The 138,944-nt window shown below is 42.3% G+C and overlaps 1 protein-coding gene and 1 pseudogene across 3 annotated transcripts; one reads left to right on the plus strand and one right to left on the minus strand.

The window, feature by feature from the left end:
• Positions 1-17,935: 17,935 nt before the first annotated feature.
• On the minus strand, positions 17,936-84,950 carry ELOVL5 (ELOVL fatty acid elongase 5). Of its 3 annotated transcripts, none has more exons than XM_070732996.1 (9): positions 84,625-84,950; positions 43,499-43,669; positions 43,061-43,127; positions 38,935-39,122; positions 31,862-31,939; positions 27,808-27,979; positions 25,135-25,259; positions 22,603-22,737; positions 17,936-20,619 (listed from the first exon to the last, which is right to left on the minus strand). In XM_070732996.1, exons 3-9 carry the CDS (start codon positions 43,116-43,118, stop codon positions 20,488-20,490), a joined length of 888 nt encoding a protein of 295 aa, XP_070589097.1. In that variant the 5' UTR covers positions 43,119-43,127; positions 43,499-43,669; positions 84,625-84,950; the 3' UTR covers positions 17,936-20,487. The 3 variants fall into 3 exon arrangements, with proteins under 3 accessions (XP_070589097.1, XP_070589095.1, XP_070589096.1); XM_070732994.1 differs by having other exon boundaries at positions 43,603-43,669; positions 84,625-84,933; XM_070732995.1 differs by lacking the exon at positions 43,499-43,669.
• A 49,983-nt stretch (positions 84,951-134,933) lies between these two features.
• LOC139156868 (retinoid-binding protein 7 pseudogene) lies at positions 134,934-135,614 on the plus strand (annotated as a pseudogene).
• The last annotated feature ends 3,330 nt before the right edge of the window (positions 135,615-138,944 follow it).

Consider the following 138,944-nt stretch of genomic DNA (forward strand, 5'->3'; position numbering starts at 1 on the left):
TCTTCCTTCCTTCCTTCCTTCCTTCTTCCTTCCTTCCTTCCTCCTTCCTTCCTTCTTCCTTCCTTCCTTCTTTCCTTCTTCCTTCCTTCCTCCGTCCCTCCCTCCCTCCCTCTCTTTATGTGTGTGTAAAATTTACAGGGTTTTAGAAAAGTATGAAGTCTTCAATTGTCTTTTGGAATGTAAAAGGCCTTAGAGCAAACATGCTTATAAATGTAAGCATTTTTCGAACTTGCCAAATTTTGCAACCAACAATTGCAATGCCCCACCCGGAGTAACCCATCAGGACTGATGGATTTGGGGGGAGGGGCATCTCCTGAGAAGGAGCTTCTCAGCTGTGCTTCGGATGAAGAATAAAGGTTGGAATTAAGACGAGGGCAAGGGGGAGGGCTTCTTCCGACACAAAGATGTTGGGGGGGAAATCGCCAAAAAATTGCATCATCCTACCGGGCTGCACCAGTAGGAACCCATCACTGGACTTGTCTATCCCGAGCATGTGAAGACAGATTCCGGCTGACTGGGTGAATGAAATCTACTAGAATAGGACAACAGTTATGAAGGTGGTCTCTTCAAGAGATGTGCTGTGCTAGGAGCACAGCAAGACACAAAAGATGTCCTGGTTCACCATCACTAGGACAGTGATGGCGAACCTTTTTTTCCTCAGGTGCCGAAACAGTGTGGGCGGGTGCTATCGCGCATGCGTGAGTGCCCACACCCATAATTCAATCTCTGAGGGGGCCCTCTGGAGACCAGAAATGGCCTGTTTCCCAACTTCTTGGGGGCCCAGTAGGCTCTTGTTTTGCCCTCCCCAGGCTCCAAAGGCTTCCCTGGAACCCAGAGATGGTAAAAACGCCCTCCCTCATCCTAAGAGGCTCTCGGGAAGCCAAAAACACCTTGCCAGAGCCTCTGTGCAAGTCAAAAATTAGCTGGCCGGCGCACACATACACATTGGAGCTGAGTTGGGCAATGTCTTGTGTACCAGGAGATATGGTTCGTCGTCACTGCACTAGGAGAAAGGAAACTGACTGCAAACCTCCACTGCCTTGTGGCTATATCCATCAATGGAAAAGGCTTCAGGAATAAATCTTGAGGCAAAATCCGGAGCCGGAGTCCCGGAAGCAGTTCGTGACTGTGAGGGTGGATCTGCTGCCTTGGGGAACTATCCTCCATACCAGCGGTCCCCAAACTACGGCCCGCGGGCCAAATGCGGCCCACTGAGGTCTTTTAACTGGCCCACGGCAGCACACGAGATTTTACCAATCGATATAATAAGCTCCTGAATCTCCTGTCCATTCACTGCAGTCGTCTGTTGAGCGAGGAGGTGGAGAGGCAAGAGTCGGGGAGGAAAGCGGGCATCAGCGACTGCCACGGGGCCACTGTTGTTGTCGCGGCGGCTGCCCTGTGCCGGCCAGCAAAGCTGGCTGCCCGGGAAAGGGAGGGAGGGAAGGAAGGAAGGAAGGAGAAATGGAGGGAGTTTGTTGATTTAAGTTTAAATTTACTTGTTAATAAAGAAGTATAAATTACTTTATTACTTAATTATTAATTACTTAATTACTTATTACTTCTTCTTTATTTTAAATATTGTATTTGTTCCATTTTGTTTTTTAGTTTAAATAAGGTATGTGCAGTGTGCATAGGGATTTGTTCATAGGTTTTTTTTATAGTCCGGCCCTCCAACAGTGTGAGGGACAGTGAACTGGCCCCCTGTGTAAAAAGTTTGGGGACCCCTGCTCCATACTATCCTACCCAGGCCTCATGCTCTGAAGAATCCAGAGCATGATACCACAGTCTTTCAAGACTGAAGGATGCCAATGCATTCATTTTTCATATTTCTTAATCGTCCATTTCTCTGATGTTCTCCTTGCTCTTGAGCTGACTCTATTGATTTAATGGATCACCAGTTAATAACTTTAAACACTGAGCTGATTGGTTAAAATATGTATCATAGTTCATTTTGCTTGAGTCATGTGCCTTCCACCACCCCCCCCCCCCCGTATATTAGAGTAATACTACTATACTACTATAATAAAACACTACTTTATGTTCTTTTTAGCTGCATCAGGACTCCTTACACAAAATAAGGAGGAGGGGTAGAGGTAGGGCTTTTGTAGGAGAATTTAGAAGTTACTTAGAAATTATTTTCCCTCTCTGAAATAGAAATAGAATTTACACCAGAAAGTATGTTACTAGGAATATAGAGAAAAAAATACTCTAAAACAATTAACTATCTAATGACGCATATAATGACAGCTGCTAGAATATCTTATGCCTAACTTTGGAAAAATAAATGGATACCATCAGAAAATAATATAATTGATGTTTGTTGGTTTATGTTTATTTAGATTTGTATGCCGCCCCTCTCCGTAGACTCGGGGCGGCTCACAACAAAGTGAAAAAACAATTTACAACAAATCTAAATTTCTACTAAAAACATTTTAAAAACCCCATTTTCTAAACACACATACATACACACATACCATTCATAAATTGTATATGCCCGGGGGAGATGTCTCAGTTCCCCCATGCCTGACGACACAGGTGGGTCTTAAGGAGCTTACGAAAGGCAAGGAGAGTAGGGGCAGTTCTAATCTCCGGGGGGATTTGGTTCCAGAGGGCCAGGGCCACCACAGAGAAGGCTCTTCCCCTGGGGCCCGCCAACCGACATTGTTTAGTTGACGGGACTCGGAGAAGGCCCACTCTGTGGGACCTAATCGGTCGCTAGGATTCGTGCGGCAGCAGGCGGTCTCGGAGATATTCTGGTCCAGTGCCATGAAGGGCTTTAATAAAATTTATAAATTGATAAAATTTATAGATGCGCTGAAATGGACAAAATGACTATGGAAATTAAGGGAATAAATGATTTGGAATATTATAATACTTGGAATCTATGGTACAATTGGTTGGAGAATAGAAATATGGAAAAGTGATACAATGTGTAAAGGCATACAAAAACAGATAAATATATACAATGTAACGAACAATTTTCAAAGGTAAATACAAACTATTGATATAGTAATTCAATTCAATTCAATTCAATTTATTAGATTTGTATGCCGCCCCTCTCCGAAGACTCGGGGCGGCTCACAACAATGATAAAAACAGCATAACAATGGAATAAATCTAATAATAAAATTACATTAAAAATGAATAATGTAAATATACTGCATAAATTTTAATATATAAAATGTAAAAATATAAGGAAATGATGAAATGGGTAAAACTTGTTAAAAAAAAGAAAGATATTGTGGAGTATACACCTTTTATTTATATTTTGTAAAACTTAATAAAAAAACAAAAAGAAAGAAATTATTTTCCTTCTCTGATTACTTCTGTGTTAGTATTCATTCCTGAAATGAAATATCTATCAGGAAGTCCTTGTGAATAAACTGAAAAATACATAGCTCCTTCATAGCCCACCCACTGGCGATGGGAGTGCCCAGAGCACCAAGATTCCCCGGATTTCTTTGTGATTACAACATCTCATTGTAAGTTATTCCTGGCGCTAAAAATATAGCTTTGGGGTTTTTGTGCATGGCCTCAGCATATTTTTTACAGCAATAGATGGCAGCAAATACCTTTATTTTTCCCTCTCATTCTCAAAGCATTTCCATATTACTACCTCAGGTAGCATAAAGCAAACTCTTTCTGATTGTGTTTCAAATTAGGTTTTGTGCGGTTTGAATGTTTTCCCAGCACAAATACTCATGTGGGGAAATTGATAGCCTTCAATTCAGCAAAGCTTCAGTTCAAACGGAACGCACTCAAATCCCGTCAAAGCAAATTTGCAAATCAAAATGGAGCGTAAATGGAAAAGGGCTGTGTACACCCAAAGTCTTTTCTGATGCTTTGGGGATTGTGAGGGACAACGTACAATTTTGCAACTTTATGTCCATATTTCATTTCATTTTATTGAATTTGTATGCCGCCCCTCTCGTAGACTCGGGGCGGCTAACAACAGTGGTAAAAACAACATGCGACAATCCAATACTAAAGTAGCTAAAAACCTTTATTTTAAAACCAATCATACATACATACAAACGTACCATACATAAATTGTAGAAACCTAGGGGGAAAGAATATCTTAATTCCCCCATGCCTGACGACAAAGGTGGGCAAGAAGGGTGGGGGCTATTCTAATCTCTGGGGGGAGTTGGTTCCAGAGGGTTGGGGCCGCCACAGAGAAGGCTCTTCCCCTGGGTCCCACCAAATGGCATTGTTTAGTTGACAGGACCCGGAGAAGGCCCACTCTATGGGACCTAATTGGTCGCTGGGATTCGTGTGGCAGAAGGCGGTCCCGGAGATAATCTGGCCTGGTGCCATGAAGGGCTTTATAGGTCATAACCATCACTTTGAATTGTCACTGGAAACTGATCGGCAACCAATGCAGCCTGTTGAGTGTTGGTGTGACATGGGCATATTTAGGGAAGCCCATGATTGCTCTCGCAGCTGCATTCTGCATGATCTGAAGTTTCCGAACATATGTGGAAAATGTGGAGGGTTTGATTGAAATGAAGGATGCTCTGAGGGCTTGTCCCCATATCTCTCTATCTACAGGTAGTCCTTGACTTATAATCCCCATTTGGATCGGAATTTATGTCATTAAGCAAGGCATTTGTTAAATTAGCCAGATTCTTTCCAGGTTTTGCAACTTAGTCAAGGTTAGTAAATGAAATCCTGCAATTGTTAAATGAATCCAGTGGTCATTAAGCGAATCCAATTTTGATTTAAATTAGGAAAGACCACTAAGTTCAGTGATATTTTCCACCAATGATTGCATTATCATTGGGTTATAAGTTTTCCTCAGCTATCTTTAGGAAATTTGTGGCCACAAGTTTTTATTATTTTGTTTTGGAAGGAGTGATAGCAACATTTTTGCCTACTCCACAGGTGGCATGTCTACTTGTAATCGGCACTTTTGTTCTTTAATTGCAACTAGTCAAGAAGGGGCTTTACAATGATTGATCCCTATCACCTACTTCATCCAATGTCCTTCCTCAGAGCTGGTGATCTGTTTTGGAGATGCTTCAGCATTCTTTATAAGAATGTTAGTCTTGTGCTGGATCTGTTTTCTCAAATATATATGCTCAAAAAGAATAAAGGGAACACTCAAATAACACATCCTAGATCTGAATGAATGAAATATTCTCATTGAATACTTGGAGTTATATTCTGTTGTTTAAGTATTTCCCTTTATTTTTTTGAGCAGTATATATATGAAATGAAATGAAAGAAAAAGGTGTGGAGTACCTCTGCATCCAGGACCTGTTGCTTGGGCTACTTGAAAGATGGTTCAACCCACAACTTGAGGCCTCCATCACACATTAAGGAGAGTAACTGGTGGTAGTTTTTCTCAATGCCCAATGAAGTTCAATATCATGGGATGGAAGGAAGGTAGCTAAGAGAATCCACCAATCACTTTTATCTACTTTTAAACTAATAACAGAACTGCATACATCAGGGGTGTCCAACCTTGGCAACCTTGGCAACTTTAAAGACCTGTGGACCTCAACTCATGTTGGCTGGGGAATTCTGGGAGTTGAAGTCCACAAGTCTGGAAATTGCTAAGATTGGGGAAAACCCCCAGCTTACATAATTATCATGGCCGAGGCACAATAAAGTTGAGAAAGCAGCACAATTTATGCCAATTTTTCTGGCACTTCAAAGTTAACGCAGACATCTGGCTGTGCCCTGAGACAGATATTCATACCTTTATTATTTATTTATTCAATTTTTTTTAATGCCGCCCTTCTCCTTAGACACAGGGTGGCTTACAACATGTTAGCAATAGCACTTTTTAAACAGAGCCAGCATATTGCTCCCACAATCCGGGTCCTCATTTTACCCACCTCGGAAGGATGGAAGGCTAAGTCAACCTTGAGCTGGTGATGAGATTTGAACCGCTGAACCGCAGTTCTAGCAGTCAGTTTTGGTGGCCTGCAGTACTCCACTCTACCCACTGTGCCACCTCGGCTCATTATGGAGAGGGGCAGCATACAAATCTAAATAATAATAATAATAATAATAATAATAATAATAATAATAATAACAACAACAACAACAACAACAACAACAATTGATCACATACTCAGCTGCTGCAAAAAGATCACACAGACTGACTACAAGCATAGACATGATGCTGTGGCACAGATGATCCACTGGAACTTGTGCCGGAACTACCATTTACCAGTGGCAAAGAACTGGTGGGATCATAAGCCCAAAAAAGTGGTCGAAAATGAGCAAGCAAAACTACTGTGGGACTTCCGACTTCAGACTGACCGAGTTCTGAAGCATAACACACCAGACATTGTGATCGTGGAGAAAAAGAAAGTATGGATCATCGACATCGCAATCCCAGGAGACAGCAGAATTGAGGAGAAGCAGCTAGAGAAATTAGATCTAAAAATCGAGCTGCAACGACTCTGGCATCAGCCAGTGAATGTGGTCCCAGTGCCAAAGGATCTCAGCAGACATTTGAAAACCATCGGAATTGACAAAATCTCCATCTGTCAATTGCAAAAGGCCGCTTTACTGGGATGGGCAAACATAATTCGTCGCTACATCACGCAGTCCTAGGTGCTTGGGAAGCGCCCGACTGGTGATGAAATACGAAATCCAGCATAGTGATCTCGTTTGCTGTGTTGTACTGACATAATAATAATAATAATAATAATAATAATGATGATGATGATGATGATGATGATGATGATGATGTGTTAATGGCTCCCATGAGTATGCGCCGGAAATTGGAAGAGCAGTTGCCCAGTGGGCATGCATGTGCCAAGAAGCTGGGCATCCAGTTTCTGGCATGCACATGTGTATCCAGTAACCTGGTCTTCTGGTTTCTAGTGCACATGTGTACACAAAGATCAGCTGGCCAGCAAGAATATATGCCAGAAACCAGAAGCTCAGCTTCCCAGCATGGGCACGCATGCCAGAAAGCTGTTGTTCTGGTTTCTGGTGCTCCTGCGCATATGTGCAGACCAGAACCTAGAAGAGCAACGGGTGATGGCCAGCGTACCTGGAGAGATGGCTCTGCGTGCCACTTTCAGCACATGTGCCATAGGTTTGCCATCATGGCCCTAAGTTGTGCACTAGTCTTAGAAAATCAGAGTTTCCAAGTTCCCATGTATATCATGGTTGATAAACCACAGCAGCTGCATTTACCCACAGTTGTTTGCAAACTGTCTGCTGTGCAGTGAAGGGCTACCAACATTTTTACTACCACACTGTGGCTTATGCATTTTCTTTCAACGTCTTTCAGTGCAAATCGGTTTTCTGGGGTGGAGCTCCATTTTTGCTACCCCACTGCATTCCTCCCCCCCCCATCCGGGCAATAGCCCACCCTTGCTGCTGTGGGACCCCAACATCACAGCGTAACATGAAATGGATCCAGTCATTTTTATCTCGGGCTGTAGTATGAATCCAGTGGTTGCAAAGCATTTAATAAGGACAATAAAACTGCCCTTGGCTTAAAGCAGGGTTCTCCAAAGTTGGCATAACTTTGTTTCAAGGGAAAACAAAGTCCAATTTCCTTTTGAAAAAGCCCCTTTGGGGGGTTTAAGACTTGTGGGCTCCCAGAATTCCTTAGCCAGCTCCTAGAGACGCCTGGCTTAGAGCAACACATAAACCTGGAATCTGTTAAGGCAGTGAAGGCGAACCTATGGCACAGGTGCCACAGGTGGCACACAGAGCCATATCTGCTGACACACAAGCTGTTGCCCTAGCTCAGTTGCAATGTATGCCAGCCAGCTGATTTTTGGCTCACAGAGAGGCTCTGGAAGGGTGGTTTTGGCTTTCAGACAGCCTCCAGGGGGGATGGAGAGGGCGTTTTTACCCTCCTCCAGCTCCAGGGGAGTCTTTGGAGCCTGGGGAGGGCAAAACACGAGCCTATTGAACTCACCAAAAGTTGGGAAACAGGCTGTTGCTGACCTCCAAAGGGCCTCCAGGGGGCAAGAGAAGCTGTTTTTGCACTCAGCAGGCATTGAATTATGGGTGTGGGCACGATAGTGCATGCCCACGCTCTTTCAGTACCCAAGGAAAAAAAGGTTCGCCATCACTGTCTTAAGGCAAGGCTGTAAGTTCGTGGCCTGCAGGCTGGATGTGTCATGTGCTGGCCACACCCACACCTGGTTTAGCGAAGGCAGGGGAGTCACAATACATCACATGATGAACCAGTCTTAAGGGATTATTTGTTTGTTTGTTTGTTTGTTTGTTTGTTTATTTATTTATTTATTCCAATACACAATGAGGGTTTTAGTGGGTATATATCTATATACACATGGTAAAATACCTGATGAAGGTTATAGAGGAGATACTCATAGTAAAATATAGAAACATAGAAACATAGAAACATAGAAGTCTGACGGCAGAAAAAGACCTCATGGTCCATCTAGTCTACCCTTATACTATTTTCTGTATTTTATCTTAGGATGGATATATGTTTATCCCAGGCATGTTTAAATTCAGTTACTGTGGATTTATCTACCACGTCTGCTGGAAGTTTGTTCCAAGGATCTACTACTCTTTCAGTAAAATAATATTTTCTCATGTTGCTTTTGATCTTTCCCCCAACTAACTTCAGATTGTGTCCTCTAAGAAATAATAGAAAAGAAGATATAGGAATAGAATATATCAATGAAAGAATAGAAGAAGAGATATAGGAATAGAAGAAAGGTATAGGAGATATAGGAGAGCAATAGGTCAGGGGATGGAAGGCACTCTAGTGCACTTGTACTCGCCCCTTACTGACCTCTTAGGAATCTGGATAGGTCAACCGTAGATAATCTAAGGGTAAAGTGTTGGGGGTTTGGGGATGACACTATGGAGTCCGGTAATGAGTTCCACGCTTCGATAACTCCGTTATTGAAGTCATATTTTTTACAGTCAAGTTTGGAGCAGTTAATATTAAGTTTAAATGTGTTGTGTGTTCTTGTGTTGTTGTGGTTGAAGCTGAAGTAGTCGCCAACAGGCAGGACGTTGCAGCATATGATCTTGTGGGCAATACTTAGATCTTGTTTAAGGCGACTTAGTTCTAGGCTTTCTAGGCCAGGATTGAAAGTCTAGTCTTGTAGGGTATTCTATTTTGAGTGGAGGAGTGAAGAGCTCTTCTGGTGAATCTTAGAACTAGCTCTTCGGTCTCAATTGCTCTAAGAGGGCCAATGCTTTCTTTTCTCGGTGGGGAATGCTTCTCAAAGGTTCTTGACAGTTTGGGAATTCAGAACATTTCTGCTTTGGCATCCAAAGGCCGCTTGTGATCATAAGATCATGCTATTAAATAGCAGCCGATGGGGAACTTCAGGAGGAGACCACAGCAGCCTTCATCTCCTGCTGGTGGATTTCTCACAGCCATCGGCTGGTCTCTGTGGGAAACTGATGCTGAACCAGATGAGCCTTTGGTCTGATCCGGTGGGAGGTTTCCTTTCCTAGATTTCTTCATCATGCTGCTGTTGTTGTTGCAAGGTTTCTAGAGCACAGATGGACTGAGGCTCACATTTTCTTTCTCTTTGAGCTAAATAAAGAATTGGCAAAAAAAAAGTGAGAAATCTCAGTGTATTTCTGGATCAAGTGAGGTCTAACATTTTCTTTTCCTCCTGATTTTTACATTTTGGGTATGGTAAATTAATTCAATTCAATTCATTATTTAATTATTTATTTATTTATTTATTTAGTCCAATACGCAATGAGGGTTTTAGTGGGTATATATATATATATATCTATATACACATAGTAAAATACATGATGAAGGTTATAGAGGAGATACTCATAGTAAAATATATCTAAGAAATAATAGAAAAGAAGGTCCCACAGAGTGGGCCTTCTCCGGGTCCCGTCAACTAAACAATGTCGGTTGGCGGGCCCCAGGGGAAGAGCCTTCTCTGTGGCGGCCCCGACTCTCTGGAACCAGCTCCCCCCAGAGATTAGAACTGCCCCTACCCTCCTTGCCTTTCGCAAACTCCTTAAATCCCACCTTTGTCGTCAGGCATGGGGGAACTGAGATATCTCCCCTGGGCCTATATAATTTATGTATGGTATGTTTGTAGATATGTCTGCTTAAAAATGGGGTTTTTTAACTGTTTTAAATTTTAAATTTTAAATTATTAGATTTGTCAGGAACCGTTTTTTATTGTGTTGTGAGCCACCCCGAGTCTACGGAGAGGGGGGGCATACAAATCTAATAAATAAATAAATAAATAAATAAATAAATAAATAAATAAATAAATAAATAAATAAATAAATAAATAAATAAATAAATAAATAAATGAATGAATGAACGAACGAATGAATAAATAAATAAATAAATAAATAGTAATAGAACATATCAATGAAAGAATAGAAGAAGAGATATAGGAATAGAAGAAAGGTATAGGAGATATAGGAGAGCAATAGGACAGGGGACGGAAGGCACTCTAGTGCACTTGTACTCGCCCCTTACTGACCTCTTAGGAATCTGGATAGGTCAACCGTAGATAATCTAAGGGTAAAGTGTTGGGGGTTTGGGAATGACACTATGGAGTCCGGTAATGAGTTCCACGCTTTGACAACTCGGTTACTGAAGTCATATTTTTTTAGTCAAGTTAGATTTGTACAAATTACAAATTAGATTTGTATGCCACCCTTCTCCAAAAACCCGGGGGCGGCATAAAAATCTAATAAATTGAATTGAATAATGAACCGAGTAGGCATAGGTATCATTTTTTTCATGTTTGCACAAATCTTTGTAGCCATTAGATGGCACTGGGCCTCTTCCCAGTCCTGACTTGTTACAGGAACTATAGGAACTTAAAAATCGAGACCTGATAGTCCCAGAGTTACAAAACTCATTACTTTTGAGGTTCCTTAAAAAGATGGCACTACAAAGATAGAAACAACAGAGAGCTATACCAGTGGATTACAGAAGCATGGAGAATGCATAAAAGCGATGCTTTTGTCAGTAAAGCCTGACACTTGGAATAAACTCTGTAAGCATGTGGATTTTTTTTCCTGCAAGAGCAAAGGCCACTCCAGTAGATTAAAAGCAACATAAAATTGGCAGAGGTTGTCGTTTTTTTAAGCCTGATACCTGTGAAGTTTCCGAAAGACATTCTAATTCAGGAGCCATGAGACAAAGTTCAAACGAAATACGAAGTTTTATTCAAAGCGACATCTCGGCAAGACTCCAATGCAGCCAGAACTGAATTTAACTGGGCTACGTATCATCTTGACCCTGTTCCCCCCCCTCCTTCTCATTGGCCATGCCATAAATCACATTGTCCAATTAATCATGTTGGTGGGTTGTGAGCCACACACACCTCCTTCTGATTCCCCTAGCCTAGGACACAATCAGTAAAAGAAACATTTGTGGAATGCATTTTCAGTTGGGGAAACAGCCTTCCTCATCCCCCATCCCCCAACTCCTTTTCATGGCAAGTTTGCAAGTTGTGGAGCGATTAGGCCAAGGTCCCCTGGCTTTGAAAATAGCCTTTTAATGACCATTTCCTGCTACGTTGATTGCTTTGGAAGAACATCAGTCCTTCTGAGCTGAGAAAGATGAATTTTGTTCCAGGCGCGAAACGAAAGAACATGTCCCTTCTCAACTGAGGTGAATACTTCATTAGTTTTGCACTCAACCAACTGTGATGAGCAATCACACCAGGATATCTCAAGCAATTTAAAATAAAGCATGTAGTTTATGGAGCTGAAGGACATACAAGACTCTGCTGTCTTGGTCTCCTGTGCTAATCAGAAAAGAAGAAAGCAACAGCAGGAATTAGAAACTCCTGTAAAGAACTGTTTTGAGACATGGGTCTTGCCCCAATGGGGCATTTCATCAGATTGGATTCCCAGGAGGGACGGGGCCTTCCAGAGGAGCAAGAAACAAGTCAGTCCAGATAATTTGTGTGACAGAAAGTGGGTGAAGACTGCCCCTCCACAATAGTTCCCAGAGTACAGTGATACCTCGTCTTACGAACTTAATTGGTTCTAGGACAAGATTCGTAAGGTGAAAAGTTTGTAAGACGAAACAATGTTTCCCATAAGAATCAATGGAAAAACAAACAATGCGTGCAAATCCTTCAGGAAAATCCCAAACTTTAGAAAGGAGGCGAACAAAGGACAGGGAGGAGCAGCTAAAGGGGGTGGGTGGAAGAAGCAAGGCTAGGCTAAAGGGTGAGTGGGAGAAGAAAGGCAAGGGGGGCGCCCCTCCCATTTCTTTCTTCAAAAGACACCCTTACAGTGCCTCTGCAAGCATGCTGTTCTCTACAAACTCTTTCCCCCTCCAAGCCGCCCCTCCCTTTTCTTTCTTCAAAAGACACCCTTTCAGTGCCTCTGCAAGCACGCTGTTCTCCTACTTTTGTTAATGCAAACTCTTTCCCCCTCCAAGCTGCCCCTCCCTTTTCTTTCTTCAAAAAAGGGGGGGGAAAGAAACCCCTTCATCCCAGGAGCAGCGGCTTGGGTTCGTAAGGTGAAAGTAGTTCGGAAGAAGAGCAAAAAAATCTTAAACACCGGGTTCGTATCTCGAAAAGTTTGTTAGAAGAGGCGTTCGTAAGATGAGGTACCACTGTATATGCTTCACTAGACAGTAGGTTGTTTGGCAAGATTCTCTCTATAGGTCAATGGTTCTCAACCTTTCTAATGCCGCGACCCCTTAATACAATTCATCATGTTGTGGTGACCCCCAACCAATCAGCTTAAAGCTCCCAACAGAGCTTTAAGCTGATTGGCAGGATGGTCAGAGGGATGCCCCTCCCACTATAAATGCCTGTTTGGTTGGATTATATAAACATGTTCCCAGGTGCCAGAATAGAAGCTTTAGTTCCTAACACCATGGGAAAATTGTCTTTTCCCGTGGTTTTAGGCGACCCCTGTGAAATGGTCGTTTGACCCCCAAAGGGGTCCCGACCCCCAGGTTGAGAACCACTGCTATTGGTAGTGGACAATAAAGATACTTGCTTGGAAGCATCAGTCTCTTTCTTGGTTTTTGAAGCCTGACTAGAAAGCCCTTCCCTAGGTTTGTCCAAGGACCATAGAATCACAGCCCTTATTAGGCAGGTTATGGTGTTAATGTTTTAAAAAATTCTTTTAAAAATTTTTACAAATAACTCAAGGCAGCAAATATACTTAATATTTCTTCCTCTCCCTACTTTGCCCACAACAACCCTGTGAGGTGAGTTGGGCTAAGAGAAAGCGATTAGCCCAAGGTCCCCTGGCTGGCTTTCATGGCTAAAGAGGAACCAGAACTCAGTGTCCACTGCTTTCTGTCCAGAAGCATTTCTAATGGGCACCATCCACCAAGATTGCTCATGAATCCATTTGATGGAACACAAGTGTTGAATAGTAATGGACCTCCTCCACCCCACTGGAAGTCTCTTAAAAGCTTTTAGCAATAGACTAATGCATTATCAATAAACAACAGCTGTGCCCAGCAGAAAAATAGCCATGGATTTAAAGCTATCAATTATGGTTCCCCATCCAGTATACTCGTCTTAAAGAGCATTATCTTTGTGGGCCTATGTTCCCAACTTCATTTCCTCCTCAGAAATGAATCCTTTCCATAAGGTGAAATTAGAGTGACCTTCCAATAGCAGAAACTATTGTCATTGCTACATGATCAGCTCAAATTCATTCAACCTTCCAGATGTTTTTAATGCCAGTATAATGTAGGAGCCAAGAAAACCCAGCTATCTATTGGAAACATGAAAATTTGACCCCTGGTGTGCCTATTTTATGATGGACAGCCCTGTTAGAAGGCGTGCTCTTTGAAAGGATGCCACATCTTTAAACCCCCATGGAAATTTGATTTAAGACCTTCAGCTAGAACAGGGACTTTGACTTTGTCCTTCAACGTATAGAATGCGGCCGTGAGAGCTATCGTGCAGTTACCTAGGTTTGCCCATGTCTCTCCAACACTCCATGGCTTGCATTGGCTGCCGATGAGTTTCCGGTCGCAATTTAGTGTTGGTAATGACCTTTAAAGCCCTACATGGCATCGGACCAGAATACCTCCGGGACCGTCTTCTGCCACACGAATCCCAGCGGCCGATTAGGTCCCACAAAGTTGGCCTTCTCCAGGTCTCGTCAACTAAGCAATGTCGTCTGGCGGGCCCCAGGGGAAGAGCCTTCTCTGTGGTGGCCCCGGCCCTCTGGAATCAACTCCCCCCAGAGATCAGAACTGCCCCCACCCTCATGTTTCGCAAACTACTTAAGACCCACCTATATCGCCAGGCATGGGAGAATTGAGACATTTCCCCTAGGCTTTTTATAGTTTTATGTATGGAATGCGTGTGTTGCATGGTTTTTAAATGAGGGGTTTTTAGATGATTTTTTAACATTAGATTTGTTTACATTGTCACACTGTTTTATTATTGTGAGCCACCCCGAGTCTTTGGAGAGGGGCGGCATACAATTCTAATAAATTATTATTATTATTATTATTATTATTATTATTATTATTATTATTATTATTGATCGATCACATAACATATTGGAGAAAACTGGCATGAGATGGCTAATGAGCACAAACATCAAATGTAACATAGGTGCAAATCTAACATAAACTGTTTTCCTTTGTGAAAATGTATTTAATCTCCGAAAGATATGCAAAGCATCTATCCTTTGTGTAATCACAAATTCATCCACAAGCACGTAAAGGGAAGAAGGGAAAAGGAAGAGATTCAGCCACATTCCATATCTCCAAATGACAGCGAAGCAGCTTAAAAGCCTCTCTTAAAATCTTTGCTGCCATCTAATCCTGGAGTTTTGAAGTCAGGGTGGATCATACCAGCGTTACTAATTTGTCATCCATTGCCTAAACAGGAAAGTTTAAAATTTTATTTAACATTTTTTAGCAAAACATTAGTTGATCAGGTGGCAATTATCTGTTATCGTGGTGACTTTGTTAGGAGGAGTCCTGCCACCTTTCCAATATTGTGTGATGCTTCATCATAAATTAATCTACCCCTTGCGGTATTGCGCGGGAACAATAACTGGTACATACCTTATCCATGATATGAGCAATGACCCAGCAGGTTTTCAAAAATAGACTTTAAATGATATAAATGCTGTTTCACTCTACAGATACAATTGCCACAGAATAAACTGAAAGAAATTGGCACTGATGGATTTGCAATCTGGCAAAGAGGTGAATGGGAACACTGATATTTTTCTCTCAATTGACCAGGCAAAGCAAATGAATATCTGGAAGGGGAAAAGAACACTCTAAGGGGGAGAAGCTAAAACCAAGGGGGAAAAGTTTCCGTCCTCAAGGGAAGATATCATCTGGGGGATGAGGTCAGACTTTTGATTTCTTTTAAGACTATAACGGGAGAGCCTCTCCACATCTCTAAATGGAATTTCTGAGCAGTTTAGGAAAAATGAGGTCCTTGGTATTCTCTGAGCTTGGTGGTTTTCTCGCAGACGTTTCATTACCAAACTAGATAACACCATCAGTATCAGCGAGTGTGGGCTTACTGCCTGTTTATATACAGTAGATTTAGATTTATTGGATTTATATGCCGCCCCTCTCCGCAGACTCGGGGCGGCTCACGATGGTAAAAAACAGTACATAGTAGAAATCTAAATTACAGTTTTAGATTAAAAAGTCCAAAAAAGAAACCCCAATATATAAAAAACAAACACACAATCGAATCATACACAAAAACTACCTGGGCAAGGGGGAGATGTTTCAATTCCCCCATGCCTGATGGCAGAGGTGGGTTTTAAGGAGTTCACGAAAAGCAAGGAGGGTGGGGGCAGTTCTAATCTCTGGGGGGGAGCTGGTTCCAGAGGGTCGGAGCCACCACAGAGAAGGCTCTTTCCCTGGGTCCCGCCAGACGACATTGTTTAGTCAACGGGATCCGGAGAAGGGCAACTCTGTGGGACCTAACCTAAGTAGCTTGCCCTGCCATTACTAGTACTGATGATGTTACTTTATTTTGTAATGAAATATCTACAAAGAAAACAACCAAGGTCAGTGATCGCAAGAGGATCGATTTTTGAGCTACAAAGATCCCCTTCTATTAGTTCAGAAACAAATTCAATGGAAGAAAACAGTAATTATTTTAAAATAGGCATCTCCATTGAACAAGGTCCACCCTCTGCCCAGGAACACAGCCTCTCGGTGCCTACTCAGATGTAAACCTGAACAAGTGGGAACAAGTGGATATGGAACTGCAGCTTAAAGGGTACAAAACAACATGAGGGTGGGATTTGTTTTTTTTTTTTACATTTTTATTAAAATAATTTTAAAAAACATTTTAATTAAAATAATTTAGTAAAATATCAGTTAAATGTAGTGGAGGCAATTATCCGTCACTGTACTGAGTTAAAAAGTGTTCAGTGAGGCTTTTGGTATTATAAAATAGCTTGTCTTTCCAATAGGAATCGGGAGGGAGAGAGAAATATCAACAGGCCTAATTAAGACTCTTCTAACTAACTTTTGCTTCCAGTCTCAATATCAATAAAGATCCCTCTGTGAGCGGCAATTTACAAATTTCTTTGGCTTTTTACTTGACCCAGTTCCTGATTCAGAGGACATGCCTTATTGATACTGAACAAAGTCCCAGTGCAGAATCACTGCTTCAAACCAAGACAAAAAAGGCACAAGGCCTTTTCAATGCTTTTCCTCTGCCGGCATTTGTCATAATTGGAATGTTTTTAGGAATGCGAGTGGGAACTCTGTGCAAACAACAGGGGAGAGTATGGGAAAGACACATGTGAAAAATTAAAACTGAGACATTTTAAAAATCATTTTGCTGAATGCTGTTTAACTTTTTCTTTCTTTCAAAAGTTAAGTTGTGGCTTATTTACTCCTGGAATTATCAAAAAAAAAAAGGGGGGGGAGAATGTCCATTGGTAATTGGTCATCTGTAATGGATGATCTCTGGCGGGCCCGGGACAGGGGTTTATCCTGTCCTGGCGCTTCTTGACCTCTCAGCGGCTTTCAATACCATCGACCATGGTATCCTTCTGCGCCGGCTGGAGGGGTTGGGAGTGGGAGGTACTGTTCTGCAGTGGTTCTCTCCAGTCGCTCAGTCGGTGTTCATGGGGGGTCAGAGGTCGACCTCTAGGTCTCTCCCTTGTGGGGTGCCTCAGGGGTCGGTCCTCTCCCCCATGCTATTCAATATCTACATGAAACCGCTGGGTGATATCATCCAAGGGCATGGGGTGAGGTATCATCAGTACGCTGGTGATACCCAGTTATACATCTCCACCCCATGTCCACTTAGCGAAGCAGTGGAAGTGATGTGCCGGTGCCTGAACAACTCTATTTACAAACTTTTCTAGATAAGAACTGGGTGTTCAAGATTTTTTTGCCTCTTCTCAAGAACCATTTTCTATTTATAAACCCGAACCTCCGAAACTGTAACCGGAAAAGGCAAGGAGACGCCTCCATGGGGTCTCTCTAGGAATCTACTGGGAGGAAACAGGGCCATAAAAGGCAGGGAGAAGCCTCCATGGGGCCTCTCTAGGAATCTCCTGGGAGGAAACAGGGCCATAAAAGGCAGGGAGAAGCCTCTATGGGGCCTCTCTAGGAATCTCCTGGGAGGAAACAGGACCAGAAAAGGCGGAGAGAAGCCTCTGTGTGACCTCTCTAGGAATCTCCTGGGAGGAAACAGGGCCGGAAAAGGCAGGGAGAAGCCTCTGTGGGGCCTCTCTAGGAATCTCCTGGCAGGAAATAGGGCTAGAAAAGGTGGGGAGAAGCCTCCGTGGGGCCTCTCTAGGAATCTCCTGGGAGGAAACAGGGCCTCCACCCTCCCTGTGGTTTCCTCAATCGCGCCCATTATTTGCTTTTACATTGATTCCTATGGAAAAAATTGTTTCTTCTTACAAACTTTTCTACTTAAGAACCTGATCACAGAACGAATAATTCGTAAGTAGTGGTACCACTGTACGAAATAACAGATGAGTTATAACGCTGCGCTGGGTCTACGCAAGTGTCAATGTATTAAAGCACAAACACGGGTATCAAGAATGATTTAATGATTAAAACACAAAACAACAGTGCAGGTATATCTGACAAGCTAAGTTTTCTTTTAATTTTTAGCACAGACATATTTAGACAGCGTATTTTATTTGGATGGTAAAGCTGCTGTATGAAATATGTGAAAACTTTGCAAATCAATACCTAGAAATCAAGACATGTACATATAAGTTTTGAGAACATTAAACACGCACACACACACACGCACACTTAGAGGCATACACACAAAGTAAATCAGTGCTGTTTCCTTCAGAAACAGGAGGGGCTAGGGAGGGATTGACGGAAGAAGAAACCAATCAAATCTCCAAAAGCTAATAAAGAGAACTAACAATTAGTCTCAAACATTAGCTGAGTGAGAACGTGGTAAACTCATATCTGTATAAATATAAAATCATAAAACTCTTAATATATAAACTTGGGACAGACAAGGACAGAGGGAATGGCTTGATACAAAGTACATATTAGCATGTTAACAGATTAAAATGCCACCATTCTACACAGTATATTTCTTTTACAGATACCTGCTTATCAACCAACACTGTATATAATATCTCTGTGTGGTTTGTGTGGGAGGGAACAGTTACAACAGAGATTTCAACAAGCATTTCCCAAATAAATGTCCGACAACACACGGGACCAGAGGAAAAAAATGGATGAAAGGAAACAAACCTAATTTTATTCCAAGAATTTGTCATATAACTATCGCCTGACATGAGCTAATGCAACACCCTGAAAAGGCAAAAACTGGAAAACATTTACTAGAGGCACATTTCTAAAGTCAATGAGTTGGATCCAGGAGTTGCTTGGATGAATGGAAGGATTCCTATTTGCACTGGGGCAGATCCCTTATTTTGCAGAAAAGTTTCCCTTAACAGATGCAGCCTTCTCTGCTCTACACTACTCATTCTCAATTAAACTCTGGCTTCAATACTGCAGAGGGAGGTGGGGGGAGAAGCCAGGTTCATTCCAAGGTTTCTTAAAAATTGCAATTACAATCAATTGGCAAAAAACTAGGAAGAACAGGGCAAACGCTAGGTTTGCCCAGAAACAGCTTTGGAAGTGTGGTTGGAACAATGCTGTGTGCGAATGCATTGAGAATCTATTGCTCAACGTTTGCCATTTTCAGAGATTGGCGCCACAATTTAGTCACGATCCCTTTGCTTGGCTCGCCATGGTCCAACCTGAAGACTCACTCTACGGTTTTTCAAGGGAGGGAAAGACACGGCGAAGAAACGGGAAAAAGCCCCAGCTTTGCCTTCCTCAAGGGGAGCGAGACAGCTGGTTTCATCTAAGAGGTCAGCCAGTCGTTTTGAAAGGAAAGAGCAACAATTTTCAGGGTGCAACACCGGAAACATTTTGGTGGGAGAAAGGTAGCAGGCTAGCCTCCCTAAGCACCCTGCAATGCTTAGAGGGACTCAGCATCCCATTCTAGACACTATTAAGCAAACACGCAGTTTCCATGACTTATTAAAAGTTAATGGCGAGAGGAAAAAATTACCTTTAAAAGGTGAAGTGCTGCAGACTTGTTAGAAGGAAAAAAAACAAGTCCTGATCAAACTAAATGGCCATTTTTTTTAAAGCACTGGTATCATTTCGAACACAGCGCATATAGAAGCATGAGTGCCTTTCTGCGTGCCCGCTATTGCACGTCATAGATAGCCCACTGCAGCTCTTTTGATTTGTGAAAGGAATTAAAAAACGTTTCACCTGGACTGAAGGAGACGCACAAAATACTGCGTCAGTGACCTTGCCTTCCCTTTCTGGGTTTCTGGGCATGGTAGATAGATATTTTAATATTCTAGACCTGAAGATAGCCGTTTGTAAAAAGGAATCAATTAAGGAGATCATATCATCGATTTGGAAATATAATCCCTCCACAGGAAATGAGGCTGTTCGCTTGATAATGTGGGGAGACCACATATATGTATGTGAACTTTTCATCAATGACCCTGTGCTTCTCCAACGTTTGGTATCTGTACCAGGGCATAGAATGCCATTTGAGAAGCTGCCCTCTTAGAATGAAACAGTTCCATACATGTTCAAACTGGTTAATTAGATTTTAGGCCCTGCTTTTATTTCGATTTAAGGCATGTGTGTTTTAAACTACTGAAAGAAAGAAAACGAAAAAAGGAACTGAATTTTGTCGTACAAATTACAGCAACATGCACTATCTACAGTTAAAAATATGAGTCTGAATTACAGTTTTGGAATTGTGAATCCTAATTCAGCACCTATTATTATCAACTAGTAAGGCAACAGCAGTGTCTGTCATACTACAATAATACTTCCTTCCACATTTTATGCTTCAGTCTATGATCATCCAGGATTATCAACGTCATCAACTTTAGCTTATGGATAGTTTCTAGGATGTTTTGCACTGGTTAAATCCTACACAAATCGACACTATTCTAGGCAGGAATAGTTACAGTAGCTGTCAAGAGTTATCAGTGCACAACACAAATTGTGCTTACAATCAGATTTTGTTGTCATTATTGTTGCCTGGGATATCAGAATAGTTTTTTTCAGTTTGGTCTTCAATCATTCCTTTGTTTTATTTGCTTCACATTGTTCCCAAAAGAAGAAAAGCTATTTGTGTGCCCGTTCATAGCAGCTGCAGACCCGTTCTGGTATTCTTTCCTTCTGGAGGCTGCTTTTTTGTTGTAAGTCTTTAAAAAAAACAACAACCACAAACACACAGAGAGACAGGTCAGTAATAGCTTTTGCCACAGTACCAAAGAGAAAAGGGGAGGGGGGGGGGAGATCAGGATTTTTTTTAAAAAAGAAAATTTCATAAGTACCTCCCTCTACCCAGACTGCCTTAAGGAGCGGAGTCCGATTTGTGATCAGAATTAAAGTTTGCTCAAACTACAATCTTCCTTGAAGAGAGAGACAAACCATGCAACACTTACTTTAAAAATTTCATTTAATTAGATCGCTGTATAATCTTTTAGTGCATTCTATAGCAGGGATCCCAAACTCTCGGGCTGTGAGCTTCATTTAATGAGATCGCTGTATAATCTTTTAGTGCATTCTATAGCAGGGATCCCAAACTCTCGGGCTGTGAGCTTCATTTAATGAGATCGCTGTATAATCTTTTAGTGCATTCTATAGCAGGGATCCCAAACTCTCGGGCTGTGAGCTTCATTTAATGAGATCGCTGTATAATCTTTTAGTACATTCTATAGCAGGGATCCCAAACTCTCGGGCTGTGAGCTTCATTTAATGAGATCGCTGTATAATCTTTTAGTGCATTCTATAGCAGGGATCCCAAACTCTCGGGCTGTGAGCTTCATTTAATTAGATCGCTGTATAATCTTTTAGTGCATTCTATAGCAGGGATCCCAAACTCTCGGGCTGTGAGCTGTTTTGAACCGGGCTATGGGAAGGAGCAGATGAGTGCACACACGCACATTCCTACTTGTGTGATTGACTGAGCGCACGTATGCTCCATTTCTGTGGTGCCCATCCCTTGTGCAAATAGAGCTACGCTCACAAGCGCTCGCTCGTGCGAAACCATCTCTTCATATGCACAACCCCTGCCGGCCCACAAAGCTGGAAAGGTTGAAGAACTCTGTTCTATACTACCTTTCCAGATGCCTACTAGCACCGCAATGCTTCAGTCTTTTGATCCTACGTGGACGCAAAAGCCTATACAGTGATCCCTCAATTTTCGCGGGTTCAAACTTCGCGAAACGGCTATACCACAGTTTTTCGAAAAATATTAATTAAAAAATACTCCGCGGTTTTTTTTCTATACCACGGTTTTTCCCACCCGATGACGTCATACGTCATCACCAAGAGTCACTTCTCTCTCTTTCTCTTTCTTTCCTGTCATTCTCTGCTTCAATCATTTTCTCATTTCTCTTTTTTTCTCCCCTTTTTTCTATCATTTCTCTCTCTCTACCTTACACTCTCCCCCCTCTTGCTCTCTCTCTTTCTCCCTCTCTCTCTCCCTCTCTGTGAGAACACCTGCCCCGCCTCTCCTGCAGCCCCCTCACTGATAGCTGGGACGAAAGCACTCTCAGCTAAGGGACTGTGAGAGGGGCGGGGCGGGCATTCTCAAAGTGCTCAGAGCTGCTAGCGGCTGAATGAGGAGGATGAGAAACCGTAGCCGCCAGCGCTGCTGCAGGAGGACCTGTGTCCCAAGAAAGCCGGTGAGAGGGGCAAATTGGGCAGGCGGGGGGTAGCGGCGAGGGGGCCGGAGGCACTGGGGGGACGGGGACGGCCAACATTCAAAACAATCTTTGCCAGCCTCTGCACTTTCGTCGCTCCCCGCCCCCAACTTCAAGCCTGGCTCCTTGCGCGGCCTTGGAAAAGGGTGCGTGGGAATAGTTTTTGGCTGCCCATTGCCAAAAATAGTGTTTTTACTTCCGCGTCTCTACTTCATGGAAACTCGACTTTCACGGGCAGTCTGGGAACGCAACCCCTGCGAAAATCGAGGGATCACTGTAAAAGCAACTGTGTCTTTTCCCAGAATGATCCTGAACCTGGGAGAAGATGTATTTGGCTTAAAGACCTATAGATAGATGCAGTATTGATAGAATGAACGACTCTCCTATATTAGAATCCAACTGTCCACAAATTGCAGAAACAGATTGGAGATGACCATCCCACTCCCATTCTTCTGGAAAATACCTGTTTTAACTTACCTGGACGTAGAAATTTGTGAAAAGGATAATCAAGGAGATCATATAACCAATTTGGAAGTATAACCATCCCATAGGAAACCGACAAGGCCAAAAAACCCCACAGCTTGTTTGGACGATTGTCAGAACAAATTGAACCTGTTAGGTAAGAGGAAAAAGCAGTTATTTAAGGAAACAAACAATGTTGTGGTAGCCAAGCAGAGCAGGAATCAATCACAATCAACCAGTTCCTATGCTCTGGTTAAAATCTGCAACTTAACTTCCAGTCATTCCATAAGGAAAATGGGGTTCCAAAAAGGTCAGGGAGACAGATACATCTCACATTCGATCAAACTGAAGAGGTAGTATGTTTGGCTACTGAAAAGATAAATGTAACTGTTGTGCAAATGTCCACGATTGACCTCTCCAGGTTCCTTAGAGGTCAGTAAGGGGCGTGCATAAGTGCACCAGTGTGCCTTCCGTCCCCTGTCCAATTGTCTCTCCTTATCTCATTTATCTTTTCTTCTTTTCAAATATGTTCACCTATACTTTTATATCTTTTCTTCTATTCTTTTCTTTACTTATATTATTACATATCTTTCTCTTCAGTGTGTATTATGTATTGGACAAAATAAATAAATAAAATAAATAAGTGCTTAAAGATGTCACGAGCCTCAAGGTATCGTTTCAAAATCGTTACAGGAACTGGAAAGAAGCTGAGCGACTTGCCGTCAAGAGTGAGATTATCACGGCAACAAGTCGGCTGGTCATCATTCCTCCCAAAAGGCCAGAAATAACAAACATGTTGAAAGTGGCCCACTTGACTATCATCAAGACCCCTGTGTTTATTTTGCAGGACAGGTAGTCCTTGATTTGCCACCATTCATTTAGTGACTGTTTGAATGGCACTGGGAAAAGGGGATTTATGTCCATTTTTACAATTACAACCTTTCCAGCATCCCCAATGGTCACGTGATCAAAATCAAAACACTAGTCAGCTGACATGTGTTTTATGATGATTGCAGTGTCGCCTGATCACCTTTTGACCAGCAAAGTCAATGGGGGAGCCAGATTCACATCACAATTGTGTTACTAACTTAAGACGAATCCCAGCGACTGATTAGATCCCACAGAGTTGGCCTTCTCCAGGTCCCGTCGACTAAACAATGTGGTGGCCCCGACCCTCTGGAACCAGCTCCCCCCCTGAGATTAGAACAGCCCCCACCCTCCTGGCCTTTCGTAAGCTCCTTAAAACCCACCTCTGCCGTCAGGCATGGGGGAACTGAGATAACTTCCCTAGGCCTATACTGTTATGTATGGTATGTTGTGTGTATGCTTTCTTAAATTATGGGTTTTTAGTTTTAATTATTAGATTTGTATTGTACATTGTTTTTTCTATTACTGTTGTGAGCCGCCCCAAGTCTACGGAGAGGGGCGGCATACAAATTTAATAAATAATAATAATAATAATAATAATAATAATAATAATAATAATAATTCATTTAACAACAGAGACACAAAAAGTTGTAAAAGGGGCAAAGTTCACTTAAAAGATGTCTGACTAACCAGCAGGAAGATTTGGCTTCAATTGTGGTCGTAAGTCGAGGATTACATGTACATCAAATGGACCTCTTCAGTTGTACATGACTTTGTATGTATACTAAAGGGTGGGGCATTGCACTGGAGCTTCTGCACCTGCTAAAAATTGCTGTGAAAATCAAAGACTAGGGCAGTCTACTGAACCTTTGCAAGTGTTCCCTTGCCTAAAAGAGCTATGCAGGTTACTATCAGATCATACAATGAATTTGGGTGCGTTCACATTTAATTCAACGTGCAAATATAGTCCACAGCGAAGACTAATCTTAAGGCAAACAGCTTTAACTACAATCAGAAGCCAGGAATTTTAATTAGCATATAAGATCTGTGGGTCAAGATGTCATACAAACTGGTCCATCTCAAAACAAATTTACTCGTACAGTGGTACCTCTACCTAAGAACGCCTCTACTTAAGACCTTTTCTAGAAAGGAACTGGGTGTTCAAGAATTTTTTGCCTCTTCTTAAGAACCATTTTCTACTTAAGAACCCGAGCCTGGAAAAATTTCCCAGGAAACTTGAGAGCAGCACGAAGGCCCGGCCAGTTTCCTACCATTCCCCCTGGGTTTCCCTCTGGCACAGTTTATGGGATGCAGCCTTGCGCCGGGTGTATGGGAGGCGTGTGCTCCTCCTTGCTGCTTCAGAGTCCCTCTTTGCTTTTAAAAAAAAAGCCTTATAGTTTTGGATTTTTTTTGAGTCCCCTCACCTCATCTTCTTTCTTCGGCAGCAATTGTACTCCTCCCCTTCTTCCTCCTCCTCCTCCCATCCAAATTCCGAGCTTTTATTTCTTTCCTAATGGGTTTGCATGCATTATTTGTTTTTACATTGATTCCTATGGGAAAAATTGCTTCTACTTAAGAATGCTTCTACTTAAGAACCTGGTCACGGAACGAATTAAGTGCTTAAGTAGAGGTACCACTGTATTTGTTTTTAAAAAGCAAACCACAGTCACTACAACTCACCAACTGCCCCTGAGTGATGTATTTCTTCCACCAGAGATACGGACGCATAGATGGGATAGCAGATAGCCCGTAGTAGGAATACATGAGGACATGAATAAAGCTGTTAAGAGTGGCACCAAAATATGCTGTAGGTGGTAAGGAGAGAGGGGGGAGGGGGATGCAATAATAAAAGGCGATGTTTTAAAAGTTGCTCTAAATAAATTATAAATTTAATATTTTACAAACCTTTAAAATTTAATCAAAAATTAGAATAAAATGAAAACACCAAGGTCATTTAATGTCATCTTTGAATCTGAACTATTTGTAATTATAACTTGTAAATTATAAGACGTTTTTCCCAAAGCTACTTAAGATTGTGGTTTCTAAGGAATGGCTACAAATTGTAATAGAACAAGCCGTAATTCAGCCATATACATCAACATTTATTACAATCCGTTATCAATCTACATAATAATGGAGATAGAAGACACATCCATTTACATCATACTTTGCATCTAAGCATCTATCAGAGGTGAAGTTTGCATTCACCGTGACTGTTTCCTCATCTCTCTCTAATTTGCTAGCCTGGTGCAAACAGATGCAGTTATTTCCAGTGAGCACTGCGTGCATCTGATACTAGCATTATGGAAGACTCTACACTGCATGAATGTCTAAATCGGTGATGGCGGACCTATGGCACAGGTGCCACAGGTGGAGACATATCTTCTGGCCCATGAGCCGTTGCCCTAGCTCAGGTCCAACATATGACGCCCAGCTGATTTTTGGCTCACACAGAGGCTGTGGGAGGGTGTTTCTGGCTTCCAGAGAGCCTCCGGGAGGGTAGGGGAGGGTGTTTTTATCCTCTCTCGACTCCAGCAGCCTTTCAAGCCTTGGGAGGGCAAAACACAAGCCTACTGGGCCCACCAGAAGTTGGGAAACAGGCCGTTTCTGGCCTTCAGGGGGTGGGGAAGTTGTTTTCGCCCTCCCCAGGCATTGAATTATGGATGTGGGCACTCGTGCTATGCACAATAATATGCCTGCACACTCTTTTGGCACCTGAGGGAAAAAAAGGTTCGCCATCACTAGTCTAAATGATAGTGTGGTGTCATCTAAGTGTCACATCGAGGTAACAGCTGCTACTGCGTGGAAAAGCTTTTTCATAGCTTCTGCCTGGCGTTATTTTTGAGAGTCTCAATACCCACTTCCAATTGTAATCCAGAACATCTAACCTTTGGTGACACATTAAAAACAGTTTTACAAAATTAACCATGCCTTTGATGATAATCAACAATCAGCCTTATAAACCATTAGAAGTAAAAGTTTTTCAATCTAGTGAGAATACCTATACAGGTAGTCCTTGACCTACAACCATTCATATAGTGACCATTTGCAGTTACAATTGCACTGAAAAAAGTTGTTAAAGCATTGTCATCCATCGACCTCCAGAAATGATTTATTATAGTGCACGCGGGCTGTAATTTATCATTTCTGGAGGTCGATGGATTGAAGAAAGAAACTGCTTTCAAACAAGGTTTCTTTTTATTATAAAAGTAGAAAAATAAAGTATGCCATAGGAGGCATATAAAATGCGTCTTTACATCATGGCAGCTAACAAAGGATTAACAATACAATAGGGAGAATCTCAGGAGGACGGATGTGATGCATAAATGATGTGGCAGGATTTTACATCATAATAGGAGGAGCTAATGAAACACACACACTGTTAACTATTTAATTACTGAATAACTCTGAATGTCTCTGGGGCTGTCAATACTCAGCGTCACACTATGTGCATGACAGTTGGGTTTGGCAATATATAAACAAGCTATCAATGAATGCTTGTATTGAAACGCTACGGCTTTAAGAGTTAGCGTTGGGAACTGCCAGAAGAGGGAGCCAGAAGCATGATTCTCTCACTGTGTTTTTCTGCTCATTTTGTGCTGATTCATTGTGACTACTGTAGTAAGAACTGTGTGTTCGATAATAGTTTATGTATTTGTAAACTATACAAGTAAGGCTTGTAGGATTGATAACGTATTGAGAGATATTGACTGATTTGACTGTGAATGACTAGACTGTTTAAATTGACTACAATATTTGCTAAAGTAAATACTATTGTATACACTTTAATGTATCTGTTTGTATGACTGAACCATTATTCATATCTACTGACTATCTGCTGGGTTTCCTTTGTGTATGTGTATCCTTAATAACTCAGGGGTCGCTCTGCATACTCCTTAATAAAAGTGATGTATGACCATTTTTTAAAACACTTATGACCATTGCAGAATTCCGATGGTCACGTGAATAAAATTTGGATGCTGGAAAAACTGGCTTGTATTTATGATAGTTGCAGTGTCCCGAAGTCATGTGATTGCCTTTTCTGACCTTCTGACAAACAAAGTCAATAGGAAAGCCAGATTCACGTAACAACTGTATTACCAACTTAACAGCTGCTGTGATTCACTGAACAACTCTTGCAAGAAAGGAGGTAAAACGGGGCAAAATGCAATAGCTGTCTTGCTTAGCAACGGAAATGTTGGCCTCAATTCTGGTCATATGTCGAGGACTACCTGTACACATACATTCTTTTTTTTAAAAAATGAAACTCTTCTGGAAACATACATGTGTTTACAATATCATACACTCCCAGTGTCAATCTCCCATCTTGTCCTGAATCACAAGAATACTTACAGTGGCCACAAGGCACCCAGTTCATAACAAACCACCAAATATTCAACATAGTTGTGTGGTGGAACACATGAAGAACAGTGATTTGGTGGTTATTTTTTCGTAATATAAAGAAGAAAGTATCCATAAATTCAATCAACTTTGAGAAGTAATACCACCAGAGGACCCGTATAATCTGGAAAGAGGAGAAATAGTTCAGATGTTGATGTAAAATAAAACTTGGAGGCATATTCTCTGCCTCAAAGACAGATGCTAGTTGGACAACATCTTAGTGGATCAGTGCTCCTTCTGATCCACTGCCTGTTGTGTCATTGCTTCTCAACCTTGGTAACTTGGAAGATCTTCCAGAATTCCCCAGTCATCAACGCTGATTGAGGAATTCTGGGAGTTGAAGTCCACCAATCTTCAACTTGTCAGACAGTATGCTAGACCATGGCCTGACTCAACAGTGTTCTGGGCTTCCAAAGACAGGACCATTTCATAGCCAGGTGTTTAATCATACACCAAAAGCTGTTCAAAGGAAAGAGAGAAGTAGCTCTACTGTGTAGTCCAAACACTTTGGGCATGTCTGAAGCAGCTACCTGATTATAGGTATAAAGCTGGAGCTGTGACTAAAACAAAAGACACTATAATTTTATGCTGATTAAACTCTAGCTCAGGTGCATCAAAACTCACAAGGGACATGTCTAATCCTCACATTGCTACAGAGATCCCTGAACAATCTGAGCAAACATGAATTAAGGCTATTGTATTCCCTTGCCAGGTTGGAGAGACTGAGATCCAAAGGGAGATTGATTACGAAGGGAGAGTGAGCTACAGGCAAGCATATTTATGAAATAGCAAGCTAGCCTGTTATGGCAGTCCACATTGAAATCTGACTCAATTAAAACTGAGTTACAAAGATTCATTAGGCTGGAGAATTTGCAAACAAATGTAAGAATTAGGCAACGATTGTCCCTTTTCTAACAATATGATGGATATCTGAGGGAAGGGTGTCTTTTTGCCTCAAACCCTAAAATAAAGAATGCAGAACAAGCTTTTAGGAAAAGCCTCAAAACTAATCTCCTTTCCTTGGCATTATCCAGCATTATGGATGTTTTAGGCTCAATTGTTCAGGGAATTTTGCAATTTTAGCATTTTAAAGGATATCTGCATTATTGCTGTTAATAACTTTTAATAAGTTGTGATGTATATCGCTTGCTCATTTCTTTCTAATGCTACAAAATTAAGATAAATATATTCTGTGGATTATCAAATCTATCACTACATAAGAGGCACTTGATATGACTTAATTAACCATTAGCTCTCTTCATTTTAATATTTCAGATTTTTTTTTAAAAAAAACCATTCCCTGACTGCCACTCCTCTCAAGCTTGCACAATCTTTTTTTCCCCAATTAAGACCAGCATTTTCTAGTTATGAAAAGAAAGAAATTGATGGGACTGAGTTTCAAACAACTAAGGAATCTGAAATTGGGAAGTACGTACACACATGTACATCATTTACAGAGTTTTGAAAAGATTTTTATTCCTTTTGCGTGCAATTCCCCAAGAGCCACAGTGATAGGTTACTGTAGTTGGTTACCCATGAGTTCCAAAACTATTCAGTTACGAAACTGTCTTTTGAACTTTATCAGTTATATAGTAACATTTGACATATTCCCCCTGTATTATGCAGTACAGTACTCTGTTTGGAAGAAAGGCAGGATAAAGATGCTCAGTTCAAATGTAATTATCAGAGTCAGATAATTCCTAGTGAATATCTTAATTTGGGAAGATCTGAGCTGGTACTTCCTTGTTAGTGTGAGACGAAAAGGCACGGTTGAGACACCTGGTTCCTTTACTGACACCAAGTGCATAACAGAAATGGGGAGGATAGAAAAATGATTAGATTCTAAATTGTTTTGGATCTAAAGCAAAAATTTTACAAACCAAGATTCAAATTGCGAATAAAATTCCCATTTGCATTTTTTTGCAAATTTTAAAAAAAGGATAACGGTACTGAAATTTCAAAACAATATCTTTGAAATGATCATATGATGTTGATCAGATTAAAGCTGGAAAAGTGCATATTTGCCCAGATAATGGCTTATATCCAAGTTCCAACTTAGCCTGTTTTGATGTGGTCATTTTAAAATGTGGTTTTAAAAAAAATAGCAGTAAATGATTATCTACAGCCTCCAAAGTACCATTAGGAGCATATCAATGGTTCTTCTAAATGCCATATCAGATTAAAGGCGGCTTTAAAACCTCGCAAAATAAAAGCTAAACATTTCAAATAGATGAGCTTGGTCTATTGATTCCTGGAATCGCTATTGAAATTGAAAGTCTAAAAATGTATTTTATTACAATTATTTTTAGTCTGACTTTTAGAATAGAGCCCTTGTCAAGGAGACAGAATGATAGCACTAATGATAGCAATTACAAGCAAGACAGCGGCCTCAAAATTACAATTCAGGAAGGAAACAATAAATGGAAAAGCAAAAATTAAAAAAAAAAAAGAACTTTAGAATGGAATGTATTCAGGGGTGAAGATTGGATGGAATGCGTGAGCTCCCAAGGAAAGTTCATCCGTCCTCAAAGAAAACTCAAACTTTCTGACCTATCTCTTAATCCTTAAAAAAACCCTTATATATATGGAAGACTGTCTTCTTCCAAGCTATTACATCTAGCTCCAGCCAGTGGTTGGAATATGGACGATAGTTTTAATGAAGTGGTGTTTTAGATTTGATTTTTAAGTTTAGATTTCTTATATATTGTATTATTGCATTTATTTTTGTTGTGAACCGCCCTGGGTCTGCGGAGAAGGGTGGCATAGAAATCTGATAGATAGATAGATAGATAGATAGATAGATAGATAGATAGATAGATAGATAGATAGATAGTGTTGTGGTTGGCTCTGGCCCAGCTCTTTATCTTCCATTGATTCAGATGATGACATTTTGGACCCACACAAGCGCAGAATTATGCGTAGAAGAGACCAAGTAAGAACATATTACAGGAAATATGGGAGGCCACCTGTGTTTGGGTGGGGCTCCAGTAATTAGGGCTGCTGCTATAAGTAGCAGCATGTGGTTTTGGCCGTAGTGGAAGAATATCTGATCGGAGTTCATCAGGAATCCTGTGTCTTCAGGACTTTGGAAAACAAAGCAGAGCAACGTGTGGGTGTGTCTCCCTGCTAGCTAAGTACTTAATGACTGCTTAAGGGAAACTGACATTCGCTGGCTGGGGAATTCTGGGAGTTGAAGTCCAAATATCTTCAAGTTACCAAGGTTGGGAAACACTGATTTAGAGTGTAGTACCACCCAGATCATGCTGCTTTTGAAGCAGCCAGTTCTGATTTTTTACTCCGTTAACTTATTATCTAATTTTTTATTTATTTAATTAATTAATTGGATTTGTATGCCGCCCCTCTCCGAGGACTCGGGGCGGCTCACAGCATATATAAAAACAGAACAATAATGTAAATCCAATTAATACTACAATTTAAAAACAATTAAAAGAAAAACTTATCAACCAAACATTCAGCAATCATACTTAAGCATTATAAAAGCAAACCAAGCAAGGTTGGTTGGGTTTTTTTGCAGACTACTTTACCTGCTTCTCAATAAGCCAAGATACCAAATTAGTAAATGTAGCAGAGCTAGAAGAGTGTCCTTCCAAAACAAGCACGCTCACACCTGTAGAACTGTCTTCTTCAAGAGGTAAAGCAAAGCAGCAGGATCAGCTTAGAACAGTGATTCTCAACCTTTCTAATGCCGCGACCCCTTAATACAGTTCCTCATGTTGTGGTGACCCCCAACCATAAGTCTAGCACCAATTCTCCCAAAAGATCTTTAAGCTGATTGGCAGAAAGATCAGAGGGACACACCCACCGTAAGTGCCTGATTGGTCAGATTGTAAAAATATGTTCCAAGGCGCCAGAATAGAAGTTTTAGTTCCTAACACCATGGGAAAAATTGTCTTTTCTCATGGTCTTAGGCAACCCCTGTGAAAGTCGTTCGATCCCAAAAAGGGTCCCGACCCCCAGGTTGAGAACCACTGGCTTAGAACGTTACCTTCATATCGGCTTCTCCTCCACTGTGCGTATCCTGACAGAAGAAATTGTATCCTCCTTCCCATACTCCCGTCACCAGCTAGAGCAAAACAAACATTTAGTCAGTAGACAGTAGCGGACCTGTATAGGTGCTTACAATTGATACCATCAATTCATGAAAAAAAATCCAAATTATATCTAAGTCAACCCAGAAAAAGGAGGACTGTGAGGGTAGACCTACCCCATCAGCGATGGGCCACCATTCCTGGCGCTTTCGGAATGGCCTGGGAGTGCGCGCACGCCCAATGCAGGATTTGGCTTCTGCACATGCACAGAAGCCAAATCTTGCGTGAGGATGCACACGAGAGAGATTTTCAGGTTCTTTTGCTTCCATGCATGTGCAGAAGCAAAAAGACCCGAAAACCTAAGATAACAGCCGCCGCTCGCTCTCCCGTGCCACTCCGGCCCGTCTGTTCCCCCACCTCACCGTCCCACTTGTGGCGGCTCCTACCCGCTCCCCCGTGCTGCGAGTGGCCTGCCCAGCCCTTACCTTGTGCGCTTCACTCCGGTGCTTGCACGATTTCCTGCAGGGGCACCGGCCCGCACAGGGAGCAGGTTGGGCGGCCCTGACCCCTAGTCGCATGGCCTCCTCTGTGCTCTTCCACGCCACAGGCATCTCTCGGCGCGGCAATAGTGCCCCGAGCAAGTCATGGCCTTTGAGAGCACAGCGCTGCTCCCAAAGGCCACGACTCACTCGGGATACTATCGCCGCATGCGCTGAGAGATGCCTGCGGTGCGGGAGAGCACAGAGAAGGCCGGATGGCTGGAGTTCAGGCAGGTCGCTGTTGCTGCTGACCCCAGCTGTTGCTCTAGGTGCCGCAACAAGAAATCTCACGCGGACGTCCTTGCAGCAGCAAAAATTGCTGTTTTCCTCGCTTCCACGTAAAAAACCCAGTATTTTTAACCGGAATCACGCCGGTTGCGTGTGCAAAGTGCATGCACGCCCAGTGGTAATGGAGCTGTGCACGCAGATCCATTTCCGCCAGTGAAACGGTGTTCCATGCCCTTCTACTTCATGCCCATCCCTGTATCCCATGCAGATACTCCTCAACTTGTGACAGTTCATTTGGTGACCGCTCAAAATTACAACAGTAATTTATGACTGTTTTTTTACACAACCATTGCAACATCCCCATGGGTCAGAAAGCAGTATGCTTCCTCCCATATTTGGGTATACCAGGGTGATTCCACAGAAAATAAGCACATGGGTCTTCCCTGGTACAAGCTGAAACGGAGGCGACCCTGTGGCTTAGAGATTAAAATCCTGCCTTGCAGGCAGAATTCTACAGGTTCAAATCCCAGCAAGGGTATGGTTAGCTGACAAAAACATAATAACCTGAAATAGATCTATACTAGTCTTCCTTCCTTTTCACTCATCAGCAAAAATATGTCACACACACACACACTTATTATTTATGATTAGGTCATGTGGTCACCTTTTGTAACCTTCTGATGGAGTACCCCGAGTCTACAGAGAGGGGCGGCATACAAATTTAATAAATAACAGTAATAATAATAATACCCAGATTCACTTAATGACCATGTTATGAACTAAACAACTGTAATGATTCACTTAACAACTGTGGCAAGTAAGGTAATAAAACAGGGCAAAATTCACAACAAATGTTTCGCTGAGCAACATAAATTTTGGGCTCAATTTGTGGTCATAAGTTGAGGACTTCCTGTAAAGCATGGAGATTTTGACCATCTTTCTGCCACATCCTCTTGTTCCCTTTCCCTCTGAAAGAGCAATTGGACAAATAATCCCTGAGAAGTCTGAACTGGTGCTGACAAAAACCTTCGGATATTATATGAAGGAAGGTTTGGCCGGAGGGCCAAAGAAAATCCCCACTGAAAGTGCTTTTAATATGTTGGAATTAAATAGGCTTTAGAATACTAAATTTAATATTAAAATATTCCATTTCTTATACATGAGTCTTTTATGCTTCCGATGCCTACAAACAGTTTCCGATGATTACAAAATGTGGACGATTACAACATTCTGATTTAGCAAAAGAAAAGAAATAGGAAGACACCACAATTAATTCTCAACTTTTCAAACATGCAATTTGGTATGTTAATGTGATACAGGTTTCTCTTATTTCTGAACAGAATCTATTCTTCTGTTATGTTTCCCATTAACCTTCTGTTTTAAGTCTCTTGGCTGATTTGCACAGGAAATAATTATAATTTTAAATTGGACTAACCTCCATGTTCCCCAGCTGATGTTAATCATAAGCAAACACGCACACACACACACACACACTCAAAATAAATTGCAGTTCAATATCAATGTTTCTATTTATTTTTTTAGAACTCTCCAAAAGGAGTCAAAATGCTTAACCATAATATTTGAAGCAATTTACATTAAGAAGGTTTAAATTTGTTTCTATCCATTAACCTACATTTGTGAGATCTCGGGTTCCTAAACATTCGACCATCACACTTCCCTTTAGTACAGTGTTTCTCAATTATTTTCTGTTATGTCCCCCTAGGAAGAAGTAAACATTTTGCACTCCCCCAACTCTCGGTTTACTATTGCAAACAGCACGTTTTCGCTGAAAAAACCTCAAGCGGCTTATCAGCGTGATTGGGGTGTAATGTGTTTAAGTGATGCCTTAATTTATTTGGCTTCATACTGTCTGCTGTCAACATTTTTAGACACAGTAAACATACCGGTCTTTCCACGTCTTCCACCGTAGTCACATTGAAACTAAGCACTACATATGCTTCATCATATTTCCTCGTCTTAGCTTTCGGGAGACTTACTTTTGTCTCATTATCTCCGTCTCTCTCCTCCTTTCTTTCCATCCTTGTTAAATATTTTTCAATGGTGTCTCTTAAAGGTTTGTCATCTGCACTTCATATCTCCTACTCTGTGCTGTGTGCTATTGTTCGGTGCAAAAAGCTCCTACTCCCTGCAGCAAAAAAAGCATGTTCTCCGGAGTCATGCCCCCCCTCTTATGCACCCCCCCAGGAGCCCACACACACTATTTGAGAACACTGCTTTAGTACAATATCAATGAACAATGAACCTGCCCTAAGAATCCAAACACAAGGATGAACACAAATGAACAAGGAAAACAATACTATGAAATTAGTGAAAGGTGAACTTATTGCTGAAGGCAAACTGCCCTCCCCCAGTGGGCCGATCGCTAGGAAGGCACAGGGTAACATAATTGCCACATCAAAATGAAGCAACGGAGAAAGATTTCTCAATGAGACAACCTCAATTGTATTAAGATCTCTCCTTTTATTGTATTTTACTTTTCCTGACATGTGGTACAGAATAACCAATTCGCAAACGCCACATACATTAAGGCATTCCCCAACTACCATTCAGTCATGCGCTGTATAAGGCAACCTCCTCGTGACTTCCCTATAGATAATTAATGGAAGCTCCATTCATTGCCTTTTCCTGGATTGTGTGTTTACTGATGATTAGCAAAGGAATGAGAGTAAGGTATATATTTCATTATAGGGAAGTTAGCTATATGTTATCTTCATGCTGTATATCAAGTTAATTATTTTCCACGTGGTCATGGATTCCGCAGCTTGCTTACTCAGCCTGGACTTTGCTGCCTTTCCATAGAGGAAGAATAAGGTTTATACAGCACCCATTAGGCTAAAACATCACCCATCAGCAATATTCTATCCCAAAGTTCAGTGCATAAAAACCTATGATTACAACAATTTATGAATGGTATGTTTGTATGTATGTGTGTTTAGAAAATGGGGTCTTTTAAATATTTTTAAACAGTAATTTAGATTTGTTGTAAATTGTTTTCACTTTGTTGTGAGCCGCCCCGAGTCTGCGGAGAGGGGCGGCATACAAATCTAAATAATTAAATAAATAAATAAATAAATAAACATATTGCAGCAATATTGACCAAAAGATTATTCACACTTCCCCTGGACTCTCTATGTACCTTCCCAAGATTGATGTAGTTCACAAAATCCCCAACTTTTCTGGCTTTGAAGACCAGCAATAGTTCTGCGTGAATGGAAGTGCATGCACACATGTGCTCACCCACTGCTCACCCAAGTGGTGATGCACTCAAGAACACACGCTCCCCCCCCCCCCCCGCTTGGGCAGCCTAGTTCTGAACAGCTCACGGTCCTGTAGTAAGCCATGACTGCGGTATGGTGATCCCTGGTATAGCTCAGTGTTTATGAAACCTAGTTCCACATGTCTATGGAGATTCTCAGTGATCCGGGTTATGGTTGTCCCCAAAGTGCTTTTTTCAAGAGGTCTCTCGTTTTTCTTTGATGAACTTCTCATCCAATAAGCTCCCTTCAGCTTCCTGAGTGAAATGTCTTCCAAGAAAAAAACCCCACGTAGTCTAGTTGTCTCTTGAAAAAAGCATGTCTGGGACTAGTTGCACATGCTAATTTCACTTGATTTGAACTGGATGGAGCCTGTTTTATGAGATATGAACCAGACTGCATATCTATGACAGGGAAAATCCATGGTCAAATCCCCATCAGCTCTGATGCTCCTAAAATCACCTGACCTCATTCAGTCTTAAACGCGACTCCTCGTTTAATGACTGGTCATTTTATGAACATTCAAAGATGTGACGGCTACAGAACGGGTGCTTTATAGCCTGTAACACCCCTTAGCCAAGATTAATGGTCACATTCTACTCTTGCAGCCATATGGCCTGATTTTATATTATTATTATTATTATTATTATTATTATTATTATTATTATTATTATTATTATTATTATTTATTTATTTATTTAATTTGTATGCCGCCCCTCTCCAGAGACTCGGGGCGGCTCACAACAATAGTAGCAAAACAATATGTAATACAAATCTAATAATTTAAACTAAAACCCATAATTTTAAAAAATGCACACAACACACCATATATAAACAATATAGGCCTGGGGAAGTTATTTCACTTTCCCCATGCCTGACAGCAGAGGTGGGTTTTAAGGAGTTTACAAAAGGCAAGGAGGGTGGGGGCAATTTTAATCTCGGGGGGAGCTGGTTCCAGAGGGTCGGGGCCACCACAGAGAAGGCTTTTCCCCTGGGACCCGCCAGGCGACATTGTATGGAAGACTTTTAAGGCTCATTGCATTCTGCACTCATATGACTGCAATTTGAAATGTTTGTTGCCACTTTCAAAAAAACTACCCTTGCAAAAAAAACCCCACCCTTCAAACGAATTAATGAATGCAATGTTTAGTTAGCAATCATCATAAGTGAAGCACATTTCTGGTTACGTGGGTATCTTGATTTATGACCGTTATTCTGGAATCAATTATTTCATTTTATTTGAGGGGGTTTTTTTGGTCCCACCTATATTATTTTTGGGGTAAATAATTCAAGGCAGAGAATGTATCTAATACGCCTTCCGTCTCCTATTCCCCCTTAGGCAATGCTTTTCTGCTAGCAGGCCTTCCTGAAGCCTCCTGGAACTAAAAATGGGCTGCGGGGTGTGTGATCCCACCCACCACCATGTATGTGCACGCAACCCCACCCTGCATATACATCACCCAGCAGAGACCCAAAAATCAGCTGGGTGGTGTGAAGCGCCCAGGCATGCGCTGTGTCACTGATCTGGACATCAGCTTGCCTGCTCACAAAGAGGGTCTCGTGTTCCACCTGTGGCACATGTGCCATAGATTCGCCACCAAGGAACAAGAGCATGCCACAAAACGGAGGATATTGAAGTTCTGCCTTGTAAAAATACTAGCTATGCTCCAAGTAGCATGAAAGTTCTGACTTGTTTATATCCCGACCCAATCATTTCTGAATCTGGGTTGCAGAAGCGCAGCTGCTAAGCATACTCATCCTGCAAGAGACCCCTTCCTGTTATCCCTTTAAACTTCACACCTAATTTTCTTTAAATACTCATGAATGACATTTCAGTAGCCATCCTTTCTTAAAGTGGTAAATCTATGGGGTCCATATACAAATAAAGAGGATGAACGCATGAACCTTCAAGACTGGAATATCCATTTTATGTATGGTTTTGTCTGGGATGTATGACTGTTTTTATATTAAGGGTTTTAAACTGTTTTTTAATCATTGGATTTGTACTGTGTTTTGTTGTTGTGAGCCGCTCCGAGTCTTCAGAGAGGGGCGGCATACAAATCTAAATAATAATAATAATAATAATAATAATAATAATAATAATAATAATACTACGAAGATCTAAAAATCAAGCTGCAACGACTCTGGCATAAGCCAGTGAAAGTGGTCCCAGTGGTACTTGGCACGCTGGGCGCAGTACCAAAGGATCTCAGCAGACATTTGAAAACCATCGGAACTGACAAAATCTCCATCTGTCAATTGCAAAAGGCCGCTTTACTGGGATCGGCAAACATAATTCGCCGCTACATCACGCAGCCCTAGGTGCTTGGGAAGCGCCCGACTGGTGATGAAATACGAAATCCAGCATAGTGATCTCGTTTTCTGTGTTGTACTGACATAATAATAATAATAATAATAATAATAATAATAATAATAATAATAATAATAATAATAATAATAATAATAAGTAAATTGTAGGGTTAAACAAAGCCCCAGGGCTTCAGCGTAAAGAAGGACAAATAATGCTTGCTGGACTTGGAAACGTAAAGATTATGTAGCTGGGTCAGACACATTGCAAAGTGTATTTCAGAGAAATATTAAGTAACTAAATATAATTCATTCGGAAGAGAGTTATATGTATGGTCAGCATCAAGAAAACTCTATATGCCGTGAATTTAGACTATCACTTGTAACATATGATGATCTTGATTTTTTTTCGACTCGTTTCCTCCTTGACCTCATATAGCATTACACTAGCAACCTCTTCCTGAAACAGAACAGCTGCTTTGCATGTCCTTGTTCCTAATCATATACAGAAAGTAAATAACACAAACAACACTACGAGAAATACTTCAAGTGCATGGCACACAACTTATATATAGCATCTATTTAATTTGCAGAATTGTCCTGTCTTGCGGGCTTAAATAAAAATCACCCTTTTCCTGCAAGGACTGAGCTGCCCTAAGGCATAACTTTGTCCTTTCTTACCTCATAAAACATATACAGGGACAGGAGAGTAAGTCCAATATTGTAGACTACTAGAATTCCCCTGGATGAAAACGGTGGTCGGTTCCGCATATACTTTGGTCCTAGCCATATAATTAATAAATATATGACAGAGAAGATAAAGGTAGGTCTGTAGTTCGTCAAGAGGAACCATCCTTTTACTCTGGGATCTGAAATAGAAAGCAATTTTTATCTTTATTATTATTTGTGTTGTGGGTCAGCAAGGATTTAACCCTAGCAAATAGCTGCCATTCCAAATTCCAACACCTCCCTCTTCCAGCTCTTTAGAAAAGAGGGAAGGAATAATAGCTGGTAAATACACTAAAAAAGGTCTTTTGTTCTTATTTATGCCACAACCCCCACCCCCACTCTCATATGACGTCTGATTTAACTCTGCTGTTGCTAAAGGAAGTACAACTAATTATGTTCTCTTGACTTTATAGCAGTGTTTCCCAGCCTTGGCAACGTGAAGATATTTGGACTTCAAGTCCCAGAATTCCCCAGCCAGCAAATGCTGGCTGGGGAATTCTGGGAGTTGAAGTCCAGATATCTTCATGTTGTCATGGTTGGGAAACACTGCTTTATAAAATGCTGTTCCCTGAAGGCGCACTAGATATACCACTTTTCATACTGCACTTGTTTCTAAAATCCTGATTTAAAGTACCTGCAGCCCCTGTTTTTTTTTAATCCTCCATTTTCGATTAAATTTGATCTCCCACGTCCCATTATGGGATCATGCTTTTTAATAAGAGGGATTTTAAACAAAGTGCCCGATTTGCTATTCAATTTGCTGTTCTTGCGGTTTTACTGATGCAAACAGCCTGCAGTGCTGCAATATAATGAGTATTAAAGTTTATTTTTGAATAATCAGCTTTGAATTCTCTTAGAAAGAACTGCTTCAGCTCGTCAATTCAAAGTGGTCCTCTAGGACAGTGTTTCCCAACCTTGGCAACTTGAAGATATCTGGACTTCAACTCCCAGAATCCCCCAGCCAGCTGGCTGGGGGATTCTGGGAGTTGAAGTCCAGATATCTTCAAGTTGCCAAGGTTGGGAAACACTGCTCTAGGAGTTAGAATTTTAAACCTTTATCTGTTCATATTTAAGAATACTGGGGCTTCGTCTTAATTCCCATTCATTTGATGGCACAATTAAGCAAATGAGAGCCAGCTTGGTCTAAGGCTGGCCCAGAGCCAACCACAACAAGGCGCCGGGCTAGAAATCAGAAGATGGTGAGTTTGAGTCCCGCCTTCAGCATGAAAGCCATCTAAGTGGATGTTGCTTCCCATGCAAATACTTCAGATACCAAAGTCAGTGCGGAATGTGGCACTATTGAATTTTAATCCTATGCAGTAGTCTGAATGCTTGGAATAAGTGCTGTTCTGATTATGCTGAGCCGACTTCAAACTGGCTATGGATATAGAAGAAGAGTAATAAACACCTGAGGAATTCTATGAAGTGTATTTAAGAGGCAGCAGCAAGTACTTATTTCACCCTACTTGTAGAAGTCAAGAGACTGAATCAGTGTAGGAAAAAATGCCTTGCTATCCATTCTTCTCTATTATTTTTAATCTCACCTTTTATTATTTTTTATAAAGTAACTTTTTAATATTTTTTAAAATTTTATAATAAAAATTTTATAATTTAATTATAGAAACATAGACATAGAAACATAGAAGTCTGACGGCAGAAAAAGACATCATGGTCCATCTAGTCTGCCCTTATACTATTTTCTGTATTTTATCTTAGGATGGATATATGTTTATCCCAGGCATGTTTAAATTCAGTTACTGTGGATTTATCCACCACGTCTGCTGGAAGTTTGTTCCAAGGATCTACTACTCTTTCAGTAAAATAATATTTTCTCATGTTGCTTTTGATCTTTCCCCCAACTAACTTCAGATTGTGTCCCCTTGTTCTTGTGTTCACTTTCCTATTAAAAACACTTCCCTCCTGGACCTTATTTAACCCTTCAACATATTTAAATGTTTCGATCATGTCCCCCCTTTACCTTCTGTCCTCCAGAGTCCAGACTATACAGATTGAGTTCATTAAGTCTTTCCTGATACGTTTTATGCTTAAGACCTTCCACCATTTTTGTAGCCCGTCTTTGGACCCGTTCAATTTTGTCAATATCTTTTTGTAGGTGAGGTCTCCAGAACTGAACACAGTATTCCAAATGTGGTCTCACCAGCATTCTATATAGCGGGATCATAATCTCCCTCTTCCTGCTTGTTATACCTCTAGCTATGCAGCCAAGCATCCTACTTGCTTTCCCTACCGCCTGACTGCAATTATAAAACTTTATAATTTTATAAAAAAAATTATAAAGTAACTCAAGCTGGGGAACCTACCCAGTACTCCTTCCTCTTATATGCCCTACAACAGTGATGGTGAATCTATGGCACCGCCATAGGTGGCATACAGAACCATATCTGCTGGCACACGAGCCATTGCCCTAACTCAGCTCCAACATGCATGCATGTGCTGGCCAGCTGATTTTTGGCTCTCACAGAGGCTCTGGGAGGGCATCTTTGGCTTCCAGAGAGCCTCTGGGGGAATGGGGGAGGGTATTTTTACCTTCCCCTGGTTCCAGGCAAGCCTTTGGAGCCTGGAAAGGGTGAAATACGAGCCTACTGGGCCCACCAGAAGTTGGGAAACAGGCAATTTCCGGTCTCCAGGGGAAGGGGAAGCTGTTTTTGCCTTCCCTAGGCATTGAATTATGAGTGTGGGCATTCGCATATGCGCGATGCTCTTTCAGCACCCGAGGGAAAAAAAGGTTCGCCGTCACTGCCCTACAACATCAACTGTGTGAGGTGGGTGAGCTCAGAGAGAAGGACTGTTCAAGAGTCACTCCAACAGCTTTAATGCCTAAGACGGGACTAGAACTCACCATCTCCTGGTGATTGGCTCAGATGGCTTTCATGCCTAAGGTGGGACTAGAATTCACCATCTCCTGGTGATTGGCCCAGATGGCTTTCATGCCTAAGGCGGGACTAGAATTCACCATCTCCTGGTGATTGGCCCAGATGGCTTTCATGCCTAAGGCGGGACTAGAATTCACCATCTCCTGGTGATTGGCCCAGATGGCTTTCATGCCTAAGGCGGGACTAGAATTCACCATCTCCTGGTGATTGGCCCAGATGGCTTTCATGCCTAAGGCAGGACTAGAATTCACCATCTCCTGGTGATTGGCCCAGATGGCTTTCATGCCTAAGGCAGGACTAGAATTCACCATCTCCTGGTGATTGGCCCAGATGGCTTTCATGCCTAAGGCGGGACTAGAATTCACCATCTCCTGGTGATTGGCCCAGATGCTTTCATGCCTAAGGCGGGACTAGAATTCACCATCTCCTGGTGATTGGCCCAGATGGCTTTCATGCCTAAGGTGGGGTGAAACTCATTTTTTCCTGGTTTCTAGCTAGCATCTTAATCCCTACACTAAACTAGCTCTCTGTTATTAAATGCCCCAGCTAAGTTACAACAGAAAGGAATTTACAGTCTGACTGACACATGCCAGAATTGAGAAAGATGTATAGTAGTCCTTGACACACAACCATTAACTTAGCACTGGGCGGGAAAAGACTTATGACCATTTTTCCACACTTGCAACCGTAGCAGCATCCTCGTGGTCACATGATCAAAACTTGAATGCTGGGCAACTGGCTTGCACTTATGATGGTTGCAGTGTCCTGAGGTCATGTGATTGTCTTTCTGACAAGCAAAGTTAATGGGGAAGCCAGATTCACTTAACAACCCTGTTACTAGTTTAACAAGTGCAATGATTTACTTAACAGCCGTGGCAAGAAAGGTTGAAAAATGGGGCAAAAACTCACTTATCAACATTCTCACTTAGCCACAGAAATTTGGGGGTCAAGTGTGGTCAAGGAGCACCTGTAGGAGGAAGTTTATTTTCTTATGGTTTAGAAACGCGCAGAGTAACAACTGCTTGTTTGTAAAGGAGCTGTCAAGTTTATTTTCTTTAAACTATAGAGCTAAGAGAGGCTAAAATTTTAAAAGAAAACAGCCCTCCAGCTGCTTGAAGCAGGCAAAGACTAGGCCCTGCCTGTATCTTAACAGGTAAGATATTGAAAATGAGCTACATACATACCTCTTGGCCCAAGCCAAACATCCAGATAGCTATTGAATGTTGCATCCAGGGATTCCATTGTTATCACCTAGAAAGAAAGAAAGAAAGAAAGAAAGAAAGAAAGAAAGAAAGAAAGAAAGAAAGAAAGAAAGAAAAAAAAAAAAAAAGAAAGAGGGAAAAACTTACTTTCCACATAGATGATCTCTGATTGAGACCCAATTAAGATTTAAATATAGTTCTGAATATTTGATGTGCTTTTATAGGAACTGCCATGTTTTTGTTTTCTCTTTCCTTGTCTTTCAAAAATATTTGAGAATAGTTGGCGTTAGGTAGCTGTATTTTCTGTATTAACTGTACTTGTGTTTCCCTTGACGGTAGACACAAAGTTAGAACTGCTCTAAGCTGTATACTGAATTTACAAAGGATTCTATTTAGTGAAGGTTAAAAAAAATTAATTACTTGTACTTTTATACTTGTATAAAATATAGTACTTGTTGTACTATATTTGCTGAAGGGTGGGCAGCCTCGTGATGTGTCTTAATGTTTTATATAACAAATAACACCTGAGCATTCATTATGCTTGACGTTTATGGGAGTTGTAGTCCAAAAAATGTGGAGAACAACAGGTTGCTTTGGGGAGGAAAAAAAAGAGGAGGGGAGAGAGATAGAGGAAGAGAGAGAGAGAGAGAGAGAGAGAGAGAGAGAGAGAGAGAGAGAGAGAGAGAGAGAGAGAATGAATCACCTTCTTAAAGAGTTTTAAATGCATAATTAACAGTGTGATGTATCTCAGCAAAGATATTTTAGAATCTGGCAATTAGGACATCGCTGAACACAATTAATGTTTAATGCAACAATAGTTGGGTGATCCCGTTGTCTGGTTATACTGACTGTGCGGAGTTGATTCTTGGTGGCAGCTTTTCAATGCTGTTTTAAATTATTTACGTTTTTGATCAACTGGCTGTTTTATTTTGCTCCTATTTCTCTTCCTAGTTGCCCAGAATCATGTGTATGAGCCAGGCCACCATACAAATTTACTAAATATATAAGAAGGAAATAATCTCTGCTCACACGACTGACAAGTCAAAGCTTGAAACGAAAGAGATATAGCCCGTTTTCTAATTGGTTAGTTTTGTAAAAAATAAAATAAAGGTGTTTTTCAAACTGTTTGCTCTTCTTCATTTTAATAAATAATTCTGATTCACCTCTGCTGTGTGTGTGTGTGTGAGAGAGAGTGAGAGAGAGAGAGAGAGAGAAAGAGAGAGAGAGAGAGAGAGAGAATGGACAGTTCACTGCAGTATTTAAATTAATGGAGGGCTCTCATACAAATCTTAGGAGCAGCTTGATCTTCCGGAACTATAACACAGCAGAACAATCTGTGACTTTATATAAAGCTGCCTCATCATTTAGGTGAGCGGAGAGCTGACCTTGTCAAATCAACTTTGGCTAAGGCTTACACCTTATGACTATGTAAACAGGGAAGGGCGGTGACCCAGTGGTCAAAAATACACCTCAGGAGCATCTAATGATGGGAAAGTTTTGTGGCCTGCTTTTACATTAGCCTTCTTCCAATGTCAGGTGCTGCCTGGCAGGATTTCTGCTTTGCAAAACAGGATCATGCATAAATAATACTGGACTGGATTTAAAAAATACCTTCTATTAGTGATAACTCTGAATATTTATTATAAGCCTTGACTGTCAGAGCAGCCTACTCACAAGGCAAAAGAAATATATAGTCGAGTTGAGCCAGTACACTAAGATCAAAGGTTCTTTTTAAGAATATTCTAAAGTTGAATTCTTCCCAAGAATTTCTTTATTTATTACTTCCATCTCATGTTTATTGACTTTGGGGGAGCTAACAGTGTTGCAAATTATGAAGGAATGAAAACAAAAAATACAATTTTCTTCTACAGAAATATTATTTTAAAATTTTAACCTATAATAAAGTCTGTACTAGATTTTTTTTTTTTAATGAAGTAATGATTGATTAGGGTGATTTTTGACTCCTGTATTTGTAAGTGCTGCAAAGAATAGGAAGTTGTTTCTTTAAGTATTTTCTTTCTTCTCTTTCTTTCATTTATATTGCCATTTGCTTTTTGCTTTTTTCTTTTCTGTTTCTCTTTTTGTATCTTTTTTCTTTTCTTTCTATGTTCTGTATATTTTAACTTTGTTAAAAAAAAAATCAATTATAAATTATGAAAATTATACATATACAGTATATTCCTTCAATTCTTGAGCCCAGTAATGATATTAATATTACTCTTTGACATACTGACTGTGTTGTATCACCAACAGAACCAATACTTACTTAACTGTATTTTTAGCTTAACGTGTTTTGAGAGCTGATCTCATACAGTTGGTTTATGAGCAAACCCAGAAAGTCAGGTTGAGTAAACAGTAATTTACTATGACTTAGCATGTCGTGCAAACATAGCCAATGAATGCTTTTCACTGGAGAAGGGGATGCATAAGTGGTCTTTATTCCAGACATTAATACATTCTCTTGGACATAACAGAGGTCTGTCTTAGCAAGTGGAAACCCTCACCCAATCCAGGTTGAGCTCAGATCATTAGTGTGGTGGGGCCTGGTTAGTATTTGGTCAGGAGACAGCCAGGTAATGATAGGATTTTAAATGATTGAATAGGGGAGAAAAATCTGAAAAAAGGTAGTGCCAAATGACTTTGCTAATGTTGCTTGGCACTATATAACATCATAGACTCACCTAGTAATGAACCATAATGGAAGAGATATTACCTTTAACAAGAGAGCATATGTACAGTGGTACCTCTACTTGCGAACTTAATTCATTCCGTGACCAGGTTCTTAAGTAGAAAAGTTTGTAAGTAGAAGCAATTTTTCCCATAGGAATCAACGTAAAAGCAAATAATGTGTGCAATTGGGGAAACCACAGAGAGGGTGGAGGCCCTATTTCCTCCTAGGAGATTCCTAGAGGCCCCATGGAGGCTTCTCCCCGCCTTTTCCGGCCCTGTTTCCTCCCAGGGGATTCCTAGAGGTCCCCCACAGAGGCTTCCCCCGCCTTTTCCGGTCCTGTTTCCTCCCAAGAGATTCCTAGAGATGCCCCACGGAGGCTTCTCCCTGCCTTGTTTTCTCCCAGGAGATTCCTAGAGTGGCCCCACGGAGGCTTCTCTGTGCCTTTTCCGGTTACAGTTTCGGAGGCTCAGGTTTGTAAGTAGAAAATGGTTCTTGAGAAGAGGCAAAAAAATCTTGAACCCCCGGTTCTTATGTAGAAACGTTTGTAAGTAGAGGCGTTCATAGGTAGAGGTACCACTGTAGTTACAAAGCAAGCTGAGTTTAAATAACTTCCTTTAAGGCTGGGATCCCCAACCCCAGGCCGTGGACTAGTACTAGTCTGTGGCCTGTTAGGAATCGGCCTGCCCAGCTGGAAGTGAATGGTGGGTGAGAAAAATTGTGCATGTGCCGGATCTAGGTAGCGTACTACTCCCCCACCCCCCCAATTCATGGAAAAATTTGCCTTCCACAAAATCGATCCCTGGTGCCCAAACAAACTGCTGCTTTAAAGTACTGGTAAAATTGATATTTCATATACATATAGTTTAGAATATAAGTAGTCCTTGAGATATGACCAAAATTGCAACCAGAATCCCCGTGGCTAAGCAAGCCAGTTGTTAAGTGAAATACATGTTTATTAAGTAGGTCTGACTTTCCCCATTAATTTTGCTTGTCAGAAGCTGTCTGGGAAGTCGCAAATAGTGATTCACCCCCCCCCCCCTAAAAACACTGCAATCATCGTAAATACAAGTCAGTTGCCTGTTCCCTGAATTTTGAACACATGCATCATGAGGATGCTGCAATGGTTGTCAAGTCAAGGACTATCTGTACCTAGATTTTAACTATCTTTAACAACAAAATATACTGCTCAAAAAAATAAAGGGGACACTTAAATAACACATCCTTGATCCGAATGAATGAAATATTCTCATTGAATACTTTGTTCTGTACAAAGTTGAATGTGCACAACAGCATGTGAAATTGACTGTCAATCAGTGTTGCTTCCTAAGTGGACAGTTTTATTTCAGAGAAGTTTTATTTACTTGAAGTTATATTCTGCTTTTTAAGTGTTCCCTTTATTTTTTTGAGCAGTGTATATTTAGTACAGGCTTGCCAAACTGGTGGCTTGCAGGCCGGATGCATTACACAGACCACACCTAACCCAGATCTGCAAAGGCAAAAAATGTAACAATACATCATGTGACACAATCGAGTTTGACACTTGTGGTTTAATAGCTCTCCATTAACATACATAAAATGCTCCAAAATAAAGTAGTCGAAATTAGCAGGATTTGATTTTAAAAATACTCTGTACACTGAATTTCCTCCAAGACAGAAATATCTGAAATTCTTACATCAAATATATACATAGGACATCACTTCATTAATAAGAATAGAATTTTTTATTATTGGCCAAGTGTGATTGGACACACAAGGAATTTGTCATTGGTGCATATGCTCTCAGTGAAAGCAGGAGAAGGGCGGCATACAAATCTAATTAATAATAATAATAATAATAATAATAATAATAATAATAATAATGGTATACTTGGCACGCTGGGCGCAATGCCAAAGGATCTCAGCGGACATTTGAAAACCATTGGAATTGACAAAATCTCCATCTGTCAATTGCAAAAGGTTGCTTTACTGGGATCGGCAAACATAATTCGCTGCTACATCACGAAGGTCCTAGGTGCTTGGGAAGCGCCCGACTGGTGATGAAATACGAAATCCAGCATAGTGATCTCGTTTGCTGTGTTGTACTGACATAATAATAATAATAATAATAATAATAATAATAATAATAATAATAATAATAATAGAAAATATAACGTTCATCAACATACTTGGATATTCTTTAGAGATGAAAATGAAAATGACCAACCCAAATAAAGACTTAAAAGGTCAAAAGATATTTTGATTTGTGTAACAAAAAAAATTGTTAAGGAAGAGAGGATACTTTACATTTATTAATATGCACACAGAGAGCTGATATTTATTAATATTCCGGTTCAGCCCAAGCCAAGTATGATATAGGGCAGGATGCCTAGTTTAAACAGCTGGAGCCGTGTGGGATACGCAAGATGCACGTCTGGACTTGAATGTAGAATGAATTTTCTAGCATAAGTCATGTAATGTGTCACAGGCTGTGCCTGCAAGACGTCATGAATAACAAGCTGGCAAATCGTATTTTAGGTTAGAAAAGTTGTGTGATGTGCATGCACTGTGGGACACAGCCAGGCAAGGGTTCCTTGTCGCCGCCGATGCGTTTGCGTGCGCAGCTCCAGTTGTCCGGGGCGCACGAGATTTGGATTCTGTGCATGTGCAGAAAGCAAAATCTCGTGAGAGGATGCTCATATGTACGAGATTTTGCAAATTTTCGGCAATTTCTTTGCTTACGTGGATACACGGAAGCAAAAACCCGCAGAAAATCGGTGAAATCTGATTCGTGCGAGTGTCCTCATGTGCGATTTCACTTCCCGCACATGCGCAGAATCTGAATTCTGCATGCATCCGCTGTTCATTTTCCCTACCGGAGGTATAGAGTAGCCCGTACTAGTAGGAGCCCAATACTGATCACAGCCCTGTAAACTATGCTGATAAATTATAATACAGATAATAGGAAACCCAGTTTGGAGTAACAGTTAATGACATTAGAAACATAGAAGACTGACGGCAGAAAAAGACCTCATGGCCCATCTAGTCTGCCCTTTACTATTTCCTGTATTTTATCTTAGGATGGATATATGTTTATCCCAGGCATGTTTAAATTCAGTTACTGTGGATTTACCAACCACGTCTGCTGGAAGTTTGTTCCAAGGATCTACTACTCTTTCAGTAAAATAATATTTTCTCATGTTGCTTCCCCCCAACTTACTTCAGATTGTGTCCCCTTGTTCTTGTGTTCTGTTAACTATTAAAAACACTTCCCCCCTGAACCTTATTTAACCCTTTAACATATTTAAATGTTTCGATCATGTCTCCCCTTTCCCTTCTGTCCTCCAGACTATACAGATTGAGTTCATTAAGTCTTTCCTGATAACTTTTATGCTTAAGACCTTCCACCATTCTTGTAGCCCGTCTTTGGACAAGTTCAATTTTATCAATATCCTTTTGTAGGTGAGGTCTCCAGAACTGAACACAATATTCCAAATGTGGTCTCACCAGTGCTCTCTATACACTGGAGTTTTGAGTGACCTGGGTGACCTTGGAGCCAGTCACTTTCTCTCAGCCCGAGGAATGTGGCAAGGACAAGCCACTCCTAAAAATCTTGCCAAGGAAACTGCAGGGACTAGTTTGGGCAATCACCAAGTGTCTGACTCAAAGGCAAATACACAACAAAACACATTGTGCTAACACAGCTGTAATAAAGGTTGCATTGAAAATTAATATAGATACAGGTGATATTTTTGTTTCCTGCTGAAATGGGATACTTAAGAGTTCCCATAAGTGAGTCATCTGGTTGCTACCTAACCCATGTGATCATTTGGACGAGCGACTCTGATTCGGAACAGCAATTGATTTTGTTACATAATACTGTCAGTGACCCAGGCAGGGTAGTCTTTGGTATAGGGCTCTATAAGCACTTAAGTTTGCATTTCAAAACCCTTCAACTGCGCCTCTTTCAGCAACCAAAGTATATAAAGGAAAACAAAACCAAAGACAAAAGTTGCTATTCAATACCATTCACGCATTTCAAGAAAAATGCATTCTGTACTGAGAGTTCCCCCCCCCCACACACAAAGGAGTTGCTTATGCAATATAATATTTGCAGCAACACTTTCATGCAAAAAGATTGCAAAATAAAAATTACAAAAGAACAAGTCTGTTATGAATATGAAGACCCTAAAGAGAACTAAGAACTTTCCTGTTTTCTATCCCCCAACATTTGAATTCTCGTCATTTACATTTCTTGTCAATTCTTTGGAACATATGCACCAAAGAAAAATTCCTTGTGTGTCCAACCACACTTGGCCAATAAAGAATTCCATTAATGAACCTATAGTTCTCAAAATCACAAGGGGGAAACCACACTTTTTTCTTCCTCTATTACGAAACAAACGTTTTGTTTCTCCAAAACTGGTAAAATAAGTCCAAAATACCTTCCAAAAGTTTAGCTGGCTGGGGAGGAGTGAGGGGAAGGAAGAAAGAAGGGGTTGCCACTGCCACTCAAGATAATTAGACCTCTTTTGTTTAATGATTTGTTATTCAGATCATGAAAGCTTCCATCTACCAACTTGGATGTAGATGGTAACACATGCGGGCAAAGTCCTTGACTTGCAACCACAACTGAGCTCAAAATTTAGGCTGGTGAGTCATTTGTTACGTGAGTTTTCTCCCATTTTAAGACTTTTCTTGCCACAGTTGTTAAGCGAATCACTGCAGTTGTTAAGTTAGTAACCCAGGTGTTAAGTGAATCTGGCTTCTCCATTGACTCTGCTGGTCAGAAGGTCACAAAAGGAGATCACGTGACCCCGGAAACTGCAACAGTCATAAATGAGTCAGTTGGCAAGCGCCTGAATTTGTGACCATGGAGATGCTAAAAGAGCTGTAAGTGTGAAAAACAGCCATAAGTCACTTTTTTCACTGTCACTGTAACTTGGAATGGTCACTAAACTAACTGTTGTAAGTTAAGGACTATATGTACACTCTTGTTCATCATTTTTTATTTGTTCTTGTGGATTCATTTAACAACTGGGCTACTAACTTAACAACTGCAGCAAGAAAGGTCATAAAATCGAGGAAAAAATTCACATAACAAACGTCTCACTTAACAAAAGAAATTTTGGGCTCAATTGTGGTCATAGGTCGAGGACCACCTGTATTTCCAACCAGACTTGGCTACTGGATTTGTAGAAAAAACACCTGCTGGGATGGATCAGGGTGTTCTGAATGCATTGAGCTATATTCCCTTACTGTGCACCCCACTGTGACTTCTTCAGGATGGAGAATTTGGGGGTAAAATGTAGGCTGCTATGGAAGAAATAAGCCCATCTAACAGTTGGGGACAGAATTTGTTTATTTTTTTGTCCCTAGGAAAAATTACTTTAGGCACTTAAACTTCTGGTTTCAAGATGATAGGTATGCTGCTGATTTTGCACACAACTTTGGCCAAGAGATCTGAAGGCCATAAAGGAAGGGTTTGGGCTCACCCCTTTCCATTTGTACATTCAGCCTTGAGTGAAAGTCCATATTAAACAACCAATAAAATCTGTTTATACAATACCTAAGCGCCAGTAATGAGGAAGATGACAAAGGAAAAAGCAAAGCTTCCTGCATATAAATCTACTGTACCTTTCAGGCTAATTATGTACCTCACCTCGAAAGGTGAAACACGAAACATGTTTAATTCTGCTGTTAAAGATAGAATTCTGTTCCTATTGGGAAAAGGATGTAGGGCACGGGTGGGGAACTAGAATTCTGGGAGTTGAAGTCCACAGGTCATAAAAGGGCCATGGCTCCCCACCCCTGCTGTAGGAGATGCAATCTTGCCTCCCTCCATTTCGGGTCGTGTTCCTAACTCTTCCATAGCGAGGCACTGCAATTTCTATGCAACCGTTGCCTTTATCTCTTTTAATACTCAACTTAAAATCATAAACAAGACGGCATCAATTGAGGCAGTGTTTCTCAAATAGTAGGGTGGGTCCCCTGGGGGGGGAGGCGTGAAACAATGGGGGGGCGTGTGACCCTGAAGAATGTGCTTTTTTAGCTGCAGAGAATAGAGTTTTTTGCACAAAACAATAGCACACAGCACAGAGTAGGAGATATGAAGTGCAGTTAACAAACCTAAAGACACCATGGAAAAATATTTTACAGGGATGAAAAGAAAGGAGGAGAGAGACGGAGATAATGAGACAAACGTAAGTCTCCAGAAAGCTAAGATGAGGAAATATGATGAAGCGTATGTAGTGCTTGCCTTCATTGTGACTACGGTGGAAGACGTGGAAAGACCGGTATGTTTACTGTGTCTAAAAATGTTGGCAGCGGACACAGGAAGCCAAATAAATTAAGGCATCACTTAAACACATTACACCCCAATCACGCTGATAATCCGCGGAGAATTGAGGGGCGTGGCATGGCATGTTTACTTCTTCCTGGTTGGGGGGGGGAGGTATAACATTAAGTAATTGAGAAACACTGAACTGAGGCAAGGGAGGCAACCTATTGAAGCTGGTTCAAACAGGCTGCTTCCTACTGAAGGTGATCAAGTCTCATCCTTCAGATTTATTGAAATAAGTTTTTTTTAAAAATATACCTACTAGTATATGGTCAAATAGGCTTTACTATTGAGAAGTGACTCCTCAGATCAGTGTTTCCCAACCTTGGCAACTTGAAGATATTTGGACTTCAACTCCCAGAATTCCCCAGCCAGCTTTCGCTGGCTGGGGAATTTTGGGAGTTGAAGTCCAATTATCTTCAAGTTGCCATGGTTGGGAAACCCTGCCTCAGATCACCAGATAAAAATATTTAGATAGCCATGGGGCTCTACTTGCCCACACAATCAAGAAGTACTTAAGCCAGTTGCTAGGTTGTTAACGTGCTAGGTCAATATCCACTTACAATTCTCTTCTTGCTTCCCAGCTACTCTGAATGGGGAAACCTTTGGTGAAACTAGGTTTTATAAATTGATCATTTTAAAGCAGTCACTAAGAACAAAGAGGTTCAGCCATCGCCCCTCATGTCACTTGGCGGTTCTCACCTGGAATCTTGTGAGATTATGGGTAACAATGTCCATCTTGCTAATCCTCTTAACAAGTTGGGAATCACTAGATTGCTGAACCTTCAAACAGTTGCTCATGTACTAGGCACTTCGCCATTGAACTATCACCGTGAGCTCCACATGACCTACCCTGGGAAATTATCCCGAAGCTACAGCTCAAAATGTTATGCCCATTGCATCATCACTAGTTCACTAGTTATCAGTTGACTTGTAGGTGCAATTCAAGATGCTGGTCATTACCTACCAAGTCATTTATAGCACAAGGCCTGGTTATTTGAGGGACCTTTCCAGTTGTTTCCACCCCCCCAAGGTACAGTGGTCCCTCGATTTTCGCGGGTTCGAACTTCGTGAAACGGCTATACCACGGTTTTTCAAAAATATTAATTTAAAAATACTTTGCTGTTTTTTCCCCTATACCACGGTTTTTCCCGCCCAATGACCTCATACGTCATTGCCAAACTTTCATCCGCCTTTAATAAATATTTATTTTTAATAAACTTTAATAAATAAACATGGTGAGTAATAATCTAAATGGTTGCTAAGGGAATGAGAAATTGCAGTTTAGGGGTTTAAAGTGTTAAGGGAAGGCTTGTGATACTGTTCATAGCCAAAAATAGCGTATTTACTTTCGCATCTCTACTTCGCGGAAATTCGACTTTCGCAGGCGGTCTCGGAATGCAACCCCCGCAAAAATCGAGGGAACACTGTATTCAGGCAGAGTGAGTGGGCACCACATCCCATCAACTAAAAATTGTCATTTATGGGACTGAGGAAGCATGCCTTCTCTATTGTAGCCCCTGACCTCTGGAACAACAAAGCAATAATGGTTGCTACGGTCCTTGGTTTCCAAGTTGCATAACACCTGGCTCTATTCCCAGGTTTGGAGTTAAGCTGATTTTTTCCCTGAATGTTGAATTGGTCTAGGAAGCATTTTTATCATTCATTCGTTTGTTCATTCAGAGTTATTGCATACCGTCAGGAGGCTTGCTTGCATATGTATGTATGTATGTATGTATGTATGTATGTATGTATGTATGTGTGTGTGTGTGTATGTATGTATGTATGTATAGTTATGAGTTATTGCACATTGCTAGAAACATAGAAGACTGACAGCAGAAAAAGACCTCATGATCCATCTAGTCTGCCCTTATACTATTTCCTGTATTTTATCTTAGGATGGATCTATGTTTATCCCAGGCATGTTTAAATTCAGTTACTGTGGATTTATCAACCACGTCTGCTGGAAGTTTGTTCCAAGGATCTACTACTCTTTCAGTAAAATAATATTTCCTCATGTTGCTTTTGATCTTTCCCCCAACTAACTTCAGATTGTGTCCCCTTGTTCTTGTGTTCACTTTCCTATTAAAAGGCTTCTTGAAATTGGATGCCCTTAACAAAACTGAAATAAATAAATAACTGGTTACACACAGGGACTTCACAGGCTTGCCTGCTTCATTTATGTTCTTGATTTTGCCAATACAGCATTTTGTTATTCTTATTTTGGACAGTAGTAAAAAGAGTACAGTGATCCCTCTATTATCGCGAGGGTTCCGTTCCAAGACCCCTCGCGATAATCGATTTTTCGCGATGTAGGGTTGCGGAAGTAAAAACACCATCTGCACATGCGCGCCCTTTTTTTCTATGGCCGCGCATGCGTAGATGGTGGAGTTTGCGTTCCCCGCCGCTCACGCAAAGGGGAAACCCCGATTCGGCTCCTCGCTGCTGCTGCACTACCGAGCAGATCAGCTGCTGGGCGGCCGAAGGAACCTTCCCTGGGTCTTCCCGGCCGCCCACGCAAAGGGGAAACCCCAGCTCCTCGCTGATGCCCGCCGCTCGCCCGCCCGCCAGCAAGAGGGGGAAGACCCAGGGAAGGTTCCTTCGGCCGCCCAGCAGCTGATCTGCTCGGCGCAGCAGCAGCGAGCAGACAAAGATCGGGGTTTCCCAGCCGCCCACGCAAAGGGGAAACCCCGGCTCCTCGCTGATGCCCGCCGCTCGCCCGCCCGCCCGCCAGCAAGAGGGGGAAGACCCAGGGAAGGTTCCTTCGGCCGCCCAGCAGCTGATCTGCTCGGCGCAGCAGCAGCGAGCAGACAAAGATCGGGGTTTCCCAGCCGCCCACACAAAGGGGAAACCCCGGCTCCTCGCTGATGCACCCGCTCGCCCGCCCGCCACCCACCGCCCGCCAGCAAGAGGGGGAGAGATAGAGAAAGAGAGAGAAGGAAAGAAAGAGATGAGAGAGGGAGGAAGAGTGTGAGAGAGGAAGAAGCAAGAGAGAGAAAGAGAGAGAAAGAAAGATGAGAAAGGAAGGAAGAGAGTGACGTCATTGGGTGGAAAAATCGCGATATAGCATTTCGCGAAGATCGAGATCGCGAAAATCGAGGGATCACTGTATTATAAACAAACACAATTAGACTTATAATTTACACCATAACTCATGCTCAGACACTGCAAAAATACCACCGAATGCCATTGAATCCAATAAAGTTTGGTAGTTTAAGATCCATCAGTATATAACAAAAGAAACAATAGACTATATCCATGATGGCGAACCTATGGCATGCGTGCCCCAGGTGGCACAGAGAGCCATGCCTGAGGACACGCAAGGCTTCACCTATGTCAGTTCCAGTGCCCATGTGTGCGCTGGCCAGCTGATTTTCAGCCGTCCAGAGGAAGGGGGTAGGCTGTTTTCAATTTCAATTCTATTTATTACAGTCATAGACCAGAGACTAGAATATACAATTAAAAGTTATAAAACAAAATAATAAATAACAGATAAAATCTATGATAAAATCCAATCTGTCAATTACACTTGATCTACTATACTAAAATTACAATCCATAAACTGTGTGAGGCCGTTTTTACCCTCCCCAGGCTTCAGAAAAGCCTTCCGAGCCTATGGATGGCGAAAAACGAACCCAATGGGTCTACCAAGGACTTCTGGTTGGGCTGTTTTTCACCCTCCCCAGACTTCAGGAAAGCTTCCTTTCCTGAAACCTGGGGTGGGCAAAAAATGGCACAATGGACCTACTGGAAGTCTGGAGGTTTCAGTGACATCTGTGCATATGCGTGGGAGGAGCATGGGGTGGGATTGTGCACACATGCGTGGAGGGAAGGCATTGCATTATGTGGGCATGTGCGTCTACGTGCTATTGTGCACATGCACAAACTTTTGGCACCCAAGCAAAAAGAAAATTTCCATATAAACTATATAAATCTACATAAAAACTGCTAATAATTACACAATTAACAATAATATACCTCTTATCCATGAATATCTCAAATCAGCCAATAAATAATTATGGATGATTGGAGGTTCAATATTCTTAACTTCATTATTTTGGTAATAAACATCATATGTATTGATCATATTAAAGACACATTATTCCCAGAATTATTATTTCTATTTATCTTCATCTGACTAATTGTGTATTCATTACAATTTTGTATCTTTCTATGGCAGTTGGCAGAGAGCTGTGAGGAGAAAAGTCAATAACTCTTTATGTGCTGCTTCTACATGTAAACCATTGGAAACGGATAGTAAGCCAATGGGGATTTAGCATTATCTTTCTTTAAAAAAAATAAAAATAATTTAAAATATTGTTGCCAGATTAAGTAATGGCTAAGGTGTTACCTAAAAGAGTTCTAGTGCTGCCTTATGAAAGCTGGCTGGGCGACTATGGTCCAATCACTTTCTCTCAGTCCAATTAACCTCACCGGATTATTGTTGTGGGGAAAATAGGAAAAGGAGTGCCCTTTTCCCGCCAAAATAAGACATCCCCTAATAATAAGCCCAATTGAGTTTTTGAGTGCATGGCAATAAGGGCAAACACATATTTCGGGGTATCAAAAAAAATAAGATAGGGTCTTATTTTCAAGGAAACATTTATTTATTTATTTATTTGTTTGTTTGTTTATTTGATTTGTATGCCGCCCCTCTCTGTAGACTCATGGTATTAGGCAATAAAGATAGGATTGAAAATATAGTACGGTAGTAGTAGTAGTAGTAGTCATCATCATTGTCATTATCATCATCACCATCATCACAAAGCATTACTGGATACAGGAGAGACCAAACAAGAAAGACCAAGTAAAGGATAGGAAGGAGACATGCCAAGGCAAAGTATTACAATGGTTAGTACTTTCTTTAAAAAGTAACAAAGACAGCAAATAGAGAGACCTAGCAATGCTAACAGCAGTTGAAAAAGGAGACCGAGAGGCCAATTCTGGCTGCACAAGATCAAGCCTTAAAAACAAAGGGATAGAAAGCTAGAATTGGGGAGACAGCAACAGATAGCAAAGGCCATCTCTGCAAAGAAGCTAAAGAAATAGAAACCACCTAGTTATTTGCAGGAAGATCCTACAGGTTGACTACAAACAACCGCATGACAAAGTAGCCAGAAGGTCTGCAAGAAATACTATTTGCCAGCAAGCAAGAATTGGTGGGACTACATAAATAGCAATAGCAACAACACTTAAGATTTATAAACTGCTTCTGCCCCCAGAAAGATGGAAGGCTGAGTCAACTGAGCTGGTGAGAATCGAACCGCCAAACTGCTGGCAGTCAGCAGCCAGCAGCATTAGCCTGCAATACTGCATTCTAACCACTGCGCCATCACAGTTCTTCAAACCCAATTTAACAAATGTAAGTTAAGAAAGAAAAATAATCTTGATAGTGAATATTGTAGTACCTTAAGAAAGCAGAACAGAAGAAAAAGAACTGGAGAAAACCACAAGATTACAATAATTGCAAATAACCACTGTGGTAAAAGTAAGCCAAGATGTACCAACAATAATAAATGCCTTGAGTACAACCCCAAAACATTTGGAGCAGCACCAGAACACTCTTGCCATTGACTAAATCACCTGTTAACTGCAAAAGGCAGTTTTATTTGGAATAACTTTTTATCCATGATGTTTTAACACCACCAGGCAACAATTTTTATCTAATGGGCTATTTGAGAGGTGGACTAAAATGCCAAATCCAATATAAACGCATGGTTATATGATTGATCATATTAATCCTATGGCACATCCAGAAAATTAGATTCAAAAACTTTTTAATAATTATACACTGCCACATGTTGTGCATTGATCCCTTCACCACTTTAACTCTATCACAATTTACTATTCCCATTACAGAAATACTTCATTCTAATGGAGGATAAATGTCCATAAGAAATAGGTTAAGGCAGATATAGGTTTAAAAGCCTACAACTATTTCATGTTTATTACCAATATAACATCATCATCCCAGACTTTTTAAAAGTGCAGTAAAGTCAAGTTTATATGTTTATACATCTTTGAGGCCTATTATACATCAAGTTTATATGTTTATACGTCTTTGTGGCCTATTATAACATCGATTTCTCTAGGACTGCTTAACAGTTATTTACTTCTGATTTGACATTAAGGTTAGAAATAGAATTATAATGAACTTTCACCATTTTTTTCCTTAGGATCTGTTGAATCAACTTGTTTTAGGTTGATCTAAATGGCCAGGATATGTTATAGTTCAATAAAACAACCAGTGAAATACAAATAAAATATATTTAAGCTCTATATAGCTAAGCAAAAAGACCAGACCTTTAATTTTATAAAAGTTTATTGATCTATAACAAAATAACAGAGCTTAAAATCTGTTAAACCTGAACTTTGAGAATTAGATCTATAAGTCTACATTAGCAGAAAGTATTTTAAGCAGAAAGTACAGTGATACCTTGTCTTACAAACTTACCGTATTTTTCGCTCCATAAGACGCAGTTTTTTTCCTCCCAAAGTAGGCTGAAAAATCAGCCACGTCTTATGGAGCGAAGATGCAGGCGGGGGGGGGGAGGCGCTGGAGCAGAGGGGGGGGGGCGGCGATATACTCATCTGGAGACCGCCACCTCTGTCGCCGCCTCTCCTCTTCCCAACCCCGAAGAGAGCCGCGCCTTTCGGCCTCCGGAAGTGCTGGGCTGGGGGACGCCTCCACCCCGCAGGTTTAGGAGGCGGAGCGGCACCGGAGGAGCTTTGGCGGCTCCGAGCCTTTGGGAAGGCTACGGGAATCGCTTCAGGAGGCGGGGAGGTCTCGAAGACCCAAAACCCAGCCAGTCGCTCGCAGCCGGCCGCCGCCTGTGCAAAGTTTGGCTGCGAACTCGGCTGGCTAGCTGCTGCCTGGCCCCCTCCATCCCGGAGGAGGGTCTCCCTTTGCACCACCAGTGGCGCTCCCCCCGCCAGCCAGCCAGCCAAGCCCCGCGCCCGCCGGAGCCGGCTCCTCGCTCTCCCCCCGCCACCCGCCGCGTTTGCAGGAGGTGGGGAGGGTCGGGCGGCCCGCCAAGGCCAGGAGGGACGCCGCTGCCCCCCTCCCTCTCTCCGCCCGTCGCTGTGCCTCCTGCTGAGCCCCCTCGGCCCCCTGTCAGAGGAAGCTGCCCTGTCCCGGCCAGGATCCGGGGGCGAGGTCGTCGGGGTTTGAGGGGCCCTAAACCGCCCACAGCAGAAAAACAGAAAAAATAAGGGAGAGAGAAAGAGAAAGAAAGAGAGAGAAAAGAAGAGGAGAGATAGAAAGGGGGAGAGAGAAAGAGGGAGAGATAGAGAAGGAGAGAGAGAAAGAGAGAGATACAAAGAGAGTGAGTGAGAGAAGGAGAGATAAGAGAGAGAAAGAAAGAGGAACAGAGAGAAAGAAAGAAAGAGAGGGACAGAGAGAAAGAGAGGGACAGAGAGAAAGAAAGAGAGGGACAGAGAGAAAGAAAGAGAGGGACAGAGAGAAAGAAAGAGGGACAGAGAGAAAGAAAGAGGGACAGAGAGAAAGAAAGAGAAGAACAGAGAGAAAGAAAGAGAGGGTCAGAGAAAGGGAGAGGAGAGATAGAAAGGGGGAGAGAGAAAGAGGGAGAGATAGAGAAGGAGAGAGAGAGAGAGATACAAAGAGAGTGAGTGAGAGGAGAGATAAGAGAGAGAAAGAAAGAGAGGGACAGAGAGAAAGAAAGAGAGGGACAGAGAGAAAGAAAGAGGGACAGAGAGAAAGAAAGAGAGGGACAGAGAGAAAGAAAGAGGGACAGAGAGAAAGAAAGAGAGGGACAGAGAGAAAGAAAGAGAGGGACAGAGAGAAAGAAAGAGAGGGACAGAGAAAGGGAGAGAGAGAAAGAGAAAGAAAGGTAGAGAGAAAGAGGGATAGAAAGAAAGAGAGAGGGGGGCTTGTTTGTATATTTTCCCAATTCCCCTAGGGCAGTGTTATTGTAATAAATATTTTAGCCTACTTTTTGGCTCAAAATATTTTTTTTCTATTTTCCTCCTCTAAAAACTAGGTGCGTCTTATCAGCAGGTGCATCTTATAGAGCGAAAAATACGGTAATTGGTTCCGGGACGAGGTTCTTAAGGTGAAAAGTTTGTAAGATGAGACAATGTTTCCCATAGGAATCAATGGAAAAGCAATTAATGCGTGCAAGCCCAAAATTCACCCCTTTTGCCAGCCAAAGCGCCCGTTTTTGCACTGCTGCGATTTCACTGAGGCTCCCCTCGCTGGGAAACCCCACCTCCAGACTTCCTTTGCCAGCGAAGTGCCCATTTTTGCGCTGCTGGGATTCCCCTGCTGGGATTCCCCTGCAGCATCACAAAAACACGGAAGTCCGGAGGTGGGGTTTCCCATGGAGGGAGGCCTCGGGAGAATCCCAGCAGCGCAAAAACAGGTGCTTCGCTGGCAACGGAAGTCTGGAGGCGGGGCATCCCAGCGGTGGCGGTGGGTTTGTAAGGTGAAAATAGTTTGTAAGAAGAGGCAAAAAAATCTTAAACCCCGGGTTTGTATCTCGAAAAGTTTGTATGACGAGGCGTTTGTAAGACGAGGTATCACTGTATTCTATATTGGGAGTCATATTTATACTATATTTGTAAAATCTACTCAAATGATGTGAATATAACTGCAAACCATTAATTATACACACTTACATATCTTTTCAAAATTTACAAGCAATTTACTTTTGGTAAGCTTGAGCTGAGCCGGCAAGGCGGTTAGCTGGGCCGCGTGACGAAGGCAACATGTGGGGTGGGCCGGATGAGTGGCCGGGAGGGGCGAGCAGCAACTGGGTTGGCATTGTCGGGGCCAATCAGGGTTGATTTTTACCGGTTCGGCGAACCAATTCAAATCGCCCTTACTGGTTTGCCTGAACCAGTCGAATACTATCCCTGATTAGCAATCTCTTCCTCACTATGTGGCAACTACTGTAGTAATTCAGGGCTCATTCTGCTAAGTTTCACCAAATCAGTAATAAAAACCTTGTTTAAGTTTACATTTCTTCTTAGGGTTTTATTAGGAACACATACAAAACATTTGAGATGGTTATATCAAAACATCTGCCTGACTTAACATTTTATCCATTTTCTTAAGCTTTCCTCAAAGCACTTCCTCTTTAGACCTTTATTTGGTAACATAAATGCTTGGGCCTCTGTGTGACTCTGTTCTGAACTATATTTGTACATTCTTGAGAACTGGCAGTCCCTCTTAAATCTATTCCACGAGGCTAGTAATGCCTTTGTCATTTATTCTCTGCTTGAGACTGGTACCAGTGGCATTAATTCTACTTTAATTATATAGAGAAGACCTGCAAGAAATAATGGAGGTAGAGGGTGGGAAATCTAGATAAGTCAGATGAGTAGGGAGCACTAAAATTCATCTTGGCTCTGCTAAGTAGTTTTCAACTTGTAACTCTTTGTTTAGTGACTGTTCGAACTTACAAAGGCACTGAAAAAAAGTGATTTATGACCATGTTTCACTCTTACAAGTGTTGCAGCATCACCATGGTCACATGATCAGAATTCGACCACTTAGCATCTGCCACTTCGCAAGTGGCAAAATCTTATCACGTGACAGTTGCCATGTCCTGTGGTCATGTGATAACTTTTTGCCACAGTCAATGGGGAAGACAGATTCACTTAACAAACATTTTACTAATTTAAAAATTGAAGTGATTCATTTTACAACGGTGGCTTGCCGGCTCAGCTTACCAAAAGGAAGGAATGCATGCCACCTACTTGCCCTTCACCTTGAACTCAGAGACATGCTATTCTTGGAAGCCCCAGAGCCATTGCCCAAGTCAGCCAATGAATGCCCCATTGCCCAGCGCTGGCCTTGCCTGCCGCTAACCTTGGCCGGTTTGGGGAATGCAGCATTTTCCGGCTCTGACCTTGCCTGGAGCCGTCGGCTGCACACCATCTGCTCACCTTCGGCCTCATTCACCTACCTTTGCACCTTGGGGAGGGGGGGGGTCCACAGCGAGGCTCAATTGCCATTTGCACTGAGAAGCCTCCAGCCGGAGGCGGTCACTTTTATGCCAAAGGCGACCACTGCCAGACTATTTAAAGTACTTAGACACAGGAGGAGGGGGGGACTATAAAGGGATAGGTGGCCACAGGAGCTGCCTTCCGAGCAGCTCTGCTGCAAAGTGCGGTAGAAAGGTTCGGCATCTTTCTCCTGCAGCCTTCAACATGGCTGCTTCTTGCCTCCTTCTCGGGCTCATGTACACAGAGCAAACATGAGAAGGAGGTGAGCAGCAACCATGATGAACGCTAGAAGACTTGGCTGAGTTTTTCTGTCAGTTCTGTGGGCGTGGCTTGGTGGGATAGTGCCGCCTTACCTTGCCGTGAGTGATGTCAAGTTGACCACACCCACTCAATCACATGACCCCACCAAGTCACACCCACAGAACCAGTAAAGAAAAATTTTGAATTTCACCACTGTCCTTAATATTTCAGAAGGAGGACTGAAGGTTCAAAAAGAACCTTGAATATCAGGCCTTATTCAATAAAACTTTGTTTTATTGGTGATAAATGTATATTCTCCCCTTGATTAGGAAAGACCAGATGCCCAGATGCCAGTATCCAACATGGTTAGTACTATGCTTTTATTAAACGATATGCAACTCTTTAGCCTTAATAATATGATAAGTGGCTATAACCTTTTCTAATTTAAGCTGCAAAATCTAATACATTATATGGATCTGGTCCTGTTATAAAAACACATCAGCATCAGCCAGCAATTTGCTGCAGTTTAGGTATTTTATGTAGATAGTTATTTTAATAAGAGGTATGCTCAGGGCTGCAATGAAAGCTTTGTATCATAATTTCTGCATCGATTTTAACTTCATGTTCATGTTCAATTAACTACAGTCTCTATGCAAGCCAACTACTAGTAGCCTACTCTATTTACACTGCAGGTGAGAGATAAGTGCAATGTACCACTGATTAACAAAATAACTATATACAAAGCATATATGGAAAACAATATTCCTCAATGTCTAATTTTTCTCCTTTTTAAATCAATATCTGCTGAAGAATTTGGAGGAGGAAGCACATTAACTGGTGTCCTTTTCCAAAATTATGGTAAGGGATGTTAGGTTTTGTCTTTTTGTTTTTTATGGAAAAAAAATGAAATACAAAACAAATGTGACACATAATAACCAAGATACCAATTTTGCATATAAAACATGAGAATAAAAAAGGTAAAACTGAACCATTCATAAGATCCATATGGCAATCCCTGTGCATGCTTATTTAGAGGTAAAAACCATCACGCAGTGAAGGTTATTTCCAAGTAAGAACCAAAACGAGTGGAAAAACCAAAATATAAAATGTCTTCACGAGTTAATTGTAACAGATGGTGATTATTCCATCTCAAGTATCTGAATTATAAAATTATAATTGACAACATCTCTTTAATATTTTTTTAAAAATCACAGATATACCTTTAACTTGGGTTTGACTATGGCTGTCATGGAACATATGGGCAAGAGTAAAAGCAGTTCTAATACTGCTATAAAAGTATGAAGATGTTGGCATTCTGGCTAGAGGTGGTCCTTGACTTACAACAGTTTGCTCAGTGACTATTGGGAGTTACAATAGAACTTTAAAACGTGACTGTTTTCACATGTACAACCATTGGAGCATGTGATCACATGTTCAAAATGTGGATATTTGGTAACATATTTATGACAGTTGCAATGTTCTGTTGTCATATGATCCCTTTTGCGAACTTCTGACAAGCAAAATCAAAGAGGAAGCCAGATTCACTTAACAACTGGGGCAAAAAAGACAAAATTTACTTAGCAACTAAATTTTTGGGCTCAATTGTGGTCATAAGTCAAGGACTACCTGTACTTCAACTCCTGGGGAGGGGAGGGAAAGGTGATTCTTGAAGAAGGATTATCTGCTTACATGATCCACAACTTTTCTTAGCTAAGCCATTAGCTGACATTCTAAGCCAAAACCAAACAAACCACATTATGGCTCAGTATTAAGAGCTGTGTGAAATGGCTTTGATTCATTCATACTCCTCCTCGATTCCTTGTAGAAGCTAGAAGTGATTTCTGGAGGAGTACAAAACACTCCTCCAATGCTTTTTAGTTTACAAGCATTTACCCAAGAACATAACACATAAACCTTGCCTGGCTATTTTCAGTACACAAGAGGCTTTGTAGGTGTCAACCCACTAGGTAAAGTAAAGGTTTCCTCAACACAACCCAAGGCCTCAAGTATGTCCTGAAGGCAGCAAAACCAGTGGAAATTTCAAGGTCAACATAGGCAGAGCCAGCAACCTTTATTCATCCGAAATCTCTCTAACTTTGGGTATCACCTGAGGTATTACTATAAATATACTAAAGGAGCAGAATGAGCTTTCTGAGGATAATACTTTTGCCCTGAAAACAGATCAGCATTAAAGCTATCCATTAAATGGCTCCCTTTTTTCAAGGTCAGCAAACAGCGTGGTGGTTCATAATCATCAATCTCTCAGGCAGTTCTTAGAGGACAGGTCAAAGTCCATGTTTCTGTGGATCTGCCTTCAAGTTTCTGAGGTACAAAAAAAAATCTGAAACTCGAGCCTGCTATTTATTCCAAGCGTACTACTTTTCAATCTTACTAGACCAGTGTTTCCCAACCTTGGCAACTTGAAGGTATCTGGACTTCAACTCCCAGAATTCCCCAGCCAGCATTTGCTGGCTGGGGAATTCTGGGAGTTGAAGTCCAAATAGCTTCAAGTTGCCAAGGTTGGGAAACACTGTACTAGAGTTTAAATTCCATTAAAAAGGGGGGGGGGGGGAGCAGAAGCTAGTGAAGAGTGAAATTATAAGAGGGAATCTGTTGCAAAGCACAATATTTTCTCTAATGCCTAGAATAAACAGACACCTATTCAAAGAGAAGCATAGCAGGAATTATCCTCAAGTACACCTCATTAACAGAACTTTTGAGGAAAGCAATTGTGTTATTCTGCTAGTTGAAGTAAAGCAGTAGTCTACCAATGAAAATTGTCTCATGTGGATATTTAATGGGAAATGAAGCTACATTCCCACTTCAAATCCCATTTGTGAGGGTGGGATTGGTCCTGGGCTGGACGAATGAAGAAGGCCAAGTAGGTATGCTGAGTAGGTGATGGTCATCCCAGCTTACACACCTATATTATCCAACAAGAGTACTGAAAGATGATGTGAGTAGATGATTACTTTAATGACACCAGCCAAACCATCACTTTGTAGTGGGCAACAGGTGATGGTAAATCACTTCTGTATTTCACCAAGAAAAAAACATATGGATAGATAAGATACAATGAATGCTGATCGAGGGCTGGATAATGGTCAGATAACACACTATGGAGGAAGAACAGAGAACATAAAATTTGCAAAATACATAGTGCAATATTACCACTTCAAGTCAGAAATGACTAGACTGCTATTATGAAAGTACATTTCATTTGGAGATCATGGTAACAAAATATTAAGCAATTGAGACAACTACTGAACTTCAGCAATGCATGTTTGTACAGGTACAGGCAATGCTCAAGTTAACACAAAAACAACAACAAACAAACCATGCAAAGTTTCATCAAAACCACAGTGAAACAGACCCAACCTTCTGATGGGCGGGGAACTGGTAAGTTCTTGCAAGAAGTCACTATGAAGGCAGAGGAAAAATATAAGACTACTGATTGTTCCTACAAAATCTGGGGTGTGTTTCTGCTTGATTGATTGAAACTTTGAGTTGAGCTGGTTAAATTCTACGCTCGCCAAATCTGGTAAATTACCCAAAACTGGATAAAAGTGGTTTTTCTCTGGGTAATGTCCACAACAAGGGCATTTAAATTGATTGAAAAATGTTTTACCTACACTGGGTAAAAAGGACTTTCTCATAGGAAAGGAAAGGAAAAAAATTATGAAGTGTTGTTCTAACCAGAATGCTCTGAACAAATACCACTATGAGGACCTTGGTTAAGCATGCCAATTGGCACACTTCAAAGTATGGTAATTTATACAACTATCAATGAAAGAAAACATTTGGCAACCCACCCTTAGCAGATATCATGGGACATTTGCCTCTTCACAAAAATATCTGCCAGAGAAGCATGGTCAATCTATTAAAAAGTGGAATTAATCATCTATCACTCCAGTAAATATTTCTACTGGAATTTGTTTGAATAATCATCTGTGTTACACAGTAAAAAAAATGCTATTAGAGGCTGCTTTCTTTTGCAACCTGCCAGTTCCCTATTTTTAAAGATATATTTTAATTAAAATAATGTTTAACAAGGACAGAGAGGATGAGCACCATGTAGTGTATGCTCAACTCAGTATCACAGATCCTATCCCTATAAAGATGCATGCAACATTGAACAGATTAAATTTAGACTGGATAAGTTCTGACAAGTTTTTTCATTTCCCCCCCTAACTTCTTCCTTTCTACCTCTGCACGTTTCTCCTCCCCCCCCCCCGGCCTCCAGTGGTTCTTGGGAGTTGAGCAATTTTAAGGAAGCCATGTAAAATCTGAAAAAAATTATTTACAAGCAACAATATGCTTCTATCCGTACAATAAAGGCTCCAGCGTAGCACTTTTGCATAAATGGTGCAGTCGGAACAAATCCCACTTGAATATTTTCACTGATGCAAGACTGCCAAGTCTCTCTATTAGGAACTCAACAATATCTCTAGGATAAAATTGTACCACACAGAAAAGGACAATGTATGCTGCTTAGAAAGCCTAACAAAGAGGTCTTTCTTCGTTAGACCAATGAAAAATGAATTTTTAAAACACAAGTCCAAACTGATATGGAGAGGGTAGGGAGAGAAAATAGTTAATTGACACCGATCGTAACTGAGCAACACAATGCTTATTACACAGCACATCGGTGCACTGTTCGCACTTATGTACTTTACTGCTTCTTTATATTCCGTGACATTTAAAAGCTTGCACAGATTAGCAGAAAATCTCAGGAATTTCATAACCTTACTACAGATGAATGTTACATTCGGGCATTATACAAAAGAGGTCATTATACAAAATTCCATCAAACCTTGACTGCACTATGTACAGGGGAAGAATACAATCAGCTGATATTGCAGATAAATTACTAATTACTACATTTAATACAGGTCATTCTCACTTAGGGCCAGCAGTTAAGACTAAGAGTTTGTTGAATGGTTCCATTTGTGGATTATGTTTATGAATTGGACCCTCCTAGTCCTCCTTAATTTTTCAGCCGCTTAAAAACCATCAGGCAAGGTAACCTTCGGAACTATCCTTGATTTCAACTGGTTACAGTGACAGAGGATTTACCTGGAGACCTCTACTGTGAAATGCCCATCTCTCTGCCCTTTTCTTTTTGAACATCTGATTACAGTCATCCATTGACAAGATCATTCCATACCATCCAAATGTTGATGATACTCTAATACAGTGTTTTCCAACTTGAAGATATCTTGACTTCAACTCCCAGAATTCCCCAGCCAGCATTCGCTGGCTAGGGAATTCTGGGAGTTGAAGTCCAAATATCTTCAAGTTGCCAAGGTTGGGAAACACTGCTCTAATATATTATATTTTTCAGCCTGGAACAGTTACCGTATTTTTCAGAGTATAACACGCACCTTTTTGCTCCCTTAAAAAAGCAGATAATTTGGGTGTGTCTTATACTCTGAATGCAGCTTTATTCCCCCCAGCCCTAACTAGCTGCTAACGATCTTCCCAGCTCTTATCTTACAAGCTCTTTCATTGTTACTCTCTTGCAAGAATGTTTTCCAAGTCCTAAATCTTTGCATGGTTTTTCACCCATTACTCTAACTAACTCCAAATGTTTCTTTCTAGCCCCTTCCCAGCTCTTACCGGCTTGCAGGCTTTTTCATTGTTATTCTCTGCAAGGAATGTTTTCCAAGCCTGGTCTTTGTAGGTTGTTTTTTTTTCATTGCTTTACTTGCTCTGAATGTTTCTTTCCAGGTGCTAATGATGTTGCCAGCTCTTACTGGCTTGCAAGCTCTTTCATTGTTACTTTTTCCGAATAAATTTTTTAAAAAGCCCTAACTAGGGAATAAAATAATGTGCTGAAACTGACCAGACTAAGGACGCTAGCCAGACGAATACCTGGTAGGTAGATTCTTTTCCCTATTTTCCTCCCCAAAAACTAGGGTGCCGAAAAATACGGTATATTAGCCTTGCAATGCTCCATTTGAAAGGTTGCTTTTTCAGGCCTTGCAAAACTCCATTTCAGAGGCTGCTTTAGCCTTGCAAAGCTCCATTTCAGAGGCTTTTTTTTCAGCCTTACAAAGCTCCATTAGAGAGATTATTTTCAGCCTTGCAAAGCTCCATTTCAGAGGCTGTTTTAAGCCTTGCAAAGCTCCCTTTGCGAGGCTGCTTTTTAGCCTTACAAAGCTTGCTTTGAGAAGTTGTTTTCAGCCTTGCAAAGCTCCATTTCAGAGGCTGGGTGGGGCTACATTTGGTGTATAAGACACACCCAGATTTTCATTCCCTTTTAGGAGGGGGGAAGGCACATCTTATACTTTGAAAAATATGGTATACAGTATCTCATCCCTGGACTAAAGGAGATGGAACTGAGGCTACCAGGGATTAAATGGGGAGGAACAGACGAAATGCATCCTTTCAAAAAGGACTGGCAATAGGTTTGTGGGTCTAAGTACAGTAGAATCTTGATTATCCAACAGGCGGGAGATAGCTGGATAGCTGAAAATGTCTGATACTTGAGACTCTACTGTATGTGGCCTTGATCTGACTCAAAATCAAGGCAGGAGAAAAATAAATAGGTCTCCAGAGGTCCTGGAATAAAGCAATTCAGGAGATACAAACTAAAGAAGAATCCAACTCTCCACACACTTATGACATGTATTTTCAGAAACTGCTTACTGACTTTCAAGTAGTAGTTACTGTAAACTACTAAAATCCGATGGGTATTCCGTCCACCCTTCTCTAAACTTCCGCGCGGTTTCCTTCCTTCCTCTGCTTGCCCCAGTCTGCCGCCACTGCCGGCACAGACATTTCCTGCCCTCCTCTTCGCTCCTCCCAGCTCACTTGCCCGTGTGGGCTCCACAACAGCCTGCGCCTCCCCCGCCCCAGCTCCTCTCGGCATCACCCTCCTGCCTGGAAGATAGTGCGGGGCGGCCAGGTTGGTTTGCTTGGAACGGGGCATTAGGCGCCTTAAGCAGGCCGTTGAGCGGATAGGCAAGAAGAGGAACGGCATGAAGGGGTGGAAAGGCAGCCGGAGAACGGGGCATTGGGAGGATTAGGTAGCGCATTCCTCCTGGCCAGTGCCCGCAGGAGAGCTGTGTATGGAGGAGAGGCGAGAAGTGGCTCTCCCTCCTCTTCCCCCCAATTGAGGCTTCGCAGAGAGCAGTCCTTGGGGACTGCTTCCCTGTTGCATCTGCCATGTTTGGGGGCCTACAACCACGTCCCCAAGCAGCCACAACATCAGATAATCTGGAATGTCATCAAATGACCAAAGGACGGATAATCAAGACTCTACTGTATTTCAAGGAAATTCTATTTCTAATTCTAGATGAGTCGTATTTCCTTCTCAGGGAATTAGATGGCCTCTAATTTGGACCTAAATCCAAATCCATAAATCCACAGCTCCTGCTTGAAAAGCAGGTGGCGGATATGATTAGTAGTGTTGGGTGAACCGAACACACAGAATTCAGGTCCGTACCGAATTTTGCGGTGTTTGGCATGCTGAACCTGAACTTTTAAAAAAATTCGTGCTCAAGTTCGGCGTTCGTGCTGAACGCCGCGAAAGCCACCACCCGGCTGTCCTCTGCTGAGAAGAGGAGGAGCCGGGCACCGGAGGAAGGCGAACACCGGGGAGCTGTCAGCCGGTTGGGAGGCACAAAAGGAGCTGGGGAATCCCACGAAGGAATTCTGGGGGCGGAGCTTTGACATCACATATACCGTCAGGTTGCTAAGTACAACAAGGTGATCACTTCCTGGATTCCGGGGGCGACACTAGAATAATGGAGGGAGGATGGAATCCAGGAAGTGATCACCTTGGCGTGCTTAGCAACCAGCCGGTATACGTGACGTCAAAGCTCTGCCCCCGGAATCCCATCATTTTTTATTTTTACAGATTTTTTATTTTTATTTATTTTTATTTTTACAAAAAATGGCAGAACAATTATCATTATATAAAAGGAAGCATGATGGTAGAAGGTTTAGGACCCTGTATCCTAAATGGTCCTGGGAATAGCTGCATGATCCCAGAAAAAACACAGCAGCTTTTTATGAGCTGTACAATAGATGGATGCTGCTGTCTGTGACCCCGTGTTCTCTGAAGCACCTTTTTGCAACTGAATCTGAAGTGCTGCATACCCTAAAAATCAGGGTAAGAACATGCAACAAATTCTCTGCAATGAATTTATTCAACAGAAACACTGTTATTTGTTATAATGTTCAGAGCTGCAGATGTATTAGTGAATCACAGCAAAACAAAGAGTCCTAGGACACCTACTGAATAGTCAATATATCACAGCTACCACAAGACAGTGCATGCTGTTTTTTTTTTAAACAGAAAGGTAGACTTATCAAAAACAATACTCACACCACAGAAGCATAATTAAGAAGTACAAACTTGCCATTTATTGTTAAGGAGAAAATGTGAAGGCAATAAAATCACAATAATCAGTCACATTAGCTACCTGCAGGTAAGAAAAATTGTGCTACTATGGGATAGTCACATCTACCAGTTCCTGCAGCTTTAAAACAAGTGGAAAATTGGACTCAACAGCAACAAAACAGAAAACAAACTGCTACTGATAATCCAGATGAAATTCCAGTCAAAGAACTGTTTTAGAGCAAGAAAATATATTATCTTGGTTACCGACAATATTTTGAAAAGAGCATTTAAATCTAATGCGTGTTAGCAGGTACTGAGTGACATTTTACATAAGCAGCCAATATTTCCAGTTTCTTCCAATTTCAATATTTTTATTTTAAAATCCCCGAGGTCAGTAAATGCCATCGAAGGATAACATGTATCTTATCCTGCCAGACCCAACATTAAGCTATACAGTGTTCCCTTGCTTTTTGAGGGGGATGCGTTCTGAGACCACCCGCGAAAGTTGAATTTCCGCGAAGTAGAGATGCGGAAGTAAATACACTATTTTTGGCTATGAACATTATCACAAGCCTTCCCTTAACCCTTTAAACCTCTAAATTGCAATTTTCCATTCCCTTAGCAACCATTCAGATTATTACTCACCATGTTTATTTATTAAAGTTTATTTTAAAAAATATTTATTAAAGGCAGACGAAAGTTTGCCGATGACATATGACGTCATCGGGTGGGAAAAACCGTGGTATAGGGAAAAAAAACCGCAAAGTATTTTTTAATTAATATTTTTGAAAAACCGTGGTACAGACTTTCCGCAAAGTTCAAACCCGCGAAAATCGAGGGAACACTGTATTTAGTTTAATCATAATCTAAATAAATCACAATCTGCCAGTTCAGCAATACAGTGGTCCCTCGATCACCGCGAGGGTTCCGTTCCAGGACCCCAAGCGATGATCGATTTTTCGCGAAGTAGCGGTGCGGAAGTAAAAACACCATCTGCGCATGCGCAGATGGTGTTTTTACTTCCACCGCAGCCCGCCCTTCGCCCGCCCACCCCGTTGCTCGCGCCTGGGGTTTCCCCGCGCGCGTGCCGCCCGCCCACGCTGTTGTTGGGGCCGCTTCCCAGCTGGGGAGCGGAGCTGGGCGGCTTCCCTGGGTCTTCCCCCTCTTGCCCCGGCTCCCCAGCTGGGGAGCGGCCCCAGCAACGCGCGCGCCCTTGGGGAAACCCCAGCTCCGCTCCCCAGCTGGGGAGCGGCCCCAGCAACGCGCGCGCGCTTGGGGAAACCCCAGCTCCGCTCCCCAGCTGGGGAGCGGCCCCAGCAACGCGCGCGCGCTTGGGGAAACCCCAGCTCCGCTCCCCAGCTGGGGAGCGGCCCCAGCAACCCGCGCCCGCTTGGGGGAACCCCAGCTCCGCTCCCCAGCTGGGGAGCGGCCCCAGCAACACGCGCGCGCTTGGGGAAACCCCAGCTCCGCTCCCCAGCTGGGGAGCGGCCCCAGCAACGCGCCCCCGCTTGGGGGAACCCCAGCTCCGCTCCCCAGCTGGGGAGCGGCCCCAGCAACACGCGCGCGCTTGGGGAAACCCCAGCTCCGCTCCCCAGCTGGGGAGCGGAGCTGGGGTGTCCCCGCGCGTGCCGCCCGCCCGCCCACGCCGTTGCTCGCGCCGCCGCTGGGGTCTTACCGGGGCAAGAGGGGGAAGACCCAGGGAAGCCGCCCAGCTTCCCAGCTGGGGAACTCCACCATCTACGCATGCCTGGCCATAGAAAAAAGGCACGCATGCGCAGATGGTGGAGTTTACTTCCGGGTTGAAAACTCGCGAAATAGCCCTTTCGCGATGCTCGAGGACGCGAAACTCGAGGGTTCACTGTAAACCATGCTTTTGTAACGCAACCTACCCATTACTAAACCTATGTATGATATTACAGGTGAAATCTGAAACATTAGAATATCATGGAAAAGTTCATTTATTTCAGTAATGCAATTTAAAAGGTGAAACCTAATATGTAAGAGAGGACTCATTACATGCAAGACAAGCAGTAATTTGTCATAATTGTGATGATTATAGCGTACAGCTCATGAAAACAGCAAATCTGCAACCTCAGAAAATTAGAATTTTACATGCAATCTATAAAACAAGGATTGTACATAGAACAATATCGGACCTCTGAAAAGTATAAGCATGCATATGTACTCAGGACTTCGTTTGGGCCTCTTTTGCAGCAATTACTGCCTCAATGAGGCGTGGCATGGAAGTTATCAGCCTGTGGCACTGCTGAGATGTTATGGAAGACCAGGATGCTTCAATAGCAGCCTTCAGCTCTTCAGCATTGTTCGGTCTCATGTCTCTCATCTTACTCTTGGCAATGCCCCAGATTCTCTATGGGGTTCAGATCAGTTTGCTGGCCAATCAAACACAGTCATCCCCTGGTCATTGAACCAGATTTTGGTGCTTTTGGCAATGTGAGCAGGTGTCAAGTCCTGCTTGAAAATGAAGTCAGCATCCCCATAAAGCTCATCTGCGGAAGGAAGCATGAAATGCTCCAATATCTCCTGGTAGATGCTGCGTTGACCCTGGACTTAATGAAGCTCAGTGGACCAACACCAGCAGATGACATGGCTCTCCAAATCAACACAGACTGGGGAAACTTCAAACTGGACTTGAAGCATCTTGCAGTGTGTGCCTCTCCATTCTTCCTCCATGCTCTGGGTCCTTGGTTTCCAAATGAGATGCAAACGTTTCCAGTGTAGAAGAGCTGAAGGCCACTACTGAAGTATCCTTGTCTTCCATAACACCTCAGAAGTGCCACAGGCTGATAGCTTCCATGCCACGCCACACTAAAGCAATAACTGCTGCAAAAGGGGCCCAAACTGAGTATATATGCTTATACTTTTCAGAGGCCCAAAGTTTTTCTATGTTTTATTGATTGTATGTAATATTCTAATAGTCTGAGATGGTGGGCTTGGGGTTTTCATGAGCTGTACACCATAATCATCACAATTAGGAAAAATCACAGCTTAAATATCTTGCCTTGCATGTAATGAGTCTCTCTCATATACAGTGATACCTCGTCTTACAAACCCCTCATCATACGAACTTTTCGAGATACGAACTCAGGGTTTAAGATTTTTTTGCCTTTTCTTCTGAACTATTTTCACCTTACGAGCCCGCCGCTGTGATGCCCCGCCTCCGGACTTCCGTTGCCAGGCAAAGGCTCCCCGCGTTGGGAAACCCCACCTCCGGACTTCTGTGTTTTTGTGATGCTGCAGGGGAATCCCAGCATCGCAAAAATGGGCGCTTCGCTGGCAATGGAAGTCCGGAGGTGGGGTTTCCCATGGAGGGGAGTCTCAGGAGAATCCCAGCAGCGCAAAAACGGGCGCTTTGGTTGGCAAAAGGGGTGAATTTGGGGCTTGTACACATTCATCATCTTTCCATTGATTCCTATGGGAAACATTGTTTCGTCTTACGAACCTTTCACCTTACGAACATCGTCCTGGAACCAATTAAGTTTGTAAGACAAGGTATCACTGTATTATGTTTCACCTTTTAAGCTGCATTACTGAAATAAAAAATTAGAATATCGTGCAAAAATTCATTTGAGTTTCACCTGTACAGCTTACTGACAAAATGCACACTTTGGCTCACATTGCACATTGTGGCATGGTTTGGTTTAACAAGGATGTGCTACAATTCAACATATAATAATGTTATAATAATAATACAAATCTAATAAATTATTATTATTGCTGTTGCTGTTGTTGTTGTTATTATTATTATTATTATTATTATTATTATTATTATTATTATAAACATTGTAAGCCGCCTAGAGTGGCTCTGGGTAGAGATGGGTGGCATATAAATTAAATAGCCAGCCACACATTGCACAAGCCCCCAAACCATGGATTAAAAATTCCCATGGCTGAGTTCTAAAATACTAAAGTTTTTTTTAAGGTAAAGAAGATATGCTTTAGCATGATGATATATAAACTTTTGTGTAAAGAAAGAGATATCACCTCAAGTTTTACACTTAATAAAGGTGCTGCATTTTTCAGAGTATAAATGCACCCTTCCCCTCTCTAAAAGAGGGTGGAAATGTTGGTGCATTTTATACACCAAATACAATTTTTGCATTTGGTGAATAAATTTTTGGCCTCCTGACGCCCCACTCTCATGTCCCATTTTTGTGAAGAATGGGCCCGTTTTTCGCAAAAATAGGATGTGCAAAGGGTTTGGGTAACCTGCAGAATGCTCCCGGGGGCTGGAGGAAGGCAAAAACAACCCCATTTTTTGTAAAAAAAATAGGCAAACAGAGGGCTTTTTTGCTTTCCCCCAGTAGCACTCTGCGGGCCTCCCAAATGGTCTGCCCATCCCATTTTTTACAAAAATGGGTGAAAAACAGGCCCATTTTTCTGAAAAATGGGGCACGCAGTGGGTTTGGGAAACCTGCAGAGTGCTCCTGGGGGGGGCAGGGAAGACAAAACCTTTTTTTCCTTACTTATCCTCTTTGAAATCTTGGTGCATCTTATACACCAGCGCACATTGTAGTGCAGAATATACGATAATCATCTTTTAATAATATCAGCCTGAGAGTTCATTATTTCAATAACATTTCCCGAAATAGAATTTTGTTCGGTATTCTTATGCATCAAACATTATTTTCCCAGAATGTTGATTCTATGGAACGCATCCTTAAGAATACACTTTACTCTTGGTTCAAACTCCCTTTGAAAAAAGATGACATCATCTGCTCAGACAATGCCTTTTCTATTTGAACTGTACAAGTAGTTTCTATTTACAACAATTCATTTAGTAATAGCTGAACAAACTATTCATTTGTACGAAGTTACAAAGGTATTGAAAAAAGTTACTTATGAGAGTTTTTCACACCACTGTTGCATTCAATTCAATTCATTAGATTTGTATGCTGCCCCTCTCCGAAGACTCGGGGCGGCTCACAACAGTAATTCTCAGGTTCACATGATCAAAAATTTGAATACTTGGCAATTGGCATGTATTTATGATGCTTGCAATATCCCGGCTCCTGTTCCCAAGCTTGTGTATTTCAGTGTAAGTGAGATGGATGGCATATAAAGTAATTAAAGTTAGGAGGTAATGTAAGGCCTTCACAGAACCATAACTGTCATACTTATAAGATATGAAAAAAGACTCTGCTTCACCAAGAGCTCTTAAAGATATTTAAAACTATAAGTCACTCAGAATCAGTAATTACAATCTTGAAGTCTCCTTATCTATTATACATTTTTATAAGACATACATACATACATACATACATACATACATACATACATACATACACTGAGCCGGGATGGCGCAGCAGGTAGAATGCTGTACTGCAGGCCACTGAAGCTGACTGTAGACCTGTGGTTCAAATCTCATCACCAGCTCAAGGTTGACTCAGCCTTCTATCCTTCCGAGGTGGGTAAAATGAGGACCCGGATTGTGGGGGCAATATGCTGGTTCTGTTAAAAAGTGCTATTGCTTACATATTGTAATCCGCCCTAGGTCTAAGAAGGGCGGCATAAAAATCAAATAAATAAATACAGTGATCCCCCGGGTATTGCGATCCCGATCATTGCGAAACGGCTATATGGCGATTTTTCAACCCGGAAGTACAAACACCATCTGCGCATGCGCGCCCTTTTTTCTATGGGCACGCATGCGTAGATGGCGCCGGGCAGATCAGCTGCTGGGCGGCTTCCCTGGGTCTTCCCCCTCTTGCTGGCGGGAGGGCGAGAAGCCCCCCCCCAGCACCCGCTCGCCCGGCCACCCGCCGTTCGCTCGCTGCTCGCCCGCCCTTCGCCCGGCCACCCGCCGTTCGCTCGCTGCTCGCCCGCCCTTCGCCGCTCGCCCACCCTTCGCCCGGCCACCTGCCCTTCGCCCGCCCACCCGCCGTTCGCTCGCTGCTCGCCCGCCGTTCGCCGCTCGCCCGCCCTTCGCCCGGCCATCCGCCATTCACTCGCTGCTCGCCCGCCGTTTGCCCGCCCTTCGCCCGGCCACCCGCCGTTCGCTCGCTGCTCGCCCGGCCACCCGGGTTCGTTTGGCTTCGGGACATGCCGGCGGCGACGTTTTAAAACAGCCGCGCGGCTTCCCAACTGAGTCCCGAAGCCAAATGCGGAAGTTTGCCTTTGACTTCGGGACTCAGTTGGGAAGCCGCGCGGCTGTTTTAAAACGTCGCCGCCGGCATGTCCCGAAGCCAAACGAACCCGGGTGGCCGGGCGAGCAGCGAGCGAACGGCGGGTGGCCGGGCGAAGGACAGGCGCGCGGGCAGGCAGGCGGCGGACAAGCGGCGGGGCGCGGCAGCAGCGAGGAGTTTGCGTGGGCGGCGGGGAAACCCCAATCTTCGGCTCCTCGCTGCTGCGGCGGAAGTAAAAACACCATCTGCGCATGCGCAGATGGTGTTTTTACTTCCGCAGCGCTACTTCGCGAAAAACCGATCATTGCGAGGGGTCCTGGAACAGAACCCTCGCAATGATCGGGGGATCACTGTAAATTTATTTGGAATACTGTGTTCAGTTCTGGAGACCTCACCTACAAAAAGATATTGACAAAATTGAACGGGTCCAAAGACGGGCTACAAGAATGGTGGAAGGTCTTAAGCATAAAACGTATCAGAAAAGAGTTAATGATCTCAATCTGTATAGTCTGGAGGACAGAAGGAAAAGGGGGGACATGATCGAAACATTTAAATATGTCAAAGGGTTAAATAAGGTTCAGGAGGGAAGTGGTTTTAATAGGAAAGTGAACACAAGAACAAGGGGCCATAATCTGAGGTTGAGGGAAAGATCAAAAGCAACATGAGAAAATATTATTTTACTGAAAGAGTAGTAGATCCTTGGAACAAACTTCCAGCAGACGTGGTTGGTAAATCCACAGTAACTGAATTTAAACATGCCTGGGATAAACATATATCCATTGTAAGATAAAATATAGGAAATAGTATAAGGGCTAGATGGACCATGTGGTCTTTTTCTGCCGTCTTCCAATGTTTCTAAATATATAAATAAATAAATAAATAAATAAATAAATAAATAAATAAATAAATAAATAAATACATACATACATACATACATACATACATACATACATACATACATACAGTACATACATACGATGTCATTTTGGGAAGCCATTATTTCTGTTTATTTCAGCTCCCACATATTTTAGCTTGGGAAATTGGGAATATTTTTTTGTTGGAGCGGTAGACAGTTAATCATAACAAAATTCTTTACTCAAGGACAAACGCCTTCATCTGCGTGGAGACTGTGTCCAGTTGAATGGAAAGATTTGATTGGACTATGTGATGAGCTTATGGGCATGGGGCTGGGTTGTGAACTTTCAACTGAGTGGGCAAACCCTGGAAGTTTTCAAGATTTGGGTTTCCCCAGATATGCCAACATCACATCTATAATAAATTGGAGCTTTGAGGCCTCAGAGTTTTATTTTGTTGGGGGTGTTTCCTGGGACCCTGACTTATGGTATTGTGCAAAGAGTCCCTCTTCAAGGAAGACAAGCGGTTCAAAAAGTTGAAAAATAATTTGAAAATAATATGACTAAATAAAATACCATTTTAAAGGGGGGGGGGAAACTAGGGTTCAATTAAAAAAGACAAGAAGTACAAGTAATCCTCAAATTACAACAGTTCATTCAGTGATCATTCAAAATTAGAACAGCACTGAACATCACTTTTCAGCATCCTCATGGTGATGTGATCAAAATTCAGCCGCTTGGGAACTAGCGTTTATTTATGACCGTTGCAGTGTCCTGCACTTGTGCAATCCCCTTTTGCGATTTTCTGGCAAGCAAAGTCAATGGGGAAGCCTGATTCTCTTAACAACTGTGAACACTAACTTAACAACTGGAGTGATTAAGTCAACAACCCTGGCAAGAAAGATTCACTTAACAACATTAATTTTGGGCTCCATTGTGGTCATAAGTTGAGAACTACCTGTAGCGAATCCCATTTTTTACTATTTTGCAAAAAGGACCACTCGAATCTTGTTGCTAGCACCAAAACTTCATGGAAAACCTGGTTGTAAAAAGGTAGTAAAGAGAAGCCTGATTAAAATTATTTCATGCAAGTGCTTTGACAGAGTTTACAGTTCCTAATACCCCTTAAGTCTTCTTTCACTTTTCTTCTCCCTCCCTACTTCCTCCTCTGTGTCTGCTTTCACTACCTCCGAACTATGAAGCACAAATCTGAATCAAACGTAGATTTCCAAAAGTACTGTCATCTGGTTTCCAATTCTTGTCAAGTCAATATTATTATTTATACCCAGAGCATTACAAAGCAATTTAGGAGATCTGGGGCACTGCTATTGGCAGTTCCGGATAAGCTTCAACGCTAGAAAGGATCACATTTTAAATTCCACATTCACTATTCCTTGGCAGAAATTCAAAGGCTTAAAGTGACTTTGATTTGTACAGAAACAGAGTACAGCTCATCCCTCGCCTGAGTTTTAGCAATTCTCCTCTTCTTCACATCTCACCAGTCCTAGTCTACATTTTATTTGATGTCTATGCGAGGATGAAATGTCTTTCCACTGGCAATAGAAAACTACTCAAATTCTTTCTATTAAATCCAGGTAGGCCAGAATATTAATTTGTATTTCAAATGCCTCATTTCTATTTTATATTCTGTGAGAAGGCAGATCTCTTTAAAAGGTTCCCCTGCTGTCATTAGTATAGAAAGAAAATGTATAACAAGTTAATATTAGCTCAAAGCACATTATTCTAAATTAAGTCCCAAAAAAATAAAGAACATCTAACATTCAAATAGAATGCAACAAATTAAATTATTCACACGATCTATACACTGTAAAGATTTTTATTCTCTCAAATCATTACACTTATAGTTGTGTTATTTATTTAGCCTACCTGATCAGTATACCGTGCAATTCTATCTAATACGTTTGGCATTAGATAAATGCTAAACATTTTGCACCATATACCATGTTATTAATTGTTCTTGTTCCAAAGCCAGGCTCATGGAAATGAAACCGTTTCTTTCTAAGAAAGGGATTATGCAACTGCAAAGCTGGTAATTACCTGGGACAAAAACACCATTTCCTTCTGAACCTGTATGAAAGTTTTATGCAAATAATAATCACTTTGGGATTATGTAATTTCGCCTCAGTAGCTAAACTACTCCAAGTACTATCTTAAAGTTGCTCCCTAGCAGCAAGGGCACTGAGATAGGAAACAGAAATGCAGAAATAGATTCAAGGAAACCCTATATCTTCCTTTTTTGAGAATGAAAGACAGAAATCTAAAATAATGACTTTGATAAAGAAAACAACCATGGATCTTTAAAGCTGCCTGCTATCATCTGGGTCCTGAAAGAAATCTCTAAGTAGGTCAGAAGTATGCAAATGTTCTTGAGCTGAGGGCTACATCATGCTGGAAGCTGCACTAGAAAAGAGGGTGTGGCCACACAAAATGCTTTAAAGGGTGACAGGAACAAAGATGTAATTTCTTTGCAATTAACTGTTGAATTACTATTTTTCCACCTACCTTAAGCTCAAGAACAACTTTCTTTGTTTGGGATAGAGACCTTGGAGATGACCTTGAGGAAATATTCACAAGGCATTACAAAAACAAAAAGCATTCCTTGAACCATGGAGAAAGGAGGCAGAATTAGGAAGAGACTCCCACAATAGTCTTACTCCTAACAATACGCCTTAGGCTGGCTCCTCCCTGACTCAATGGAGATGTGAGGAGGAGAGGAGAAAAGTCACAATCAGATTTGCAGGATTCTGTTGTAAGTGCCTAACTCAACACCCACACCCACCACTAGTACCGAGTCTTCTTGTGGAGTCTGCTTCTTGGGCCAAACAATCTTGAAGAGTTGACATTTATGTATACATAAATCACCAGGTTAACAGTAAATAAATGTGACCAAATTAAGTGAACCCACACATCAAACTGATAGAATGAGGCAGAGAATGTTGGTTTGTTACTGGTGGTCAACAGTATCTGGACAGATGGGTTGTACAAATGAATCTGTAGTGGTGCTTATGGTCCTCAGATTACAGATTGCACACTTTTGAGATAAGGTGGCAGCTAGAGCCCTTGTGCCCATCACCATATCCAAGTATCATTTTCCAGCCACAAATAATATGGAAGCCATCCACAAATAATATGGAAGTCATCATGACTTGTGGGGTATCTTTAGAACTATTGGGAATAAGACTACATAAAGTCTGCTGTTATCACAAGTTTATCTCATCATTACAATAATTCTTGTGCTTTTTCTTACCTACAGGCAAGTACAGTAGCAACCAAGAGGCAATATTGTTATTCTGGTGTTTATGGTGTAACAGGACCCCAAGATCAGCGCTCAAGTCTATATTATCTTACTGGTCTCTTCTTTCATTGACATAAACTTTCCACAATCAGCAGATTTTTTCCTAAAAAAGTCAGGACAGATCTTATATCATGAGAGCATGCTTTCTTGCTGACTAAGTAATGGTATTTCCTTTCAAAACTACAAAACTGTGATTCATGCAGTTCCAAACTTTTTGCATTGCAGGAGTCCAGGTGCAATTAAGCTCCGAGAAGAGAGAATTCTATCTTTTAATCTAACAAGAGCAACTTAATATTTAACATGTGGTACTACCCTTTTGGGCAGACTATTTCTGTAAATCTTAAATTAATTTAGAGACTTTGTACATCAAATAATGATAATCACACTATTTCAATTAAACATAAAATCTTAAGACAAATTGTCAGTTTGTTGATATATCTGCACCAACACATCTGTTCCAAGCTATATATACAATTCTGCCAACCAAAAAAATAAACCATGTTGTTGCTTCAAAAATTAACCCGCTTCCTCCAACCCGCAATCATTATAATGCCCCAATTAAGTAGAACAGACTTACAAAATGCATAAATTCACTTTTGGAGATGGGATAGAGCACATTTTCTTTTCAAAGCAGCCTAACTCCTTGATGCAATCAAGAACTCTTCCTTGCTGGAAAGCAGGGATGGTATCTGCCTTCATTTAAATCACACAGCCTGACTGACTAATTTAACTCTATTGCATTTCCATAGGTACATCTTAAGGAAAACCTTTTTGCATTTTCTGACTGATGGATATTGCAATCTGAGCAACAAATGAGGTTTTACAAGTACTGTTGCTCATAGAACAATGTTTGCTGGATATCTGAACAAAACTTAACATGAGCTCAACAAAACTTAACATGGGCATTATCCAATCCGTAACCACAGAGTAAATTAGATACTTTTTAGTTTCAAAAAGCAGCAATATGCACATTTAAATGCAATTCCTTGTCAATCATTGGCGCACAATCCAGGGAAATGTGGATACTATTGAAATCTAAATGTGTTGGTTAACTAAGAATATTTGCCAGAGTCAAGGAAAATTAATCATTGTGACTTACAATCACAATTAATATCAAAATTTTTGTGCTAAGCAAAGCAGCTCTTCCGAGCTTTTGCCCCATTTTACAACTCTTTGCCACAGTTAAACGAACCATTAAGCATATCTGGGTTTCCCCATTGACTTTGTTGGAAGCCAGCTGCAAAAGTTACAAATGGTGATCACATGACCCAAGGGCAATGCAACTGACATAAACACATGCCAATTGCCAAGCATTTGAATTCTGATCATGTTACTATGAAGATATTGCAAAGGTCATTAAGTATGAAAACTGGTCTTAAGTAATATTTTTTGCCACTGTAACTTTGAATGGTCACTAATTATTTACAACTTTGAATGGCCAATCTCCTCGCCTTCCGCAAGAGTCTGAAGACTCATGTATGCTGCTAGACTTGGGGCCACTACGCACTAGCCCCATGGCCGATGAATGTATTGTAAGTTAGTTGATTGAATGGGAATGAAAGTTTTTTAAATGGTTTTAGGTTTTTAGATTAATTAAATTAAACTAATTGGATTTAGGATGTTCCTTTATATATTGTAAACCCCCTGAGTCCTCGGAGAGGGGTGGCATATAAATCCAATCAATCAATCAATGGTGGCAAGTCAAGGACTACATGTATATAAATCCTGGAAAAGCCCAATGACTTGCATAAGGAGCCGAGTGATTGAATGGGTGCAGGCAACCATTCAGCTCATACATGAATATATGTATGTACATTAAGAGCTGAGGTGGCACAGCAGTTAGAGTGCTGTACTGCAGGCCACTGAAGCTGACTGTAGATCTGTAAGTCAGCGGTTCAAATCTCACCACTGGCTCAAGGTTGACTCAGCCTTCCATCCTTCCAAGGTGGGTAAAATGAGGACCCAGATTGTTGGGGCAATGTGCTGATTCAGTAAACCGCTCAGAGAGGGCTGTAAAAGCAATATGAAGCGGTATATAAAATGCTATTGCTATTCTTATAGGGCAGTGATGGCGAACCTTTTTTCCCTAGGTACTAAAACAGCATACATCTGTGCTTTCGCACAGGCGCGAATGCCCACGCCCATAAGGAGGGTGAAAACAGCTTCTCCTGCCCCCTGGAGGTGGGAAACAGCCTGTTTCCCATCTTCTAGTGGGCCCTGTAGGCTATATTTCACCCTTCCCAGGCTCCAAAGACTTCCAATGCACATTGGAGCTGAGCTAAGGCAACGGCTTGTGTGCCAGCAGATATGGCTCCGTGTGCCACCTGTGGGTTCGCCATCACTGTTATAGGGAATACTATAGATTTCTTAATCTGGCAACTTTAAACTGCATGGACTTCAACTCCCAGAGTTCCCCAGCCTGCATAAATGGCTGGGAAAATTTGTAATGTGTTGGAAGTCCACCCAGTTGACAAAACACTACCCCAGGCGCAGGGATAAGCAGATAGGCAAAGTTGGCTCTTCGATGACATGTGGACTTCAACTCCCAGAATTCCTGAGCTAGCATGATTGGCTCAGGAATTCTGGGAGTGGAAGTCCACATGTCATCGAAGAGCCAATTTTGCCTACCCCCTGCCCTTGGTGATCATCCTTTGGCCTGAACAGGAAACACCATCCAATTGTTTACTGTAATTGCAAAACCTAGTTCAGCTGTAACTAAAGACTTCCCCCTCCAGAAAGTCTCCAGTTCAAGACTATCTGCTCCAACCCACCCTTTAAAGCAGAGGTCCTGAAACTTGGCCACTTTAAGACTTGTGGACTTCAACTCTCAGAATTCTCCAGAATTCTGTGCTGGCTGGAGAATTCTGAGAGTTGAAGTCCACAAGTCTTAAAGTGGCCAAGTTTCAGGACCTCTGCTTTAAAGCGCACGGAAAAAAAGTCTACAGTTGCATCCACCACACCACCCCGCACTATTTTCAGCAGCAATCCAGTTCCCCCTTTCCAGCTGTTTTCGGTTTCGCCTCCCATCAGCCCTAGCCAGAAAAAAAAAGGCTTCTGGGAATTGTGGTCCAAGAAGTGTGCAAAAAACCAGCCCGCGTGCCAAAGTGCCAGCCAGACGCGCCGCCGCATGCAGTGCAGTACTTGTTGCAATGCCGGCCGAGGAGAGCAAATCAAGAAGCAACTGGTTTCCTTTTTCAGGGGCAAGGGGGGGGGGAGCCCTCGCCCTAGGCCGCCTCTTTTTTTTTTTTTTTTGCCATCCCTGGTGGGGCAATAACGGTAAAAAAAAAAAAGAATAAGAAGCGAAAGAAGGGCGGACGCACGTGGAGCGCCGTGTCCCGGAGGGCCTTCGGGGCGGGGAAAGAAGGGAGAAGCAGCAGCGAAGCACCGCACGGCAGCTTGCACACAAACCCTCCCCGCTTCTTCCATTCCGAAGCCCTCGGTGGCTGTCGGCGGAGATGCAACTCCCTCCCGCCCTTCCCTTTCCCAGCATCGGGCGCTCTCCAGATACCCTACCGCGGGCAGCTTTGCTCGTCCCCCCGAAGTAGCCGGCGCGGCGGATGCAATGCTCGGACCCGGCTAAGAAGGGATCGGAAGCCCGGAGCATCCGCCCCGGCATATCAACAGCCGCACGCCCATCCTCCCCCCACAAGGTCTCCCTTCTTCCCCCCCCCCCGGAGGCCCCACCTGGCTTTGGCTCCTCCGCGCTTGGTGGGCTTCACCTTCCAGGCGTCCCTCGGGGCAACTTAGAGGGCAAGGCGGGCGATGGATTCCCGGCAACGAGTGGAGGAGAGAGTCGAGCGGCTCCTGGCACGCCGGGGGGAGAGAGAGAGAGAGAGGCAGGCGGGGAAGGGCCAGGGGCGGGTCTATAAGGCTAGGCGGCAGCAGAAGCAGAGGCGTCGGCGTCGGGCTCCTCCGGCCCCGCTCGTGGAGAGGAACGAAGGGGCAGGCGAGGAGGGCGCGAGCTCGGCTAAATGGTGGGCCGACGGTGACGTAGCGAGGGCGGCTGGAGGCAAAATGGGAAGGGATCTAAGGAAAGAAGAAGGTGGGGGAAAAGGGCTTGTGACGTCACGCCGAGGTGGCGCGAGGAGGAGAAGAAAAAAAAAAGGTGGGGGGGGGCGGACTTGAAAAGACAATGGAAAGTCCCGGGAGGGGAAAAGATAAAAAGGCGGGGGTAAAAAAAGCTTATGCACCGTTTTGCAAGCAATGCTTTCAGGAGGACTTGTCCCGTCGTCTTTCCTTCGGCTTGCAGTTGTTTCGACGCTTGCCCAACGGCTCTTTTAAAATGTTTGCACCCTTCGCTGCCCTTTATTTAAGACGGCAGGGGGAGCTGAATGGTGCAAAGCGGCGGTTCCAGGTGTCTCTTGGGGGGAGCGAGCAACTTTGGGGCAGCCTGGAAAGGTTTCAGGGATAAGGGAGTCGGCTGTTGGCAAACGGAGCAAAGAGATGAGTGCACCTGACCTAACTTGTGTTTGTGTGTGTGTGTGTGTGTGTGTGCAGAAATCGGTACCAGCAATTGCACGCCTTGCACGGGCCAGGGCACGTTCGTACAAACCCTAGGAATCGCTGGGATAGAATATAACAGAACAATTGGAATGGAATAGAATTCTTTATTGGCCAAGTGTGATTGGACACACAAGGAATTTGTCTTTGGTCCATATGCTCTCAGTGTACATAAAAAGACAAGGTGCATTTGTCAAGGGACAACAACTTAATGCTGTACGTGCCAAGGCAACTTACTGCTAGCTTCTTCTTTTTTTAGCATCTGGTGTTACTCCGGCCCGTTGGCCTAACTTGCGAATCGATGCAAAGCCCTCCTTCCCTCCCTAAATTGATTAAGTAAATGCGTGGATGCAACTCGTTGGTGGCAAAAGAGGCGTCGTGCAAAAAAAAAAAACCACCACCAAAAGCCCCAGCGCGGGAAACTACGCCGGTTGCAAAAGGCGACTTGGTCTCGAGTGCACCGAACGTCTGCCAGCCGCTTTAAAAGAAAAGAAAGGAAAAGTGGGAGGATCGAAGCCGGCACAGAATTGCACTGTAGTGGCAGAAAAACGTGTGTGCAAGGACGTGAACACGTGCAAACCGATTGTGCGAGCTGAAGCTGGTTGCTTCGCTGCCGACCTATGTTTCCTGCCTTGGAATGCCAATGGAATAGAATAGAATTCTTTATTGGCTAAGTGTGATTAAACACACAAGGAATTTGTCTTTGGTGCATATGCTCTCAGTGTACATAAAATAAAAAGCTATAGTACATTCGTCAGGAATCATCAAGTACGACAATTTAATGTGAATGGAATAGAGAGGACTTTGGAGGTTTTCTAGTCTAGCCTCCTGCTCAAGCAGAACTATACAGTATACTGCTCAAAAAAATACAGGAAACACTCAAATAACATATCCTAGATCTGAAGGAATGAAATATTCTCGTTGAATACTTGGTTCTGTACAAAGTTGGATTTGCACAACAGCCTGTGAAATTGATTGTCAATGTTGCTTCCTAAGTGGACAGTTTGGTTTCGCAAAAGTTTACTTGGCGTTATATTGTGTTGAAGTGTTCCCTTTATTTTTATTTTTTTTGAGCATTGTACTATTTCACATAAGCGGCTGTCTAGTTTATGCTCTCAGTGTACATAAAAGAAAAGATGCATTTGTCAACAATCATGAGGTATAATAACTTAATGTTGTAAATAGAATTCTTTATTGGCCAGGTGTGAGTGGACACACAAGGAATTTATCGCTGGTGCATATGCTCCCAGTATACATAAAAGAGACATTTGTCAAGAATCATGAGGTACAACTTAATGTTGTGAATAGAATAGTGTTTCCCAACCTTGGCAACTTGAAAATATCTGGACTTCAACTCCCAGAATTCCCCAGTCAGCATTCGCTGGCTGGGGAATTCTGGGAGTTGAAGTCCAAATATCTTCAAGTTGCCAAGGTTGGGAAACATTGGAATAGAGAACCTCAAGCAGGAGAATTATATACTGTACTATTTCAGATTGGCTGTTTCTAGTTTCTTCTCCAGTGATGGAGCGCCCATAGAAATATAAAGGCAAGCTATTCCCGTTGGTTAATTGTCACCGTTAGGACCTAAGCGAACTCCCTCGCGTTCAAAGCATCTTCGAAGGAGAGTTGAGGGCGGACCATGCAGAGTCGCACTCCACCCTGAAACGTCTCTTTATCTCTCCCTCGCAACTCCGCTTCCCCTCAGCAAAACCCAGCCCGCGAGTCACGGGGATTTTCCCCGGCGGCGGACGTGGCCAATCGGAAGGAGGAGGCTCTTGGAGGAGGCGGGCCCTTCGCCTGCTTTGACCGAACAACCTCGGGCGGGTTTTTTTGACGCGCTGAAAACTGGCGCGAGGATGGGGTGACTCGGACTGGCGGCTCGCCTTTTTTAAAAAGCATGTATTTATTTTTTATTGGAGTCGGCCAAAGGATTATAACCGACTTGCTCCCTCGTGTTTTCGGTTTGTGACGCCAAAGGGAAAAGTTTAGAAGGCATTAAAAAAAACATACCTTCCTCGAGTGTTTCTGTTAAATGTTAATAGATGCAATAAAAACGTCTCTCAAAATACGGAAAAAAAACTTTTCAGTTGACATTATTCGGACAGGATAACCAGAGATTCGGTGAAAGTCAATACATGCTAATATCGGGCGCTAAATTAGCGTGGAGAAAACCCAGGTTCAACCACAGGACGTTTCTATGGGTTCACCTGGGGTTTTGGCATGGAAATTGTTGGATGATTTGGTTGGATAATTTACTCATAGTCGAATCTACCTCACAGAGTGTCCATGAAGATTCTTAGTCATACAGGTCATGGCGGTCCCAAAAGTGATTTTTTTCAAGTGGCAACTGGACTTGATGGTTTTTCTTTCAAGACATTTCGCTTCTCATTCAGAATCCAGTCCACCGTCCAGTCAGAACTGAAGAAGCTTCTTGGATGAGGAAAGAAAGGTCTTCAGAGAAAAACCAGAAAGTCCAGTTGCCTCTTCAAAAAGCACCATTGGGACTACCTCACAGGGGTGTTTGTGGGAAAGGAATGGATCTATGCATCTTGTTTTTCAGTTTCTGAATGAAAGGCAGGACATAACTGTAATAAGCCAATTTGGTGTAGTGGGGAAGGTGCCAGCCTAGAAATCAAGAGATGAGAGTGAGTTCTAGTCCCACCTTAGATATGAAAGCCACCTGCGTGACATTGGGCCAATCACCCAGGTGACCTTGAATCTTAGACAAGGCAGCCAGCTGTATGACTCTGGGCCAGGATGGCTCTGGAAATAAATTGGAAGTTTGAGGAATGCCTTGACTTGAACTCTGAATGTTACCTGATTTTGTCAAGGTTCCAGGTAACATTCAGAGTTCAAGTCAAGGCGTTCCTCAAAGTTCCAATTTATTTCAGGAGCCATCCTGGCCCAGACTCATACAGCTGGCTGCCTTGTCTAAGATTCAAGCTCACCTGGGTGATTGACCCAATGTCACTCACACTGGGGAACCCGAATCTGAGCTTCCCATCCAGTTGAAAGTTCACATGCCTTGCGCCCCCCCAAACTTGTCACATTGCCCACTCAGGTTGTGCCAACTCCTTCCGCTTCCACCTATATGATCGCCTTGAACTTCTCAAAAGAATGTTTTGTGGCTACATCTGCCCCTTCATGAAAGCACTCCTCCCAAGTTCCCATAAACATCAAGCCTTCTACAGATAGTGTGATTTATCGCCAACTTCTGCACCGGCTTGACATCATTCTCTTGTAGTCCAACCTACCTCACAAGATTATTGTTGGGGAAAGAGGAGGAGGAAGGAGTTTTGCATATATTTACTACTTTGAGTTGCTTGTAATCTTATAAAAATCAAATAAATAGGGTTGTGTACAATATTACTCTTCTGGCTGCAAACTGATGTTGGGTGTGGGGGTGCTGGAACAGTGTCACACAACCTTGGGTGTGGTTGGTGACTTGTGGGCTCTCCCCATCTCCTTTTTAACTTTTTCAACTTGTTTTAATTCTCTTTTTACTATAATTGTACTATAATTCTTTGGTTTTTCTTTGTAAACCACCCAAAGTCACTTGGATGAGAAGAGCAATTTACAAGTTTGATAAATAAATACTATACCATAAATACTATACCATTGTTGATTTGTTGAAAGTGTCATGGTCGAGTTCAGACACTAATCTCAGCCAGGACTGAGCAACCTGAGATATCAAGCTTAGATGCACCCCCCCACACCAATTTCTAGTGAGAGCAGGAAAATGAAAAGTGTAATTTAAATCTCTTCGGGAGGATAACTTACTTTATTTAAAGATATGCCACCACACGTAATCTGTTGTCCGGTTTCAGAGGTATACAGAAAATCCTGGCTTTGTCCAGGCAAATCACTTTCCTGTTTTTAGCTTTCCAGCTCCCCAACAGTGGTTTCTGAGTCCCCTGGCCAGCCAAATATTGTGTTCCCCAGCTGTAAGACCGTAGTTTACAAACCAGAATAGCTAGTCAGACACAAAGGCACCACTTCATGACTTAGAATAATGTATAAACTTGGACAGCCAATGTTATTTTTTCATCTCCCATCAGATCGTGGGCAGATAAATGTGCATTATCATATTGCTTTGGTAGCTCATATATCAAAAGACGTCTCACTGTCTAACTTGACAAACTCCATGTACTTGTGTGTCAGGAAACATCCTCACTAGAGCATATCAAGGACTATGCCCCCTGATTGAAAGTACTTTTTCTAATTGGGTTGTTTTTTTTAAACCAGGACTTTCCAAGACTGCTTTTGCAACTGGACACAACAGGTACAATCACCACTGGGGCAAAAATTTGTTGTTAAGATGGCTGTTAAGTGAATTTTGCTTCATTTTATGACTTTTCTTGCCACCATTCTTAAGTGAATCACTATAGTTAAGTTAGTAACACAGTTGTTAAGTGTATCAGGCTTCCCCATTTATCTTACTTGTCACAAAAGGGGGATCAGATGACCCTGGGACACTGCAATCATAAAGATAAACCAGCTGCTGCCCAGCCAATTTTTTATCATGTGATCCTGGGGATGCTGCAATGGTCTCAGAAGTGATAATGGTCATAATTCTCTTTTTCAGTTCTGTTGTAAGTATGAATGAACACTAAGCAGAAAAACAAAAATTAAGGGGAATGGGTAATCATTTTACTATTCTTTTCAACAAAGTGTCCATATCCTTGGATAATTGTAATTAGCTGAACCAAAGGTGCTTTTTTAAAAGGACTTAATTTTTCCTTGAAGATGTTTTGTTTCTCATCAATTTTCAGATGCTAGAAAAGCAGAAATTAGTTGAGGTAGAAAAGCAGTTGAGATATGTCACTGATTTGCTTTAGGATAAATGGATGTTTCCATAAAAAGCCATTATGGAAACCATTTTGTTGGCATCCATAACAGACTCTCAAACCTCCAAGCCATAATATACCATATTTTTGGAATATAAGACGCACCTGTGTATAAGACTCACCTTAGTTTTGGAAAAGGAAGATATGGTGGGGAAGAATTCTGCCTACCAGGTATTCATCTGGCTAGTCCTTAGACAGGTCAGCTTCCACAAATTAGTTCGCTGGCTGGTTTTGAGGTTGGGGTTGGTTGAGGCTATGCTTCTAAAGCATAGCTGATAGTCAGAGGGAGCACCAGTGACTAAAGCAGGCAAAGTTTGGAAGGAGTAAGAGAAGGCAGCAGCTGTTCCAGGTAGTTATTGTTGGTGGCAATCTGCAGCCAGGAAGAGGACATGCTGAGGCCGAAGGATAGGAGCTAGTGGGTGGGTGGGGCTACATTCAGTGTATAAGACCCACCCAAATTTTCAGCCTCTTTTAACAAGGAAAAAAGTGCATATTATACTTTGAAAAATTTGGTACTTTGGTTTTATCCAAACCTGGAGAATGGTTTAGCATAATATTTGAATCAGGTGGTTATGATTTATTCAACCAATCATTGTTTAAACAAATCATTGGTTTAGCATAAGATAAAGGTAATGTACATGCTTGCCTCCATGAACAGAAGAGCTCTGGAATGGCTGTGCAAATAGAACATATTGTTATTCTTTTCTGATTGAAATAAAACCTGAAAGTCAAAGTCCTCTCCTTCAGATTGTTTACAAAAAATGACAAATGGAGACTGTATAAAGGGCCTGACAAAAGTGGTTTATAGAAAGTCATTGTTGAGACGCATTCCGTTCATAAATGAAGCTCTAACAGTACAGTTCAACAGTTATTTCTGATTCTAAATTTAATGTAAGTGGGAAGAATTGTTAGGTTATCCTTAAGATTAATGGTGGAATGTTAAGGACGTGCTGACTCTTGTACCTGTGATTTGATACATTTTTAGGACTTTGTAGGTTAAAGTACAGTATTCAGTTACGGAGGGAGGTAAGAGAAAGTCATGGAGTGCAAATGCTCAGATTTCTACTTTCATCCTTTGGTTGAGACCTCTTAGAAATCACAGCACACCCCTAGGTTATGTACACCTGATCCATATCACATGCTAAGCCATTCAATGATTTGATTGGTTTCTTTAGTTATGTATTTGATTATATTATAACTTGCTTCAATCTGGATGTTATTCAACAATATATATAAACTAAACTAAATCCCAACATCATAATACAAACATTAGAAACCAAAAGTAAACTCAAGACCCCCAAAACAGTCATGAGGGGCCAAATACAGTACTTGTTAAAATAAAACTGCTTTAAGATGTTTCTCAAGTATCCATAAGGTAGGGATGTACTCTATATATGTTTGTGGGGGGTATTGAACAAAGTGAACATTATTTGCTGCTTCCCCTATTTAAGGTTTATGATTGATCAAACCATAGCTTAGACCTACAGTGTGAACCTAGTTATGATGTCTTATTTATTTGTTTGTTTGTTTGTTTGGATTTATATGCCGCCCCTCTCCGAGGACTCAGGGCGGCTCACAGCATGTACAGAAAAACAGGAAACAATAATAACAATCCAATTATGCCTTAAAAAACAATCTTAAAATTCTAATTAAAAATTATCAATATCATTCATTCAGCAGTCAAACTAAGCATTCATCGGTCGGGGGGAAGGTCTAAGGAATCCCAGGCCTGGCAGCAAAGATGAGTTTTTAAACCTTTTCGGAAGGCAAGGAGGATGGGGACAGTACGAATCTCTCTGGGGAGCTGATTTCAGAGGGCCGGGGCCCCCACAGAGAAGGCTCTTCCCCTAGGTCCCGCTAGCCGACATTGTTTGGTCGACGGGACCCTAAGGAGACCAACTCTGGGACCTCACTGGCCGCTGGGATTCATGGGGCAGAAGGCGGTCTCGGAGATAATCTGGTCCTATGCCATGTATATAAATATAAATATAAATAAGCAGATGTGGTTTGCAGAAGCATGAAGGCAATGCTGGGTTTTTAAAAGCTACACTGTTGCAGCACTTGAACCTGAGAAGGTTTGAGAAGGCTGCTCATCCTTCACTTTTATGTATAATTTTACATTATTTTAAAATAATAGAACTGTATAATGCAAGCCTGCTCATTTGTTTGTTCCAAAACATTAGTTCAATTTTCAAACAGCATCTGAAAATTCTGGCGTGTCTCAGGCAACTGGTAGTTCAGTTCTCCCTCCCTCTAAATTGGTTAAAACAAAAGCAGTAGTCCGTAAAGTAACCAGATGAAGCCCATCCTCTGATTATCACACTGAGGCCATGAACCCAGTATTACAAATAAATGTGTCTTGCAAAATGTCACAGGGCTGTGTGGTCATAGCAAATGAAATGAGCAAAATTGGGTTACGTGCAATATTTTGTAGCAGTCTTCTCCAACTTGTGACTTTTCTGGTGTTGAGTGCAACACTCAACAAATCACAGGACTCAACAAATCATCAGCTCTTCCCAGAGTTGGCTATACTCGCCAGAGGTGGTGCAAGTTAAAGTATGATACACATAGACTCTGCTAAGCTGAGAAACATTGCTATGATTATTCTAAATCAGCAACTTGCAGGTTTTCCCTGTCAGCAATTTTTAAGTTCTATGGACTACATTTTCCAAAATTCTCAGCTTTCATTTGTACAGATATAAAGAGCAATAATGTCACAGAGCCCCAATAGAAGTGTCAAAATGCTTCAGCAGCAAAGCCAAAGCCCAACTCTTCGATTAAATTGTGTCAGTTTTTCTCACACCTTCTGGAAGGATATGGCTTCCCCAAAGAAAATTAGTTTTGTGTCAGATTTTTTGGCTGGAGATTATTTTGTTCCTGTTGTGGGGAGAAGAAAATATTGTTGGTTGCCGATCAGTTTCCGGTCACAATTCAAAGTGTTGGTCATGACCTATATAGCCCTTCATGGCATCGGGCCAGAATATCTCCGAGACCGCCTTCTGCCGCACGAATCCCAGCGACTGGTTAGGTCCCACAGAGTTGGCCTTCTCCAGGTCCCATCAACTAAACAATGTCGTCTGGCAGGTCCCAGGGGAAGAGCCTTCTCTGTGGCAGCCCCAACCCTTTGGAACCAGCTCCCCCCGGAGATTAGAATTGCCCCCACCCTCCTTGCCTTTCGTAAACTTCTTAAAGCCCACCTCTGCCGCCAGGCATGGGGGAACTGAGACATCTCCCCTAGGCCTATACAGTTTATGCATGGTATGCTTGTGTGTATGTTTTCTTTTTAATAAGGTTTTTTTTAAATGACTTTTAATTATTAGATTTGTTTTATATTATGTTATTATTGTTGTGAGCTGCCCCGAGTCTACGGAGAGGGGCGGCATACAAATTTAATAAATTGAATTGAATGGAATTGAATTGTTAGACCACATTAGGATAATGGAGGGGGTTCATTCTAATTTAACCTCTTCCAGTTGGATATACACTGCTCAAAAAAATAAAGGGAATACTTAACAATACAACTCCAAGTAAATCAAACTTCTGTGAAATCAAACTGTCCACTTACGAAGCAACACTGATTGACAATCAATTTCACATGCTGTTATGCACATTCATCTTTGTACAGAACAAAGTATTCAATGAGAATATTTCATTCATTCAGATCTAGGATGTGTTATTTGAATATTCCCTTTAATTTTTTGAGCAGTATATTTAGCTCAGATTGGACTATAAGTTTCCTTATCTCTAGACAATTTCACCTTAGGCCACCTGTGGAACCCACCTGACCTGCAAGCCCCAGTCTAAAATAATAAATCTTCCTAAAAGGTACTCCAAATCCTTCCTTTGATTTGGTCTGCACCTCTCTGAAAATCATGTCATTGTTAGATATTTGATAAAGTGGCCTATTACATACTGTTCAACTTTGACCTTCCTTCTCCTCCCCCTCCTTCCTAAGTAAGCATTTGGAAAACAGTGAGGTTGCATTTTTAACAAAGCACACACACTTGTGGAGCAAGAACAATTCTCCCTGTGCCAATGTCATAGCTGAAGGCACAGCACACAAAAAAAATAAAAGGGGAAAAAAGACAGCACAGCATTTCTGAAACTAACAAAGAAGTCCTTGGGTATTTATGGGCTGCCTATTTTTCTTTCTTAAAATGTCAGTTACTACCTGGAGGAGTGTTCCTGAGGATATTTGCTCACCTACTGGGATGCCACATGGTGAGCATCTGTTAGTCATTCTCAGCTGTTAGTGTGGCTGTTCAATTGTGCTGACTCCTCCATTCGGCCCTTATAGAACTTAACTTCCTTAGTGATCCTTGTTGAACCCAACTTTTTCTATGATATAGAAAGAGCAAACTAACCCAATGGAGGGATTTTTGAAGGTGGTGTTAACTTTGAGTATTGTGTCTTTGGCATATTCCACCACAGAAAGTAGAGAGTAAAGTTGCATAAAGGAAGTTTAGTACCCAGACAAGGTAGCATCATGGAAACAGGAGATTAAATTAGGACAGTATTGGTAATGTTTAAAAATAGCTGCCGAAGAATGACTTCTTGTATACTTTGTAATCTATATTTATTTTATTCAAAACAAAGTTAAAATACAGAACTCAAAATTAAAGTCCAAAACGACAGAAGGAAAAAAATCAAAACATTAAAAATGTGCATCAAAAAGAAGACATTGTACTTGTATTGTCCACGCTAATTGAATACTTTTATTTATTTATTTATTTATTTATTTTGTCCAATACAAATTGAAAGTTAAGGAGAATAAAAACGTGTAGTAGTAAATATCAGGGAAGGGATGGAAGAAGAGATATGAGAATAGAATACATCAATGAAGAGTAGAGGAAGGATATATGGATGGGAGAAAAGATGTATAAAATATAGGAGAGACAATATACTGATTAATATAACACTACAGCTTTAGTTGCCGCCCTTTACAAAACAAGCCGTCCAAAAAAATTTAAACCACTAGATCTATTTGGAATTTAACCTATCTTCTATATGTTATATTAATGATCACATAGGTAGTTAACAGGGTAAAATAATATTAGTGAGACAAAAGAAAATTAGAGTTTCAAAATTCTCTGTTAAGAGGCTTTTATTATAATCCACTCGTAGAAAATTTATCATGGCATGTTATTTTTTCCATATCATCCCAAAAGTTATAAACAAATTGTCCTGAGTCAAATATCAATATTTGTTCCTTAATATGATCTCTAGTCAATTGTTGTTTGATTATGTGTAGTAAATTCAGTCTCCAAAATATGTCTATCTTCTAATCAAAGTGCAAGCACAGGAAATTGTCAATTATAATAAATAAATCGCTCCAGCCTCCCTAAGACTTCATAAAGGTCTGGAATCTGTCTCTTTCCTTTTTAGTCAAAGCCATAACATTGAAATAATGTATCTTCAGAACAAGCAAATGACATCCACTTTGCTGGTTCCTCAACTGTGAGGCTATCTCCTTGATTTGGAATTGGATGAAAATCATTTTGTGTACCTTCATCCACATCCAAAGATAAAACTTCAGATCTTAACATTTTAACAATCATTAAAGTTAGATCGCCTTTTTGAGAAAGGAATTCCACTAGAAGCTGCAAATCTCCCCATTCTCTTTTTTTTTAGATTTCAGAGACTCTTCAGCCATCGTAATCTGTGAAATTTAGCCAAAGAATAAAAAAAAGTGTGTCTGTCTCTATTTATCAGTCCAAGATTCTAAGAAAAGTTTAACGGAAATAAACTCAAGGTGTTTCGCGAATTCAAAAAGTACAGAATCCAGTGATGAAAGTCGAAGAACTCTTTACCTCCACTCAAATATTACCATGCTTTCCATATGGAAGGGATAGGGGTTATCCAAAACAACATACTGTATATCGAAACGAACAAAATAGGAAAAGCAAAAAGAGTCGTGCAAGGGGTTGAGATAAATCAGCACCCAGCTGTTAAATCAAGTTTTAGAGCAGTAAACAAAATAAAACAGTGAAATCTAATCAATAAAATTCCATCGTGGGTTAGAAAACAAAGTTGCTTGACAGGATGATGGATGCGCCCAATGACTTTCCATTGCTTCCAGAGGGAATTGGAATCTTCAAGACCCCCCTTGCTGACTTGCCCACTGGGTCCATGGTTCTCCAAAAGTCTTCTTGGATCACTCTTAAGTGCTCCCATTCAAAACCAGGGAGAAGCACTGCCAAAGAACCAGATTTAGCATTGAAATCAGTAGATCATTGGTAAGAGAAAAAAGAAACTCTTACCGTACAAGCAGCCATCTTGAACGGTGAGGGCCGACTTGTACTTGAGGCTATGATACCTTTGCTATACTGACTTTGCGATCCTATTTCTGGCTTCCCTCATAATTGTTTGGTTCCTTTTCTCTCGACGGGTTTTATTTTTTTACCCTGAATAAACATTTTAATTAATATTAATTCAATATTAATATTTATATTATGTTAGCATTTATATACTTATATTCATAGTTTACATTTAGCATACATAATATGTTAAATATATATTTACATTCATATTATATTAATATATTATTGAGTTTGTATTAATGAAAAAATTCCCCCACTAAAATGAATGAAATTAAAGAAAGTTATACGTTTGCTAAATGCAAAACCTAACAAAAACTAGTTTGCTTCTCTTGCTAAAGAAACAGTGGCTCCAGAATGAAGATATTTTGTAAAAAGTGGCTGAGGTGAGTTAGAGGTACAGACAGATAAATTTTTGTTTTTATTTATTTTATTTATTTTATTTATTTTATTTATTTTATTTATTTTATTTATTTTATTTATTTTATTTATTTTATTTATTTTATTTATTTTATTTATTTTATTTATTTTATTTATTTTATTTATTTTATTTATTTTATTTATTTTATTTATTTGTCAAGCATGTACAAGGTAGTAGGTATTGGTACAAGGGTTATCCAGAGAGTAAGGTTACAAGGCACATAGCTCTTCTGGGGAATGTTCATGGGGAAGTTGATATTAATATCATGTAACAGGAAGCGAGCAAAAGAGAACGAGCAGTGCCAGTGGTCAATAGATCATCGACTGGTGTTGTGGTGAAGGTTAGAGATGGGCGTCCTCATTCCGTTTCCCTTCAAATGCGAAGTGTGTGCTCTAATACGCTACCTGAATGCTAAGGGCATGAACGCTGCTGCGATGGGTGCCCAAGATTTGTGCAGGATGGGTGCCCGAGCTTCTCGCCAATTACTGAGTTTTGAATTTTTTGGCTGAAGAAAAACGGGTATGGTGCCACTGCATGGATCGATGTTTGCTCTCTGGAGTATGGTGATAAGTAGTGTTGGGCGAACCGAACATGCAAAGTTCGGGTTCGTGCTGAACTTTGCAAACTTTGTAAAGTTTGGGTTCGGCGTTCAGCGGAAAGCCGCGAAAACGCCGCCGCCCGGGAGGAAAGTGGAGAATCCCATCGTGGGATTTCCCACCTCCATTTGCTTGCAGCGCTGCAAGCAAATGGAGGTGGGAAATCCCACGATGGGATTCTCCACTTTCCTCCCGGGCAGCGGCGTTTCGCGGCGTTAAGCTGAACGGTGAACCTGAACCCGAACTTCACCCGAACTTTACTCGAACTTTTAGAAAAAGTTTTAAAAAGCGCTGCTGCTGTTCGGGTTTGGGTTCGGATAAAGTTCGGGTTTGGCAAACTCACCCAAACTTCACGGCAAGTTCAGGTGAGTTCGCCGAACCCGAACTTCTTGAAGTTCGCCCAACACTAGTGATAAACCCAAGTTTCATCTCCTGCCACTATACAATTGAGAAAAGCCTCACCTTCAATTTCAAACTGGTCAAGAAATTCTTGGGTGGCATGACTCTGTTGATTTTGTGCACTTCAGTAAGCATCTTGGGCACTCATTGCAGCAGTGTTCATGCCCTTGGCATTCAGATAGCTATTACAGCATACTTGGAGGGAAACGGAATGAGGACGCTCATCTCTAACCTTCACCACAATGCCAGTCGATGATCTACTGACCACTGGCACTGCTTGTTTGCTTCCGCTGGCTTCCTGCTATACAATAGTAATACCAACTTCCCCCATGAACATTCCCCACCCCTTACTTTCTAGATAACCCTTGTATAAACATAAATATTGTTCTGCCGGGCTCTCTGGTAGGAGCCTCCCAAAAATTCAAGGGTACAAATTGCAGACACACACACGTTTGAAAAATCAAAACAATGTTCTTTATCACAAAATTCAAAATAAACTAAGCACTCTTTTTGTATTGCAAAGAGCACTCGTCCCAAAACAACCGGGTGGTCTGTACAATTTCCCTTAAGCAGTCATTAAGTACTTAGCTAGCAGCTGTGAAGAAACTTCACACCCCTTCTTCTTCCAACAAAGTGAGACACACGCACACACACACATTGCTCTGCTTTGTTTTCAAAGGCGTAAAAAATCACCAAACAAAGTCCAGAAAACAGCAACACATGATTTCTGAAGAACTGCGATCAGATACTCTTTCACAACGGCCAAACCCACACGCTGCTATTTATAGCAGCAGCCCTAATTACTGGAGCTCCACCCAACCACAGGTGGCCTCATTTTGTCTTGTAATAATCCTTTATTTGTTGTCTCATATGTATCACTCTACGCATGTGTGGATGTGTCATTGATTCTTGTTCAGAATCCAAAGATGATACAGATGATTGATCTTCTCATGGGCCGTCTGCCAAACTCCCCTCTTCCCTGTCACTCATGCTGCTTTGGTCAGAGGAGGCTTCATCGGCAGATTCCATCGGGAGCAAAACAGGCCTGCGGCATGTGGATGTCTCCCCCACATCCACCTGCACATTCCTTGGGGCAGGAGCTGGGCCAGAGCTAACCACAACAAATAGTAGCAAAGTAGGTACAGGTGAATTAGGCAATAGGACAGTAGGACAGGGACGGTAGGCACAATGGTGCGCTTATGCACGCCCTTTATAAACCTCTTAGGAATGGGGTGAAGTCAACTGTAGATAGTCTAAGATTAAAGTTTTTGGGGTTCTTACCTTTATGAAAGTAGAAGCCTATTCACCACTTTGAAGAAGGCACATGTGAGACATTCTTTAAAATGGGGGGGAGGGTTCCCTTGGAAAAGGTGACAGCCTTCTCTGTTTTTCTGCCCCCCACCCCCCATGGAGACTGTTCTGTCTGGGTCCCTCCAGAAGCCAACACCAACCAAAAAGAGAATCCAGACACACTGGTAAAAAGCAAAGGCAGTTTATATAATTCAAAGCAAACACAGGTAACAGAAACTGTTCTTACAGACAGGAACACACTGGAACTTCACAGAGGTTTCACGAAGGCCATGAAAGAAAACAGGATTCTTGCTGTCAAAAACAATGCTGGAGATAACAAACCCACGCCTCCCCCAAGTCTTCCAGACTTCTAGGCCACAAGCTAAGATCAGAGACGCCGAGAAGCGAAGCAGGGTCTCAGAACTTCTAGTTGATAACTCTCCACAAGGCTGCAAGGGCGGGCCTGCCTTTTAAACCCTGCTGAGGAGAACCACACCCAAACCCAGCTGTTGCCAATTCAGTGATGCAAATACCTTTCTAATTGATCCCGTCTCTGAGCTGCACGTCGCTGTCTCATGTCAATTATAGCCTGTGCTGCTTCATCCAATGAGTCCAGGCTACTAGCTGGGGAGAAACCCCCCCCCCCCCGGGGCTCTCAGGCTGCTCTCCCTCCTCCTCTTCCTGACTTTCCTCTCCCCCGTCTGCCTGGTCCTCCCCCTCCTGGTCACTGTCCTCCTCTGGGCATGGATCCAGCAGAGACGCAGCCGGTCCCTGAGGAGTCTCAGGCTGAATCACAACAGAGACGAGGAGAAGGAAGAAGGAAGAAGAAGAGGAGGAGACAGATGAAAATGGTCAACTAATTTTGTAAAATATAAAGGCATGTAATATTCCATTCTACTGAAGAGAGATATACGCAACTACCACTCAGCATAAAGCTTCTTCTGTTTATAGGTAAACCACCCTATTAGTCTAAGATTAAAGTTTTTGGGGTTCTTACCTTTATGAAAGTAGAAGCCTATTCACCACTTTGAAGAAGGCACATGTGAGACATTCTTTAAAATGGGGGGAGGGTTCCCTTGGAGAAGGTGACAGCCTTCTCTGTTTTTCTGCCCCCCACCCCCCATGGAGAGGAGGAGAAGGAAGAAGGAAGAAGAAGAGGAGAAGAAGGAAACAGATGAAAATGGTCAACTAATTTTGTAAAATATAAGGGCATGTAATATTCCATTCTACTGAAGAGAGATATACGCAACTACCACTCAGCATAAAGCTTCTTCTGTTTATAGGTAAACCACCCTATTAAAAAAAAGAGAAGTTAAATAGTTGGAGCACTTTCTGCGAATCAGTGGTGGCAGGATGCTGTGAAGGGAACTCTAAACTAAAAGTATAAATTGATCGACTCTTTCCCTCTGTGCTGAGCTACAGTCAAAAGCTCAACGTGGGAACTCAAGGAACTGTACAATAAAGAGCCTTGATTCAGCCTCTGATCTTCCCCAGTTATCTCTGTGCTGGTACAAGTTCTGCAAAGCTAGGATCCCTGGCTCAGGTCTCAGCAGCAAAAGAGCACACCTTTATTTGTCCAGTCAGGTACATAATATACTTTTGGCAAACACAAGCAATTGTCCCAACACACATAATGAACAAATTGACCTCGAGATTAACTGTCACTTAGTGTAAAATCTTAAGTTTCACTGTAAATGGGATTTTATTTTTCTTTTACCCAATAAGAGAAAATGTCAGCCCCTTAAACTATGGGTAGCTCTGCTCCCACTTTTTGCAATGGGACTTTTCTGTTACTGATGTGGTCCAAATAGTTCCTTTATTTGGACACCAACCTGTCTTCTCCTGCATATGTGGAGTGCCTGTATGTGGGATCTTTAACTCAGTGCCATAAGCACTTGGATTGCAAACTCTTTGATTTTAATTTGAAATAAAATTGAAAATAAATCTGGCATACTGTGAAGCAAAGCATCATCCTCCAGAATTGGTTTTAATTAATAATAATAATAATAATAATAATAATAATAATAATAATTTATTGGATTTGTATGCCGCCCCTCTCCATACCGTGTTTCCCCGATAGTAAGACACCCCCGATTGTAAGACGTATCGGGGGTTTCAGGGGGGTCGGCTAATATAAGCCGTACCCCGAAAGTAAGACATATGTCTTACTTCCGGGGAAACACGGGGGGTATTGCCGGCGGGGGGGAGCCGTTCCCGGAGGGCTCTTCTTGCCCGGGGTTTTCTTACGCGCCTTGCCCGCCGCCGCGCCCCGGCCTTTGCCCGGGGAGCCCCGCTCGCCAGCCGAGCCTTGTGCGAGGCTGTGGCATGCAGCGGCCGGCGAGCGGCAGCGGTCCATTTTCAGGCTGCCCAGGAAGCGGCGGAGCAGTTCGCAGCGCTGGCGAGGAAGCTGCGCGCCCAGGAGAATCTCCCTTACGCAGCGCGCCACCGCCAGCTGGCACCAGGCTACGTAAGGGAGATTCCTTTAAGGGCTGGGAGAGGACGGTTTACAGCTCACGGCCGAGCCTTGCGCGGGGCTGTGGCATGCAGCGGCTGGCGAGTAGCAGCGGTCCATTTTCAGGCTGCCCAGGAAGCAGCGGAGCAGTTCGCGGCGCTGGCGAGGGAGCTGCGCGCCCAGGAGAATCTCCCTTACGCAGCGCGCCACCGCCAGCTGGCACCAGGCTGCGTAAGGGAGATTCCTTTAAGGGCTGGGAGAGGACGGTTTACAGCTCGCGACATTGCGTTAACCTTACGGTGCCTCGCACTCTTCCCACCGCGGCTTCTTTTACGATCTGAAGGAGGGAGCGAGCGAGCTGGGCCCTCTTTTGCCTCAGGACTTCAACTCAGTACTGGTTGGGGGAAAAGGGAGGGGCGGAGAATTCGGGCCAGAGGAGGCCGCGATTGGCTCCAGGGCCTTTAGGAGGTGGGAGGGGAGGAACCAATCGGAGGTGACGTTTAAGATCTGCGGAAGAACCACAGAGAAAAACTAGAACGGAGGGAAATAAATCCTTCTCCCTCACATTTCCTGTGCAGTGGAGGACTCTTCTCCATTTTGCGGATTGGATGTCAATCTCCGGAGCGGTCAGCGAGATCGGGGAGCGGGAATGGCGGCGGGGGGTCGGGCCGAAAACGAGCCGGCCCCGGTGCCCGGGACAATATAAGACATACCCCGAAAGTAAGACGTAGGGGGGCTTTTGGGGGTAAAAAGAAAGTAAGACACTGTCTTACTTTCGGGGAAACACGGTAGACTTGGGGCGGCTAACAACAATGATAAAAACAGCATGTGTTGGTTATGACCTATAAAGCCCTTCATGGCACCGGGCCAGGTTATCTCCGGGACCGCCTTCTGCCGCACGAATCCCAGCGACCAATTAGGTCCCACAGAGTGGGCCTTCTCCGGGTCCCGTCAACTAAACAATGTCGTTTGTGGGGACCCAGGGGAATAGCCTTCTCTGTGGCGGCCCCGCCCCTCTGGAACCAACTCCCCCCAGAGATAAGAATAGCCCCCACCCTTCTTGCCTTTTTTAAGCTTCTTAAAACCCACCTCTGACATCAGGCATGGGGGAACTGAGATATTCTTTCCCCCTAGGCTTCTACAATTTATGTATGGTATGTTTGTAGGTATGATTGGCTTTAAATAAGGGTTTTTAGTTGTTTTAGTATTGGATTGTCGCATGTTGTTTTTACCACTGTTGTTAGCTGCCCCGAGTCGACGGAGAGGGGCGGCATACAAATCCAATAAATAAATAAATAAATGTGACAATCCAATAATAAAACAACTAAAAACCCTTATTATAAAACCAAACATACACACAGACATACCATGCATAATGGCATGGTCAGGAATGTCCATTGAATTCCATTGTAGGTTTCCATGGGAATTAAAAATAGTGAATCACTTTAGCCCAATGCTTGTAAACCTCCCCATTTATCAAGGGGGAAAAAGATAAGGAAAATGGGAAATTAATTCAGTATCCAGGGTGATGTTACAGGGAGCAACTTCATAATTTTGTCTTTGGTTAAATGTGTCGTTTGTGATTGGCCTTCTATGTTGGCAGCCATTTTATAAATTGGAAAGCTCTTAAGTGGCATTGTTTGAATGCCCATCCCAGGCTCTTCAAACATCATAAATGCTCCATAATCCAAAACAGTTGGAGATCTTTAGCCTTATAATATCATCTCTGTGTTTCTCTTCTTTTAAGTCACTATCTGAAAGCCGGGTTTGATGCAATGCATTAGTTTGCACTGCATCCTGAAATTTTCACATAACTCTGGATAATTGAGGTAAACGTAGGCACAAATTTTGGGAAGATTTTCAATCTCCATTTCCCCCCTCATGCTTCTCTTCATTATACTTCTATTACTCTTAACACCCTAGTATTTGTCTAGGAAATTAAGGTGGACGATCTCACTTTTTCAATCCCTTTCTATCTGCCCGTGATGAGATGGTTTAGTCTAAGAGATCATATCTGATCCAGAGGCATCTTGTGGTCTTCATGGTCATGTAAAGACCTAACTCCAAATCTTCTAAATCCTAAATCCCAGGTACCTTAATATTTTAATCATTGCCCAATGCTATGACAATCATTAAGTGTTGTACCACATGATTCTTGACAAATGTATCTTTTTCTTTTATGTACGCTGAGAGCATATGCACCAAGACAAATTCCTTGTGTGTCCAATCACACTTGGCTAATAAAATTCTATTCTGTTCTGTTCTATACTATTCTATTCCTATTCTATCCCTATTCTATTCCTATTCTATTCTATTCTGTCTGACTTTGGTGAGGAATGTCAAATGTGACGCGCAACAGGTAGAGTGCTGTACTGCAGGCCACTGAAGCTGACTTGTAGATCTGAAGGTCAGCAGTTCAAATCTTATCACCGGCTCAAGGTTGACTCAGCCTTCCATCCTTCCGAGGTGGGTCAAATGAGGACCCGGATTGTGGGGGCAATAGCCTAGCTCTGTTAAAATAGTGCTATTGCTAACATGTAAGCCGCCCTGAGTCTAAGGAGAAGGGTGGCATAAAAATCTAATAAATAAACATACAAACAAACAAACAAATAAAATACCACATCTATTAACTAGTTTATGAAAAAAACAATCATACACCATACATAACTTCTAATAATTACAAAGCCTTGTTTGGATAGCTAGAATTAGACAATGATAAATACTAGGTTTGGGTAATATATTCATTATCATTTACTATTATCTGATAGCATAAATACTAGGGTAGAGACAAGGCAATTGTAATCCTTAAGCTATATATACTGCTCAAAAAAATAAAGGGAACACTCAAATAACACATACTAGAGATGAATGAATGAAATATTCTCACTGAATACTTCATTCTGTACAAGGTTGAATGTGCACAACAGCATGTGAAATTGATTGTCAATCAGTGTTGCTTCCTAAGTGGACAGTTTGATTGTACAGAAGTTTGATTTACTTGGAGTTATATTGTGTTGTTTAAGTGTTCCCTTTATTTTTTTGAGCAGTGTATAATGTGTAGTATACAGCAGCATGCCTACATAAAATGTCCTTCAAATGTGTTGGATGATAACTCCCATCATTCTTATCTAAATATTGGCCAGACTAATGGGAGTTGTAGTACAACCCGTCTGAAAACTTCTGTTTCAAGAGTCCAAACTGATTTCAGTTTTTTTCTGGCACATGAATCTTTTAATTTTATATCTCCTGAATATGATGGAGAGAAATTATAAATTTCTCTCAGTGACATCATTGTTATCATCATCATTACAATTTTTTTTCTCACAGGTGCAAGGTCCAACAAGTCCCATCTTGTGAGACCAAACATAGCATCTGGCTCTAACTGGGCATTTTTTGCGTATGTATCTGCTGTATCTTGCAATCTTTGTTTCAACTTTCCACACAGGCCCTTGTCATCTATACTTGGCATTACTCTCAATGACATGCTTCAGGCAAAAATATTTCCTGCATGGGAGAAGGGAGGATTATGTCTTTGGCAGCATTGAAAAACAGCTAGATTGCCATGGCAGATAAAAAAAAGTTTCTGAACTCCAAAAATGACTTACAGATGAGTACATCTCCTTGGCATTTATTTTTATTTCCTGAACTGAATTACCCTCAGTAGTTACTGTAAGTCAGCACCTTCTTTTATTCATACTGTATTCTGAATCTCATGAATGAACAATTTGGAAATGGGTTTCCCATTAAGTGGCTGAAACTTAAGGGGAACTCATGGTATGGATTCCTCATTCAGATTAATAGAAGCCACTCAGTCTCTCACCATGGCAGCACAGCTAGATAAACATCTTTATTATGTGCTAAGGTTAGGCAGGGGATTGCCCCCTGTCATCACAAAGGGGAAATCTTTGTTCTATGTGTTGCCGCTTAATTACAGTATTTCTTTTTACTGTCGTTAATGGACGTTCCATCCTTGGGTTTCTCCGCTTTCAAACTAGGCAACTGTTGGATGGTAATATTACTGGCATTTTTTCATGGAGGAACTCGAGTTCCTAAGATAACTCTTTCATGTGGCAGGTCTGAGAATGCCTAACATAATTCTTGCATGGGGCAGGTTTGAGTTACAGCAATCTGAAGCATTTGCTCCTAGTAAAATCAGTGTGAACTACATACAGTCTATCACTAGTCTTACTTAAGGAGGTAGCTAGGAGAACTGTCTGCTTTCTCATCCTCAATAAACTTTCCCCAATTGGTACTTTCCAGATGCGTGAGTGTATTGCAACTTTATTATTTATTATTATTATTATTATTATTATTATTATTATTATTATTATTATTATTATTTATTAGATTTGTATGCCACCCCTCTCTGTTCTGTCGGGCTCTCTGGTAGATTCCTCCCAAAAATTCACAGGTACAAATTTCAGACACACATGCTTGAAAATTCAAAACAATGTTCTTTATAACGAAAATTCAAATAAACTAAACCCTCTTTTTGTATAGCAAAGAGCACTCGTCTCCAAGCAAACTGGTAATTTGTACAAGTCCCTTATCAGTTCTGTGATACTTAGCTTGCAGCTGTGAGGCAATTCACAGTCCTTCTTCTTTCACAAAGTGAAACACACTTTGCCCTGGTTTAGTTTCAAAGCGGGGAAAAATCAGCACACAAAAGGTCAAAGTCAGTAAAGCAGTCACAAAACACAACAATCAGATAATCCTCCACAATGGCCAAACCCACAGGCTGCTATTTATACCACAGCCCCACCCAACCACAGGTGGCCTCATTTTCTTTGATAATAATCTCTCAGTTGTTGCCTATGCATCGCTCTCCGCATGTGTGGCTGTATCATTAACTCTTGTTCTGAATCCAAGGAGGAGCTAGAGAATTGATCTCCTTCTGAGCTGTCTGCCCCACTCTCCTCCTCCCTGTCACTCATGTCTTCTTGGTCAGAGGAGCCTTCATCAGCAGATTCCACCGGGGGCAAAACAGGCCTGCAGCATGTGGATGTCTCCCCCACATCCACAGTCCTTGGGGCAGGAGCTGGGCCAGAGCTAACCACAACACTCTCCGAGGATTCGGAGCGGCTCACAACAATAATAGGTATAATAAAATCCAAATCCAATATAAACTATATTTTTAAAAACCCCATTATTATAAACAACTAACACTTCTAAAACAATCATATCATTATTAACTTCCATTATCCTGAGCTAGCATAGCCAACTATTGCTTCATTCAGCCTGTGCCTCAGTATATTTGGAAGAAATGGTTTATGGGAGATTGCCACAGAACTTGTTCATCCTATATGGGGACTGGAATGTGTAGTTTGCATTTTATTTGCATAGCCTCTTCGTAATATTTCATACGTCAAAAGAGAATATGTTTGGCTTTACATAAAACAAGAACCTGACAGTATTGTGTTTTATCCTGCTCAAGAACATTGAATATTTCCATGGTAATAAAAAAAAAGAATAAAATCTGTATTTCATTAAAGTTTCATGTACAGTGATCCCCCGGTTATTGCGTCCCCGACCATTGCGAACAGGGTAATTTGCGATTTTTCAACCCAGAAGTAAACAACACCATCTGCGCATGCGTGCCCTTTTTCTTTCTATGGCCACGCATGCGTAGATGGTGGAGTTTGCCGGGCAGATCGGCTGCTGGGCGGCTTCCCTGGGTCTTCCCCTCTTGCCGGGGTTTCCCCTTTGCGTGGGCGGCGGGGAAACCCCAGCCCCGCTTCCCAGCTGAGTGGCGCGAGCCGCAAGAAAAAAAAGAGAGAAGGCTTCTACCAGAAGCCGGGTGATGCCGGAGGAGCTCCGAAAGCACGAGCGGCGGCCGGACGAGCGGCGGCCGCACGAGCGGCGGCGGCACGAGCGGCGGCCGGATGAGCGGCGGCCGCACCAGCAGCGGCGGCACGAGCGGCGGCCGCACGAGCGGCGGCCGCACCAGCAGCGGCGGCACGAGCGGCGGCGGCACGAGCGGCAGCCGGACAAGCGGCGGGCAGGCGGGCGGGCAGGCGGCTCCTCAGCTGTTGGGCGGGGGTCTTCCCAGGTGCGGAAGTAAAAAACACCATCTGCACATGCGCGGCCATGAAAAAAGGGCGCTCATGCGCAGATGGTGTTTTTACTTCCGCAGCGCTACTTCGCGAAAACCCACTTGTTGCAGGGGGTCCTGGAACGGAACCCTCGCAACGAGCGGGGGATCACTGTATATTGGGAAATCTTTGTTCTGTTTTTTCTTTCCTAATTATATCTGTTGGTGCTTACTTTTGGGAAAGTAAGTTGTATGCTAAATTCGTGCTACCATATTGCCTGTCTACTATCATTGTTCACGTATATGTTTAACCAATTTCTTTTTTGAGGGAGGTCCACGGAGAGGGGCGGCATACAAATCCAATAACTAACTAACTAACTAACTAACTAACTAACTAACTAACTAACTAACTAACTAACTAACTCTGGCGGTTTGAAATTGCACCTATTTTCATTTCCCCCCTTCTTCCCCGTTGTTGAATTTTAGATTATATCCCAATGCGTGAATAGTGAATACCAATGCCAAGCCAGGAGTATGAAGGTTAGAGAATTCATGCCAAATATGGAAAGATATAGCCTTCTGAAATTGAGAAAAAAAGATAAACTACTGGCTTACATAAACCAGACTCAAGTGGATAGAGAAGATAACTAAAATGCAGAGGTCAGGAAGTTACTGTATTTTGTTTTTGAAATCTTTCCTTTTTGAGAATCTTGAGAATTATCAATTCCATCAAACCACACTTTCACAACCTTCCACAATATAAATATCAGACGGAAACTAAGAGGAATGTCTGGGTTTATGATGATACATAGCTGCAGCAGCCCCTGTCTAGTATTCCAACTTTTTTTCCACCCTTTAAATCTGCCTTCATGTGTTTGTTTTCTGATTTGATCCTTATTCATTCCCTTCTTATGACCAAGTCTCCTTAATATACTTTTGCTACTACTACTCGCACACAGGGCAAGCCACATGTACATAAACAGAGAGCAAACCCACTCCCTTCTAGTAATGATGTTACCTATTTGGAGTAATGAAACATCTGCAAGAAAACAACCATGGCACCGGACCAGATTATCTCAGGGACCGCCTTCTGCTGCACAAATCCCAGCGACCAATTAGGTCCCACAGAGTGGGTCTTCTCCGGGTCCCGTCAACCAAACAATGTCGTTTGGCGAGACCCAGGGGAAGAGCCTTCTCTGTGGCGGCCCCGGCCCGCTGGAACCAACTCCCCCCAGAGATTAGAATTGCCGCCTCCCTCCTTGCCTTTCGTAAGCTGCTTAAAACCCACCTCTGCCACCAGGCATGCAGGAACTGAGATACACTTTCCCCCTAGGCCTTTAAAATTTTATGCATGGTATGTCTGTATGTATGATTGGTTTTTATATAATGGGTTTTAACTGTTTTTAGTATTGGATTATCAGTGTTCCCTTGATTTTCGCGGGGGATGCATTCCGAGACTGCCCGCGAAAGTCGAATTTCCGCGAAGTAGAGATGCGGAAGTAAATACACTATTTTTGGCTATGAACAGTATCACAAGCCTTCCCTTAACACTTTAAACCCCTAAACTGCAATTTCTCATTCCCTTAACAACCATTTAGATCATTACTCACCATGTTTATTTATTAAAGTTTATTAAAAAAATATTTATTAAAGGCAGACGAAAGTTTGGCAATGATGTATGATGTCATCGGGTGGGAAAAACCGTGCTATAGGGAAAAAAAACAGCAAAGTATTTTTTAATTAATATTTTTGAAAAACCGTGGTATAGCCGTTTCGCAAAGTTCGAACCCGCGAAAATCGAGGGAGCACTGTATACTGTTTTGTTACTGTTGCTAGCTGCCCCGAGTCTGCGGAGAGGGGCGGCATACAATCCAATAAATAAATAAATAATAAATAAACCAAGAAAAGAACCGAGCACCAAGTCACACATTTCTGTATCAATCCACTACCATCCATCACCCATTCATTCTTGACCCCATTCCCCCTGGTTTCATCATAACTGAAGAGTCCAGAGACAGGCTAAGTAAAGACGGTTCCTTTATTCAGCTCTTAAAAGGAGAAGTGACAATCAGCGGAACACGTCTCTCTACCTGGGGAGAAACCGGTCTTTTTATACATTTGCGGCTCCCGCCAAAAGAGAGCAGCCCGCGTCTGAGCCAATCAGGAGCGACTTCCTGTTTCCAGCTCAGACAGCGTTTTCAAAAGGAACAAACTATTTACAAGGATACAACACCCCTCCCTCCTTAGTCAGAATACTTCACTCAAGAAAGCCACTTGACGAAGTCCTCCAATCTGCTCGGTCTTCGCAGGGCTCGCTCCGACCTACGCAGTTCATTTGAGTCCTCGCTTCCAACGGTGGAGGTCGGTTCGCCTGTACTTCCCCAGTGCGGCTGGGGCCTAGTTTGAGCTCCGGCCCGCTGAGTCGATTGGGCAGGCACAACACCGACCTCTGAGGATGAAGACAGCTCGCCGTCGCTGGAGGACCCTTCCTGACTGGATAAGTCCATTTGAATGTCCATTAATGCGGGTTGCGCGTTACAGTCTATTAGAGTGGGAGAGTCTGTTTTAGCGGTTTGTTCAGGGGAGGTTTCCACGCGCTTTCGTACATGGTCAATGTGCCGCTTCCACATTCGACCATCATCCAATTTTACAATGTATGTTTTAGGAGCAGTTTGTTGTACAATTATTCCCTTCATCCAATTCAAACCCCCATCAAAATTCTTTGCAAAAACACTTTGACCCAAATACAATTGTCTTTCAGGGTTCACATACATAGGATTATGAGTACAAAACCTTGGGTGTAACCTATCCAGTGGGGACCTAAGTTTCCTTCCCATTAGTATTTCAGCAGGGCTTATGTGTGTGTGGGAATTTGGTGTAATATGTTGTGTTAACAAAAATTGGTCCAGATGCTGTTGTACATCTCCAGGGCCTGACCTGCGCAATGCCTCTTTTGCCACCCGAACGTATCGTTCTGCCAAACCATTAGCCCAGGACGAGTAAGGCGAGATGAGAGCATGTCTGACCCCCAAGTTATCTAAAAATAATTCAAATTGCCTGGCTGTCAATTGGCGTCCATTGTCTGACACTAAGATGTCAGGACAGCCATGGGTGGCAAACAAATGGCGCAGAACCTTAATTGTGGCACTCGTGGTTATATTATTCATTGCAATGATTTCCACCCACTTGGAAAATGCATCTACCACTATTAAGAAATATTGTGACCCCACTGGCCCTGCAAAATCAATATGGACCCTGGACCAAGGCCCTGCAGGTTGTTCCCACTCTGCTGGAGTTGTTTTGGGGGGGGTTAGGCCGAGACTCTTGGCATGGATCACACTTGGCTACCCACTTTTCAATATCAGTATCCAGACCTGGCCACCATAAGTGCCCCCTAGCTAGGCCCTTGATCCTGACAATACCAGGATGGCCCACATGTAACATTGTGAGTACTTTGGTCTTTAGACTCTCAGGAATGATTACCCGATCACCCCACAACAGGCAACCTTTAACATATGACAATTCCAATCTTTTGGTTTTAAAATCACTTAAATCAGATTCTACAGAGTCATTCTGCCACCCCTTAAGTACATAGTTTACCACCTTTTTCAAAATTGGGTCTTGCTGCGTGTGTGCAGCCACCTCCCTTGCTGTTGTTAGTGGGTTATCTTCGAGCTCTATCATTAAAACATCAGCAGATGGGGCAGGGTCCTCTACTAACTCTGCCATTGGGCACCTACTAAGACCATCTGCATGGTTGATGGTTTTACCCCCTTTGTGAATGAGCTCGTACTGGTATCCTAAGAGGAACAAGGCCCACCTGATTAATCTTGGAGACATAAATGGGGGAGTTGGTTTGTTGGGGGCTAAGAGGCCTAGTAAAGGCTTGTGGTCGGTAACCAATTCAAAACTCCTGCCAAAGAGATAATTATGAAACTTCTTCACCCTGGCCACTAACGCTAGAGCCTCCTTATCTAGTTGGCTGTAATTTCTCTCCATATTGGTCACTGTCCTTGAAAAGAAAGCAATTGGGGCTTCTGTATTATTTGGCAACACATGTGCCAAGACCCCTCCCACGCCATATGAGGACGCATCGCACGTAAGCCTGACGGGTAGTAAAGTGCTATACTGGACTACTACACTTGCGGAAGTTAATAACTGTTTTATTTGTAAGAAGGCTTCGTGCTCAGTTCTCCCCCATGTCCAAAGGGTTCCTTTCTGAAGTAGCCGGTGTAGAGGCTCTGCTGCTGTTGCCTTCTGTTTTAAAAAGACAGAGTAAAAGTTTAGAAGGCCTAAGAATGCCTGCAATTCTGTTCTATTCTGTGGCTCTGTGGCTTCCCTGATGGCTTTTAATTTTTCAGTAGTGGGGTGTATGCCTTCCCCATCGATTCTATATCCTAAGAATTCTACACTGTTGGTTCCCCACACACATTTGTCAGGTTTGATTCTTAACCCTTTATCTTGTAGTCTATGTAATACTTCTCTTATTCTTCTGTTGAGTTGAGATTGGTTTTCTCCTGAAATTAAAATGTCATCAAAATAGGGAATGGTCCCTTTAATTCCTGACAACAAACGTTCCATTATGCTTTGAAAAATCCCGGGAGCTATGCTTACCCCAAATTGTAATCTGGTACATTTAAATGCACCCCTGTGGGTGACAATTGTCTGTGCGAGTGCTGTTGGTTCATCGACAGAGAGTTGCTGGTAAGCTTGGGCTAAATCGATTTTTGCGAACACTTTCCCTTCCCCCAGGGAGTGAAGGAGCTGTTGTACCACTGGAATGGGGTAAGGGTGATGTTGGAGGGCTTTGTTGAGCGTAGACTTATAGTCAGCACAAACCCTCAAAGAGCCATCCGGTTTAAGAGGCGTAACTATGGGTGTTTCCCATGGCCCCTGCTCTACAGGAACTAAAATGCCCTGGCTTATGAGCTTATCCAGCTGTAGGTCAAGCTTGGGAAGGAGCGGGAGGGGTACCCTGCGAGGTTTGAGCCGGACAGGAGGGACCTTGGGGTCAATAGAAAAGGAGATAGGGGGCCCTTTATATGATCCCAAGGTGGGGCTAAACACTTCTGGGAATTCCTGTAAGAAGTTAGGCATGCTATCAGAGTTAACAGTACATATACCAGAAATTTCAATTCCCAATGGTTCCATCCAAGCCAAACCCAGGAGAGAGTGTCTAGCCCCTGTAACAACAATCATAGGAAGGGTACATTTAACAGTCTTAAACATAATAGGTACATTCACTTGGCCTAGAACAGGTATTATTCCACCTTGAAAATCTCTAATTACCAATGAGGTTTGTAAAAGGTCAGACTTTGAGAGGCTAGGCATGTACATTATAAGCTTTTCCCACGGCAAAATGGTGTATTTAGACCCCGTATCAAGTTCCATAGAGCATGGCTTGTTATTTAGGAGCAGTGAGATTACAATCTTGCCCCCATTTTTTGTTGCCGTGCTATTCACGGAAAATTGATTGTTACCTCTTGAGTAGTCGCGGTTAGCGGTTGAGTAGTTCTTGTGTTTGAGTCTGGAAATGAGGAGGATGAGGAGTGGAGAAAGATTCCTCAGGTAAAGGTGCTCTGCAGGCTTCGGCGATATGGCCGCGTCGGTTGCAGCGGCGGCAAATGGCGTCCCGGAAGGGGCAGCGTTGGCGCGGATGGTTTCCTCGGCAGCCGGCGCAGGGGGCGACGGGGCGAGGGTATCTGGGTTGTCTCGGTTGGTCCTGTTGCAGCAGGAAACAGCTGTCCTCGTTGAGGGCTGGTGGGCTGAGGTCATCTGGGGCCTCAGCGTGGGAAAACGTGGAGTCGATCTTGGCGATGACTTCTCGCTTGTCGTGCTCCTTCAGCTCTTTGGCAGCAGCGTCGGCGACCTCTGCAGTTTGTGCCAGCTTGATTACTGCCTGGAGAGACGGCTCGTCTTCGGTGAGGAGCTTGTTCCGGACCACGGCATTTCTCATGCCGAAAATTAAGGCATCAGTGAGGCGAGCTTCCGGGCTATCAAACTTGCATTTTGAAAGCACCGTTCAAAGACGCGTAGCGAACTGATTAATGGATTCGGATTCGAGCTGGGCCATTCTTGAAAACTGGTGCCAGAAAACGACGGCTGGTTTCGTAGGCTTGAAATGGCTCGCGAGCTTGGTTTGCAGGACGTCCCAAGTGACGGATTTGGCTGGGAGCGGATCGGTGAGAGTCTGGGCGAGGTCGAATATTTCTGGGCCGCAGTAGTTCAGGAAGATTGCCCGCTTTCGTTCGGCATCGGCGTCCCTTATTCCCGCGGCTTCGAGGAAGATCTCGAACTTGGCTATGTAGGCGTCCCAGGAGGATTTCTCCGGATCGAAGAACTCAGGAGCCCGGCCGATTTGAAGGTTGTTCATTTTGCACGCGTGGTTCTTCCGTCCGTCGTCGCCAGTGAAGAGTCCAGAGACAGGCTAAGTAAAGACAGTTCCTTTATTCAGCTCTTAAAAGGAGAAGTGACAATCAGCGGAACACGTCTCTCTACCTGGGGAGAAACCGCTCTTTTTGTACATTTGTGGCTCCCGCCAAAAGAGAGCAGCCCGCATCTGAGCCAATCAGGAGCGACTTCCTGTTTCCAGCTCAGACAGCGTTTTCAAAAGGAACAAACTATTTACAAGGATACAACAATAACTATAGTACATCACACCCCAGTACATTCACCTTAGTTTTTATGTTTCTCCTGACATACTTTTCATGTATAAAAAATGATAATATAATATTAATGCTAATATTACACTAAAAACAACTTTTCTAGACATCTATCATTTTTTTCAGAGCTCAGCATCATGTCTGTTAGTAGCTAAGCAGAATCCAGTTCTCAATTCTTGAAAGCTAAAATGTGTTAGTAGTTCTGAACAAAATGTTAAAAATATTGTTGGTCTGGAAACATCTTGAAAAAAAAGCAGAGGTTTTTTTAAAAAATTGTTTGTTTCCCTGAATATAACCAACCGAAACGCAACTACAAATATCACTGGAAAGGTCAAAATCTAAAAATGCATTTCTGTACATCTTGGAAGGGATTCTGATTAAATATCTGAATGTAACAATTCAAGGCATTCCGCTACTGCAAACTACATGAGACTCTTTGTTTTTGTTTGGTTTTGGTGTGTGTGTGCCTGCATGCACACACACATACACACACAAAGAGAGCTATAATAGGGCTTCTGTGAGCCCTGGAGAGTACAGTACAACACTTCGCATTGTAAAATTAAAACACAATATGCGCTTTTGTAGACTTAAGATACGGACGGGCAACTGTGGCCCATTTATGACCTGTGGACTTCAACTCCCAGAATTCTTGAGCCAGCCAGGAATTCTGGGAGTTGAAGTTCACAGGTCATAAAGTGGCCCATTAGTTCCCCACCTCTGTCTTAAAGTAAAAAAAGTGCAGAGGTCAGTTTTACAAATTATTTTTTTTGACTGGTAGTTCCTGCAGGAAAGCTCACTTCATGAAATTTCCTGCTACTCCGAACAAAGGGTAAAGTACTGTCCAGTGTCCACACATATCAGGGGTTTCACATCCACAAACAGCTCCTGGGGTTAGGATTTAAGCAACCTCCCATATTCTCCTTCGACTCCATTGGCCCCTTTCTGTCTTTAAGGCAGTGTTTCCCAACCTTGGCAACTTGAAGATATCTGGACTTCAACTCCCAGAATTCCCCAGCCAGCGAATGCTGGATGGGGAATTCTGGGAGTTGAAGTCCAGATATCTTCAAATTGCCAAGGTTGGGAAACACTGCTTTAAGGGATAAGAGATTGGCTTAGCAATAGAAGCCTTCCAGTCCCGCCCCTGGTCCTTAAAGGCAACTCTCTCCTTTTGGCTGGTACGAGACCCATTTGGAGCTGTTTACTTTTTGACAGCCATAGCCAAGGTGGGTTAAAAAAAAAAAAAAGCCATACCCTGGCCTGCAATTCTGTTACTTGAAACAAATAGTGATTCACAACGACAAAATCTGGGCAAGTCACGAGGGGAATTTGCTTGGAAGTGGCGGCAAGGTTTTGTTTATTTAAAAAACAGGCATCCCTTGTCTTAAGGGAAATGGAAACCGCATATGAAAAGCAGATGCCGGACGCCAATAGATGTGTTTGATTTTTAAAGCTCCGGTGCCAAGTTTGAGCACCAAAGAATGCTGCTTTTTCAGTATAAAAAGGAGGATTACTTTTTTTTTAAAAAAGGAGGATTACTTCCTGGTTTGTCCTCCAATTGCAACAGTGACTCTGTTTTGGACATATCTTCTTTCAGGTAGTAAATCTACTCAGCAAAGACACCCACATTGTGAGTTGTGGCCCATGTGCCGAACACAAGTGGCTCAACAGGTGCTCTAACCATTGGTGGGTGACCTCTTATGAACTTACCCAGAAAAGACTGGAACATAGTGGTAAAACATGTGCTTTTCGGGCCAAATCCCCCCTCCACCTTTAAGTATTAATCTTTTTAGGCAGGGTGAAAAAAATCCAGTTTAAGACTTAGGGTTTCTGTTCTCGTTAATATCAATCACATTGCACTAAAAACCCCACAGGTCGTAGGCAGCTCTCACAATAAGTGGTGATGTCAAAGTACCCCAAAAACATATGCAGACATCATTTATGGGAGGGGGGGATGTCTTGGGTGTGTGTGTCTTGGAAAGACCCAAAAGGCAAAACAAGTGTCCTAGAATGCTGCTGCCAGGTGAGCTGGTAATTGTCATACTTAAAGCTGAGCAACTGGACATTCACAAAAGAAATGGCAGTACAGTAATACCTCGTCTTACAAACCTAATTGGTTCCGGAAGGAGGTTCATAAGGCGAAGAGTTCGTAACACGAAATAATGTTTCCCATTGGAAACAATGTAAAAGCGATTAATGCGTGCAAGGGGAGGAAAAAATAACAAAATGGCGCTCCGTTGGGCACCGCCACCCGGCTGTCACCTTTTAAAACAGCCAGGGGGCTTCTCGGCATTCTCCCAAACCCGAACCTTTTGGGTTCGGGTTCGGAAGGCCGCCGAGAAGCGCCACCGCCTGCCTGTCACCTTCTTAAACAGCAGGGGGCTTCTCGGCGTTCTCCCGAACCCGAACCTGGAAGTTCGGGTTCCGGAGGCCACCGAGAAGCGCCCGGCTGTTTCAGAAGGTTACAGCCGGACAGCGCTGCTTGGCGGAGCGCCCTTTTTGCGATCGGCGGTGGCGTTTTTGGCTGATCTGGAAGCTGGAAAGGAGATGGGGAATCCCAATAGGGAATTCCATGGGCGGAGCTTTGACGTCACGAAGACGTCCTTCCTGGTCGGCCAAAATGTGGTTCGGGTTTGGGAGAACGCCGAGAAGCCCCCTGCTGTTTAAGAAGGTGACAGGCAGGTGGCGGTGCTTCTCGGCGGCCTCCCGAACCCGAAAAGTTTGGGTTCGGGTTCGGGAGAACGCCGAGAAGCTCCCCGGCTGTTTTAAAAGGTGACAGCCGGACGGCGGCGCCCAGCGGAGTGCCATTTTGCGATCTGCGGTGGGTTTGTAAGGCGAAAAAAGTTCGTAAGAAGAGGCAAATTTTTTCTGAACCCCAGGTTCATATCTCGAGGTGTTCGTATCATGAGGGGTTCGTATCACGAGGTACCACTGTACTAGTAAAAAAGGGAGATTTCAGAGAATTTAGAGAAATAAAAGTAGCAGCATTGGAAAGCGCTCAAGCAGTAATTGTATTGGGTTGGAAAGAAGTAGCGAAATGAACGATACAGAATTGGTATCGGTACATGGTGGACCACATTCACTTTGAAATTATGGAGGTAAGGATGAATATGTACAATGAAAATAAATTGAAGAAACTGATGGAGTGATGGGACATGGTGAGAGGTTATATGACAAGTAGAATTTGCGATCTAGCCATAAAGAATAAATTAGAATCACTCTTTGATACGTAAATAAAATGCAGATCCTACCTTAGAAGAACGTTAAAGATGTTTGTACAGACCCTCCAATTGGTGGTGGAGTCTGTATGTTGTTAGGTGGTGGGTGCACTTTCACAGGGCACTGTTTTATGTTGTATGATGTGCAGTCTGTGTGTGTAACATTTAAAAAAACTAATTAAAAATATGTTTGTTTTTTTTAAAAGCGGAGCAGTTTCCTGTATTTCTGTTGCATAAGACCATAGAGAGGAAGGCAGGCCTTGAGATGCAAATTAGAGGATGGGTGGGTGGGTGAATAGTACAAGGGCTCATGATCTAACATGACACCTTGAATGGCCAAGTTTCATTTTTATAAAGGGAAGCATCCTGTAATTGTTACCTGCACCCACAATAGGTAATCCCTTGGATTTGCATAACCTACTAATCCGCAGCGTGGGTTGAATTTGACTGAATGGATTGTGCTTTATTGCAGCTTAGAGCAATTTATGAGTAGACTCAGAGCCATAAAACTGGCCTCCTTGGAGGGGGGGAAAACATGAAAAAAAGGGTAGCACTTACCCTTGAAGAGTATTTGGGAGCTACAGGTGGCACAGAATGCAGCCATGGGTACAGTTTTAAGGGCCTTTCAGGTGGCACATGTGACACCACTGTTGCGTAAGCTGCACTGGTTGCCATCTTGCTTTCAGGTTAAATTCAAGGTGTTGGTTATTACCTTTAAAATTCTTCATTTCACTCGAATAAGACTAGCCTGCCCACCTATACCAGCAGAAGGGAAATGCTGCAATGAAGGGCCGCATTTACCTTTGTTTGCCGGGACACCTCCGGGCGGGTAGCGGGCCTGGACGGGCATGAGACAGTCGCGGGCACACAGGTGGGGATCGGGCATGCACGCCCAGCGTGAGATTTGCTTTCTGCACATGCACAGGAAGCAAAGTCTCACGCAAGGACAGGCACAACGACAAGATTTCGGCATTTTTTGCTGGGTTTTTAGCTTCTGCGCATGCTGAAAACACTGAAATCTCATGGTTGCGTGCCTCCTGGTGTGAGATTTTGCTTCCTGCACACACGCAGAAAGCAAATCTCACACTGGACGAGCAGGCACGGCCATCAGCCAGCTGGAGTTGGGTGCGCAACTCCATTTCCCCCTCCCGTCCGACCAGCAACGGCTCTTCACTGGAATGCTGTGGACCACGTTGGTCAAGGAATTCCTGCAGACAGGGTCCAGGAGAAGAGGATATTCCATTGTGGATGTCATGTCCCGCTCACTCACACACACATATAACAGCAATTTAGTGGGTTTGTTACTATTTCCCAGCAATTGCCTTCGCCCAAACCGCAGAACTGTGTCAATTAAGTCCAGCCAAAAGCAGACCGATGCTAGTCCACAAAGCAGCAGATAATGAGTCCACAAGGCTCTTGAACGTTTCCCACACAAGGTAAAAACCAGCAGGCCAAATTAAATCCACAATACAAGAGGGTTCACAAGGCAAGAAAAGTCCAGAGTTCACAAGGCACAGCCGAGGCACAGTGTCAATCAAAGCAAGGCAGGAATCACAACAACCAGGAAACAGGCAGCTAGGAAATGAACAGTTTTGCGCAGCATCGCCTCCATCTGTCTGCTGTGGTAAATAGCCAGCTTCTGGTGTAGCCCATCAAGAAGGGCGAGGCTGCCTCCTTGCGAGTAATTGGGCTGACCTTCACTGCTCCTGCCTTTTCTCTGCCCTACGTGTCCTCGGATCAGGTGCAGAAGGCAGTCCCTTCTTGTCATCATTGACCGGCAGCAGCTGCATGCTTCGCCCACCCCACAAGCCTCTGGGTTGTCCTGCTGCAGTTGTGCTTCAGCCAAACCACTGTGACAGCTGCTCTGAGCTATTGACCAACTCTCCTCCAGAGATGCCTGGAACTGGTTCATCCTCCTCTAGGCTGACATCTGGAGAGGAATTTGAGAAACCAGCCAGAGGAGTCATCACAATGGATCCCAACATGTGGAACATTGTGCCTCTTGAGGTGAGCTCTGCATCCACTCTTTTAGCCTTAAAACCTGGGTCTTCCAGTTGACTTGGGGTTCTGATGGGGGGATGCATCACTCTAGAGGCAGTTAATGGACTGTGATAAGACACCCCCCCCCACCTCGTTTGAACATTGCTCCCTTCCTTGCCATCTTTGTTATTGTTAACTTTAATGTTAACATTTATCATCTTAATATTTACATGTTTATTTTGTTTTTAATTTCTTGTAAGCCACCTAGAGTTGTATCTAGGCGAGACTAGCGGCTTATGCAGTGGTTAGAGTGCAGTACTGCAGACTATTTCTGCTGATCACCGGTTGCCTGAAATTTGGCACTTCAAATCTCACCAGACTCAAAAGTTGACTCACCTTCCATCCTTCCAAGGTGGGTAAAATGGGGACATAGATTGTTGGGGGCAATATGCTGACTCTGTAAAACTGCTTAGAGAGGTCTGTAAAGCACTGTGAAGCGGTATGTAAGACTTAAGTGCTATTGCTATATGCATTTAATAATACATAACATAACCCGTAACAGAACATCCTACGAAACTAGACTTACAATCCTGGGTCTAGAAAGCTTAGAACTAAGACGCCTCAAACATGATCTAAGTATTGCCCACAAGATCATATGCTGCAACATCCTGCCTGTCAAAGAGTACTTCAGCTTCAACCACAACAACACAAGAGCCCACAACAGAGGCAAGCTTAATATTAACCGCTCCAAACTTGACTGTAAAAAATACGACTTTAGTAATCGAGTTGTCGAAGCGTGGAATTCACTACCGGGCTCTGTAGTATCATCCCCTAACCCCCAACACTTTACCCTTAGACTATCCATGGTTGACCTCACCAGATTCCTGAGAAGTCAGTAAGGGGCGAGTACAAGTGCACTAGAGTGCCTTCCGTCCCCTGTCCTATAGTTTCTCCTATATCTCGTATTTCTTCTCTACTATATCCTCTGTAACCTTCATTGTGTATTATTGTGTATTGGACTAAATGAATGAATGAATGAATGAATGAATGAATGAATGAATGAATGAATAAATATCTCCTATATCTTCTCTTCTATACCTATATCTTTTTCTGCTATTCTCTCATAGTTATATTTCACTCCTTTATTTTCTCCTCTATTCCCCCTTTAATACATTCTACCTGATTATGTCCTCTATAACCCTCATTGTGTATTATTGTGTATTGGACAAAACAAATAAATAAAAATAAATATTTTTAGGAAACGATCACAGGTTGCTTTGTAAAAGGCTGAGATGGTCCCCTGAATATCTAGGAAGAACCTTGTTCCAGGAAGCCTCTCAGCTTGCAGGAACTGGAATCTCATTTGTCTTCCAAATATGAGAGTTTAGTAAGAATGTACAGGTGGAAGGCATAACATGGTTGGCCATAATGTGTGCAAAAGAAAGGGCAGGGTGCCTGCTGACTAAGGGCTGCACAGGACCTATTAAAAGCAGGGTTGAATAGCATTAGAATGATCAAAGGAAATTATAAATGTAACACACCTATATGCAATTAGCATTGCATTGGGTACTCCTGTACATATTTATGCTCCTGAGACTACAGTCTCACACTATTATGCATTGCTTTTCATGAAGAGAGATGGAAAAACTGCATTTAATTACCGGTATTATTTTTTCACTGAGTGTCTTCTTCACTCAGGCATTACCGATTCAATGGAGGCGTGAAAATTTCAGACGGTTTTATATGCTGCATGTTCATCTACTTTGAGTAACCCTTTTCCCTCAGTTTAGAATTTTTTGTGTACTTGAGGTGTTTTGAGAAACAGTTTTTTTCCCCTTTTGTGATTTATAGCACAGCAGAATGGGCATGCAGATTGTACTGAGTTTATATATATCTGCTAATTAATAAACTCAGGCGATGCACACACCTATGCATGCTATGGCCTATAAAAAGAATGCACCAAGAGAGAAATTATTGATGGAGAATAAAATGTACAAGTTTTTTTTTTACTTTTTTTCCTTAACTCCTTCCCATCCCTATTAAATAGATGATATTTTGCTTCTGTTTTATATAATGTTTGTTAATTACTGTATTTTTTGGACTATAAGACACATCTAAATTTACAGGAGAAAAACACGAAAAAAATAGTTTTCGCCCTCTCAGGCTCCCAGAAGCACTCTGCAGTGCTCTGCACAGCCCTGTTTTCACCAAAAACAGGCCTATTTTGGCCACGCAAGCCCTCTGTGCATCACATTTTCACTCTCCCAACCCCCCAGAAGTATTCTCCAGTGCTTCACAAATCCTGTTTTTACCAAAAACGTGCTGGGTTTAGCCAAAAATGTGCCCATTTTATTTATTTATTATTTTATTATTTATTAATTAGATTTGTATGCCGCCCCTCTCCGCAGACTCGGGGCGGCTAACAACAATAAAAAGACAATGTAAACAAATCTAATATTAAAAATAATCTTAAAAACCCCAATTTAAAGAACCAATCATACATTCAAACATACCATGTATAAATTCTATAAGCCTAGGGGGAAGGGAAAATTTCAATTCCCCCATGCCTGACGACAGAGGTGGGTTTTGAGGAGCTTGCGAAAGGCAAGGAGGGTGGGGGCAACTCTGATATCTGGGGGGAGCTGGTTCCAGAGGGTCGGGGCCGCCAGGGAGAAGGCTCTTCCCCTGGTCCTGCCAGATGACATTGTTTAGTCGACGGGACTCGGAGAAGACCAACTCTGTGGGACCTAACCGGTTGCTGGGATTCGTGCGGCAGAAGGCGGTCCCAGAGATATTCTGGTCCGATGCCATGAAGGGCTTTATAGGTCATAACCAGGGCCGCCGATAGACGAGTATTACTGGGAGGGGTGTACCGGGCCCGGGAAAATTGAATAATGGGGGGGCCCCCGGCGCTTCTCCTGCTGAGCCCAGTCCTCTCCCGGTGGCTTTCGGCTCCTCCCATCCTCCAGTCCCAGAGTAAAGCGTGCGGCGAAGGTAGGAGCCCCTTCGGGGTGGCGGTTGCCACTTGCGCTTGTGTTAAATTTTGTTTCTTTCCTAAGCAGCCTTCTGTGTAAAAAAATCCATTTGGGAACGAGTCGTTCCCAAATGGATTTTTTTACACAGAAGGCAGCTTAGGAAAGAAACAAAATTTAACACAAGCGCAAGTTGTAGGCTTCGCACGCGTGCGCCAGCGTCCCCCAAAAGGCCCCCCCACGTACCCTTTTCCAAGGGCGCGCACGAAGCCGCGGCCGCCCCCGCGCCTCTAGCCCCCTCGCGCCCCCGTGGCTACTCGCCGCTGCCCTCGCCCGCCCGTCTGCTCCGCCTCTCTTCCCTGCAGGCATTCTCACAGCGGGGGCCACCGCGCTCTCTCCATCTCCCTGCTAGCCTGCCCGGAGCATTCAAAGTAAGAGCGAAGGTTTTTCTTACTTTGAATTTTCCGGGTTGGGCTGGCAGCAGGGGATGGGGAGAGCGCGCGTCAGCCCACGCGCCCGACATTCCAGGCGCTGTCCCGGTGTGACGCCCCAGAGACCCCTGACCCCTGTTTCCTGGATTCCTGGTGGCGGCGACCGAGCCCTGACCAGCGGGCTCCCGACCGAGCCCTGCCGCAGGAACGAAGCGAGTGGGGTGCTCCCCGCCCGGCTGCGGCTCTTGTAACTCGGCCCGGGATGGGTGTGACTCTACGGGCTGCCCTCGTCGGGGAAAGGGAGGGGAGGGGAGTGGAAGAGAGGGCCGGGAGGACACAGAAGGGAAGGAAGGAAGGAAAAATAGGGAGGGAAGGAAGGGAAAGACGGAGGGGAAGGAAGGGGAAGAGGGAGGAGAAGGAAACAGGAAGAAGAGATAGGTTGGTTGGAATGAAGGAAGAAGGGAAAGAAGGAGAAAGGGGAAGGGAAGGAAGGAAAAAGGAAAAGAGGGAGGGGGGAAAGGAAGGAAGGAGAGATAGGTTGGTTGTAATTGAAAATTACAATTGAAAGTAATTGAAAATTACTTTCGCCAGCCTCCGGAGAACGAGAGAGAGAGTGAGAGCAGTGACAGAACAAGATAGAGAGAAAGTGAGAGTGAGAGAGAGAGAGAGAGAGAGAAATAGGGGGAGAGAAAGAGATAGCAAGAGAAAGAGAATGAGAGAAAGAAAGTGTGAGAGAGAAAGCAAGAGAGAGAGAGAAAGAAAACAAGAGAGGGAAAGTGAGAAAAAGAGAGAGAGAGAAAGAGGGGGAGAGATAGAGAAAGAGAGAGAAAGAAAAGAGAGAGAGATGAGAGAGGAAGGAAGAGGGAGAAAGAGGGAGAAAGCAAGATAGAGAAAGAGAGAGAGAAAGAAAGTAAGAGATGAGAGAGGAAGGAAGAGAGAGAGAGGAAGAAAGCAAGATAGAGAAAGAGAGAGAGAGAGAAAAAGAGAGAGGAAGAAAGCAAGAGAGAGAAAGAGAGAGAGAGAAAGAGAGAGAGATGAGAGAGGAAGGAAGAGAGTCAGAGAGAGGAAGAAAGCAAGATAGAGAAAGAGAGAGAGGGGAAGAAAGAGAGAGAGAGAAATGAGAGAGGAAGGAAGAGAGTGAGAGAGAGGAAGAAAGCAAGATAGAGAAAGAAAGAAAGAGATGAGAGAGGAAGGAAGAGAGTGAGAGAAAGAGAAAGAAAGCAAGAGAGAGAAAGAGAAAGAGAAAGAAAGAGACGAGAGAGGAAGAAAGAGAGAGAGAGAAGAGTGGAAGGAAGAGAGAGAGAAATGATAGAAAAAAGGGGAGAAAAAAAGAGAAATGAGAAAATGATTGAGGCAGAGAATGACAGAAAAGAGAGAGAAACAGAGAGAGAAGTGATTCTTGATTTAAAGCATATGGTAAAAGCACTTAAATAATAACAGAGAAAAAAAACCCAGCCGTCACCTGTTTTTATTAATAGTTTTGCTGGTTGTTTTAGTTTTAATAGTAATGGATTTTGGTTTTTTTAAATTATTATTGACAAAATTGAACGGGTCCAAAGACGGGCTACAAGAATGGTGGAAGGTCTTAAGCATAAAACGTATCAGGAAAGACTTCATGAACTCAATCTGTATAGTCTGGAGGACAGAAGGAAAAGGGGGGACATGATCGAAACATTTAAATATGTTAAAGGGTTAAATAAGGTCCAGGAGAGAAGTGTTTTTAATAGGAAAGTGAACACAAGGACAAGGGGACACAATCTGAAGTTAGTTGGGGGAAAGATCAAAAGCAACCTGAGAAAACATTATTTCACTGAAAGAGTAGTAGATGCTTGGAACAAACTTCCAGCAGACGTGGTTGGTAAATCCACAGTAACTGAATTTAAACATGCCTGGGATAAACATATATCCATCCTAAGATAAAATACAGGAAATAGTATAAGGGCAGACTAGATGGACCATGAGGTCTTTTTCTGCCATCAGTCTTCTATGTTTCTATGTTTCTATTAATTTCTTTTAATAAAAAAGAAGGGATTTATTTATTTATTTATTATTTATTTATTTATTTCTATGCCGCCCAGTCCCAAGCTTTTCCTTATTTCCAGATTGCATTTCTTCTTGGTGAGGTTCCGCCCATTGCTTCTTGTACTACCTTCAGGTGGCATGGAGAATAAATAGATGCCATCTGCTCTGTGGCAGCCCTTTAAGGATTGGGAAACTACTATTATATTCCCCCTCAGTTTTCTATTTATTGAGCTAAACATACTCATTCTCTAAGCCCTTGTTCATAGGATTTAGCCTCTAGGCCAGGGGTGTCAAACTCAATTTCATTGAGGGCCACATCAGGGCTGTGTTTGACCTCAGAGGGCCGGGGGAGGGCTTGCCCAGGGTGTGTGGCCATGGTGGGCATGGCACGGGATTTGGGGGGTAGTAGTTTTAAAATGGCCGGGGGGGGGGGCAGACACTTAGGCTGTATGGGGCCCCAAAATTCCTGATGGTGGCCCTGTCCTCTCTAACCTGGATTCTTCTAGACCAGTAGTCTTCAACCTTTCTGGCACCAGGGACTGGTTTTGTAAGAAAACTTGTCTTCCATAGACTGGGGAGATGTTTTCATGTGCAACCTAGATCACATGCATGTGCAGATGAAGCTTCACTCGCTCGCTTATTGCTCACATAGCCTGGTTCCTAACAGGCCACAAACCAGTACTGGTGGTTGGTGTCCATTGCTCTAGACAGGGGTTGGCAATTAATTTTGTCATGTGGCCGCATGAGAAATCGGGATTGGTTTTAAAGGGCCGGACTAATTATAACTAACTCAGTTCTACCCTCTTCCTTGTTTTCTTTTTCCCAAATTACCCCTTCCCCAATACACACACACACACAGAGCGCAAACCTCCCCCCTGTTCCTTACTTATTTATTTGCCCCTCCACTCTCCTCCCCCTCCTCTCTTCACTTCCTCACTCGTGCTGCCCCTCCCCAGCAGCCCACACCCCCACTCCCGGCTGGCCCCGCCCCCCGCATTATCACAATAGCACTCACTTATGGCACAATAACACCTAATATGGCATGAAGCCGCCCGGCCCGCCTTCCTCCCCTTTGTGTCGGCCCGCCGCCGCCTCCCCCAGCAGCCCTCTGACCTTGCATCCTATCCTCTGGGCTGTTTTCTTTTTCCCCTCGTCTCGGCTGCCCAGCCTGTTCTCGCCATGGTCGGGCTGCTGCTGCCACCACCCTGAGCCTCAGCAACTGCCCCCCCTCCCAACCCCTGCCTTTTGTCTGGCACCACAGAGAAAAGAGAGCCATGACGAAGGAAGGATTATTGCTTTCCTGCAGCAAAACGGGACTAAAAAAGGTTACCCTAATTTGTCCCGTGACGGTGGGGCTCTAAGAGAGCCTTGTTGGTGGGGGCTTTTTTGTCCTGTTCATTTGAGGCGCTTGTTCCTCCCTTGCACTCCATGGCTTCCTCCTCCAGGAAACCGGTCACAGACAGCGGGCGGGCAGGTCACAGACAACGGGCAGGATGCATGCGGCCCCCAGGCCGCCCCTTGCCCAGGTCTGGTTTGGCCTATGGCCCATAATTCCAATCTCAATGAACATGGCAATAGCTGGGGATTGTATTGTAGATAAGAACAATTAGATGAAGCTGAACTGTTTTTGGGATGAACTCTTAATTTCCATATACAATAAGCTAGTTGTCAAGTTCAAACAGCGTTTTTTTCTGTTGCAACCATTATTGCTTCTCAGTTTTCCAATGAACCAGGGGAGAGGGAAGGGCAAGATGGAATGTGTGCTCCAGGCATCAGGAAGCGGAGCCGTGAGAACTAAGGACAATTCAACAGGTGTTTGCCAAAGCCAAAGACTTCTCCCATAAAAATATAGAGAGACTCAATTGGACAATTTGACCTGCTCTAATAAAGGAAGAACCCTATATTTTAATTACGTGGGTTTGTGCGGGAATTTGCTAGATCTGGTTTTGCCCTCTTTGATGCCAAAATGATGTACTCAATAAAGTTTTGCATTCAGAGATTGGAGCCTCTCAACTGTTCTTGCTTTGGTTGGGTTCGTCAGTCAGAAAGTTCACAATATGCTCAGAAAATAGACTGTTCTACTGCATATTGGATTTAAATCTAAACATTTATGCTATTGATAGAAATGCTGCTTCAGTCATGAGCTCATGACTACATAATGTAATAGAATGTAAGAAGCCGGCGGCATATAAATTTAATAAATAGTAATACAGGTTTCTAATTATGCATGCATATTGCTTGCAAAAAATATGCATGAATTTAGGGCAAACGTTTTATGGAATTCCTTTCTACTGCTTAAACTATAATGGGTTTTAATTATGTATGAATTGAAAGAATGGAGCAGGAAAGAGGTTGGGAAGGAATTTATGAGCTCATCATTATACAAAATAGAGCTGCGGAGTTTGCAGTTCCCCAAATAGTGTGAACAATCACCTCTAGCAGATCCCATGGACCATGGTGACCAGGGGTGGGCTACTGCCCGGACGGGGGCGGGAGTGCAGTGGGGCAGCGAAAATGGAGCTCCACCCCTGAGCACGCAATTTGCACTGAAACATGTTGAAAGAAAATGCAGAGCGTCCTGCATAAGCCACGCCCACAGCATGGTAGTAAAAACTTTGGTAGCCCTTCACTGATGGTGACTAATGGCAGGAGTTGTCCAATAGCATCTGAAGTGCAACTCAGTCCCTAGTTATGATCTGAAAGGCCTATGAAATATTGTGGCCATTTTAGTTGTTTCTTCTGGACCATATCTTTTGGTCCAGAAGAAACAACTGGCCTGGGCAATTGTATTCTAACTAATATCTGGAATCCAGATACATCAACTCTTCTACAATGGTGAATTTTGCTCTTTTGATTAATGTGCAAAGTTATGCACCTCGGGGCAAAGAACCCCAATTATACCTACCAACTGATGGGGACCAAACTTTCCGAGACAACCCAAGAAAGGGATCTTGGGGTTTTGGTGGACAGCTCAATGAAGATGTCAACCCAGTGCGCAGCAACAGTAAAAAAAGCACATTCCATACTTGGCATGATTAGGAAGGGAATCGAAAATAGGTCAGCAAGCGTTGTATTGCCTCTGTACAAATCGATGGTGAGACCACAGTTGGAGTACTGTGTACGGTTCTGGACTTGATCGAAGTGTATAAAATCATGCATGGGATAGAAAAGGTGGATAGAGAAAAATTATTTTCTCTATCACACAATACTAGGACAAGGGAGCACTCCCTGAAGCTCATAGGTAAGAAAGTGAGGACAAATCAAGGGAAATATTTCTTCACCCAGAGGGTCGTTGGTTTGTGGAATTCACTTCCAGAAGAGGTCGTGACATCTGTCAGCCTTGACAGCTTCAAGGCAGGATTAGACAGATTCATGGATGCCAAGCATATAGATGGTTATTGAAACAGATGTCCAAGTGCTGCCTCTATGTTGGTTGAGGCAGGCAGGATTCCCTTGAGTGCCACTTGTTGGGGGTCAAGGGAAAGGGAGGGTCTTGCCTTCTCTTTCTGCTCAAGATCCCCATGGACAATTGGTGGGCCACTGTGCGACACAGAATGCTGGACTCGATGGGCTTTGGCCTGATTCAGCATGGCTCTTCCTATGTTCTTTAATGGAAGGATGGACTTGTGTGTAAAAAGATGGCAGTGTTAAAAGCATGCCCACTTTATGCATATTCTGCCTTTTCTGGTATGGAGAAAAGAACCTTATTTGGAGCATATTAATATTTATATTGGAGCATAGTTATTGGTCTATTGCTTATTTTCTTTCAGGTACATGTTAAAAGTTTTCCACAAGTGGCCAAAATAAAACAAAAAACTTGTGGGCCATTAAAATGTAATATTTGGCCATGTATGTTTGTTTTTAGACCTTTTGTCACTAGTCGATTCTTTAATATTAAGGCTATATTACTATAGTTAGGACAACCTGATCTGGACTGTAAATGACCACTAAGTACCAATAAAGAAATACTTTAGCAAAAACTCTCGATCTCAGTCTAGATCAAGAAAGCTCAATACTTAATGAAAGAAAACATTTTGGACTATTCCAGAAAGTTGCCAGTTAGCATCATGTGAATGCATTGATTCATCTGGTCATAATCTGCTTGGGCTCCTTTCAAAAATATTTCATTTATTTATTTATTTTTCCCAATACACAATGAGGGCTTTAGTGGGTATATATCTATATACACATAGTAAAATACATGATGAAGGTTATAGAGGAGATACTCATAGTAAAATATATCTAAGAAATAATAGAAAAGAAGTTATAGTAATAGAACATATCAATGAAAGAATAGAAGAAGAGATATAGGAATAGAAGAAAGGAATAGGAGATATAGGAGAGCAATAGGACAGGGGACGGAAGGCACTCTAGTGCACTTGTACTCGCCCCTTACTGACCTCTTAGGAATCTGGATAGGTCAACCGTAGATAATCTAAGGGTAAAGGGTTTGGGGTTTGGGGATGACACTATGGAGTCCGGTAATGAGTCCCACGCTTCGACAACTCGGTTACTGAAGTCATATTTTTTACAGTCAAGTTTGGAGCGGTTAATATTAAGTTGAAATCTGTTGTGTGCTCTTGTGTTGTTGTGGTTGAAGCTGAAGTAGTCGCCGACAGGCTGGACGTTGCAGCATATGATCTTGTGGGCAATACTTAGATCTTGTTTAAGGCGTCTTAGTTCTAAACTTTCTAGGCCCAGGGTTGAAAGTCTAGTCTCATATGATGGCAAGGTTAATCATTTGCACACAACCATTAATATACTTTTAGTTGCATATGTGGCATTTTTCCACCCCGGACACCATCATTCTGCTAAACAAATTCCCTCCTCAGTGTCAAACTATTCACTAAGGCTGCTTTACTCTTACTATTAGTCTTCTCATCGTTCCTATCACCCATCTTATCCCATTTATGACTGTATAAGTGTAACTTGTTGCTTGTATCCTTACAATTTATTTTAATATTGTTTCCTGATTGCTTATTTGTACCCTATTACAATCATTAAGTGTTCTTCCTGATAATTTTTGACAAATATATTTTTTTCTTTTATGTACACTGAAAGCATATGCACCAAAGACAAATTCATTGTGTGTCCAATCACACTTGGCCAATAAAGAATTCTGTGCTATTCTATTTCGAAGACACTATAAAATGAAGAATTTAAGGGGATAGGAAACTATTGACTCCCTCTTCACTTTTAAGTTACCAGTTACCCCATCAGCTTGAAGCTTCCTTTGCAACAATACTTTTTTCTTGCAGTTACAGCAACTCTCTACTACCTTTTGTTTAAACAAATATTAAACAAGTATTAAACTGTAATTGCAAATTAAATATTTAGGGTTATGAAAACCAGGAAAAGGTTTGTATAAAGTATCACTTGTTTATATACCATTCACCTTTTTTTGCTTTTAAAAAAATAAATTTTATTAATTTTCTATTAATTACATTTCTTTTCCCCCCTTTTTATATACACAAAACAAGATACAAATATACAATATTAGGAATTCTTGTCCCTATCTTAATTATAACTGAAAATCAGTCCACAAAATTTCATATACATATATTGTAAATTTTTACATATCTAATTCATTTCAGTATCATTTCTTCCATGTATTTGTCACCATAATAGAATAGAATAGAATAGAATAGAATAGAATTTTTATTGGCCAAGTGTGATTGGACACACAAGGAATTTGTCTTGGTGCATATAATAACTTATCTTATTTACTAAATCTTTACTTATATTATAATTTATCTAACAATTCTCTATACTTATATAATGGTATAGTATTTGATTAGATAATTACTCAATATTTGATCTCATTTGATTTTTATGTCACAACATAAGGTATTTTAATTTCTAATTTGCTTACAATACTATTTCGTCTACTGTAACTCCCATATGAATTTCTGACACATACTCAAACCTCTACAGTAGTCCCTCGCTATATCGTGCTTCACCTACTGCGGCTTCACTTCATCGTGGGTTTTCAAGAAATATTAATGAGAAAAATCATTCGCGGATCATTCGAGGAAATCGATCGGCAGATTTAAACAGCCCGCAGAACTCGATCGGCAGGTTTTAAAAAAAAATAATCTAAAATTGTAAATACTGTATTTAAATACTGTATCTAAAATAAATACTGTGTGGGAAGGGTTTATAAACACTTAAAACAATGAAAACTTACCAAACAATTACAATATAAATACTTAAATAAATACTATCAGTCGATAAATTCCCCATCGCGGATTTCACCTATCGCGGGCGGGTCTGGAACGTAACACCAGCGATAGGTGAGGGCTTACTGTATTTCTAATTATATTTCTTGGTAAATTTTTCACCCTGTGTTATAGTTTGTACTCTATTATTCTTTCATAAGACAATTTGGATGGTATATTTTTATTTATCTTAATTTTTATTTTGTGTTTTATTTTTCTTTTATCTATGTTACTACTCCGTTATTTTTACTATTTGCTAGAGATGTATATAATTTTTTGTAATGGTATTTCATCAACTTCTAGTTTTCTGAGCTTTGTGAGCATTCTTCTCCTTTTTGGTGTATTGAATCCATTTGTATTAATAGAAATCAATTTGATTTCTTCTCTCATTTTTCATTTGTATTGTTTCCTTGTTCTAATTTCTCTTAATATCCTTCTTGCAATTCCTTCTTGCTCTATTTTTCTTTTTCTTGTATTGCCTTTACTCTTCTCTCTTTCCTCTGTCACTACCTCCTCTCGGCTAGTACTTTGCAATTCTTCCTTATTCTCTTCTTTACTCTCTTCTTCACCTTCCATGGCTAAGTATTGTTCATAAAATTCATGAGCTTTCTCAAGCAAATCTATTTTTAACTTTCTTTCCTTGCCATATTACTAAAATGCTGTCTGGCATCAGCCATATAAATGATCCCTTCTGTTTTGTAGGTTAGGATGTTAAAAATTGATATGACCTTCTGAGATTCCTAATCCATCTTGGAATCTGCTATAATACCATTATTTCTCTTTCTCTGTACGTAAATGTTTTTTCCCTAGCTTTTTAATAAATATTATCTCTAATTGCTTTTTTAATGAATCTCTTTTGGTAATCTATGCCTCTGTATATAATTAATATTGACTCTATAGACCAGATCTATTTCTCTTATTATTTCTTGCTTATCACTGCATTATTACTACTAATATTTCCACTATCTTTTCGCCTATGTTTCCCCCCCCCATCTTCTTGAATGTTCTGAAATCTTAAAAACGAGCCTTTATTTCTAAAAATGTAATGGGCTCTTCAAGTCCTTTGTTAGATACTGTTAATTTTTGCTCCATAGTTTCTACTTTTTTTATGTCTGTTCTTTTTTTGTTTCAACTATTTTTTATTCTACATTCATTTTCTATTATGTCATTTTGGATATTTTCAATCTGATCATTTATATTTTTTATGTCCCCTTTTATTACGCTCATCTCCATTTTAATTTCTTCATAATACAGTTTTGTTTCTTCATGATTATTTCTAATGGTCTCTTGTGTTTTTGTTCTAGATTCTTGTGTTTGAGCCATAGTTTCCTGTATGATTTGTAACATTAATTGCATGCTTTGCATATTAATTATTGAACCTTTTTAAGGTCACTCAATTTGTTGATAATCTATACCAGTGATAGCGAACCTTTTCCCCTGGGTTCCAAAAGAGCATGCGTGCGCACTATTGCGCACACATGAGTGCCCACACCCATAATTCAATGCCTGGGGAGGGTGAAAACACCTTCCCCCACTCGATGGAGTCCCTCTGGAGGCCAGAAACGGCCTGTTTCTCAACTTCTGGTAGGCTCGTGTTTCGCCCTCCTCCGGCTCCAAAGGCTTCCCTGGAGGTGGAGGAGGGTAAAAACACCCTTTCCCATTCTCACAGAGGCTCTCTGGAAGCCAAAAATCAGCTGGCTGGCACACACATTCACATTGGAGCTGAGCTAGGGCAGCGGCTCGTGTGCCAGCAGATATGGCTCCGCGTGCCACCTGTGCCATAGGTTTGCCATCACTGCTCTATACAGTATTCAGAATTACTATTATTATTATTTAAAAAAACAAGGTTATAAAACAAGAAGCACAAACTAGAAAGAAAAACAATGATCTACATGTAGACTCACAATTGTAGAATCTCTAATCTAGGGAGCCTACATCCCACGTGGAGCTGGACCTTTAGAGGCTCATTCAGAAGAAAACTGCTCAGTTCTCGGGGTGGGGTGAGAAAGAGATGCTGTTGCAGGGGGCAGGTGTTGTAACAGGTTCACCTCTTGGATCACATTAGATCACTTTACTTAATGGATGGATTATTTACCGAACTGATGGAGAATTGGAAAATCAATATCTCCCTGGTTTCTAGCAATTCTAATCATGGAGCAGTTTCATTTGATTTAAATACAGTAGTACCTTGTGATACAAACCCCTTGTCATATGAACTTTTCGAGATATGAACCCGGGGTTTGGAAAATTTTTGTCTCTTCTTACGAACTTTTCTCGCCTTACAAACCCGCCAACCAAATGCCAAACCTGGAAGTTTGGGTTCAGCATTTGGGTTTGTAAGGCCGCTAAGAAGCTCCACCACACGGCTGTCACCTTTTGAAACAGCCGGGGGGCTTCTCGGCGTTCCCCTGAATGCCGAACCTGAACTGTTGCCGAACTTCCGGGTTCAGCTTTGGGAGGCCGCTGAGAAGCCCCGCTGCCTGGCTGTCACCTTTTGAAACAGCCAGGGGGCTTCTCAGAATTCCCCCGAATGCCAAACCTGGAAGTTCGGCAAAAGTTCGGGTTCGGCATTCGGGTTCAGGAAGCCGCCGAGAAGCCCCGCCGCCCGGCTGTCATCTTGCCAGAAGAGCCGTGGAGGTGTCGGCCAGTCGGGAGGCTCAAACAGAGGTGGGGAATCCCAATAGGGAATTCCATGGGCGGAGCTTTGACGTCACGATGTCCTTCCTGGTGGGCCGAAACGTGGCTTCTCGGCGGCCTCCCGAACCCGAACGCCGAACCCGAACTTTTGCCGAACTTTCGGGTTCGGCATTCGGGAGAACGCTGAGAAGCACCCGGCTGTTTCAAAAGCGGAGCGCTGTTTTTGCAATTTTTTTTTCTTGCACGCATGCATTTATTTTAAATTGTTTCCTATGGGAAACATTGTTTCGTCTTACGAACTTTTCGCCTTACGAACCTCCTCCCGGAACCAATTAAGTTCGTAAGACGAGGTATTACTGTATTTAAAATGTGCCAATGTTTAGGGTTTGCGAATGCAAGGCATGATATTCTTTTGACATATTGAAACTGTTGTCTTCTTTAATTTTGTTGTGTCATTTGTTCATAGTATGTCTAACACTATTCCCTCCCATACACATTAAACAAACCTCATACATTAAACAAATGACCTCAGGAACAATTTCTGAATTTCTATTTCTTACACTGTAGGTGAAACTATCTTAATTTGCATTTTTTCCCAGTAGCCACACAAAAGGAAAAATGATGAGTAGGCAATCTAATTCCAAATGTTTAGATTGTTGGCTAAGATAAACAAGAAAATTGCTTATTTTGCAAGACTGCTAATTTATTTTCAGTACATCGCATAAAATGTTTGTTCTATTATAAGGAATCAGTTTGTTTGCAGTAATCGGCCCGGTCTAGTGAAAACAATTTGTAACAAGGTGGAATTGCTAAATATAAATATTGCCTTTTTCATACAAAGTAATAGGTTTACTTCCAGGGATTTTTTAGAATAATTACATTTTACCATAATGCTAAAGGCGGTGTTTCTTTCATCTCACCTCTTCACAGTAATTATAACCGAGAGAAACATTGCAGCGAAGAATAAACTGTTGAGTCAAATATTTTAAGAAAAAGAGATCAGGATTCCTCACTTGAATCCTTAGACCTTCTAAAGTTTGTGTTTATCTCAAGCTCCTTCTCTTCAGCCATGCCTGTGGACCTCAGCGGGACCTGGAACCTTGTCCGGTCTGAGAATTTTGAAGGCTACATGTTGGCTTTAGGTATAGATTTCGCAACTCGCAAGATAGCAAACATGTTGAAGCCCCAAAAGGTCATAAAGCAGGAAGGGGATCTGTTTTCTATCAGGACAACAAGCACTTTTCGAAACTATTTTCTTGAGTTCAAAATTGGAGAGGAGTTTGATGAAGATAACAAAGGATTGGACAACCGAAAATGCAGAAGTGTGGTGTCTTGGGACGGCGATAAACTTGTCTGCACGCAGAACGGAGAAAAGAAAAACAGAGGCTGGTCCCATTGGATTGAAGGAGACGAACTGTATTTGGAGTTCCGTTGTGAAGGCCAGACAAGCACGCAAGTTTACAAGCGAGCATGACTCCCAAACCGGACTTGAAAAGGAGAGCTGCGCAAGGCACCTTCACTTCATGACCACTTTTTCTACTGCAAGTCAACAAAGTTGAAACTTCAGTATTTTCTCTTTATCGGAAATGCTCTTAAGGATTCCTAGAGCAAATAAAGGTGGCCCGTTATGAAATCACTTCATTAAACATATTGGCAATGCAAAAAAAAAAGAAAGAAAGAAAAAGAGATCAGATTCGCATTTTGCAATGAACTACCGTTTTTGCTAGGTATGTCCAAACAAGCACCATAACCAGGATTATTAGCTCTTATCTTTTTTCAGTTATATTAACAACATTTTGCAAATTTGAAAGTACCTTTCCTGACTCTTCTACTTTCCCCCAAACTAGGAGACATTTCCATCCCTCCTTCTTCCGTCAGATTTCATTATTAGACTGTTCCTCCTGTCTTCTAAGATTGTTCCCACATGCCATTAGTTTCTTTAACCACAGCTTAAATCACAATTAAAGCCATGGACCCAGCAATGTGGAGCTTCCTTTTGCTCAAGGGACTCAGTGTAGGTTGACTAATCCTTATTTTGATAAGGCTATAGACATTATCAAATGTTTAATGTTTCCAAATGTAAAATAATGCACTTGGGCAAAAGGAATCCTCAATCCGAGTATTGTATTGGCAGTTCTGTGCTAGCAAAAACTTCAGAAGAGAAGGATTTAGGAGTAGTGATTTCTGAGTCTCAAAATGGGTGAACAGTGCAGTCAGGCGGTAGGGAAAGCAAGTAGGATGCTTGGCTGCATAGCTAGAGGTATAACAAGCAGGAAGGGGGAGACAGTGATCCCGCTATATAGAGCGCTGGTGAGACCACATTTGGAATACAGTGGAACCCCGACATAAGAGCTGCTCTACTTAAGAGCAACTCGAGATAAGAGCTGGGAGGGGAGAGATATTTTTGTTCTACTTACAAGCCCAAATTCGAGATACAAGCGCCAAGGAGCTGTCTCCTGAAGCCAAACGCTAACTTCCGCGTTCGGCTTCAGGAGACAGCTGCGAAGCGGCGCGCATGTTTTAAAAGGTTGCAGCCGGCCTGGGGGACTCGGGGGGGTGCTTGCAGCTTTCTTTCTTGCTCTTTTTCTTTCTCTCTTTTACCTTCCCTTCCTCTATTTCTTCTTTTCTTTCTCCTTCCCACCTTCTTCCCTCCCTCCTTTCACTCATTCCTCTCTTACTCTCCCCTTTCATAAGTTTCCTTGCTTCCTTCCTCTGTTCCTGTCCCTTCCCCCTTTCTTTCTTTCTTTCTTTCTTTCTTTCTTTCTTTCTTGCTCTTTTTCTTTCTCTCTTTTACCTTCCCTTCCTCTATTTCTTCTTTTCTTTCTCCTTCCCACCTTCTTCCCTCCCTCCCTCCCTTCACTCATTCCTCTCTTACTCTCCCCTTTCATAAGTTTCCTTGCTTCCTTCCTCTGTTCCTGTCCCTTCCCTCTTTCCTTCCTTCCTTCCCACCCTCCGTCCATTCATTCACCCATTCCTCTCTTGATCGCTTAAAGCCGGTCCCTGGTGCAAAAAGGGTTGGGGACCTCTGTCCTACAGGATTGGGTGGCAGAGAAGTTGAACATATGTAAATTTAAAAGTTTAAGAAAGTTTACAAGTTAAGTGAAAGAAACTTCATTATTCATTTATATGTACATGTACATTTCTTCATTAAAAACATGTCTTTCTGCATAATTTAGACTAACTTTGTGAGTTTTTTGAGGGCTGGAACCAATTAAAATTATTTACATTAATTCCTATGGGGAAAAGTCGTTCGAGATAAGAGCTGCTCGACTTAAGAGCCCAGGTCCGGAACGAATTAAACTCGTATCTCGAGGTACCACTGTACTGTGTTCAGTTCTGGAGATCTCACCTACAAAAAGATATTGACAAAATTGAACGGGTCCAAAGACGGGCTACAAAAATGGTGGAAGGTGTTAAGCATAAAACGTATCAGGAAAGACTTAATGAACTCAATCTGTATAGTCTGGAGAACAGAAGGGAAAGGGGGGACATGATCGAAACATTTAAATATGTTAAAAGGTTAAATAAGGTTCAGGAGGGAAGTGTTTTTAATAGGAAAGTGAACACAAGAACAAGGGGACACAATCTGAAGTTAGTTGGGGAAAAGATTAGAAATAACGTGAGAAAATATTATTTTACTGAAAAAGTAGATGCTTGGAACAAACTTCCAGCAGACGTAGTTGGTAAATCCACAATAACTGAATTTAAACATGCCTGGGATAAACATATATCCATTGTAAGATAAAATACAGGAAACAGTATAAGGGCAGACTAGATGGACCGTGAGGTCTTTTTCTGCTGTCAATCTTCTGTTTCTACAGATCAGTGATGGCGAACCTATGGTGTGGATGCTGCTGGCACATGAGCCATTGCCTTAGCTCAGCTCCAACATGCATGTGCGTGCTGGCCAGCTGATGTTTGACTCATGGCACGGCTCTGGCAGGGTGCTTTTGGCTTCCAGAGAGCCTCCGGGGAATTGCATTTTTAAGCCCTCCCCCAGCTCCAGGGAAGCCTTTGGAGCCTGAGGAGGGTGAAACATGAGCCTAGTGAGCTCACCAGAAGTTGGGAAACAGGCCATTTCTGGCCTCCAAAGGGCAAGGGAAGCTGTTTTCACCCTCCCCAGGCATTGAATTATGTATAGGTGTGGGCACTCACGCATGTGTGATAGCACTCGCCCACTCTTTTGGCACCCAAGGAAAAAAAGGTTTGCCATCACTGCTACAGACCTTTAAAGGGCTCCTTTACCCCCTTCCCCTTTTCTTCTAAAAAAATGTAAAAAAGGGTTTATGTGAACTTTCTGGCTTCACCTAATCCAGATAGGCTCTTGACTAAACTACAAATCAAGCAAAACACATTATAACTTACTTTGTCCAGTGTTTCTTTCACACCAGATTAGAGATGGCCTGGCATGAAATATTAGAAACTCTTAAAGAAACAAACACTTCTCAAACCTTAGAAACAGGTAGGTAGATCAGGTTATGGCTGTAACTTTGAGACAACATCATAAATAGCTTTTGGGGATCTCCCTATTTATTTATTATTTCGATTTCTAGGCCACCCTTCTCCGAAGATTCAGGGCAGCTGACAACATAAAACAGATACTTACAAATAAAACAAAAAAATTTGAAATAGAAAACTGAAACTAAAGGTTTAAAAACATGCTAAAAATAATTTACCAAACCTAAAACTCCCATAAAACTCCTCAATGTGGTATAAGGAGGAGCAAAGATAACACACAAAACCATTCACTCACATTCATCCTTGACTCTATCATAAAATGGGCTGGAACAGTGTCTACAGAAATATGTCTTTAACATCTTCCGAAAGCCGAGAATGGAAGCGGTGCGAATCTTGGGCAAGTTGATTCCAGAGGGCTGGAGCCGCCAGAGAAGCATCATCCCCTAGGGCCCGCCAGCTGGCATTGCTTGGCTGATGGAACCTGGAGAAGACCACCTGTGAGCCCTGACTGGCCGCTGGGATACATGAGGCAAGAGACTGTCCCATAGGTAATATG

Source organism: Erythrolamprus reginae, chromosome 1 (genome assembly GCF_031021105.1).
Source record: "Erythrolamprus reginae isolate rEryReg1 chromosome 1, rEryReg1.hap1, whole genome shotgun sequence".
Lineage (NCBI taxonomy): Eukaryota > Metazoa > Chordata > Lepidosauria > Squamata > Dipsadidae > Erythrolamprus > Erythrolamprus reginae.

What these genes read in the sequence shown, in the direction of transcription:
- ELOVL5 (XM_070732994.1), bottom strand. An exon ending in CTGGGTGCCTTGTGGCCACT is followed by an intron (nt 25,260 to 27,807) that starts GTAAGTATTCTT and finishes TACCACCTACAG; the next exon opens with CATATTTTGGTGCCACTCTT. An exon ending in ACATCACTCAGGGGCAGTTG is followed by an intron (nt 22,738 to 25,134) that starts GTGAGTTGTAGT and finishes CTTACCTAACAG; the next exon opens with GTTCAATTTGTTCTGACAAT.